This window comes from Mya arenaria, chromosome 7, assembly GCF_026914265.1.
Source record: "Mya arenaria isolate MELC-2E11 chromosome 7, ASM2691426v1".
NCBI lineage: Eukaryota > Metazoa > Mollusca > Bivalvia > Myida > Myidae > Mya > Mya arenaria.
The window spans coordinates 5,925,309-6,069,487 of record NC_069128.1 but is presented as its reverse complement, the minus strand read 5'-3'; the positions used below and the strand labels follow the sequence as shown (position 1 = coordinate 6,069,487).

Here is a 144,179-nt window from a genome sequence, read left to right as displayed (position 1 = left end):
GTATATGTAAAGTACCATGACATTAGTAGGCTAAGCGCCTATGCTACCAGTGTAGACTCAGATCTGCCTGCATATCCGCGTAGTTCGTCAGGGTATATACGATGCTCACAATTCTTCAAGCTGGTTGACCGTTTTGACAGCTTTTTATGCACCAGTCAATTGTAACCATGGCCCCCAGGTCCGGGGGTATACCGGGGATAGCCACGGAAATGGGCCGTGTTTTTACCTTCCAGGTGACCCGCAGTGCCGATTGACTACGGTGATTTTGTCTTCGCGCCAAATATAGCGGAAATTGGCATTATCTAGGGTCCCTTGGGTGCGGGGGCATTTTACGGGGCTTTTACCAGCAGATCGTCCCCGCAGGGCGGAGATTTTGCCCGGGCTTGGCTGGACCGAAAGACAAAGTCCTCGCTATTTCCCGGACCTGGGGGGGGGGGGGGCGTGGTTACAAATGACTGGTGCATTATTCTTGGTGTGAGCCAGATTTGCGATTATATCTGGAAACCAGTGGTGAAGGCCTGCCGACAAAAGATCAGATCGCACTTTTTCATGTTTATGTACGAAAATTAATGTTTTAAGGCTGAGGGCGTTCCAAACGCTTTACGAAAAAAATGCGATCTTATATTTTGTCGTAGATCACTGGTTTCCATGCATTTATGCTAATGTTGGCCTATAAATATTCAAAGACATGAAAAATAAAATAAAAGTTGTTCAAACGGTTAATCGGTAAGAGTGCAGTTTAAGTGCATCACATGTTGAGATTTTTTTCGGATGATGTAAATTTTCACCATGATCGGGACTTACACAGCGGACAAGGACAATAAGCCCGGGTTTTTCGTGGTGCATCACATCTATTGTACAAATTCATACTCATAAAGTTATTCCACGGAGCAAAAGCGTGTGGTTGTCCGTACGTTACTATCGTGTCATAAGCTGTAATGTAAGTCCATCTCCTACCTCGAACAACAGGTATACAACAAGTCTTCAATAAACAATTGTGTTATTCCCGACGTCAGGCATACGACTGTTCAACGATTTAACTGTGATTTTCGTCCTATTTTAGTCGTCCTCAGAATCTTAGGCATTTCCTTCGATAGTCATTCGATTGACCTACGTTAAACCCACGAAAGTCCTACCAATCGCCTATGGTTATGTTATGTTGGCGTTTTTTAACGTCGAAGTGCTCCTAGGTTGGGATAGGGTATACTGTAAAGCCGCTGTAAGCCACTATGTATTTTGACATGTGTTTGTGTATCCAGTGAGGAATAAAATATATTTTTGACTGTCATTTTATTTCTCTATATAAATATACTAACAATGTTTAATTGTTGACCACGAACTATACGAACAGCCCTCGTATAATTATAACTTTCGATACGACTTCGAAAGCCAATATATACAACTGACGTTTAAGCATAACCTACGCCCCATATACATGTATATAAGCATTTGCTCAAGGATACGACTAAATAATATTTTAAACTATATAAATGAAACCTAAAACTTATTTCTAGTTATGTAAGTTCTATATATGTAAATGCATGCACATGTACATATTATGACAGACAAATCAATCATGTCGTGAATATTACGACAGTTAGACCAACATATTAACAAATCAAAACCTTGCTTAAAAGGCAAATTGAACACGAAGACGAGTGACATGAACTAGACATACAAATTCGACAAAAACAGTTGCGTCATCTCGGTGACAGTAACGAACACGGAACTACCACCACACCCAGCAGTTTGTATTCTATCGATACAGTGGTGTTCGATTAATAAATTATGTCATCATCATCATCATCATCATCATCATCATCATCATCATCATCATCATCATCCTCATCATCCTCATCATCCTCATCATCATCATCATCATCATCATCATCATCTCCACGACTTACGCGAAGTACCAGCCTTGGCGGCTTCACACACGGCGATGCCGGAAGCCCGGATGGAAGTGGAAGGGGGCGCAGCACTGTAACGCCGCATAACAGCATCGCCGCATAACGTGTTATTTTTCTTGTATGCGGTGATTTACAACGCATAAACAGGGCGACCATGTTTATGCGGCGACGCTCAACGCATAAAGCAGAAATTGCTTATATGGGGCGCAACTGTGCCTTTTTGCCACATAAGAGGATAAACTTAACCATTTATTATAAAGCTAAAAATAGAGTTATAATATTTCAACAAAACGATGGTGATGACGTTGATGATGATAATGATGATGATGTCCGTCCGTCCTGAAATCTTGTGACATGGGAGTCTCCAGAGTCACTGACATTTATTCATTGGTGTATACAGCTGTGTACATGCTTTAATTATTTTTATTTCTATTGTCCCAGTTACGAAGTAATTATGGTCCTTGATTGAGTCAAAATTAAGATATTCAGAATAATTTTAGTGCTCGCATAGCTCCTTATCTACCACACTTAGAGTCACCAAACGTTTAACACAAATGCTCACTGGCATGTAAAGTTATGCACACGAGTTTTCATTTATACATTTATAAGTATCTATCATGTGTTTCTTGTATGGATAGAAAAATCCGACCCGAGGGCACGCGCGTAAGCCGGTAACGAGGCTTGCCGAGTTACCGGGAACGCAGCGTGCCCGAGGGTCGGAAAAAGCGCGTGCGACGTTCTGTACTGACGTCATAAAGCGTAGAAATTTTAAATCACTTTCGACGTCAAATAGTTTCTTTAAAAATCGTGCTTTTACGATTATTTATATTGAATTTTAATTAAAAGTATTGTATACTTATATTTTTGATTCCGCTTTATTGAAATTGCATACTATACTTTTCATAAACCATACAATAAAAGAAATAAGAAGTGGCGCGTTGTTGCGCGTGACTCATCTTACATGGGGAGTGTAAGATGAGTTTTTCCAGCACCGGTCACATGACCGGAAACACACTTCCGGTATGAAAGAAACATATATGGATGACAGTGTTATGGTCCTTACCTAGTCAGTAAAAAAAAGTTTTATTGTTATTTTGTGGCACACATTGCCCCGTAGCATCCATTGACGTTTTCATAACTTTGCTTATTCTACGTAATGGTTACTACTGCCCCCATCCAACCCCGGCGTGAGTGTGGGGGATAGCGGGGCCTTTACCAGGGATTGGTTCAAAGGCCCCGATATTCCCCAGGGTTGGTGCAATTGTTACAAATCACATGTGCATAACTAATGACATTGGAACAAGTAAAGTTTGAAAATATTTTATCAGTCGTGACAAACATCATTTCAAACGTTTTCACAGAAAGATCGATTGGTTTGGTTCACATTTAAACCGATCTTACTAAATCTTTCTTAGAACTTACGTCTCTAAACCTCTAGTTCAAAGCTTGATTAAATGGACACAAAAAACTAAGTCCGATCTTGATGAAACAACCGCTATTGTACTAGTATGTGTTTTAATTGTTTTATGCGGCGAAAGTGTGCCTTTTGCCACATAATAAAGTCCTGTTTAATGCGTTAAAAATCACCGCATAAACGTGGTCGATTTCGTTTATGTGGCGATGCTGTTATGCGGCGTTACACAGCACCGGCAACTGCTTAACCGCCTCCGCTCCCGTTTATCCCTCCAGGCGTACCGCCCGCACAAGAGTCATGTCTATATGTTCCCGGCTCAACTTCTCACGCTGGAATATAAGAAACGGTAATTGGTTCGTGCACATGTAATCACTTAAAATCACCGTATATAATGTTTGCCGGTATTAAAAAACCAAAAACCAAGAAAAAAAGTAAGCACAATATTCTTAAACTTGTTTGAATTCTGTGCTCGGTCAAGCTTTTCCACACCATCCAGTATCGAAGTACATTTTCACAATATGTTCGTGTTTTCCTTCCGGCAACGAGCACACATTTCACGATTGTGTCCGTCTGTTTCGTCAACGAGCACATGTTTCACAATTGTGTCCGTCTGTTTCGTCAACGAGCACATGTTTCACAATTGTGTCCGCCTGTTTCGTCAACGAGCACATGTTTCACAATTGTGTCCGCCTGTCTCGTCAACGAGCACATATTTCACAATTGTGTCCGTCTGTTTCGTCAACGAGCACATATTTCACAATTGTGTCCGCCTGTCCCGTCAACGAGCTCATATTTCACAATTGTGTCCGTCTGTTTTGTCAACGAGCTCATATTTCACAATTGTGTTCGTCCGTTTTGTCAACGAGCACAAATTACGCAATTGTGTCCGTCTGTCACGTCAACGAGCAAATTGTCTCCGTCTTTTTCGTCAACGAGCTCACATTTCACAATTGTGTCCGTCTATCTCGCCAACGAGCACATATTTCACAATTGTGTCTGTCTGTCTCGTCAACGAGCACATATTTCACAATTGTGTCCGTATGTTATGTTTACGAGTACATATTTCACAATTGTGTCCGTCTGTCTCGTCAACGAGCACATATTTCGCAATTGTGTCCGTATGTTATGTCAACGAGCACATATTTCACAATTATGTCCGTCTGTTTTGTCAACGAGCACATATTTCACAAGTGTGTCCGTCTGTCTCGTCAACTCTCGAGCACATATTTCACAATTGTGTCCGTATGTTATGTCAACTAGCACATATTTCACAACTGAGTCCGTATGTTATGTCAACGAGCACATAATTCGCAATTGTGTCCGTCTGTTTCGTCACAAGCACATATTTCACAATTGTGCACGTCTGTTTCGTCAACGAGCACATATTTCACAATTGTGTCCGTCTGTTTTGTTAACGAGCAAATGTTTCACAATTGTGTCCGTTTGTCTCGACAACGAGCACATATTTCACACTTGTGTCCGTCTGCCTCGTCAACGAGCACATATTTCCAAATTGTGCACGTTTCGCAATTGTGGCCGTCTGTTTTGTCAACGAGCACATATTTCACAATTGTGTCCGTCTGTCTCGTCAATGAGCACATATTTCACAATTGTGTCCGTCTGTCTCGTCAACGAGCACGTATTTCACAATTGTGCACGTATTTCACAATTGTGTCCGTCTGTTTTGTCAACGAGCATATATTTCACAATTTTGCCCGTCGGTCTCATCAACGAGCACATATTTCACAATTGTGCACGTATTTAACAATTGTGCACTGTAGGACCTTATTATTCCACAAGGACCACAATGGAAATAAGGGATTATCAATCCCTTTTTTGTGTTATCCTTAGATATATAATGTAGTTAACATGGATATATTTTATTCCTGATATTATTTATCATATGTTTAATTCCATGCTATGTACATTTTATGCTGAAATAAATCTATCTATCTATCTATTCCCAGATCATATTCTTCACAGGTCTGGGATAAATAGGATCCTATTCTTCACAGTTTCAAACTGTGACATATATGATTGACCAAAAATGGTGGTAAGCAAGAGAATCATATTCTTCACAGATTTTGTCGAAGACATTGCTGTTTGATAAATTTGATATTAAAAATGTAAGAATAAAAAGAAATAAAAATAAAATAATGATAATAATAATAATAATAGCATGATGAAAGAAAAAGAAGAAGAAGAAGAAGAAGAAGAAGAAGAAGAAGAAGAAGAAGAAGAAGAAGAAGAAGAAGAAGAAGAAGAAGAAGAAGAAGAAGAACAATAACAACAACAACAACAACAACAACAACAACAACAACATCAAAAACAGCAACAACAATGATAATAAGTAGTGGTGGTAGTAGTAGTATGAGGAGGTTTAGCAGTAGATTATTGTTGTGCTGGTGGCGACGGTGGAGGCAGTTATGGTAGCAGCAGCAGCTGCAGAAGTTGCAGTCGTGATAGTAGTAGTCGTATAACGGGCTGGTTCGATGAAAAGTTTGCGGGTGCATATTGAAGGGACATAATCAATACATGGCTTAACTGAGGTTAAAGTTTGAGTTGAAAATAACATTTTTTAATATATTGTTTGACTATGCTTCTCTCTGTTTCGGGAATTTCTGGTCGTGCGAAAGTCATTACCAAACTCCCTATCACGTTTGAATACCCCAGACCCAAGCATTTACTAGTTACCTTCATACAAACTTTTACTGTATACGGTCGGTGTGACATTGACCTTTGACCTGGTGACCCAAAACTATGCCAAGTTTGAGCATCATTAGCCCAAGCGTTCTTTAGTTATCAATCGGACAAGCTTTGGTATACCGATTGACCGACCGACGGGTCAACCTACCGACCGACTGATATGAACAAAACAATATAAAACTATATGTACTTCTTTGAAAGGGGCATACTTACTGTAATGAGTTATTTGGCTTAACGAAATGCTTAGATTTGTTGTACGTTATATTTTGGGCAAGGTCCGAAGTTTATATGATATGTCCCCCCACGCCGAACACCTACGATAACCACTTTAACGCGATTGAAACAAACAATTACAAAACAACAACAACAACAACAACAACACATATTCTTAAAACAATGCTGTATACAAAACAATAAAACATATTCTTACAACAACACTAACAACTACACCACCAATTCTTAAAACTAAAATTTTCTCTATATTTATGTTGGTCGGATTGTGTGCCCGAGGGTGAATTGTTACACTATCGTAAATACTCGACCAACTATCTTTAAATCAAAGCTCCTCTAGCACTGCGGTGTTCACTGCTTGCCCGAAATTTAGCCGTTGAAAGCGTTGGAAATACTTTTTCCAGTACATCTGTCTATGCCAACACAACTCAAGATAACAAACACAATGTCATCTACCTTTACAAGGCATACACCAACTATTACGGTGCCAACAAGAACCAATACTATTCCTACTAATACCACTTATACCCGTACAGGAACAACATAAAACAATAAAATAAAACAACTATCTATATAACAACCGCCATTGCGTCTACAACTGCAGCAAACTAACAGCAGCAACAGCAGCAAGAACAACAGAAATGGCAACAAGATAATCAACGATTCTTTATTACTATAATATATACACATACATGTATACCAACAAAATATCTGCAATACTTGAAATAGCAATCTGTGACAAATGTGATTCAGTTGTAAAATTTACTTTTTTTGTTAAAAAATTGATGCAATTTTTGACCTGTGAAAAATGTGATTTCATGATACATAAAAAACCGGCTTCGTTCACAAATTTCCCAGGAGCTGTGACATATCAGGGATGATAACAGAGCCAAGTTGCCAATCCTGAAAATGTCTGCGTGGGGTTCAGGGGGGCGCTTAAGGCCCCCGATGGGTGCAGGGCAAAGCCCTGGTGGGGGACAAGGGGGGGGGGGGCGAAGGCCCCCGTAGCTTTCCGTATTTCAGGGTTTCTAATACCCTTTTTGCCTTAGAATAGTGTTAAAAAGTTAAATTTACTTTTTTTACCTGAAGTCACAGGCATTAGACATGTACCTGACATTTTGGTTCAGTTGTCCACTACCCATAAAACTCATTTGGCCATGATCAAAGGCCTGTGTATGAACAGACTACACTGTGGGATGTTTGACTTATAATAATGAACAACATATCAATTATATGATATGTGTTCGAAATGTGTGACAAATGAGATCTTGTTTTTCGCAGCTGTGAAGAATAGGATCCTATATTTCCCAGGTGGGAAGAATAGGATCCTATATTTCCCAGGTGGGAAGAATATGATCTGGGAAAAATAAGATCTTACAGTGCACGTATTTCACAATTGTGTTCGCCTGTCTCGCCAACGAGCACGTATTTCACAATTATGTCCGCCTGTCTCGTCAACGCGCTGATATGCGTGGTAAAAGGCGTGCTTATTTCGCATATAGCTCATGTATGTCTAATTGTTGAATTCGTTATATCCAAGACTAGTGTTATACTTGTGAAAAGGAACCAGAACTCTGTTATACATAGATACAATATTGCTTCCCTTGTTTGAATTATCCATTTGTTTGTTATGAAGCCAGTATGACTGAACGATTGCAGGATAATACTGATTTACATTTTCGTAGTTTGAACTCGTGCGCATTACAAAAACTAGAGTTTTTTCGCCCTTATTCTTTCACTAGAAATAAAGAGATTAAAGCAAATATTTGCTTTGCATTAGAACTTGGTTTGTTTTGGATGGAAGTGAATGGATTTAAGCTTTATATTTAATTGTCTTTGTTGCCATAATTTGTCAAATAACTGTATTGGTAAATGGTATCAGGGATTTGTCCTAAGTTAAAGGCTGCAAATGTCTTTTATTACCAAATAACCTTTATATATTAACAAGATTGTAGTATAAAAGTATTCACGGAAGAGGGCGAACTTATGAAATTTGTTGATGGCAATTTGTAGTTGTCTAGTTTGTATAACCATAACTTTGTGCTCCACATTCCTTCAAAGTGAACTCCTTTGATATATGTTTCTTTTTTAAAACTAAATGTAAATTGAATTTATTTGTGTTTGAATCAGATGGGACTTGTACAAAATGCAATGCAACAACTTGCTATTCCTCCGAAGGTTAGTATATATTTTTCAAGGTCACAATGGAACCAGACAGCAAACTGCAGGTGCTTGACAAACATTTGGGAGGTTTCTGGCTTGTCTTGCAATGTTGTACGACAGTCGTAAGAACAAAAAGTGTCTCGTCGAAACATCCGTCGAGGCTTGAATACGGAATACCTTATTTATGCCACGACAGATTCTTCGAGTTTTTGCCAACATGTAAAATCGGCAATCGTATGACATTCACACAACATTCGTATAAAAAACATGATCTGGATGCACGTTAGTTATCGCTCGAAATTCTGACGAAATGAACAACTTCGTGATTCTCTAATGTTACTCCGCGCTACTTCTGCGTTATTCATGAGTCACTCCTCCATATCGACAGATCTGCCGACATAGCCAGACACGAGTGTTTTGTCTTCTATGTCTGTTCCCGTCGTAAAAGCAATTTAACCACGACAGAAATATGTATATATCGTACTTTAAAATTATTTCATGTTTGATTATAACATACATGTACAGGGGTGGATCAAGCAATTGACGTTAGAGGGTGCGTAACTTGGGGGCGCAATCTTTTGACATACACCCCTTAATCAGAACCGAAAGTATATGGTATGAGCTGGGGTTACTCCATCAAGAAAGTTTTAACAATTTGTAGTCGGAAATCATGCATTTCCGCGTACTTTTATTCTCCAATATTGAAATAAAAAATAAACTTGGACGGTTTTAGAGGTTTACATCTGTGTAACTTTCAAGCAAACTATAAAGAAATAACGTGAGTGTGTAAACCTGACACGTGGTAGGACGTGTGTCCAAATAACCGACAGACGAATGAACAACGGAACAATACTGTACTAGTCAAAAACACTTCCAAATGTATGTTGTACAGAAGACGTATAAGACAACTTTTGTGTGAACATTGCCTGTGTATTCGATCTTTATATGACAGTTCACATATTTTCACAAATTGTGAAACATGCGATATTTGAATGTCGTTGTAAAACATTGCTGAACTGAAAATGACTTCTTAATTTGAGTTGTAAGAAAAGATTGACAAGAAAAATGCGTCAAAAAACGGTCATTTGAAAATGTCTGAACATGAAAACACTGACACGTTTTTATGCTGAAATTTGTTATTTTCTTGTTTCAATTAAATTTTGTCATTTCGGGTAATATCTAAATAAAATTAATAGTCAAAGGAATTTCAAATAAGTAACAGAGATCCACTTTGAGCAGATCCTGGACGACGTCCACGCTTCGCATGTACTTATTCACCGCGATCGGGGCGATTGAAGGATGTAGCCCTCACCCTTCCATTCGCCAGACAGCCTCACCGGGCCACCTATAATAGCGAGGACCGCATTAAACTTTCCGCCCATGGACTGAAGTGCTTCCGGTGTATATCCGCAGAGAGTCAGTTGCAGTATAATGTTCATGGACAGATGAAAGCACGCACGTGAATTAAATTAAACCTTTTACATATATGATAAAGGAGAACTAAACGTCTACGTTAACGTATTTGTCCCCGTTTGATCTGATGAAGAACGCACTTATATGCACTTTTTGTTCTAGGATCTAGTTTTTTTTCCTAATAGGCTCGATTGAGACTCCAAGCATTCGATATGGGATGTATTGAGGCAAAATCATCCTCATTTGAGTGAAGGCCCCTCATATTCTGCCTAAGTCTGAACCACGGTACGTCCCACGTACCTGCTTTCCAGAGAACCTGGACAGAGTCGACATTTGACCGCGACCAGCAGACCGACAGGTCGAAGTTCCTTAGCTACAGTAATTTAAGACTACTGACAAAAGATCAGATCGCAAATATTCATATTTTCGTTCGAAAATAATGTTTTACGGCTAAAAGCGTTACTAACGGATTAGGTAAAATGCATAATACATTAATTTTTGAACTTAAATATGAAAATCTGCAATCATAGTTTTTGTCAGCAGTCTAAAAGCACTGGCCTCCATGCATTTTCGCATAAATCGACTTGTTCAAAGATAAAAAAAAATGTGTTAAAACGATCAATCTGTGAGAGTGCAACTTTAAATGGTGCTTGTTGCGCCGCGAGTTGCTTTCATTATGCATTTAAATATTGGAGAGTGACGTCATCAGCTGTTCCGAAATGGGCTTTGTGACGTGCACCTTGTAAACTTCCGACAGAGACTGGAGCCGGTGGAGGATCGCCTCGTCAGCGAGATGCTTTGAAACATTACCAACGGAACTCAATAATTAACTCGATGCAAATCTCTGTTATATACAAACAGTATTTTGATTTTAGATTATGACCTACATTTTCATCCCTAATAAGTATCACGCCCTTTCTACAACTAAACAGACCGTACGTCTTTATTTTGTTCCCAGTTTGCTAAAAATAGGTTTCCCTCTAACTCATATATAATATATTTGTTTACTCTGCACTAAGAAGAAATCGCTTGCTCCACCCTTTTTAATAATTAAAACAAGTTCTTAAACTCCTAAACACATTAGCAACGCAAAATCTGACACATGGGTTGTGTGTCGGATAAGTACGGAATGCCGTAAGGGCCATCGCCTATGAATGTGTTGATTTGAAACGCGATACTCGATAGTACGATGATGAAAACGCGACAGTACGATAACGAAAACGCAATAATATGACAGAAAGATGATGATAATGCGATAAACTATAGATATCGTGTTTTCACCATCATAGTTTCGTGTGTTCGCGTTGTCAACATCGTACTGTCGTGTTTTCTTTATCGTACTGTCGTGTGTTCACCATCGTACTATCGCGTTTCATCATCATACTTTCGAATATCGCGTTTTTGATCAACACTCATATATAGGCGATGGCCCTAACGGCATTCCGTAGATGAGTGGCAGGAGGTGGATCTTTAAACACCAACAAGATTGAAATTCTTTATGATTCATCCCAATTCATTGACTTAATAAAGGTTGAAGATAATGCATTGAAAGTTACCAGAAAGAAAACTGTCACATAGAAAGTAAATAAAACATAAGATTGACAAATCACACACAGAAAGTTAACAACAACAACAGAATGTCACAAAACATAAGACAAAACAAAATTCATGAATGTCACGATCTTAGAAATCAGAAACACTGAGAGAAGATAATGCATTGAAAGTAACAAAAAAGAAAACTGTCACATAGAATGTAAATAAAACAAGTTTGACAAATCAAAAACTGAAGGTTAACAACAACAACAACAACAACAATAGAATGTCACAAAAAAAATAAGAAAACAAAATTCATGAATGTCACGATCTTTGAAATCAGAAACACAGAGAAAATATAATGCATTGAAAGTTACAAAAAAGAAAACTGTCACATAGAATGTAAATGAAACATAAGATTGACAAATCAAACACAGAAAGTTAACAACAACAACAACAACAACAACAACAACAACAACAGAATGTCACAAAAAATAAGACAAAACAAAATTCATGAATGTCACATAAAAAATATGTCAAAACAAAATTTAAGAATGTCACATCACTTATAAATGAACTAAGAATGTCGCACCAAGGGCAGTGTGATAAAATAGTTTATAATGTCCAAATTTAGATGCATTCGAATTGTATTAAAGTATTCAACCTCATTTCAATATTCCTACGAGATCTGTTAATGGGCCGAATGTTCAGAAGTTGTTAAAGCAAAGAATGTGTTGAACGACTTTGTTGTTAACTTTCAAACGTGAATTATTTGAAGATATGCTCATATATCTAACTGTAATGGGTCGTGTTAACAGATGTCTAAATTCTTGTAAGAAATACTGCAGCTCACAAATGTATCAATTAAACTTCCACAGGAATAAAGATTTAAAAGTTAACAATGATGACGTTAACAACGTTGTTAACTTTAACAAACTACTGAATAGGCCCAATGTATATCTTTGTTTGCCTCTTGGTCAGTGTTATGGACATTCTTGTATTTAATGCACTAGTCGAAATCTCTCAAAATTCAAGTGTCTTCATTCCAAACATATGCAAAACAATTTTCCAAGACAAAATGTCCATGTCCCTGATAACTATATAACTAAGCACTACACACCTAATTGCATATCTGTCTGCCGAAGAAAAGAGGAATGCTATGGGCTGGACCTTAATTCAAATATGTTTAAGTAAAAGGTGGATTTGGGTTAGAATGACAGTGGACAACAGGTCAGGGTGTGGGGCAGGGCAGGGGATTTAGGACAATAAAGGTGGGTCAAGAAAAGGATTTGGTTCGAAAATGGCTGGACAGTAGGCAGGGATGATTATGGGGAGGGGTGGGGCCCCTGATTTCAAACAAGGCATACATGATGGAGAGACAGCCAGGGAATAAGGCCAGATATAGGATGGACAGACAGATGTACAAATATATGCATTTCATATTCGATAAAAATAGAGTACGTTTACGTGCAAAAGTTACAAACGCACTGTTTTCTATCCAATTTTTTTTTAGAAAAGTGATATGACATCCAAATGTATTAACAATCACGCATGTATGTATGGATAATCATTCGAAACTCCTCGGCCATTTTCCATCGAAAACAACCTCGGACGTATATGGCCGGTTTACAATGTCAGAAATAGGTACACTTTAACTACGCTGCATGTAGATCGCGTAGTAATTTCTTTTAGTTAAACTTAAACACTTTACTCTAGGAAATCTTAATTGTGTGTGCAATCATACACTTCACTGGCAATTAAATTAAAGTGAGATATAAAAACACGCCAAAACACTACATTTAATAAATAATATTACCTAAAATTTTACGAACTAATTCTTCTCATGAACTGGCAAACATGCGAGGTTGTTTTCAATAAGAAATGGCCGAGGAGTTCCAAATGATGGATAACACGTTTTTCCACTTGATAAGCGAGGCTAGTTCTTGAAGTGAAGGAATCATTTGCACTGAAATAATCACAAAATGTTCACTGTCTTGTAGTAGAATAGCTGCAGCAGTCAGAACAAGCATTGTGTTTGTCGTGTGACTATTAATGCTGTTTTAAGTTCAAATGCATAATGATATTCATTTTATTTTTTCGATGGCGGGGATGGGTAGGCACTTCTCTGGTGTCTGTACTTGAATCGTTATCCTGGCCTTTTCTCCGTGATGCTGGAAATGTATGATACAAAAAGTAAGCATATAGTTTACAACAAGAGGGTCGAAATAGCCCTATATTGCTCATTTGATTAAAATAAACAATATGTCAATGGTGAGTAAGGATGTTGCTGTTAGTTAGGGAGTAAGTGGTTGCCAAGATATATGATGATTGCTAATTAAGGAGGTTGGTTATTGTAAAGGGAAATCAGTACTGTTCCTCAAGTCAAGACATTGTAAGCCAGTTGTTCACATGGACAATGGATGTGATGGCAATGGCAGCAGACTACTGCCTTGACAATGGTTGCTTATGAAGTCATTGGTAGATATGGATGTAGATAGTTGCTAAGGAATAAATTAGAATTTAGAAGACACAATCGCTGGAAAAGGCAGTAATTGTAAAACAATGTGCTGGTAGTAGGTAAACAGTTTAGGAACGGATCCAGGAACTGACGTTAAAGCGAAAAAAAAATTATGCATGAAAGTATCAACTACCATTGACCTTGATCTAAAATTATTTTATACTCTTTAAATTTGATTAGGACAAAGGACAATTTCTTCCAGGAAAAAGGTAATCATCATTCCTAGAATCTCACCAGTAGAAGGTCTTTCTTGGCCATATTTTGTGATTGGCGGGGGATTTCAACCGACGTCCCGAAGGGTGCTGGTCTCATGTCTGCTCCAAGCACTGCTCTTCGTAATAGGACGGCACGCACCAGGCTGCAAGTAAAATATTAAAGGTTGTTAGTTGTAGATTGCAACATACTCGGCTGTTTGTTGAAGTTTGCATAAATATGTTTGTCTCAACCCGGGTTCGATTTCCGGCTTGGGTGCATGCAAAATTGGTTTGTAATTACCAAGCTGGACAAGGGGTTCTATCAGGTTTGCCGATTCCCCCACACAAGACCACACCCTCGTGCTACATCATGTACACGGACATCTAACTTTCTTCAAATTCATTGTAAAATAAAGTTTTAATTATCTAGCTTTTCGCTTTTTATCAAACTGAGTTAAAACTTAAATCCTGCTAATCTCTCGGGATTGCCAATATAGTAGGGATGCAAACGAATATTCAAATATTCGATTATTCGATCGAACGTTTGGTATTCGAATGTCAAAATAGGTATTCGAATATTCGATGTTTTTGTTGAAATAATAAATTAATAAACTTTTTGCCTACAACTGTCAACTTCGTCTGTCTTGTTTTTACAACGACCCCTAATGCCATAGGTGTGAACTTGATGACACTATACACGCGTCATATCGGATATATCGGAACTATAAACAGTCCCCGTAATTTTGCATTTACTGGCTGTTAGACAAGTGACATAAAACACATTCCAATTATTTTGGGTACATTTAAATGACCATGCCAATTAAGGGTTTAAGAGATCGGCCTTTATACCAATGTTTTGTCTTCACTGCTAATCAAGCTTGGCGATATTGCTCAAATCGCCTTGATGATACGAAGGACATGTGCTAGTTACTGTTTCCATGTTTTCAATATAACGCTCTTGCGTACAAAAATTAACTGAAAGTGTATGGTTTAACGTTTAAGGATATATGTCCTGTATTGTTGTACAATACCTAAGACAAAAGCGACGTTTAGACATGGTGTCGTTTTCTATAAATATATTTCGTAAACATCAATCCCAGAACGAGGCTGCAAGTCCCACGTTGCCGCATATCGTCATTTAACCGGGACAAACGCAATTCCCTGATCTTATTTTACATTTTTTTACAAAAATGAACGCAGAGGTTTGTTTTTTTGTTAAAGATATATTGCTTTTTCTTGGGATATATTTTGTAAATGGGAAATTCAGAGGCTAATTTGTGGAACAATAAGGGTCCGTCGCGTGTACCGAATACGACCAGGAAGGGTAACAGGGCCCCCACTATTACTTTAGTGAATAATAATAGTTTACTACAATTCTTAAAGGTTCATTTTGGTGTTCGAATATTCGATCGAAAGAATTACCGAATATTCGAATATCACTTTTGCCATTCGTTTGCATCCCTACAATATAGTAGATCATCAGGACAGATCATAAAAAGTGGGCATTCTAGGCTTTCAGACTAATTGTTCCAGTAAAGATGACCATGACCTTGCCATTAGACTGCTGCCACAAATGTCTTAACGAGTGAGATATTGAAAAAGATCAATGTGCATACCAACATTAAAAAAGCTGTACTCTCACAGATTGGCCGTTTTGACAACTTTTTTTGTCTTGGAAAGAGCAAATTTTTGCATAAATATCTGCAAACCAGTAATAAAAGATTGCTCACAAAAGATCATATCACAGTTTTTCATATTTGCTTAGGAAAATAAATGTTTTATGCATTAAAACGGTACTAACTGTTTAAGAAAAATAATTATAACATCAGTTTTTGAACTTGAATATAAAAATCTGCGATCTAATTTTTTGTCAGCATTCCTAAGTAACTGATTTTCATGTATTTTCGCAAAAATCGGCTCGTTTCAAGATAAAAAAATAAAAAAGTTGTCAAAACGTTCAGTCTGTGAGAGTGCAGCTTTAAAGGCTATTCGCCAAGTTGTTTAAAGTTAAATATCGGAAACGCCAATACTTTGAATTTGCACAATGACTTTGACCATGGCCAATTGACCTTAAATAAAGAACGGTATCTGTTACTAGCCGTACAATGCAATCCCGATATGTCAGTAATGCCACGCAGGCGAAAAAGACACAAAAATATAAAAAAATGTATTTCAAAACATATTACCGGAGTTCTGCATTGTTGACGCCGTGATGTACAAATGGTCTGGGAGGAAGGTCTTGCAGGCTGGAACAGACTAAGATGATTGCGTTTCTTGAAGGGGGCGCGAGTGACCTGCGCCGTGATGTACAAATGGTCTGGGAGGAAGGTCTTGCAGGCTGGAACAGACTAAGATGATTGTGTTTCTTGAAGGGGGCGCTTGTGACCTGCGCCGTGATGTACAAATGGTCTGGGAGGAAGGTCTTGCAGGCTGGAACAGACTAAGATGATTGCGTTTCTTGAAGGGGGCGCGTGTGACCTGCGCCGTGATGTACAAATGGTCTGGGAGGAAGGTCTTGCAGGCTGGAACAGACTAAGATGATTGCGTTTCTTGAGGGGGCGCGTGTGTCCTGCGCCGTGATGTACAAATGGTCTGGGAGGAAGGTCTTGCAGGCTGGAACAGACTAAGATGATTGCGTTTCTTGAAGGGGGCGCGTGTGTCCTGCGCCGTGATGTACAAATGGTCTGGGAGGAAGGTCTTGCAGGCTGGAACAGACTAAGATGATTGTGTTTTTTGAAGGGGGCGCGTGTGACCTGCGCCGTGATGTACAAATGGTCTGGGAGGAAGGTCTTGCAGGCTGGAACAGACTAAGATGATTGCGTTTCTTGAAGGGGGCGCGTGTGTCCTGCGCCGTGATGTACAAATGGTCTGGGAGGAAGGTCTTGCAGGCTGGAACAGACTAAGATGATTGCGTTTCTTGAAGGGGGCGCGTGTGACCTGCGCCGTGATGTACAAATGGTCTGGGAGGAAGGTCTTGCAGGCTGGAACAGACTAAGATGATTGCGTTTCTTGAAGGGGGCGCGTGTGACATGCGCCGTGATGTACAAATGGTCTGGGAGGAAGGTCTTGCAGGCTGGAACAGACTAAGATGATTGCGTTTCTTGAAGGGGGCGCGTGTGTCCTGCGCCGTGATGTACAAATGGTCTGGGAGGAAGGTCTTGCAGGCTGGAACAGACTAAGATGATTGCGTTTCTTGAAGGGGGCGCGTGTGTCCTGCGCCGTGATGTACAAATGGTCTAGGAGGAAGGTCTTGCAGGCTGGAACAGACTAAGATGATTGCGTTTCTTGAAGGGGGCGCGTGTGACCTGCGCCGTGATGTACAAATGGTCTGGGAGGAAGGTCTTGCAGGCTGGAACAGACTAAGATGATTGCGTTTCTCGAAGGGGGCGCGTGTGTCCTGCGCCGTGATGTACAAATGGTCTGGGAGGAAGGTCTTGCAGGCTGGAACAGACTAAGATGATTGCGTTTCTCGAAGGGGGCGCGTGTGTCCTGCGCCGTGATGTACAAATGGTCTGGGAGGAAGGTCTTGCAGGCTGGAACAGACTAAGATGATTGCGTTTCTCGAAGGGGGCGCGTGTGACCTGCGCCGTGATGTACAAATGGTCTGGGAGGAAGGTCTTGCAGGCTGGAACAGACTAAGATGATTGCGTTTCTCGAAGGGGGCGCGTGTGACCTGCGCCGTGATGTACAAATGGTCTGGGAGGAAGGTCTTGCAGGCTGGAACAGACTAAGATGATTGCGTTTCTTGAAGGGGGCGCGTGTGACCTGCGCCGTGATGTACAAATGGTCTGGGAGGAAGGTCTTGCAGGCTGGAACAGACTAAGATGATTGCGTTTCTTGAAGGGGGCGCGTGTGACCTGCGCCGTGATGTACAAATGGTCTGGGAGGAAGGTCTTGCAGGCTGGAACAGACTAAGATGATTGTGTTTCTTGAAGGGGGCGCGTGTGACCTGCGCCGGGATGTACAAATGGTCTGGGAGGAAGGTCTTGCAGGCTGGAGCAGACTAAGATGATTGCGTTTCTTGAAGGGGGCGCGTGTGACCTGCGCCGGGATGTACAAATGGTCTGGGAGGAAGGTCTTGCAGGCTGGAACAGACTAAGATGATTGCGTTTCTCGAAGAGGGCGCGTGTGACCTGCGCCGGGATGTACAAATGGTCTGGGAGGAAGGTCTTGCAGGCTGGAACAGACTAAGATGATTGCGTTTCTCGAAGGGGGCGCGTGTGACCTGCGCCGGGATGTACAAATGGTCTGGGAGGAAGGTCTTGCAGGCTGGAACAGACTAAGATGATTGCGTTTCTCGAAGGGGGCGCGTGTGACCTGCGCCGTGATGTACAAATGGTCTGGGAGGAAGGTCTTGCAGGCTGGAACAGACTAAGATGATTGCGTTTCTCGAAGGGGGCGCGTGTGACCTGCGCCGTGATGTACAAATGGTCTGGGAGGAAGGTCTTGCAGGCTGGAACAGACTAAGATGATTGCGTTTCTCGAAGGGGGCGCGTGTGACCTGCGCCGTGATGTACAAATGGTCTGGGAGGAAGGTCTTGCAGGCTGGAACAGACTAAGATGATTGCGTTTCTCGAAGGGGGCGCGTGTGTCCTGCGCCGTGATGTACAAATGGTCTGGGAGGAAGGTCTTGCAGGCTGGAACAGACTAAGATGATTGCGTTTCTCGAAGGGGGCGCGTGTGACCTGCGCCGTGATGTACAAATGGTCTGGGAGGAAGGTATTGCAGGCTGGAACAGACTAAGATGATTGCGTTTCTCGAAGGGGGGCGCGTGTGTCCTGCGCCGTGATGTACAAATGGTCTGGGAGGAAGGTCTTTCAGGCTGGAACAGACTAAGATGATTGCGTTTCTCGAAGGGGGGCGCGTGTGTCCTGCGCCGTGATGTACAAATGGTCTGGGAGGAAGGTCTTGCAGGCTGGAACAGACTAAGATGATTGCGTTTCTTGAAGGGGGCGCGTGTGACCTGCGCCGTGATGTACAAATGGTCTGGAAGGAAGGTCTTGCAGGCTGGAACAGACTAAGATGATTGCGTTTCTTGAAGGGGGCGCGTGTGTCCTGCGCCGTGATGTACAAATGGTCTGGGAGGAAGGTCTTGCAGGCTGGAACAGACTAAGATGATTGCGTTTCTCGAAGGGGGCGCGTGTGACCTGCGCCGTGATGTACAAATGGTCTGGGAGGAAGGTCTTGCAGGCTGGAACAGACTAAGATGATTGCGTTTCTCGAAGGGGGCGCGTGTGACCTGCGCCGTGATGTACAAATGGTCTGGGAGGAAGGTCTTGCAGGCTGGAACAGACTAAGATGATTGCGTTTCTCGAAGGGGGCGCGTGTGACCTGCGCCGTGATGTACAAATGGTCTGGGAGGAAGGTCTTGCAGGCTGGAACAGACTAAGATGATTGCGTTTCTCGAAGGGGGCGCGTGTGAACTGCGCCGTGATGTACAAATGGTCTGGGAGGAAGGTCTTGCAGGCTGGAACAGACTAAGATGATTGCGTTTCTCGAAGGGGGCGCGTGTGACCTGCGCCGTGATGTACAAATGGTCTGGGAGGAAGGTCTTGCAGGCTGGAACAGACTAAGATGATTGCGTTTCTCGAAGGGGGCGCGTGTGACCTGCGCCGTGATGTACAAATGGTCTGGGAGGAAGGTCTTGCAGGCTGGAACAGACTAAGATGATTGCGTTTCTCGAAGGGGGCGCGTGTGACCTGCGCCGTGATGTACAAATGGTCTGGGAGGAAGGTCTTGCAGGCTGGAACAGACTAAAATGATTGCGTTTCTCGAAGGGGGCGCGTGTGACCTGCGCGCCGTGATGTACAAATGGTCTGGGAGGAAGGTCTTGCAGGCTGGAACAGACTAAAATGATTGCGTTTCTCGAAGGGGGCGCGTGTGACCTGCGCGCCGTGATGTACAAATGGTCTGGGAGGAAGGTCTTGCAGGCTGGAACAGACTAAGATGATTGCGTTTCTCGAAGGGGGCGCGTGTGACCTGCGCCGTGATGTACAAATGGTCTGGGAGGAAGGTCTTGCAGGCTGGAACAGACTAAGATGATTGTGTTTCTTGAAGGGGCGTGTGTGTCCTGCGCCGTGATGTACAAATGGTCTGGGAGGAAGGTCTTGCAGGCTGGAACAGACTAAGATGATTGCGTTTCTTGAAGGGGGCGCGTGTGTCCTGCGCCGTGATGTACAAATGGTCTGGGAGGAAGGTCTTGCAGGCTGGAACAGACTAAGATGATTGCGTTTCTCGAAGGGGGCGCGTGTGTCCTGCGCCGTGATGTACAAATGGTCTGGGAGGAAGGTATTGCAGGCTGGAACAGACTAAGATGATTGCGTTTCTCGAAGGGGGGCGCGTGTGTCCTGCGCCGTGATGTACAAATGGTCTGGGAGGAAGGTCTTGCAGGCTGGAACAGACTAAGATGATTGCGTTTCTTGAAGGGGGCGCTTGTGACCTGCGCCGTGATGTACAAATGGTCTGGGAGGAAGGTCTTGCAGGCTGGAACAGACTAAGATGATTGCGTTTCTTGAAGGGGGCGCGTGTGACCTGCGCAGTGATGTACAAATGGTCTGGAAGGAAGGTCTTGCAGGCTGGAACAGACTAAGATGATTGCGTTTCTTGAAGGGGGCGCGTGTGTCCTGCGCCGTGATGTACAAATGGTCTGGGAGGAAGGTCTTGCAGGCTGGAACAGACTAAGATGATTGCGTTTCTCGAAGGGGGCGCGTGTGACCTGCGCCGTGATGTACAAATGGTCTGGGAGGAAGGTCTTGCAGGCTGGAACAGACTAAGATGATTGCGTTTCTCGAAGGGGGGCGCGTGTGACCTGCGCCGTGATGTACAAATGGTCTGGGAGGAAGGTCTTGCAGGCTGGAACAGACTAAGATGATTGCGTTTCTCGAAGGGGGCGCGTGTGACCTGCGCCGTGATGTACAAATGGTCTGGGAGGAAGGTCTTGCAGGCTGGAACAGACTAAGATGATTGCGTTTCTCGAAGGGGGCGCGTGTGAACTGCGCCGTGATGTACAAATGGTCTGGGAGGAAGGTCTTGCAGGCTGGAACAGACTAAGATGATTGCGTTTCTCGAAGGGGGCGCGTGTGACCTGCGCCGTGATGTACAAATGGTCTGGGAGGAAGGTCTTGCAGGCTGGAACAGACTAAGATGATTGCGTTTCTCGAAGGGGGCGCGTGTGACCTGCGCCGTGATGTACAAATGGTCTGGGAGGAAGGTCTTGCAGGCTGGAACAGACTAAGATGATTGCGTTTCTCGAAGGGGGCGCGTGTGACCTGCGCCGTGATGTACAAATGGTCTGGGAGGAAGGTCTTGCAGGCTGGAACAGACCAAAATGATTGCGTTTCTCGAAGGGGGCGCGTGTGACCTGCGCGCCGTGATGTACAAATGGTCTGGGAGGAAGGTCTTGCAGGCTGGAACAGACTAAGATGATTGCGTTTCTCGAAGGGGGCGCGTGTGACCTGCGCCGTGATGTACAAATGGTCTGGGAGGAAGGTCTTGCAGGCTGGAACAGACTAAGATGATTGTGTTTCTTGAAGGGGGCGTGTGTGTCCTGCGCCGTGATGTACAAATGGTCTGGGAGGAAGGTCTTGCAGGCTGGAACAGACTAAGATGATTGCGTTTCTTGAAGGGGGCGCGTGTGACCTGTGCCGTGATGTACAAATGGTCTGGGAGGAAGGTCTTGAAGGCTGGAACTTGAGCACGCAGGATGATGGCTGATATAGAATGGCCGACTGAAATAAGATCATGAAAAGAATAAATATCTGAATAAAACATTAAAGAAGGCAAGGATTGAATAAATAAACTAAAAGATGGATGAACCGGTCATTTACTCAAAATAAAAGGGCCCCATATCGGTCAGCTAATTTAAATGATCAAACAGTCCAGTGGGTGGCCCCCATGGAAATAATTTTTAACAATCTTAGTTAAGGGTCACGACAAGAGACTACATACGAAATATGAAGGTCTTGGCCATGCAGGTTTAGAGAATATTATGTTCATGGTATAACTATAGAAATTAATAGAAATTCGGGGACCGCCATGACTGGACCAGGGATATTTTAGCATTTTAAAGTATATTGAAAACTTGTGACCGCTGGGGCTGTGCAACCTTTTATTCCAGGGACATTAGTTGGTCAATTTTGGTAAAGGGCCAGTACATGATGCTGAATACCAAATATCATAAATCTTGCCCATGAGGTTTAAGAGCAGATTTTAATTGAGCCATCATAATATTAAATTTCTACATACCAAATATTAAAGATTTTCAATGATTACTCTGAAGTATGTAAGCTACTTGTGAACCCCAGAACAAAATGTGTTCATACATGTTAGAAACCACTTTATGATGCAACATACACATTATCAAAGGTCTGATGTAGGCCTATGGTTTGGGATAAGATTATTTTCAAAGTAATTTTTATATAAATTGTTATATAGAAAACTTGTGACCGCCATGGCGGGGCCAGTTTTGACCCATTTTAATAAACATGGTAGAGTTCCATCATATTATACAAACCAAATAACAAGAGTATAAGTATAATGGTTTCAAAGAAAGGGTTAGGAGGTACATAAGAAACTGGTGATACACAGGTCCGGACAAGTTTTGACCCCTGGGGCATAGTATGAACACACTTGGGTGAGGACGACTATATGTTGCTACAAACAAATTATCAAGGGTCAGGCCCAGCTGATTTAGGCAAAAGATTTTCAAAGTTTTCTATGGTTTTTTTTTAAACAAGCAACACCAAGGGCATGGTAGATTTTGACCCCAGAGCTTCAAATGTTTTCTTTGTAGAAAACCAATAGACAATCTTACACAACAAAATTTTAAGTTCTAGGCATACGGTTTTTGTCAAGAATACTTTCTTAGTAATATGAGCTCTGAATGGAAGGCATTTCTGTGATCAAATTGACCGTCAAAAAATATATCTGTGAAGTTTTATCAAAATTGTCGAAGTGGTTTAGGATGAGATGTCCTTACAGCACGGATTAATGCGGAATTTTAATTCACGCAACATTTTTCATGTGACAATCGCTTTAGCAGGATGTACGTTGAAAATTGTAAATGCAGCTTACCTACATTTGCATTGTGAGCCAAAAGATGTAGGGATTCAAGAAAAAGTAGTTCTCCTGGTTGGTTGAAGGCTGGACAATGTTGGATGCAGATATCCTTTCTATGTCACACTGGACAAAGTCCTGTAAAACAGATTCCCACACTTATCAATGAAAATTCCCATAAGGTTGGCAGGGGGATCCATTGCTCTTACAAAAGAGTATGTTTATTCACTGTTTAGAAAACATGCATACTTATATTGGTTCATATACATTTAACTTTGATATAACAAACAGTACATACTGAACTAGAGCTATCACTGAAGGTGATTAATACCCCCGAACGCCGCCCTGATATGAAATTGCAGTCAACTATTTGGAAAGCCAACCTTTAAATGACAACTTTATTTTATGGACTATCGTCAGTTATTCATTCTTTTTATTATGTTTTTAAAAGTTAAAAAAAGGCTTTAAAGAATTATCAGTGATGCTAATACTGAGATGTTAATACTGATAAATTTGATGTTCTAAAGCACAGAATATATGATTGCCAATGAACATCAATTTTGCCATTTTCAATATGTTTTTCAGAATTATTTTACAAACTGGTACTGACCTCAAACTAATTAAAGATCACACTTTCTGACAAATTATACCCATCATCAACTTACCTTTACAACCTGTATATTCTGACTGTTCTTGTTCTTCAGGGAGTACGCCCCGTTATGCGCCTGCTGGATAAATTCCCGTTCCACCTGAGTACTTCTTCCCCCGTGGCAATACAACCTTCTTCACATTCTCATTATTGCTCATAGGCATCTACGAGGCAGGGAGTTGGACCAGCTCAGCTAAGAGAGAATTATACAATTAACAAAGTGCCAAATACTGTAGATTGGTCACATTGATGAGCAGTCTTTTTGGTTTTTCTAATTTTGCGACTTCATTATTTAATAATTGGATAACCCGTATTATTCATTATTTTGCTGGATTTTTAATTTCACAATCTAGTCTATTCACAAACAAAAATGCAAATATTAAATCCAAGCAGTAACAACATAAACTAGAGCTGTCACAGGAGTGACGAATACCCCAAAAATGCCACCTGGACACAGGAATGGCAAACCATTCCTATGAAAAGAGGCCATAACTCCAAGGTTACTGCACATTGCATCTTCTTTTATCATGCATGTATTGTTTGTCCGGAAACGGTTTTTCTATTTTCGTAACAGTGCACAAAAACCTTTACTCCACTGGCCCAATTTTCAATCACAAGCATTGTCTTCACAGAGGCTGCCTATACAGCAAGTTTCATCACAATATCTCATGCCCAATTAAAGTTATGAAGCAGAAACCATTTTTCTATTTTTAGTAACAGTGACCTTGACCTTGGCCCCACCAGCCCCAATATCGAACTTGACCTGTATCTTCTGATGTTACACCTGTGTACCAAAAAATGTTCAAATCTGTCACTTAGCCTTTCATGAGTTATCGTCCGGAAACCATTGTTCTATTTTTAGCCACCATGAATTAAGTTGGAGCACAGAGTCGGACACTTTTTGCCTTTCAATAGCACCCTATACTGGAGAATACTCTTCCAAGCGTAGGAAGAAGGGAACGTACTGAGTCCACATATGACACTATGTATTTATATGTATCAATAGCCGAAATATGTGCGGAACAAAGCCGACTGTCTTTTTGTCACAGTGGAGAAACTTTACAATTCTATGGTTAAATATTTCCTTAGCCAACAAATATTTGGACGGCAGTCGTACGTTTGCACAGAGGTAACCTGTGAATGTTGTTGTTGTTTTCATGTCGTGCGCACGACATACTAAGACGTGCGTACAACATACAAAGTCTTGCGTACGAGATACTAAGTCGTGCGTACGAGATACTTAGTCTTGCGCACGAAATACTTAGTCTTGCGCACGAGATACTAAGTCTTGCGCATAAGATACTATTTCTTGCGTACGAGATCCTTAGTCGTGCGTAAGTGATACTAAGTTTAGAGCACGACATACTTAGTCGTACGTACGAGATACTAAGTCGTGCGTACGAGATATACAAAGTCGTGCGCAAAAGATACTTAGTCGTGTGTTCGAGATACTTAGTCGTGCGTACGAGATAATTAGTCGTGCATATGTGATACTAAGTCTTGCGCACGAGATACTAAGTCGTGCGTACGTGATACTTAGTCTTGCGCACGAGATAGTAAGTCGTGCGCACGAGATAGTAAGTCTTGCGCACGAGATACTAAGTCGTGCGCACGAGATACTTAGTCTTGCGCACGAGATACTAAGTCTTGCGCACGAGATACTAAGTCGTGCGTACGAGATACTTAGTCTTGCGCACGAAATACTAAGTCTTGCGCACGAGATACTAAGTCGTGCGTACGAGATACTTAGTCTTGCGCACGAAATACTAAGTCTTGCGCACGAGATACTAAGTCGTGCGTACGAGATACTTAGTCTTGCGCACGAAATACTAAGTCTTGCGCACGAGATACTAAGTCGTGCGTACGAGATACTTAGTCTTGCGCACGAAATACTAAGTCGTGCGCACGAGATACTAAGTCGTGCGTACGAGATACTTAGTCTTGCGCACGAAATACTAAGTCTTGCGCACGAGATACTAAGTCGTGCGTACGAGATACTTAGTCTTGCGCACGAAATACTAAGTCGTGCGCACGAGATACTAAGTCGTGCGTACGAGATACTTAGTCTTGCGCACGAAATACTAAGTCTTGCGCACGAGATACTAAGTCGTGCGTACGAGATACTTAGTCTTGCGCACGAAATACTTAGTCTTGCGCACGAGATACTAAGTCTTGCGCACGGGATACTATGTCTTGCGCACGAAATACTAAGTTCAGCGCACGAGATACTAAGTCGTGCGCACGAGATACTTAGTCTTGCGCACGAGATACTAAGTCGTGCGTACGAGATACTAAGTCGTGCGTACGAGATACTTAGTCTTGCGCACGAAATACTTAGTCTTGCGCACGAGATACTAAGTCTTGCGCACGGGATACTATGTCTTGCGTACGAGATACTTAGTCTTGCGCACGAGATACTAAGTCTTGCGCACGAGATACTAAGTCGTGCGCACGAGATACTTAGTCTTGCGCACGAAATACTAAGTCTTGCGCACGAGATACTAAGTCGTGCGTACGAGATACTTAGTCTTGCGCACGAAATACTAAGTCTTGCGCACGAGATACTAAGTCGTGCGTACGAGATACTTAGTCTTGCGCACGAAATACTATGTCTTGCATACGAAATACTAAGTTCAGCGCACGAGATACTAAGTCGTGCGCACGAGATACTTAGTCTTGCGCACGGGATACTATGTCTTGCATACGAAATACTAAGTTCAGCGCACGAGATACTAAGTCTTGCGTACGAGATACTAAGTCTTGCACACGAGATACTAAGTCTTGCACACGAGATACTAAGTCTTGCGTACGAGATACTAAGTCTTGCGCACGAGATACTATGTCTTGCGCACGAAATACTAAGTTCAGCGCACGAGATACTAAGTCGTGCGCACGAGATACTTAGTCTTGCGCACGAGATACTAAGTCGTGCGTACGAGATACTAAGTCGTGCGTACGAGATACTTAGTCTTGCGCACGAAATACTAAGTCTTGCGCACGAGATACTAAGTCGTGCGTACGAGATACTTAGTCTTGCGCACGAAATACTAAGTCTTGCGCACGAGATACTAAGTCGTGCGTACGAGATACTTAGTCTTGCGCACGAAATACTTAGTCTTGCGCACGAGATACTAAGTCGTGCGTACGAGATACTTAGTCTTGCGCACGAAATACTAAGTCTTGCGCACGAAATACTAAGTCTTGCGCACGGGATACTTAGTCTTGCGCACGGGATACTATGTCTTGCATACGAAATACTAAGTTCAGCGCACGAGATACTAAGTCGTGCGCACGAGATACTTAGTCTTGCGCACGAGATACTAAGTCGTGCGTACGAGATACTAAGTCGTGCGGACGAGATATACAAAGTCATGCGCACGATATACTTAGTCGTGCGTACAAGATACTTAGTCGTGCGTACGAGATACTTAGTCGTGCATACGAGATACTAAGTCTTGAGTACGAGATACTTAGTCGTGTGTACGAGATACTAAGTCGTGCGTACGAGATACTTAGTCTTGAGCACGAGATACTAAATCTTGCGCACGAGATACTAAGTCTTGCGCACGAGATACTAAGTCGTGTGTACGAGATTCTTAGTAGTGCGTACGAGATACTTAGTCGTGCGTACGAAATACTTTGTCGCGCGTACGAGATACTAAGTCGTGCGTACGAGATACTTAGTCTTGCGCACGAGATACTAAGTCGTGCGTATGAGTTACTAAGTCTTGCGTACGAGGTATTTAGTCGTGTGTACGGGATACTAAGACATGCGTACGAGATACTCAGTCGTGCTTACGAGATACTAAGTCTTGCGCACGGGGTACTAAGTCTTGCGCACGAGATACTAAGTCGTGTGTACGAGATATTTAGTCGTGTGTACGAAATACTAAGTCTTGCGTACGAGATACTTAGTCGTGCGTACAAGATACTTAGTCGTGCGTACGAGATACCTAGTCTTGCGCACGAGATACTAAGTCTTGCGCACGAGATAATAAGTCTTGCGCACGAGATACTTAGTCGTGTGTACGAGATATTAAGTCGTGTGTACGAGATAATAAGTCTTGCGTACGAGATACTGAGTCGTGCGTACGAGATACTAAGTCTTGCGTACGAGATACCTAGTCTTGCGCACGAGATACTAAGTCTTGCGCACGAGATACTAAGTCTTGAGCACGAGATACTAAGTCTTGAGCACGAGATACTAAGTGTTAAGACGTTAAAGGCGGCATCACAAACACAAGGATTGACACAGAGGGCACCCAACAACCGGGTAGAAAAACAGCAACACTTTAACGTGGTATCAGTGTCTTCCTCAAAAAGTAGTTATTTTAATGCTGCACTCGGGATGTTGTTTTTTTTTCATTGAAAATCTGATAATTACTTACAAAGGTAATAAGGTATAGGAAATGTTACAGACTACTGCGCAATCGTGGGGTAAACATTGGCTTATGGAGTGAAAATTGGAGGCAAATCATAAAAAAATCATTGATCAATAAATACATACTAAAGCTGCTCTCTCTCAGATAGACAGCTTTGATACTTTTTTGATATTTGATTTTGTCTCAGAATCAGCTGATTTTGGCATTAATGCCTTCAGTTTAGCCATATAAGATAACTTACAATGGAATACATCTCAATTGTTTGGGACACTGTCGAAACATTCATTTGTCTTAATAACGCGTTTTGCAATAAAAGATCAGTTTTCAAACGGAAACGTGAAAAAATGCGATATGATCTTTTATCAGCAGTCAGGTATCACAAGTTTCTAGACATTTAAGCAAACATTAGCATTACCAAGACAAAAAATAAAAACAGTTGCCAAAAAAGGTCAATGTGTGAGGGCGCATTTTTAACTAAACTTTTCAATACTTTTAAATAAGTACAGTCCAAACTCGATGGCTCGATATTCTAGGGACCGGCCAAAATACTTCCAGCCTCGAGAATATCGAGCCAAGCGGGATTGCTTTCTTATAAAGTTTGAGGTAAAAACCTCAAAGACTTTTCAAGCTATGCTCCGGACAAAAAAAGTAAGCTAAAAAATTGACAAAGGGGCAAAACTCAGAATATACTGCACGCAAATGTATAGTTCTTGTGCACTTCACTTTTCCTAAATGAGATTTATCTGTATATGAAGTTTGAAGTCAATACCGCAAAGACTTTTCAAAATATTCTCCGGACGAAAATGACGAGGTTGTTGAACAGTATCATGTTGCCTTATTATTATGGATGCTGTATACAGCTCTTTTGCTTACTAAATATGCCCTGAATCCACATATCCAGATGTGAGGTTAACTTGTTCATGTCAATATCGGTGAAAAAGTAAATGCAACCAAATACATCAAGTTCATACAAGAAAAGCTTTTCAGAGACTTATTGCGCTGCCTGTTTTGTTTTGTTTCTGGCGGCGGCCAGACAGTTCCGGGCTTCAACAACAGAGACCTGATTTTGTGTTTTAGGACTCCCAAATCCTATCAATATTTAATGCATATGTATTTTGTTTCCGGGATCGAGCGCGCATGATTAAACTTTCGCCCCCTCCACCAAGGTACGTTCCTCTAACACTCAATCCTGGATCCGCCCCTGTCATGGTGGAAATTTCCGCGTGGAAGATAAACATTACTGATGGAAACATATTCAAAACATATACCTTATACCTTGTCCTTCTTCGGAGTAGATTAAGCCAGTATTGGCTTGTAGACTCCTCCTCTGTCCTGTTATCTGTACAGGTTCCGGTCAGGATTTCTGTATTTATATATTAATTATATATTAATATTTATGAATGCTATGAAGCTCCACTAGTAAATGTCTGTAAGATAAAATATTTTACACCTCCTGGACCAGGATATGTCCACCTTGCCTCGAAACTAATTACTGAATCACTGCAAACAATGTTCTCGTTAAAGTTATTCAAATTATCTATTGCACGTACTGGGAATGAATTTTGTCTCTTAGCCTTTCTCACACTTTGCCTTAGAATTTTGAAAATGTGTGCTCTTGTAACGTTGTCATTAAAGGTGAAACAATTTTCAGAGGCAATTGCATCCGCCTTTGTGATTATTCTGAATATGTATGTTTCGGTATGAATTATTTTCAATGTACTTTAATGCCGCAATAACATCTTGTTATGTACATGCACCTCCATTTATATGCATGCCTGCTCTGCAGTTAGTGTTGGGACTTCGGGTCGATCCCTGAAAAAATATTTAAAATCAAGCATAGCACACACTTCCGTTTACGATGCCTGTTTTGTTGAAGAAAACACCCTTCTTTTTTCGCGAGCAAGATATTATAAAAGCCAAAATATACGGCCTGGGTACCACATGTAAGCGTCCGCACCACGCCGATCGACCAGGCTCGTCACCGGGTCATCGCACAGTGTGTACAGATCTACACTATAGAAGTGCCGCGCCACGCACATCGACGGTCTCGCCGTTTGTCGCCAACCCGGACGGACGTCCCCGGAACACGTTTCATGTCGGTCACGCACTCTGCTTCTGCTGTACAGCCTTGGTGCATATTAAAACACGAGTCACTTTTATTGCTCCCAGACATGAAGGCCTCTTTGAAACGTCCTTGCATGTGATGCGCATCGTCGGTACCAGTTTTCACTTTCTTTGTTCAAAATACAATTATTGACATTTATTTAGTCCTACGTTTTACGTATTACTTTTTACACTTATGAACACGTGCAAGTGATACCGACATCATATCGGGTTACCACTGGTATCAAACTGCCATTTTATACATTGTATGTATTTTTTTATCAAATACCATACTACATGTATATGCCGGACAAGCGAACATCTGCCAACAGTGACATTTTCAAAGACTTTGTCCCACAAACATGGCCAAAATAATTCCGAAAAACAAAATTCAACTAATTTCATTACGTGTATACAGTACTTCAGGGTATTAAGAATACAAACAAGACCGCCGCGGAGGGAACAGTTACGGTGGTTTGTTCCCACTTTCCCAACTGCTAATCACCGGCCGCACAACACACAATACAACACCCGAACCCCGACCTCAATTTCTATAGGAAACATTAGTGGTTGGGAAAGTTGGAACACACTGGTATGGTTACGTTAGTGTTTTGCACAATCACCCCGACGATACTAAGCCCAAAAGAGACTGTGCCCTCACTTGTTCTGTCGTAGGTGTGCGTTTGTTTTGCGTTGTCCATTACGTAATATTTACACCTCAACTTCCATTCCTTAAATGAACTGCCTTTCGGCATTTACGTTCATCAATCGATGAAATTGATTGTTGATATGATGAAATGTTTTGATACTATTTATAGAAATGCCCTATGGCTGAAAATGTATAAATGTGGAATACAGGGAAAAATACTTAGAATAGTGCGTGATATGTATATGAAGGTTAAATCTTGTGTAAAATCGTTGTCATCATATTCTGAATACTTTAGCTATGCTGTCGGGTTGCGTCAGGGTGAAGTTATGTCCCCTTTGTTATTTTCTTTATTTGTGGAAGATATTGAATTGTATTTACAAAATGATATTAATTCAGGATTACAAATAGATGATATTGTCATAATTATGCTATTATTTGCTGATGATATGGCCATTGTAGGAAAATCTCCTGAAGAAATTCAAACCCATTTGGACAATTTGTCAAATTACTGTAATACCTGGGGATTAAAGGTGAATATTGATAAGACGAAAATCATGGTGTTTCGTAAAAGAGGCGGATTATTTCCCAATGAAAGATGGACTTACAATGGCCATGATATACAAGTTGTTGATGATTTTAATTATTTGGGTGTTGTTTTTAATTATACTGGAAATTTTAACCTGAACCAAGAACATTTAAATGGCAAAGCACTTAAGGCAATGAACGTATTATTTTGTAAATGTCAAGATTATGACTTAAAACCCAAAATTATGTGTCAGTTATTTGACGCATTTGTTGGTTCTATTTTAAATTATTCGGCAGAGGTTTGGGGGTATACTAAATCAAAGGAATTAGAAAGAATTCATTTGAAATTTTGTAAAAGATTACTGAACGTTAAAACAAACACTTGCAATGCCACTGTTTACGGAGAGTTGGGTAGATATCCATTATATATTCATAGATATGTGCGTATATTGTCTTATTGGTTTAAGGTTGCTAACAGTGATAATATTATCATAAAATCTGTTTACAAACAGGCTAAGAGTGATAGTGATAAAGGTTGCCGTAATTGGGTGTATAATGTTAAAAAGATATTAAATGATTATGGTTTTAGTTATGTTTTTGGTGATATTTACAATATTGATGTTAAATCATTCATAAAAAAAATCAAATGTAGAATTATCGATACTTTTAAACAAGATTGGTATAGTACTATAGAGAATAGCACGGTGTTAGATGTGTATAGACATTTTAAAACCTGGCTGGAATATGAACCTTATTTAGATATTTTACCAAAGAGCTTACGTTTTTTCTTTTGTAGACTACGGCTGTCCGTGCACCCACTCCATATTCAAACTGGTAGATACAATAGAAATAACGTTGTACGCAACCAAAGATATTGTTTGTGTTGTAACTCTAATGACATCGAAGATGAATATCATTTTATTTGTGTTTGTAAATCCTTTAGCAATTTAAGAAAGAAATATATAGAGCTGAACTGATTAACTTATGTCTGTTTGTTAAAAATGCTCTCAAAGAAAGATCCGCTTTGATTAATGTTAGAACATAATTCTATTTAATGTTCATCCTCTGATATATATATATATATATATATATATATATATATATATATATATATATATATATATATATATATATATATATATATATATTAGTTTATTTAATTTAATTACTTAGAAGTATTGAATACTTTTGTACATATATATTTGTATATATATACTAATTTGTTTGCATTATCTGTTACTTTACATACACGTTGACATTATATGTTATATCATTATGTGTTGTTGACGATGTACATTGTACAAGTCAAAATAAATTGTCTGTCTGTCTGTCTGTCTACAATGAGCACCATATGTAAGGAAAAGCCATGAAAATGAGTATGTATGAACAGCATCTTTACGGAAAAAGTGCACAAATTGCATTACATAAATATATACACTGAAATATGTACACTTTTAACATTTACTTACAAACATGGTTTTAGGAGTGGAAGGCATACAAAATAGCATTGTTTATAACATGTTGCCATAATTACTAAGTTTATAGAGATCTTAATCAGGCATTTGAGAGGTATAAAAGGATTGAATCTATATATTTCCAATTAATAAAGCAAAGAAGTATTGATGTATTTAAACAATGGTGGAATACAGATATTAACGAATCAAACAGATAAGAAACCTACTGTTGGTATAAAAATGAACATAAGCAAGAAAATTACCTAGATGCAATACAAACGAACAAATTTAGAAAAACACTTACACAATTTCAAGTTTCCTCTCACGATTAACTAATTGAAACGGGTAGACATCATAATATACCGAGGGCATATAGAATTTGTACTTATTGCAACATGAATGTCATTGAAAACGAATATCATTTTCTTCTAGTTTGTCCATAATATAATAATTTAAGGAAATAACACTTTAAACCTTATTTTTGCCATTGGCCTACAAAACAAAAGTTTATAACTTTGATGTTATCAGATTAAAAAAAAACTTTACGAAATAGAAGTAAATTTATGTACTTTGCATTTATATTACGATCACGAAATTAACATGATATGATAACTAAAACCATTGTTACAAATATGTTAGAAATTATACAACATCTCTTTATTGACCATGTCTTTGCTTTTTACGACAATGTGATATAATTTATGTTGGCTATGAATATTGTAAACGTTTAATGCTGAAAACATGTTATGTTATGTTGTGTTAAATTATGTTAAGTTATGTTACAAAAAGAGGGTCAGTTTCCTTAGCTTTCATAATCCACGGCAAACGCGCTGGTTATTAAACGGTTCATGAGAATAGAAGAGGAGGCCAGACTCTAGTTCTAAATGGTTACATGTAGAGCCTGAAAAACAGAAAACGGGGATTCGCTACTGGAACTGTGTCATCAAAATCTGCGATGCGAAAATACAGTTAAAACATTTTATTGAAGAAATATATTATATCTATAGTGTGCTGTGTAATTATATATTCATAATTTAATATCAATTCTTTGTTATTTTATGTTCTAATAGTAGTGCTGTACATTTATGTTTTTACATATATTTAAGGAATGAATTGCGGGGTTGATGTCATTATCGGGGTATGAACGCAATTGGGTTGGTCAATGTGTGTGGAGTTCGAAGGACTCCACGCGTACTTTGACCAACCCAATTGCGTTCATATCCCCGATAATGACATCAACCCCGCAATTCATTCCTTATATTTACACCAATAGTTCATTATTTCATTCAAGAATTGTTAAAAAAATACTTCATTTCATTAAAGAAAACCTTTCAGTAATCCATTCTTACCCATTCTGTAAATAGAACGACCCGACATTTTTTTCAAATTACGTCACAATAACGCGGGAAAAGATCAACCACTTGAAATCACTTTAAATCGTAAAATTGAAACACTTCTGGTACCAATATACTTAAAATTTAATAAACTAACACTTTTAAAAATGTTGATCTATATTTTACGGGACCTGCAGACACGATACAACCAATAACAAGATCAATAGCTTTCATGTATATTGTTATGCAATAAATTACGATCCGAACATATTCGAAGATGTTGCGTTCATCGATTGATGAACGCAATTGCCGAAAGGCAGTTCATTTAAGGAATGGAAGTTGAGGTGTAAATATTCATCATTTAATCCAAGTGCTTTGTTATTCTACAGTTTTCTACATAGTATGGTACATTCTCGCATTTTTAATTATATGAACTTTTATGAAGCTCTATGTTTGTGTAATTTTATGAAATTTAAGAACAACATTCTCATAACTAGAAACGCAACATTTTCAGCACAGTATAGCAAATTTGGCCAATAATCACCTATAAACTCTATTGTAACAAGACAAATAAATCTCCACAACTCCAACCTCATTTTCTAGAGAAAACGTTAGCGGTTGAGAAAGTGGGAACTCACCGACTTGGCCTGTGTGTTGCAAGAAGGAAGCAGAAAAGCAACTCTTTGGTTATAAATGAAATAGCTTTGAAAGCATTAACACGCTGTTATATTTTAATCACTAAATGGTTGTGAGTATTTGCTTGGATAAGCATGAACCAGCCTAATGGGTTTTGCCTGGAAAATTATCCCCGGTATAAGTATGAACCAGCCTAATGGGTTTTGCCTGGGAAATTATCCCCGGGATAAACATAATCAAATCTAATGGGTTTTTCTACCAATGACATTCGAAACTCCTTGGCCATTTTCTATCAAAACAACCTTGGATGTTTGCTGGCACATCAGTAGAAGTAGTTCGTAAAATTTTGATTTATATTGTTAATTAAATGTATTGTATTAACGTGTATATGTAAATCTAAGTTTAAATTGATCGCCAGTGAAGTGATTTATTGCGAACTTAATTACGATTCCCAAGAGTTAAGTCAACTGCTGAATTGAAATGACTACGCGATCTACTTGCAGTGAAGTTAAAGTGAACATATTTCTGACATTGTAAACCGTCCATATACATCCGTGGTTGTTTTCGAAAGAAAATGGCAGAGGAGCTCCGAATATATATATATATATATATATATATATATATATATATATATATATATATATATATTTCTTTCATGCTTTACGATGAAATATGGGGTTTTGACAGTGAAATAACAACAGTGAAAATATCAATTTGATATTTTCACTGCAAAATAAGGAGTGAAAATATCAATTTTCAGAACTACTTTGTTGTTACATGTACTTGCCTTGGTCAAAACAGAACACTGGACTTCAGTAAATTATGTCAAAAAAGGTTAATAAAAAATAAAGAAATATTTTATAAATTTAAATAAATATATAATTGGAAATTAACAACTTACCGTTTATTACCGGTTATCCCGTTTATCAAACATTTTACTGATCTTTGAAGCTGAATGCTCGAACATTTGCTTTCATTCCAAACAAATTACAGACAAAAACAACTGTTCGAACATAAATAAAATTTTATAGCATCGATCAAATGTATTTTGAACTGTTAACCGTTGTAGTACGTAAAATGAGCTTCCTGGAGAATTCACACAACAATTTACAGATAGATCCGATATTTTTTACCCCACCCACATCTCAAAATGTGTCAACAAACTAGCGTGGCATTTACTCTTCTGGAAAACAAACATTTTAAAGCGAAACAGACTGGTCTCTGACAGTAAGATGACTGTTTATTAACTTACTATAAAAACACGCGTATATGCAGTCTTAAACTAAGAAGAATGATTAAAATCCAATGAGTATCCACATTTGTTTTGCTAACACATTTGACCTTCCAAATTTTCATTCTATAAATAGCGGCGTAGTAATTTGGTTAAAATAAAAAGTGTTTTCATTATTTTTTGGAACATTTGTGCACTAATAATACTTCATTTTTTACTGTTCATAAAGCTTTGCAATAAAAAACGAGCGAATATTAAGCTACTATGAATATATATAGTATAAGAATGAATAGCAGAGAACTATTTCTCAGCAAACCGAAAGTAAAAAAGTTGACAGCTATAATTATGCATGAGGGGCGCCCCACGGGTAGCGGCGTAAAGCCCACCCTTTTCAAAAAAGGGGGTAATTCAGAAATAAATAAAAAACAAATAAAACTCCGAAAATAAGCATAAAAGAAACAGAAAATTTGTTTATTTCAGTGTAAGATCGTATTTAATTTCACTCGTGATCATAAAAAAACTACATTTTCACTCGTGGCTTCGCCACTCGTGAAAATATGTTTTTCTATGACACTCGTGAAATAAAATACGATCTTACACTGAAATAAACAAATATCCTCTATATATATATATATATATATATATATATATATATATATATATATATATATATATATATATATATATATATATATATATATTGCAATCAAGACGGGCACGTTTTTCTTCACCAATATTTATATAAAAAAAACTACAGAAATCAGTTCAGTATTCAAAAGTGTAAACATAAACTCGAGAATATTTAAATTCCCTTACTCAAAACAAGTAGGGAGAACCACAGCTGGGACGCAGGAGGCGTTCTCCTATTAGCAAGCAGCAAGGAGAATTCCAAGAAGGTCTTGGATGTATTATGACTTCCTTCATTCTTCGGGAAAGTGTTCATTTTGCACGCGAACATATGTAGCGTTTTAAACTGCAAGAAGGCCTTCGACACTGTTTGGCACTCAGAAATCATATACAAACTGAAAAAGGAGTGTGATCTAGACCCAATATCGTTACTATGTTATTCATCGATGTACACCGATATGACAAGCTGCGTACGTTACTAAAATAATTTCCAGAGTGGTTCTCAGTACGACAGGGAACCATACAGGGGGGCACGTCGTCACCGAGTATATATCTTCTATATATCAATGAGCTTATAAACTTACTAGAAACTAGTGGACAAGACTTTGTATATATGGCATGAAACTTGGAACACCCAGACGACATGGTAGTGTTCTCAATAAGAACCGGCTGCCGGCCAAAATGGAGGGTTCAAATGACGATTGGGCCGGTTCAAATTTGGAAAACTAAATGAATTTTAAATAGAATAAGTAGTAGCTGGTCGGTTACTTTACTATTTGAGACGGTTCAACTGAAACTTATTGAGAACCCTGGGCCGGGACTCAGGTACTCATTTCCTTGTCCATTAATGGACTTAATAAAATGCTTGACATTTTCGGAAACTATTCAAGAGGCTGGAGATATACTAACAACGCTAATAAATGCTCAATTATTGTATTTAACGAAAACCCGAATGGGAAGTAAAATCTTCAATGAGACGAGAAACTATACCCATCTGTGGATTTAATGTGACGTATATCTCGGTATTTCTGACACCGTCGATGACGCGTGTGTTCAAATGCGTGGTGCGTTTATAAGCATTTGCTGTTCACCCAGGAAAATTAAATCCATTGTCGTAAAAAACCATATATACTTCTGCTGTTGTCCCTAAGCGTTTGTATGGCTGCGAGGTGTGGTCAAATATTTAACCCTCGGAGATACTGAAGTTGGAAAGAACTCACAGGTTTTGTGTGAAGTATATCCAGTTTCTACCTAGAAACAACAGCACAGACTGGTCTCTTTGTGCAATGAGGATTGCTCCCATTTAACATTTCATTGATGTGAGAAGCTGCAATTTATTGGACAATTGTGTCGATAACCTAACAAATATCTTGCTAAACAAGTTTTGTATAGTAGGCTATGTAGATTTATTGGCTATGATAATCAGTCCAGGGGAACTATTCCAGAAATGTATAGGCTATTGTCAAAATATGGGCTGCTGGATATTCTGTCCAACTATTAACAGCCTGGGACATTTCCACCAACGAGTACGTGAATGGCGCTTTTGGGTGGATACATTAAAGCCCCAGCATTTGAATATCAATGTCAAAACTTAGTAAAACCTATTGCCGGCCTTTTGTCCAAAGTGTTATAAGGGAGAAAACTGGGTCAACCCAGTGGGAAGTTTCCAGATGACAACAATTATCTCCCTTGTGTCGCATGCTGATTTGCACCTTACTGTCCAATAACTTGATACAGCGTTGTTGTAAATGCGATTCATTGGCGGAGAGACTTATTGTGCATAGATTGCGTTTTAGCTCAACCATATTTAACACAAGGATTAACGTGGGGTATAATATATAATGTCTAAATATAATACTAGAACATTTATTGATTGCGGATGTAAAGTCCGGACAATCAATGCGTACAATTGTTAACACTTGCAGCTGTCTGTCTGTCTGTCTGTCTATATCACATTATACCGTTGTCTGTTCTTGTGTAAGGGGCCGGACACCTATATCACAATAAATAGGGGTCGGAAGTCTATAACACAATATACCGCTTTCTGTGCTTGTGTCAGGGGCCGGAAGTCTATATCACAATATACCGTCGTCTGTACTTGTGTCAGGGGCCGGAAGTCAATAACACAATATACCGCTTTCTGTGCTTGTGTCAGGGGCCGGAAGTCTATATCACAATATACCGTCGTCTGTACTTGTGTCAGGGGCCGGAAGTCAATAACACAATATACCGCTTTCTGTGCTTGTGTCAGGGGCCGGAAGTCTATATCACAATATACCGTCGTCTGTACTTGTGCCAGGGGCCGGAAGTCTATAACACGATATACCGCTTTCTGTGCTTGTGTCAGGGGTCGGAAGTCTATATCACAATATACCGTCGTCTGTACTTGTGTCAGGGGCCGGAAGTCTATAGCACAATATACCGCCTTCTGTGCTTGTGTCAGGGGCCGGAAGTCTATATCACAATATACCGTCGTCTGTACTTGTGCCAGGGGCCGGTAGTCTATAACACAATATACCGCTTTCTGTGCTTGTGTCAGGGGTCGGAAGTCTATATCACAATATACCGTCGTCTGTACTTGTGTCAGGGGCCGGAAGTCTATAGCACAATATACCGCTTTCTGTGCTTGTGTCAGGGGCCGGAAGTCTATAACACAATATACCGCTTTCTGTGCATGTGTCAGGGGCCGGAAGTCTATATCACAATATACCGTCGTCTGTACTTGTGCCAGGGGCCGGAAGTCTATAACACAATATACCGCTTTCTGTGCTTGTGTCAGGGGTCGGAAGTCTATATCACAATATACCGTCGTCTGTACTTGTGTCAGGGGCCGGAAGTCTATAACACAATATACCGCTTTCTGTGCTTGTGTCAGGGGCCGGAAGTCTATAACACAATATACCGCTTTCTGTGCATGTGTCAGGGGCCGGAAGTCTATATCACAATATACCGTCGTCTGTGCTTGTGTCAGTTGCCGGAAGTCTATATTACAATATACCGTTGTCTTTTCTTGAGTTCGGGGCCGGACGCCTATATCAAAGTAGTATATCTTATATAAATAAATGTCTCTTATTTTTATATATAAAGTCGACCGGTCTGTATATCGCTGTATTTTAATAAAATTTCAGCTTTATGACGTTAGCGGTCCTTATCATAGTTTTGGCCGGTCCGGACCTCGCCAAAAATATAATATGGACCACGGACGTCATATTATATTGTCCGATTACATCATAAAACTGGTGAGTGCGGCTTGCAATTTTCACAACGGCGAACAATTGTTACAAGTAAACATCATTTGCTTAGTTCAATAAAACACATCAAAAGCGCTTTAAAAATATTGATTGGTTATATAAATATAACACAAAGACCGTTTCCCAAAGCAGAACAGACACCGAAGAGCAATTAAATTCATGAGCTACGTTATTTTGGCATATTACCGGCAAAACATGAAATTTAAAGCAGGAAATCCAGGGATTAGAACAAATTTAAATGATACAGTCAGCAGATTACTATTATAACTGGGGTAAATCGTCAGCAAACAGTCTGACAAAGTACTCATTTGTGCCCAAGGAGGAATGTGACGAAGCATACAATGAGTTATTGGCAGTTAATGTTAAACCAATCAAGGGTACATTGCAATTCCATAGTGTATTTCCGTGGAATTTCATACCTCATGCTTTTGTGAATGTTTCACAGACTGGAAGTTCAATGCCAGCTGTGACGGGTGGATCAAGCATACTATACTCTATAGTACAACAAAGTGGCAAACCAAATGAAACTGACATGCGCACAGACATTCAAAATGAACGAGAATTCATTCTTGACCAGGCAAGAAGGGCCATTTAAAACGATTACTGATACATCGGCAAAGTAGTTAAATACGATTCGTCCAATGGTGAACTTCCCTTACATGTTTCCTTTATGGAACACGGGAAGGGCAAAGGATGTTCAGCGTTCAAATGGTCAAACAAAGATGTCTCAATTTGGATGGGTTCTGATTTGTTCTGTCGACGAACCAATGCATTTTGGTTCTAGATAAATGTACAAAGTAGCGGAGTCAGACATTAGTTCAGTGATGCAGTTGTTTGGCTAGTTTTATAAACGAAAATAGATATTTATGAACACAGTCAATCATTTCGAATACAGAATATTGTTTGTAGAAAATATTATGAGTATTTAGTTCATTTACTCATAATGTGAATTACGTTACCAAGAAACTATTTTGTGTATCTTGCCACCATTAGTTGCAATTGATTGTTTTAATTTAAACGTGTGTTTCAGTCACTATACTTCTATGATTATCTTAAAAAAAAACAAATTAAAATTTAATAAATTAGGATTTTAAAAAGTTGTTTAATACATAACATTATTATTATTCTCTTTATTTCCACCCGAAAGTGATTTAAACATATTAAACAAACAAACGGTCATATATACAGTATGTACAGCAATGTATATTACATGTTATAAAGCACAAAGTAATTACACAAGTATGACGATGTTAATGTAATAATGTAATAGTAAGTTAAGCATATACTTTAAAACTTAGTTTATATTTTCTGAGTTTGTGGCTACTATCATTAATGCGATGTACAATACACTGAATACTTATTTCTATTATTTTATTTTATTCCAAAAAATAATAAATATTAAAATTGAAGAAAAGAATAAATATTCAAAAACATCTCGTGGCACCTGGTTAAAAAACTTGCCGAAATTGAAATACACATGTACAAGTAATAGAAGGTGCTCAAGAAAATATGTTTTTATAATAATACCTTTGAATTTCCTGCATCCGTTTTGAAGTAATTAATGATGAATATATATATATATATGTATTTTTTTTAAAATGTTCAAAAGCCTTAAAACGCACTGAGAAATGCAAAATAAAAAGATGGCCAAAAATAAGTGTTACAATATTATTAGAGCTGTCGTATAAGTTTTAAAGATAGTATGAGCAAGCAATATAGAGAGACGAACATAATGTTTTAGCATACTAATTTTTTATGCGAATAATCAGCAGCGAGATGTCCTTTATGAGTGTAAGCCTATTAGGTCTGTTTGCACAATACATTGTGAAAATATCTACAGACTGCACGGATACGTGTGTCTGTATGATCACTCGGTGCAACATGTTCATGACGAATCGTGTTAGTACAGTAGTAGATGAACTCTGCACTATTACATGGAAACTCGAGTCTGTTCATTAACACTTGTCTCTCGGCGTAAAGCCTTGGGCACGAAGAAACACGATGGACGTCGACGTCAGCTGACCACGCAAGACATTGAGTACATATCCCGGCCTTGGGATGTCATGTGTTTGTGAGGAAGCGGATGGTTGATATCGCATGACGTATATCTTCTCGTGATTTCGCAATTGATCTTATTAAGGACGGGTCGACGCGAGTATGGAAACTGCTAAAAAGTTGAAACTCCGGGTCGCCAGTGATTCCGGATTGCCATATTATCATTATAGAAGCCCGTGGTAGCTGTTCTGATTGACCGTTTCCAAGCCAGTTTTGTAGGAAGCTTCGCAGTACATCTGTAGGCGTGTAAGTGCTGATCTAAACCACATTTGCTAAGGATTTTGTAAATGTCTTGGATAAAGCCAAGTTGGCTGCTATTACCACGAGTACAGAATAACTATAGCCTATAGTCGAACACCTTCTTCACAAGTAGTGATGCATTTAAAGTGCACAGTTTGTGGAAAAACATGAGCTTTCGTAGGTCGATCTGTGATACAATAGAATGCCATCCCAACAGACTGAGAGCCATATCAGTTCTTGTCCTCGTGTTAAGGTGTTGACACATCTTAGTCGCGAGACGAACGTAACGTTCGTGCTTCGTAATGTCAGATTCAGTAAATGACGACCATAATTCAGAGCCATATAGGTCGAGGCTTTAGATATACTGATATTATGAAATTTATTTCATTTGTGAATTACGTTAGCGGCAAAAGGCGTTATATGTGTGAGTAATTTTAGCAAACCTTTGTTTGTCCACATTCATTTCATTTTCATATAGTTGAGCCTCATTTATTTATTATTTCTTTTAACTTGATATTGCAAGATTGTGTCATTTCTTAAATATGAAACAATGCAGTTTTTATGTCTTTACATTTTGGTCACAGAATTGAAAAACGACCTATTTTATATCTGTGTTTCATTATGTCTTTCAGAAAAAGTTCTATAATGTTCACTGTTTTCTTAATGTTTGCTGTTTAATTTAACTCAACGTTATAGATATGTGTTTTTGATGATACAATTATTCATAAAACTTAAATTTCAATCGATTAAATCCTATACGTAACGTAAATCACGAGGCAAAAATCAGTAGGTACTTTCGAGAAATGACTGATAAAATTATGAAAAATTGGTTTTCTTTTACCAATTTTGTTGTTAACGGTGCGTAGACATGTTGCAGAAATAACATAAAAAGTAAATATGTAATTGTAATATGTAAAAATCATGGGACATTTTTTGGCAAAAAAATGTAAAATTAATATTTACAATTGCTGCAATCAAATAATAGAACTGAGCTTATTAAACTAATGATGTATGTTTGTTAAAGACTCTCTTAAAGTAAGATCCTCTTTAATAAATGTTAGAACTTAACATGGTAAAAAATTGTTCTTCCTCTGATTTAGATAGATTATAACATTATATATTTAACCAATTTATTGTAACGTATTCACTTTTTGTTATTTGTTTGTATATATATATACTCGGTTGTACTACATTGTTTTTTACGTTGCATATACGTTGACATTGATGAATATAAACAAATGTGTTGTTGATGATGTACACTGTACAAGTAAGCTTACTGTTTTACGCTGAGTTGTTACTACGATAATGGTGTGGTCGGGTCGTAGATAAAGAACATAACAGAACAGCATTTAAAATAGTGCTGATAATAGCAAAACAGAAGAGAACAGAACATTATGTTTATTCAACTAAAGCATATTAATCTTATCGTTATAAACGCAAAAATAAATACACATATTAAATACTGCATGCATGAAAGAACAAAATGAATAATTTTGCATTCTATTATTTTCAATCAAGTTATACAATACCGCGAAAAACAACAACTTAAAATATTGATTTAGCAGTACTTAGTGAATGTGCGGATCAAGGTCTAAAGGGGTGATTTATACATTGAAGTCTGTTTTTTTAAAAGCTTTGGTACAAAAAATAGCTAAACTTACTAACAGAGATTCAATTCGTTAAATTGGTCAATAATAAATTATAAATAGATGACCCGAGTTAAAATCTTCATTATTAAAAAAGGTCTCGTTCGCTATGCTCACTCCGCCCATTCTTAATCATTAATATTTTGATTCATGCAACATATCGATTTATTTCTTCAACTTTGTGTTTATTTTAAATACTGGCTAAATATTTATAAATTATTTCGAATATACTAAAGCAACATAATGCGACTATACAGTACTGGTTGAGTTTTGACAGTTTTTTAACAATTACTTTACGAGTTTTGGTTCTAGTAACTTCAAACTTGGCATTAGTAGCGCTGAAATGTCCAGTCTTTACACATTTTCAAGCCAAAAATATCTTATATAAAAAAAATATAAAAAGAAAATAGTTCAATGGAGACGGGAAATTCACATTTCGTCGGAATCCGTAAGGAAGATATTTTATATACGAGTAAAGGGAATTAACTGCGTAGGAATGTGTCGCCTTAAAATATTTTATAGATATAGTTATTTGTTACCTTGTCTTTCTTGTCGACACATTTGCTTGTGCTTAATATTGTTGGTTCCTTCGATTAATGCGCTTCTATTAAAGTAAGCTGGGAGTCAAAGATATTGCTCAACAAACAGAAACGAAACTAGAGCGAATAGAAGAAGAAATAGTCATAAACTTTACTTTAAGGCACTTAGGTCATTCGATTGCAACAGAGCAGTTGCAAATACATTAGGTAAACTTGTTAATGTTATTGTGTTTGCTTTTTTAAATACTTGTTTCTTTCTTTACCTGTCTCCAGGTGTCTGGAACATTTCGTACATTGAATTACGGACACTACGGACCATGGACATTACGGACCAGACACTACGGACCAGATTTAGGGACATTACGGACCAGATTTAGGGACATTACGGACCAGATTTAGAAATTTACGGACCAGATTTAGAAACTTACGGATCATGATTTAAACACATTTTTTTTTAATTATTCACTCATTAGTTTTTAATTTGTTAATAAATATTGAATATGAGTGCTCAGTATGACGTTATATCTTCCATAAAACTGTGAAAAATCGCGTGAAGTTCGAATAGATCGGCAGTTAAATCAGTTAAAAGCAACAGAAGATATATGTTCCAAAACAGTTTATTTACCAAAATAAATCGAGCACATATAAGAACACGTGGGTGATACTGGCGGCTGCGGACATCTGGCTAACCTCAAGAACACTGTCTGTTGTTGGCAGTCGCATGATGTGGTCGGGTGGTCGGACGTCGCTGTGGTTGATCGTCTCGTCCTATAATGTTAAAATGTTTTAAACACAAGCTATTGGTTCATCAGTTTTAACCATTTCTGAAACTAAAATTTGTCGAAATTTGAAATCTATGTTAGTTACATGTTTACCAAGTTCATCATCCTATCTCATAAGAAAACTGTAACATACCTGGACTTCCATAGACTCTTCTGGTCGAGTTTCATCATTACACGTGATGCACGTGAACTCTAACTCGGTCCCATCCACGTTCGCAGCATCATACTGGGCAATGGATATACCGGTACCACAGCGTAGATGTTGCCAACGTTCACATATGTCGCATTCCACGGCGCGGTGGTTTGCATAAACACCTCTAGACCAGTGGATACAACGAGTGCAAGGCATACTTATAGATTTTTTCAGTTTTATGGCAGAGGAAATTTTGAGGATGGTTATATCTATTCGGCGAGCACGCTACGTTTTACAACATATCGTCTTTAATCGTAGCGTGGGTGCTTTGGACTGTATATATATAAATATTCCTACACAGTATGTATAAATCTCTGGTTAAAAATTCAATATTTAAATAATAACTTAAGAATCTATCACATACGCATTAAAATCAAACACTTCAAATACATCATATACAAACATTTTAGGCTCAGCCTACATTTTAAAAAAGATGTCTAAATTTTAAAATTCTTTACAATAGTAAGTGTTTATATATACAACGTATCCTTGGCATTATAACAACTAGCTAGTGAGAAATTTTATTTATTTTTTTAAATGACAGATTTCTCACTAGTTAGTTTCCTAGTATGTAAACCTCAACTCTTGCTTTATATTAAATAAACGATGTGTGTTTGTTGCAATTCTTGCAAACTGATTTTTAAAACTGGGAACTTCTTTTGCCTTAATTAGTTATAATTGTACCCGTAATTATCGGCGGTATATTACAAAAGAAACAAACATAACAATGACAACCTTTAATTGGCAATCATAAAAGTGTGAAAACCCATTGTAACGGCGCACTTTCAATTAAATCAGATGAAACGGAAAACAAACAAATATGACTATTCAAAGTTTATTTCAGAAAGCAATCGATCACATATGAAAACATTAATATTCACATTTACAATTAGAAGATAAACACATATTACGTTCATTATTATTCATTATTATTCGAATTATCATTATACTTTATTAAAAATATATTGATGTTTAACATTGGAATTTCATGGGATTTTTCAGTTACATTAAAGATAATTGTCATACTGAGCACTAATATTCAAGTATTTATTAACAAATTTCAGACCAATGAGTGAATAATTAAAAAAACAAATGTTTAAAAACAATATAAATCATGGTCCGTAAATTTCTAAATCTGGTCCGTAATGTCCCTAAATCTGGTCCGTAGTGTCTGGTCCGTAATGTCCATGGTCCGTAGTGTCCGTGACCCCGTACATTGCCCTATTGGCAGCCTGGTGCTAGTTTAGTCAGTGTCAAAGAAAAGCCTCTGTCACTCAATGGCCGCTTCCCACTGCTTCCATGAAAAATTCGAAATGCTGAACTGCCTGCATTGGAATCGCAAGCATCGACATTGCAATGGCATAGCCAGTGAACGAGGTTGGATCGTATTGAATGTTGAGTGATGCCCGATGGTGTGCATTTTTCAAGCATGACAATTACTGTCTCATAAGAACAGTTTGCGTACTGATAAGAACGGTTTGCGTTTTGATAAGAGCGCTGTGAGATTGCCGTGTGGTCACCTGCAGCGCAGTTAGGTCTCCTACATTTAATTTATGCCACAGATTGGCTTAGGAGCGCAAAGAGGTCGCAGAGGGAAAGCAATGGTCAATTATGGTAATTGGTGGTGCTTGCACAACAACAGTACAGCGTTTTCTGAGATGGCGCTGCGTCTCTTTCGTGCTTATAAGGAGCATCTACAGCGCTTAAAATGAGTTTGATTTTTCTTAATGCACTCTTCAACAGTTGTACAGAGCTGCCATGGCGATCATTGCACTACCAATGCACATCTACAACCCCAATCAATGTTTGCATGACAATAAACCAAACAATAAGATAATATAAAGAAATGATATATATGCAAATAAACATTCACTTTTCTTTACCGTGACTGATGTGCAACAGCAAGTGGGGCTGCTGATTGCCTATAAGCATGTCCAGGATGATGCAGACGCTGTGGATCTCATTCTTGCTCCTGTTTGAGGTGGGCACTTATCTTTCCCTACCTTCGTCAATTTTCTATCACTTTTGGTGGCCATGGTCTCAAGTGTTCATGAGCAAATGGAAGAACTTCAAGAATGGAGAACTGATGGAGATATCCGTTTTATAGGTACCGTAGTTTAAAACAACATACCGTCGGCGCAGTGAATGTGAAATGCATATGAAGATTTGAGCACGCAGTCCATCGCTTACTAGATATCCGTATGAACGCAGTAGAATGCAATGGAGCTCTGTAGAACTCTGACATCGCCATCTTCATGAAAAATATGAATTTTTCCAGCCATCTCATGGCGCTCTGGGAAATTTAACAAAGCAGTGCAGTCGCAGTGGCATCGCGGCTAGGTGTGACAGGGGTTTAAGATATATTTAGTTAAAAATTGGAGGTTAAGTAGGCCCGCTGTTTGACTGAACAATGTCTGACAAATCCTTGTCGGGTTACCAAATGATTAGAATTTAGATTAAGGTTTGGTAGTCTGGGATCTGAAGATGAAAGCTGCCGCGAAATCTATTGATTTACCTATGATGCTTGTGATGACCATTTTATATCCAATATATCACAAATGCGTGCACATAAAAACACGTGATCTGATCTTTTGTCAGCAGTCTTATATCACTGATTTTCAGACATTAACATGTAACAAATTGGCTGATTTCCAAGACAAATCATTACAAAGTTATCAAAACGATCAATCTGTGAGAGTGTAATTTTAATATATATATATATATATATATAAAATTCACGCAAAAACATTCTGATCATGATGTTACGCCCTCAGAAGGAGATAAAAACAATCGTAGAAAGGAATTCTGAAATTTGTTGATAGAAAAAGAAAATCATATATTATATATTCAAATCCATATGAACATAAAAGTGACTACTATTATTGATCACAAGTGACACAATACGCTTTTAGATGTTTGTTTTTTTTGTCTTACATTTCTTAAAATTTTACATACCAAGCATCATATTGGAGGATTTCCTTCGTGTCTTTGTTTTAAATCTACTGTACTGCCAGTACATGTACATGTTCACAATTTTAGGCATTTTTGTTGATTTTTCTGGAAAAAAATAATTATGTTTTTCCAGATCAGATGAAGAGATGTTACATTGATAGACAAACTACAGCAAACAGACATGGATGAGTTAAGACCCCCGCCAGTTGAGAGGTATTTAAGAAATATATTGTCTTCATGTGTTGAAAATGATACCAAATGTTATAATAGGTAGATCGCAGTTATTCTACCGAGAATGCAATAAAGAAATAATGCACACACATCATAAGCACCAGCCAATCAGCCTCGGAAAGCATGACCGAGGCGTTGGCCATATGGCCCAATGTGGTGTGTTATATTTCTTATACCATAAACCATCAATATTTTTAAAGCTCTTTTAGTGTGGTTTTATTTAACAAAGCAAAATAGTGTTTATTTGCTATGATTTTTTGCCATTGTGAAAATCGCAAGCCGCACTTAACAGATTTATGATGTAAGTGGTCCATATAGACCGCTGACATAATAAAACTTGCTTTTCATTAAAATACAGTGAAATAAAGAGGAGGGACTTAATTTTGTAAGGATTAATATTTAAAATTATTGCCTGCATAATATATCACTAATAAATGGACTTGGAATAAATTGTTTCAGGTTACATATGTATGTGTTCTTAAACATAATATTGAATGTCTGATTTTTTTTGGTGTAATTTACTGCCTTTTAATATATATATATCAGTACAGTTTTAAATTCTCAACATAGACAAAATATCTTTGTATTTTGATAGCATATACATATATTCAGAAGCAATAATGCGCACACACACACGCACGCACGCACACACGCACACACACACACACACACACTAAACAAAACCTCATTTATATTAACAAGACTAACTCTTCCACCGCATAATGTATAAATAAAAAGGTGAAAACATGTATATTTGCCATTATATTTGCTATTTCGTTCTGATTTTGTATTTTTCCCAATCTCAACTTTATTTCCCAATTTGCAAGGCACAGGCTATATAAATATTTCAAAAAAAGTCACTGAATGCTTATGAGCTAAAGTAAAATGCAGTACCTGGTTTGGTTTGTTTCAAAGAGGTTGTGGCAGTCTGGTTTAAGGAATTAAGCATTGATCATCAGTTTATTAATTGCAGAACAAAATTGTTTTAATATTTAAATACTTCCATTAAATAATTTGAGTAATGCATCAGTACAAACTGTAGGCAAACCTAGATAAGTTGGCTTTATTTTAATGTTTGAAAAAAATCTACTGCCTTAGTTACTGTTTTAACTCAGAATGCAGCTCATTGTCAAAAAAACAAATGCACTTTGATTTCAAGATTATTTAAAAAAAAATGAGAAATACTGAATTTCATTGCAAAAGAAACATTGTTTCACACACATTTTTGGGTAAAATTTATGATATGATTATAAATACATACAATAACAAACTATAGCAAATATTAGGCAGTTGATCCCTAATACCACTTCAATTAAACATACATGTACCGTAAAATTCCTAACAATTTAGTCCAATTTGTGGTGTTCAACTTCTTCACAGGATGATACAATAATTTTTATTAATTTTGCTTAGACTTTTATAGATTTGGCTAAAACTGCATTTGTACTTACAATGAAATAAAATGCAACATAGCAGGGCTTCCGTTAAAGGACGTAACATTTGGAAGTACAATGTATATTTCTCCCTAGAAATTGGTTAAAACTTCCAATATTGATTCCTTGGAAGTACAAAAACTTCCATAATTTTGAAGAAAACTTGAAAGCTTGTAAGTTCAGAATATCAAAACCTCTGGTGTCAATATTAATTTAATGGTCACAATTACAATCAGCCTTGAAGTGAAATGAATTATTAAAATATAAATCTGTGAATTTGGCAAGTTATAGTTCCAAATTATTTAATTTTTAACATACTAGTTTAAAAATAGTCGAAAACAATATTGTATTCGGAAAACTTCCACATTTTCGGTAAAAAAATTCCAATATGAATGGACAGGAAGTTTATACTTCCAGTTTAAATTCTTTAAGATGCACTCTTACTCCCAAATGAGATTTACCACAATTAATACAATTGTTATGATATACCAAAAAGGATGAATACATGTCAAAAACATGGTTCGGGTTCTTAACGAAGCATACCCAGTTAGATCTGAGAACAAGGTGCAGAAAACATGTTATTCCTACCCTATGAGACAATAGTTGATCACACTGAATCTGCACTCACCAAGCATTTAATAATTTTGCGTAATTTCAGCATTTAAAAACTTTGTTACAATCTTTTTATCAGTTATTAATATTTTCCATGAATACATTATTTAGTAGTTAAAGGTGTTTCACTCAAAATATATGTTTGTTAAACATGACATGTTGTGTTTTTATTTTGAATAAGGGCGTCACTTTAATGGAAGCTCTGATGTGTTTTCAGGTCGGATAGCTGTGCTTCAGGCGCTTCACTGTATACAGATGCCTTGGAGGAAATGCCGGCAGAAAATTACCTCGTTCCCACCCATCGCGATCATGATGATGATGATGATGGTGGTAGCGAAGTTGCATACTCCGATGATGATCATGACGATCAGTATGCTTCGCAGGAAGCGGTAATGCACCCATATTTGTATCGAGACATGGATAACCTGATTTTTCTGTACGGTGAAAACGTGCTTCAGTATCGATTGTTCGAATCGATTGATGAAATTGACATAGAGTTACATGTTCCATTGTCATTTTTGGAAGAGGTGATCGCTGATGCATGGAAAGTGAATAAATACGAGCCACTGATTATACGACTTCATTTATCTCTTTCCCAATACATAGAGTCAGTGACTGTACCAAATATAGAGGTATTTCAACCTTCGAAAAAGGAAGGGTTTGGATTCGGAAGTCAGGTTCGGAAATTTTTGGAGACTTTTCTAGTGCATGAATGGAAAAACATACAACAAGAATATCTAAAGAGTTTGAAGCGGGAAGAGACATTAAAGAAATCGACAACGTTTCCAGTGACAGAGAAAGCTAAAATGGAGCATGAGGTTAATGATGAAGATGTTGCGAGATTAGCTGAGATGGGTTTCCCAATTGTATTGGCAAGGAACGCGTTGCTGATAACCCATGGAAGTGTTAAGGAAGCATCAAACCTGCTGGTATATAACCCTGAAACTTGTACTGACATTAATGTGAGGATAGAACAGCTGTATAAGAAACCGGGTGAATCTAAAGAATTGGAAGATGATAGCTCTGAAGGCAAGGCGACCAGTGGACATTCAACCCCTGAGGTAGATCAACATGGAGATAAAAAGCCTAAACTGGGGCGGCAACACTCCCATCCGGCAATACTGTTAAAGTTGAAGAAGATGCTACCGACATTAAAGAGAGCAACCAGTATAATGCCGGAATTAGAAATTGGTCGTCAGATTGAGGACCTAAACTTAATGCCTTTGACATTAGACGGTAAAAATGCCAAGAATATACCGAGCATATCAGATGGTCTGCTCGTACAAGTTTTCCGATATGTGCGTCAGCGTATTCCGACGATGAATGAATACTGTGTGGTATGTGATGAACTGCATATTTTCCAAAGCAGCGCAATGTTGAAACCAGCTGTGTGCAATCGGGAGCTCTGTGTGTTTGCCTTCCAAACCCTTGGTGTAATGGCTGACGCAGCCGAAGATATTGCAACTGGAGCCGAGGTTGTGGATCTATTAATAAACATGACAAAATTCGCGGCAAAGTCAAATCGCAGAGAAATAATTTTCGATCCATACCCAACGGTTGTGCATCCAAAAGTCAACATCAACCTCCTGTTCAACCCGAAAAATAAGGACTTTAATGCAGTTGAAAAGGTGGTCAATGATATGCCACCCATGCAAGAAATGGTTGCCATTACTGCGTTATTAAGGCAGAAACTCAACAATCGCAACCCTGCAGTGTACCCCCTAATACAGTGGATTATCAATAGTAACAGGTTAGTGTTCCCCCTCATACAGTGGATTACTGATAGTACCGGCTTAGTTTATAATGAGCTAGGGATAAAAATGTTTTTCTTATTATAATTTAAATGTTTATAAATAATAGATATGTATTGTGTTTTATCATAATGAAAAAACAACAAATTTTCACCATAGCTGTCCGATACTGCCACCTCTGTTTGTATCTATTTCACTAACATGTGTACACAATTTGAAGCTGGTGGAAATATAGCTTAAAACATTCCAGGTCCCATATTGTGAAGCTTCCTGTGGAGCGACAACTCAAGTTCATGGTTACACCGCACCAATTCCTGCTTATCTCGAGCCCCCCGGCTAAAGAAGTCATTTTTCAGCAAGCGAAACAGAACCATGGCAGCACCTTCGCCTTCCACGGCTCTTCTATTGAAAACTGGCACTCTATCATAAGGTGATTATTAGGTTTTAAAAATCGATTTTAACACACTTGATAATTGGTAATTATCATTCGAGTCGTTTTGATCAATTTTTACCTTCATCTTGAAAATATTCTCTAAATTCACTCTCATTTTAAAGTATTTTTTTAAATTCACCTTCATTTGAAAATATTTTTTAAATTCACCTTCATTTGGAAATACTCTTTAAACTCACCTTCATTTTTGAAATTACCCTTTAAATTCACATTTATTTTGAAATTAATCTTTAAATTCACCTTCATTTTAAAATTACTATTTAAATTCACATTCATTTTGAAATTACTATTTAAATTCCCATAATTGGAATTGGAGCTATAATTGGGTAATGACTAATGACTGGATTTTGTAAAGTTTAAATGGTAAACCACCATGTTCATTTTGATAAAAGTTCCTAATATTATACAATAATTATATTTATCATATTGAAGATATTATTGCCAAATTTTGGGACTTTAAAGCTGCACTCTCACAGATGTACCATTTTTACATTTTTATGCCCCCCTTCGAAGAAGAGGGGTAACATTGCTTTGCACAGGCATGTCCGTATGTCAGTCTGTCCGTCGGTCCGTCAGTAGACCAAAGCTTGTCCGAGTGATAACTCAACAATTCCTGGACGTATGGTCATCAAACTTGACATGAAGGTTGGGCCTGACCAGTAGATGACCCCTATTGATTTTAGGGCTCATCAGGTCAAAGGTCAAGGTCACAGTGACCTTTAATGGTAAAATAATTTTAAAGATTGTCCGAGTGATAACTCAACAATGCCTAGACCTATGGTCATCAAACTTGATATGGAAGTTGGGCCTGACCATTAGATGACCCCTATTGTTTTTGGGGGTCATCGGGTCAAAGGTCAAGGTCATAGTGACATTGAATGGTAAAAGGTTGTCCGAGTGATAACTCAACAATGCCTGCACCCATGGCCCTCATAATTGACTTGGAGGTTGGGCCTGACCAGTAGATGAACCCCATTGTTTTTGGGGGTCATCGGGCCAAAGGTCAAGGTCACAGTGACCTTGAATGGTAAAAGGTTGTTCATGTGATAACTCGACAATGCCTACACCCATGGCCCTCAAACTTGACTTGGAGGTTGGGCCAGACCAGTAAATGACCCCAATTGTTTTTGGGGGTCATCGGGCCAAAGGTCAAGGTCACAGTGACCTTGAATGGTAAAAGGTTGTCCGTGTGATTACTCGACAATGCCTGCACCTATGGCCCTCAAACTTGTCTTGGAGGTTGGGCCTGACCAGTAGATGACCGCTATTGTTTTTGGGGGTCATCGGGCCAAAGGTCAAGGTCACAGTGACCTTGAATGGTAAAAGGTTGTCTGAGTGATAACTCGACAATGCCTGAACCCACGGCCATCAAACTTGAATTGGAGGTTGGGCCTGACCAGTAGATGGCCCCTATTGATTTTAGGGGTCATCGGGCCAAAGGTCAAGGTAACAGTGACTTTGAATGGTAAAAGGTTGCACGAGTGATAACTCAACAATGCCTGCGCCCATGGCCCTCAAACTTGACTTGGAGGTTGGGCCTTACCAGTAGATGACCCCTATTGATTTAACGGGTCAGAGGTCAAGGTCACATTGACCTTGAAAGCAAACTCGACAATTCCTGGACCTATGGTCATCAAACTTGACATGAAGGTTGGGCCTGACCAGTAGATGACCCCTCTTGACTTTGGGGGTCATCAGGCCAAGGTCAAGGTCACAGTAACCTTTAACGCAAAAAAGTTAACAAATCTTCTCCCAGTGATATCTCAACAATGCCTGAATCTATAATCATCAAACTTGACATGAAAGTTGGGCCTGACCAGGAGATGACCCTTATTGATTTTAGGAGTCATTGGGTCAAAGGTCAGGTTCACAGTGACCTTGAATGCGAAAATGTTTCAAGTGATAATTGGACAATGCCTGCACCCATGGCCCTCAAACTTGACTCGGAGTTGTGTCTGACCTGTAGATGACCCCTTATGATTTAAGGGGTCATTGGATCAAAGGTCAAGGCTACAGTGACCTTGAACGAAAAATGCTTGTCTGTGTGATAACTTGTCAATGCCTGCACCCATGGCCCTCAAACTTAACATTTAGATTTTTGGTGACCAGCTGATGACTACTATGGATTTTGAGGTCAAAGGTCATGGTCATAACACACTCTATCCTCAAACTTTGAATGGTCATAATCTTAAAACTGCCTCAACGGCATACAATGTTAGCGGCAAATCAGCTGTCATTTCGGTCCATGCATATTTCATTCAATTGTCCATATAATCCTGACAACATGGCGCTCAGGGGGGGCATAATGTTTGACAAACATCTCTTGTTTTTCTTGAAAAGGGCAATTTTTTGTGTAAATATCTGCAAACCAATGATATAAGATTGCTGACAAAAACTCAGATAGTAGCTTATCACATTTTATGGCTTTAACCGTTACTAACGGTATTAGAAAAATGCATAAAACATCATTTTTTGAAATCTGGGATCTAATATTTTGTCAGCAGTCTATATAAATGGTTTCCATGGATTCAAAGATGGTTTCATTCCAAGACAAAAAATAAAAAGGTGTTGTTGTTCAATCTGTGAGGGTGCAGCCTTAAAACAATTGATTTTTCGAAAATACTTGATGATCATAATGTCCCTAGATTCAATCATACATGCAGCCGCCATGTATATGCAAAATCTTCATGAAACTTGATAGAAAGTATGTCATGTTAAGGTCAAGGTCAATTTTCATGCTCACCCAAAAAGTAGGTCATTATGTCAATATGGGTCATGTGGGATTAAAATGTAGGTCACCATGTCAAATAGATTGAAATGACATTTTTTAGGAAGAACTTTATTTCTTTTTACAGAGATCATTTGATAAATACCTGAACAATTGTAAACTACACTGTACCAACTTCTTTAAACTACAATATATTACTGTACTAACACAAAATGAAATTCTAAACGCTTTCATTTTCAATCTTTCAGGCAGGGTTTGGTGAATGCGTCGGGAACCAAAATGCAGGTGAACGGAGCTGCATACGGCAAGGGGATTTACCTAAGTCCCCATATCTCCACATCCATGGGCTACTCCAGGATGGGCTATGGATCCATCAATGTAAAAAAGGGCCATCAGCAGCCGATGGTCTCGGAACGAAGGTTCTTGTGCGGGGACAATATTAGGTGTATAGCGATATGTGAAGTGGTCACGTCGAAGGATTTGAAGAAGAACAATGCAATCTGGGTGTGCCCAGACCAAAACCATGTATGTACAAGGTTCTTCTTCGTATATGAGGATGGGCAGGTCAGCGATTCAAGCATTGACACTCAGGACCAGAAGATACTTAATCAGATTAAGGAGGCTTGTGACCTTAAATACTGACATTGGGATATGTTTGACCTTTAGTTTGAGGTTATATGCTGATATTGGGTGGCATGTGAACTTAAATGCTGAAGTGGTGGCATGTGACCTTAAATGCTGAGATCTGGAGATGTTTGACCTTGAATGTTGGGAATGGGTGGCATGTCACCTTGAATGTTGGGAATGGGTGGCATGTCACCTTGAATGTTGAGAATGAGTGGCATGTCACCTTGAATGTTGGGAATGGGTGGCATGTCACCTTGAATGTTGGGAATGGGTGGCATGTCACCTTGAATGTTGGGAATGGGTGGCATGTCACCTTGAATGTTGGGAATGGGTGGCATGTCACCTTGAATGTTGAGAATGGGTGGCATGTCACCTTGAATGTTGAGAATGGGTGGCATGTCACCTTGAATGTTGAGATTGGGTGGTATGTGAGCTTTAATGCTGATATTGGGTGGCATGTGAGCTTTAATGCTGATATTGGGTGGCATGTGAGCTTTAATGCTGAGATTGGGTGGCATGTGAGCTTTAATGCTGATATTGGGTGGCATACAATCTTGAATGCTGAGATTTGGACACATGTCACCTACAGGTGTAACCTACATGACCTGTTTTTAAATGACAATTTTGTGTTGCCTGTCTGTTCTGTGTTGTTTTTTTCAAAGTCAAAATGTTTGAAGTTGTTATATTGATACATGGCAAACTTTGCAATCAGACCATCCAATTCAATTCTAAATTAAACATAAGGTTCCTATTTCATGTTTAACGTAAAATAAGTACCATATGAAATAACCAATTATTGTTATAAATTAAAATGACCATGATAGGTAATGAAATTATATAAGAATACTTATCATCCAGGTGGTCTATGCCTGGAAGTATCACACAACAGTAAATTATAGAAGGTTCTGATAGCTTTTGGCTTAATTTGAAGCTGCACTCTCATAGATTGTCAGTATTGACACCTTCTAAAAAAGTTGTCTCAGAATCGGCTGATTTGGACATCAGTGCCTTCTATTCAGTCATGTTAGGTCATTCACAATAGAACAACACTGAAATGTTAGGTAAAACTGCCGAAAAATATCATTTTTCTTGAAGCGGTAGTAACTCTTTTAGCCATTATGCATCTATTTTCGAACATAAATATGATAAGTTGCGATCTGATCTTTTATCAGCAGTCTTATATCACTGGTTTCCAGACATTTATGCAAAAAATATAAATAATTATATAAATATAAAACAGTAGTTAAAACAATCAATCTGTGAGAGTGCAGCTTTAATACCAAGAAACTTATATGTACATACACATTAAATTTACCAGTATTATGTTGATCCATACACATAGAGGTTCAACTTCTCTCTGTATTCAAAATTATGCTATATTTTTTGACTAGCATATAAATTAATTTATATTTTATTATATGCTTCATGTGTGTTTGAGGACATTTATCAGTGAAATAGATAGTATATTTCACTGTTTCAAAGCATATTTTCACTGTTTCCAAATATATTTCACTATTTCAAAGTTATGTTCACATTCGATTCAGCATATTTTTCTGAAAAACTGCAATGAAATGTCATTTTATAGCATTTATTTTATAGCTTTTTTATGCATTTATTAATGAAAAAATTTGTTGGTTTGAATTATTTCACATTGGGAACACAAATAATTTTTTCACTTGTGGCTACACCAATCATGAAATATAGCTTTTGGTGTTCACTGGGTCAAATATATAACGATATCAAACTGAAACAAACAATCCTTTCTGTGTCGCCTTAAACTAATACTAAACAAACATCTAATTGGTGGCCTTACATTTTTCTGAATTAAGTACCAACAATAATTAAGCTCCTATAGTCATACATGTATACGTATTGGTACCTGGGCATACAACTTTCATCACGAGGTTATTCAAATCATAAGATAATCTTTAAATGATAGCCACTGAAACCAAACGTTGCATTGGGCGTGATAGAATATGCAACACCAATGAACATAATCAGGTGGCGGGTAATAAAAGCTTTATTTTTTATTTAACCATATTCAAAACAGAAAATTTCAATGAAACTGACTGTTTACAATTGCTTATAATGACAATTCTAGCTTGATGAACTATTTTTTGGTTTGGAAGTTTTAATAAAAGTAGGTTGATGACTTGTCCAGACAATAACTTGTGTATTTTTTTATCCAATCATGGTGAAACTTGGTGAGTGTTTGGGGCATAATTATGACTCTGTCAAGTTCTATTGTTGGGGTAAGCTGCATCATTAAATCCAGATTTATGATCCTTTTACATTAAAAAATAGTAAGTTTATGTCTTGTACAGATAACCAGTATTTATAACCTAACCATGATGAAGCTTGGTGAGAATGTTTTCTTATGCAATCATCACCTAACTTGGGCCCAATTTCTCAAAACCTCTTAAGTCCTTTAAAACAGGATTAAGCTAAGCAAGCTATTTTTGTTTTTCAATTATTTGCGTAATATTAACTTCTTTAAGAACTTTTTATACTTAAGATATAAGGAATTAAATTTATGAAAATCACAATAAACCATTTTCCGTTCATAAAAGCCACTGAAGCCTGTTAAGCTTAAGAAGTTTCGAGAAAAGGGGGCCTGGTCACAATGTTTAAAAGCATAATACCTTGTGATGGCATGATTCACTCTTGAGTTTAATGGCCCATAAATTGTCAGAATTGGATCAAATTTACATTGTCTGCTCTAGATTTGAGCATTAGTTATCCAATCCTTACCAATATTTGCCAATTTGTGTATTGGAATAACTCGACCAAGTTTAATCAACTTCCATATCATGTTATAAACTCTAAGAGTTAATGCCACCGATTTTTTTTTTAAATTGACAAAACTAACTTTGTCCTTTCTAATAACACAATGCTCATCAGTCCTACTCCCATTTAATGATTATCAAAATAATTTACCATTTAAAAAAGTGGATGCTAAAAGCAGACAACATTCAATTTACAGAATGTTTTATGTTGTGAAATTCTTAATATGGGCCACCTTTACAACACATATTTGTATAATATAAATATTATTGTTTGTTATGTTTTTATTTCAATTTTATTCCATCTTTGTGATACCACTTCATTGCAAATCCTGTTATGTGATTAGTTATTTATGTTTTAATATGGACTTTTTAAAACATATTTTTACAATCATTATATAAAATAAAAATGACAAAGAAAAATGTTTTGTTTGAATTAATGAGATTTTACATGACTGTATACATAAGATTGTGAGCAGTAAGAAAAAGAGTTAAATTGGCAAAAACATCACCATATCACAATATTTCATCAGCATATCGTGATATGTCACTATATTTCACCAGTGATGGATCATCATATTTGACAAGTCTTTTATGATATATCATCATATTTCACCAATGTGTCATGATATATCACCATATTTCACGAGCGCATCATGATATATCACCATATTTCATGAGCGCATCATGATATATCACCATATTTCACCAGCGCATCATGATATATCACCATATTTCACCAGTGTATCACAATGTTTCACCATGTTTCACCAGCGCATCATGATATATCACCATATTTCACCAGCGCATCATGATATATCACCATATTTCACCAGCGCATCATGATATATCACCATATTTCACCAGCGCATCATGATGTATCACCATATTTCACCAGTGTATCACAATGTTTCACCATGTTTCACCAGCACATCATGATATATCACCATATTTCACCAGCGCATCATGATGTATCACCATATTTCACCAGTGTATCACCATATTTCACCAGCGCATCATGATGTATCACCATATTTCACCAGTGTATCACCATATTTCACCAGCGCATCATGATATATCACCATATTTCACCAGCACATCATGATATATCCCCATATTTCACCAGCACATCATGATATATCACCATATTTCACCAGTGTATCACCATATTTCACCAGCGCATCATGATGTATCACCATATTTCACCAGTGTATCACAATGTTTCACCATATTTCACCAGCACATCATGATATATCACCATATTTCACCAGCGCATCATGATATATCACCATATTTCACCAGTGTATCACAATGTTTCACCATGTTTCACCAGCACATCATGATGTATCACCATATTTCACCAGCGCATCATGATGTATCACCATATTTCACCAGTGTATCATGATATATCACCATATTTCACCAGCACATCATGATGTATCACCATATTTCACCAGCGCATCATGATGTATCACCATATTTCACCAGCACATCATGATGTATCACCATATTTCACCAGCGCATCATGATATATCACCATATTTCACCAGCGCATCATGATGTATCACCATATTTCACCAGCGCATCATGATGTATTACCATATTTCACCAGCGTATCATGATGTATCACCATATTTCACCAGCACATCATGATATATCACCATATTTCACCAGCGCATCATGATATATCACCATATTTCACCAGCGCATCATGATGTATCACCATATTTCACCAGCGCATCATGATGTATCACCATATTTCACCAGCACATCATGATGTATCACCATATTTCACCAGCGCATCATGATATATCACCATATTTCACCAGCACATCATGATGTATCACCATATTTCACCAGCACATCATGATATATCACCATATTTCACCAGCACATCATGATATATCACCATATTTCACCAGCACATCATGATGTATCACCATATTTCACCAGCGCATCATGATGTATCACCATATTTCACCAGCACATCATGATATATCACCATATTTCACTAGCGCATCATGATGTATCACCATATTTCACCAGCGCATCATGATGTATCACCATATTTCACCAGCACATCATGATGTATCACCATATTTCACCAGCACATCATGATATATCACCATATTTCACCAGCGCATCATGATGTATCACCATATTTCACCAGCACATCATGATGTATCACCATATTTCACCAGCACATCATGATGTATCACCATATTTCACCAGCGCATCATGATGTATCACCATATTTCACCAGCGCATCATGATGTATCACCATATTTCACCAGCGCATCATGATGTATCACCATATTTCACCAGCACATCATGATGTATCACCATATTTCACCAGCGCATCATGATGTATCACCATATTTCACCAGCTCATCATGATGTATCACCATATTTCACCAGCGCATCATGATGTATCACCATATTTCACCAGCACATCATGATATATCACCATATTTCACCAGCACATCATGATGTATCACCATATTTCACCAGCACATCATGATATATCACCATATTTCACCAGCGCATCATGATATATCACCATATTTCACCAGCACATCATGATGTATCACCATATTTCACCAGCGCATCATGATGTATCACCATATTTCACCAGCACATCATGATATATCACCATATTTCACCAGCGCATCATGATGTATCACCATATTTCACCAGCACATCATGATGTATCACCATATTTCACCAGCGTATCATGATGTATCACCATATTTCACCAGCGCATCATGATATATCACCATATTTCACCAGCACATCATGATGTATCACCATATTTCACCAGCGCATCATGATGTATCACCATATTTCACCAGCACATCATGATATATCACCATATTTCACCAGCGCATCATGATATATCACCATATTTCACCAGCACATCATGATGTATCACCATATTTCACCAGCGTATCATGATGTATCACCATATTTCACCAGCACATCATGATATATCACCATATTTCACCAGCGCATCATGATATATCACCATATTTCACCAGCGCATCATGATATATCACCATATTTCACCAGCGTATCATGATGTATTACCATATTTCACCAGCACATCATGATATATCACCATATTTCACCAGCGCATCATGATGTATCACCATATTTCACCAGCGCATCATGATGTATCACCATATTTCACCAGCGTATCATGATGTATCACCATATTTCACCAGCACATCATGATGTATCACCATATTTCACCAGCTCATCATGATGTATCACCATATTTCACCAGCACATCATGATGTATCACCATATTTCACCAGCTCATCATGATGTATCACCATATTTCACCAGCGCATCATGATATATCACCATATTTCACCAGCACATCATGATATATCACCATATTTCACCAGCGCATCATGATGTATCACCATATTTCACCAGCTCATCATGATGTATCACCATATTTCACCAGTGTATCACAATGTTTCACCAGCGCATCATGATATATCACCATATTTCACCAGCGCATCATGATGTATCACCATATTTCACCAGTGTATCACAATGTTTCACCAGCGCATCATGATATATCACCATATTTCACCAGCGCATCATGATGTATCACCATATTTCACCAGCGCATCATGATGTATCACCATATTTCACCAGCGCATCATGATGTATCACCATATTTCACCAGCGCATCATGATGTATCACCATATTTCACCAGTGTATCACAATTTTTCACCATGTTTCACCAATGTGTCATGATATATCACCATATTTCACGAGCGCATCATGATGTATCACCATATTTCACCAGCTCATCATGATGTATCACCATATTTCACCAGTGTATCACAATTTTTCACCATGTTTCACCAATGTGTCATGATATATCACCATATTTCACCAGCGTATCATGATATATCACCATATTTCACCAGCGTATCATGATATATCACCATATTTCACCAGCACATCATGATGTATCACCATATTTCACCAGCGCATCATGATGTATCACCATATTTCACCAGCACATCATGATATATCACCATATTTCACCAGCGCATCATGATATATCACCATATTTCACCAGCGTATCATGATGTATCACCATATTTCACCAGCACATCATGATATATCACCATATTTCACCAGCGCATCATGATATATCACCATATTTCACCAGCGTATCATGATGTATCACCATATTTCACCAGCGCATCATGATGTATCACCATATTTCACCAGTGTATCACAATGTTTCACCATATTTCACCAGCACATCATGATATATCACCATATTTCACCAGCGCATCATGATATATCACCATATTTCACCAGCGTATCATGATATATCACCATATTTCACCAGCACATCATGATATATCACCATATTTCACCAGCACATCATGATATATCACCATATTTCACTAGCACATCATGATGTATCACCATATTTCACCCGCGCATCATGATGTATCACCATATTTCACCCGCGCATCATGATGTATCACCATATTTCACCAGCACATCATGATGTATCACCATATTTCACCAGCACATCATGATGTATCACCATATTTCACCAGCACATCATGATATATCACCATATTTCACCAGCGCATCATGATATATCACCATATTTCACCAGCGCATCATGATGTATCACCATGTTTCACCAGCACATCATGATGTATCACCATATTTCACCAGCACATCATGATGTATCACCATATTTCACCAGCACATCATGATATATCACCATATTTCACCAGCACATCATGATATATCACCATATTTCACCAGCACATCATGATATATCACCATATTTCACCAGCACATCATGATATATCACCATATTTCACCAGCACATCATGATATATCACCATATTTCACCAGCACATCATGATATATCACCATATTTCACCAGCACATCATGATATATCACCATATTTCACCAGCACATCATGATATATCACCATATTTCACCAGCACATCATGATATATCACCATATTTCACCAGTGTATCACAATGTTTCACCATGTTTCACCAGCACATCATGATGTATCACCATATTTCACCAGCGCATCATGATGTATCACCATATTTCACCAGCGCATCATGATATATCACCATATTTCACCAGCGCATCATGATATATCACCATATTTCACCAGCGCATCATGATATATCACCATATTTCACCAGCGCATCATGATATATCACCATATTTCACCAGCACATCATGATATATCACCATATTTCACCAGCACATCATGATATATCACCATATTTCACCAGCACATCATGATATATCACCATATTTCACCAGCACATCATGATATATCACCATATTTCACCAGCACATCATGATATATCACCATATTTCACCAGCACATCATGATATATCACCATATTTCACCAGCACATCATGATATATCACCATATTTCACCAGCACATCATGATATATCACCATATTTCACCAGCACATCATGATATATCACCATATTTCACCAGCACATCATGATATATCACCATATTTCACCAGCACATCATGATATATCACCATATTTCACCAGTGTATCACAATGTTTCACCATGTTTCACCAGCACATCATGATGTATCACCATATTTCACCAGCGCATCATGATGTATCACCATATTTCACCAGTGTATCACAATGTTTCACCATGTTTCACCAGCACATCATGATGTATCACCATATTTCACCAGCACATCATGATGTATCACCATATTTCACCAGCACATCATGATATATCACCATATTTCACCAGCACATCATGATGTTTCACCATGTTTCACCAGCACATCATGATGTATCACCATATTTCACCAGCACATCATGATGTATCACCATATTTCACCAGCGCATCATGATGTATCACCATATTTCACCAGCGCATCATGATGTATCACCATATTTCACCAGCGCATCATGATGTATCACCATATTTCACCAGCACATCATGATATATCACCATATTTCACCAGCACATCATGATATATCACCATATTTCACCAGCGCATCATGATGTATCACCATATTTCACCAGCGCATCATGATATATCACCATATTTCACCAGCGCATCATGATGTATCACCATATTTCACTAGCGCATCACAATGTATCACCATATTTCACCAGCACATCATGATGTATCACCATATTTCACCAGCACATCATGATATATCACCATATTTCACCAGCACATCATGATGTATCACCATATTTCACCAGCACATCATGATGTATCACCATATTTCACCAGCGCATCATGATATATCACCATATTTCACCAGCGCATCATGATGTATCACCATATTTCACCAGCGCATCATGATATATCACCATATTTCACCAGCTCATCATGATGTATCACCATATTTCACCAGCTCATCATGATGTATCACCATATTTCACCAGCTCATCATGATGTATCACCATATTTCACCAGCGCATCATGATATATCACCATATTTCACCAGCTCATCATGATGTATCACCATATTTCACCAGCGCATCATGATGTATCACCATATTTCACCAGCGCATCATGATGTATCACCATATTTCACCAGCACATCATGATGTATCACCATATTTCACCAGCGCATCATGATGTATCACCATATTTCACCAGCGCATCATGATGTATCACCATATTTCACCAGCACATCATGATGTATCACCATATTTCACCAGCACATCATGATGTATCACCATATTTCACCAGCGCATCATGATATATCACCATATTTCACCAGCACATCATGATGTATCACCATATTTCACCAGCACATCATGATATATCACCATATTTCACCAGCACATCATGATGTATCACCATATTTCACCAGCACATCATGATGTATCACCATATTTCACCAGCACATCATGATGTATCACCATATTTCACCAGCACATCATGATATATCACCATATTTCACCAACACATCATGATGTATCACCATATTTCACCAGCACATCATGATATATCACCATATTTCACCAGCACATCATGATGTATCACCATATTTCACCAGCGCATCATGATGTATCACCATATTTCACCAGCGTATCATGATGTATCACCATATTTCACCAGCGCATCATGATATATCACCATATTTCACCAGCGCATCATGATGTATCACCATATTTCACCAGTGTATCATGATATATCACCATATTTCACCAGCACATCATGATGTATCACCATATTTCACCAGCACATCATGATGTATCACCATATTTCACCAGCACATCATGATGTATCACCATATTTCACCAGCGCATCATGATATATCACCATATTTCACCAGCACATCATGATATATCACCATATTTCACCAGCACATCATGATGTATCACCATATTTCACCAGCGCATCATGATATATCACCATATTTCACCAGCACATCATGATGTATCACCATATTTCACCAGCACATCATGATATATCACCATATTTCACCAGCACATCATGATATATCACCATATTTCACCAGCACATCATGATGTATCACCATATTTCACCAGCACATCATGATATATCACCATATTTCACCAGCACATCATGATGTATCACCATATTTCACCAGCACATCATGATGTATCACCATATTTCACCAGCGCATCATGATATATCACCATATTTCACGAGCACATCATGATATATCACCATATTTCACCAGCGCATCATGATGTATCACCATATTTCACGAGCACATCATGATGTATCACCATATTTCACCAGCGTATCATGATGTATCACCATATTTCACCAGTACATCATGATGTATCACCATATTTCACCAGCACATCATGATATATCACCATATTTCACCAGCACATCATGATGTATCACCATATTTCACCAGCACATCATGATATATCACCATATTTCACCAGCACATCATGATATATCACCATATTTCACCAGCACATCATGATATATCACCATATTTCACCAGCACATCATGATATATCACCATATTTCACCAGCACATCATGATATATCACCATATTTCACCAGTGTATCACAATGTTTCACCATATTTCACCAGCACATCATGATATATCACCATATTTCACCAGCACATCATGATATATCACCATATTTCACCAGCACATCATGATATATCACCATATTTCACCAGCACATCATGATATATCACCATATTTCACCAGCGCATCATGATGTATCACCATATTTCACCAATGTATCTCAATGTTTCACCATATTTCACCAATGTGTCATGATATATCACCATATTTCACTAGCGTATCATGATGTATCACCATACCGGTATTTCACCAGTGTATCATGATATATCACCATATTTTACCAGTATATCATGTTTCACCATATTTTACCAGTGTATCATGATATATCACCATTTTTCACCAGTGTATCATGATATATCACTGTATTTCACCAGTGTATCTTGATATGATATAAAAAGATATTTCACCAGTGTATTGCGATGTATCAAGATATTTCGCCTGGGGTATTCCAATATATATCAAGATATTTCACCAGTGTATCGCGATTTATTAAGATATTTCGCCTGTGGTATTCCAATTTATATCAATACATTTCACCAGCGCATTGCGAAATATCAATTGAGACAAAAAAAGATGATCTATGTAATTCATTAAGATTTCATGTTTCTATAAGGTATCATTATTTCACTTCCTGGTTAAAATGATTCCTTCAATGTCAGAAATATGTTATCTTCTTATTTGCTCTCGATGGCTTTCCGTTTCTTTCATTTCACACTTTTCACGTTACATCATCATCAAGGAAAGGTTTTACTTTCATCATTTGTATTGCAAAACATGTTTGTATATATTTATAAATATCACGCCTCCAACATAAATGATGCAATGCCATTGGTCCAGGACTGGTCACGCCATGATCTTTCCATATTGGGTCACCAAATTTATATTGTACCAAAATGGTGGCTATTTTCCGATTCCCATGAATAAATGAAACATTTAAACATGTCAACAGGTTGTTGACGTAATACATACGTTACAGGGTTAGTAGGTGTCCAGATATGTGATATACGGGGCGCAGGGAACCATATTCGTGTTCAAGCTTCCCATATAAACCTACTTTACTTATATATATATATATATATATATATATAAAGAAAAATGAGAAGGAGATTCGTCTCGGGAAGTTAAACTTAAACTTAAAAAAAAATGCATTGAAAAATAAGCCTCCGCAATTGGGAACTGCCATTCGGAACTCCTCGGTCATTTTTATTGAAAACAACTTCAGATGTATATGGACGGTTTACATTCTCAGAAATTGGTATGTTTAAGTCCGCTGCAAGAAGATCCCATAGTTATTAGTTAAACTTAATGACTAAACTATTGGGAATCTTAATTATGTTTGCAATAATACACTTCACAGGCAATCAATATAAATTAAACTTCAACTGATGTACAGGCAACGAGGTTGTTTTGGAATGAAATGTCCCAGGAGCTCTGAATGTGGGAACCGCTGGCCCATCGTCAAGTTTGATAGTATATATTTCCTGTATAGATATGTATCATTTTTATCCCAAATCAAGGGATATGATCTGTTCGCAGTTTTCCGCTGATCTCATCGCTCCACCGTCATGAGGGACCAAAAAATATAAAAAGGTTTTCCCCTAACTGATAAAAAGGAGTTAACTGGTTGTTTCTGGTTCTTACTCTATTTGTTTCTAGTATTATCACTCCAGTTTGATTTAATGTCGGGAAAACCATCAAAAGGTCTCTTAAAAAGCTAGTTTTGCTTCAACCACTTGGAACCCTAATTGGGGACCTAAAGAGCTGCCCTAACTCATTGCCGAAATGGTTTCAGCCCTTCCACTGCCAATCACATCGTTATGTATCAGTTTGTAGCCTTGAACTCTGGCCATAGGGCACTAAATGACCAAAATATGCACACTTTTGCCATCACCATATACCACTTTAAAGATGCTCTACTACTCCCAAAAAAGATTTAACATATTTAATACAATTGTTTTAATATACCAAAAAGGATGAACAAAAGTCAAAAACAGTGGTGCTTATGAAGGATACCGAGTTTAATTTGACAGAAATGTGCAGAGAACACGGTATTGCTACCTTATCAGAAGATAGTAGATTGCAGTAAATCTTTTAGCATTCACCAATCATTTAATATCTTTGCATTTTCAGCTATTAGATACATGGTTATAATATTGTTATCAGTAATTAATATTTTCCATAAATGCTTTATTCAGTAAGCATTTGAAGGTTTATCTCACAAAATGTATGTTTGTTATAAATGTGTATTCATTGATTTTAAATAAGAGTGTCATTTTAAATATTTGCATTTTCTGTCAAATTCAAATGATTCTTCACTGCCAGTTTCATCCTAAGTCACACAGTCCCTTTTCTGCGGTATTTGGGGCCTGTCCATGTTAAAAGCTGTCTTAAACCATACCACTGTTTGGGCAATAAAACTTCACAAAACATTAACATTCCGCCAATAGGGGATTTTATTATCCAATCAATGCTGCATATACATTAAGTGCATTCATTCGTAGACATACTCCTCTCCATAGTAGTTGATGACTTTCAGATCCGGCTTGCAACGAACAACATCGATGACAAGGTCGTCCATAATCTGAATATAGAATGATTAGATAATTCTAGGCCCTCTTTCATTAACTTCTTGAGTCTGAGTAGGTAAATGTCATGATTAACCTTTAATACAGTAATATTGACAAAAAAGGTGTTAATAATTGTTAAACATGTACATAATTTGCCGCATATACGAGGAGTTTAGCCTATATTGATCTTTTAATAACAATTGTACAATAAACTGAAGATTTGCAGTTCCAAACTCAGACATCAGACTTGATGTTAGCAAGTATGACCTCAGGACAAGAGATCCTTCAGAACCAGTAACGAAACCAGACTTTAGCCAGTACAACCTCAGGACAAGAGATCCTTCAGAACCAGTAACAACGACATCAGACTTAATGTTAGCCAGTACAACCCCAGGACAAGAGATCCTTCAGAACCACTAACAATGACACCAGACTTAACATTAGCGAGTACAACCCCAGGACAAGAGATCCTTCGGAACCACTAACAATGACACCAGACTTAACATTAGCGAGCACAACCCCAGGACAAGAGATCCTTCAGAACCAGCAACAACGACATCAGCCTTAACATTAGCGAGCACAACCCCAGGACAAGAGATCCTTCAGAACCACTAACAACAACACCAGACTTAACATTAGCCAGTACAACCCCAGGACAAGAGATCCTTCAGAACCAGTAACAACAATAGCAGACTTAACATTAGCGAGTACAACCCCAGGACAAGAGATCCTTCAGAACCAGTAACAACAACACCAGACTTAACATTAGCGAGTACAACCCCAGGACAAGAGATCCTTCAGAACCAGTAACAACAACACCAGACTAAACATTAGCGAGTACAACCCCAGGACAAGAGATCCTTCAGAACCAGTAACGAAACCAGACTTTACATTAGCCAGTACAACCTCAGGACAAGAGATCCTTCAAAACCCCTAACAACAACACCAGACTTTACATTAGTGAGTATGACCTCAGGACAAGAGACCCTTCAGAACCAGTAACGAAACCAGACTTTACATTAGCGAGCACAACCTCAGGACAAGAGATCCTTCAAAACCCCTAACAACAACACCAGACTTTACATTAGCCAGTACAACCCCAGGACAAGAGATCCTTCAGAACCACTAACAACAATACCAGACTTAACATTAGCCAGTACAACCTCAGGACAAGAGATCCTTTAGAACCACTAACAACAATACCAGACTTTACATTAGCCAGTACAACCTCAGGACAAGAGATCCTTCAGAACCACTAACAACAATACCAGACTTTACATTAGCCAGTACAACCTCAGGACAAGAGATCCTTCAGAACCACTAACAACAATACCAGACTTAACATTAGCGATCACAACCCCAGGACAAGAGATCCTTCAGAACCACTAACAACAATACCAGACTTTACATTAGCGAGCACAACCCCAGGACAAGAGATCCTTCAGAACCAGTAACAACAATACCAGACTTAACATTAGCCAGTACAACCCCAGGACAAGAGATCCTTCAGAACCAGTAACAACAACACCAGACTTAACATTAGCCAGCACAACCCCAGGACAAGAGATCCTTCAGAACCAGTAACAACAACACCAGACTTAACATTAGCGAGTACAACCCCAGGACAAGAGATCCTTCAGAACCACTAACAACAATACCAGACTTAACATTAGCGAGTACAACCCCAGGACAAGAGATCCTTCAGAACCACTAACAACAATAACAGACTTAACATTAGCGAGCACAACCCCAAGACAAGGGATCCTTCAGAACCACTAACAACAACACCAGACTTTACATTAGCCAGTACAACCCCAGGACAAGAGATCCTTCAGAACCACTAACAACAACACCAGTCTTTACATTAGCCAGTACAACCCCAGGACAAGAGATCCTTCAGAACCACTAACAACAATACCAGACTTTACATTAGCCAGTACAACCCCAGGACAAGAGATCCTTCAGAACCACTAACAACAACACCAGACTTTACATTAGCCAGTACAACCCCAGGACAAGAGATCCTTCAGAACCACTAACAACAACACCAGACTTTACATTAGCCAGTACAACCCCAGGACAAGAGATCCTTCAGAATCACTAACAACAATACCAGACTTAACATTAGCCAGTACAACCCCAGGACAAGAGATTTCATACCCACAAACAACGACATCAGTAATGGGTCTTATGGTGAATGTTGAAAGTGGGATATATTGGTGCCACATGAAACATGTTATTCATAGGTATTCATTGAATTTTACACACTTTCTCTAAACCTGCATATGTTACGATACCCGGACATACTCCTCTGTCACATTGGAATTTGTCCCGTAATTTCTAGGAAAAGGGAACAAGATTGACATGATCTCACTCAAACCACAGGTAGGATATTGAGTACATATATATGAAGTCCTTATCCCTTGTTGGACGAAATTTGCCACAGGGTGAGAAAAAAGTACAGCCAGACCCGGGACCTCCAGCTAACAGGCTGTGTGCTCAACCGACTGTGCCACTAGAGACCCGGGACCTCCAGCTAACAGGCTGTGTGCTCAACCGACTGTGCCACTAGAGACCCGGGACCTCCAGCTAACAGGCTGTGTGCTCAACCGACTGTGCCACTACAGACCCAGGACCTCCAGCTAACAGGCTGTGTGCTCAACCGACTGTTGTCAATTTGTCAATCCCCAGCAAATATATCTGCTCCATATAATCTCTTGCCATACTGTACAAAGGTAGGTCTGGGAATATGAAACTTGGCATCTTCTCTGATATCCATGTCAAGCATTTTGCCAGAATCTCATCAACCTCCACTCAATGTAGATGTTCAGTATAATCTCTTACCTTATTGCATTGTCGCAGGTCTAGAAATATGAGACGTGGCATCTCCTCCGAAATCCTTGTCAGGCATTCTCCCCGGATCTTGTCAAGCCCCACTAGGTCTAGCTGCTCCAGGCGGCTGAAATGGGATCATTCTGAATCAATGAAAGCTTGCATATTGTGCATTATGTACTAGTATCGTGAAGACTGCCCTAGACTGATACCTTGGGCCATGATTATGACTGGCCTCAAAAGGCATTATCCAACACCAGCCAATGGAAAACTCCTCAACTGATCAGGATGTAATCATTTTCAATATCGTAATTAATGGCTCTAAAATGCAATACATGTATTTCTAGAATATAACCTACCCACAGTGGTCCACAATGGAGATGAGACCGGTGTCTGTGATGTCCCAACACCAACTAAGGGCCAACTCTTTCAACTGCAGGCCACACCTGGATATGAACAATTCTCAATTAGTGTGATAAAAGTTTTGAACACAATTGTTAGGTAAGAAATCAGTTGTCATATAGCTGGTACATGGATCGTTCTGACCTACATGCCATTAGACTCCTACAGTCAGATAATAGCTTTGTTCTAAGACATGTGGCAATAATCATTTTTTTATTTGTTAATAAATGGCAGATTGATATTAAAACTTGTATACAATTTGTATTAACCAATGACACCACTGTATTGTAATTAATGATGAATATATAATAGTATGTTTTTTGGGCTGGAGGCCTTTAATTACTGAATAAAGTTGCAGTTGAAGTAAGATGAATTTACTTATACCCATCACTATGACAACACCTCAACTTCTATTCTTAAAAACAACACCAAGAACAGATTAACTTAAACTGTCTGTAAAGTGTTTCTTACAGGTCAAAGGACATTATTATAAACAATCTCAAGTTGAGACTCAAGAGACTCAAGTGGCAAAGCTGCAAATATTTCTTTCATTGCATCTGTCCTTCTTGTCAACTATTGAATATGAAATTAGCTTAATTGTATCTCTATTTGAAATTGTACATCTATTTTTGTATAATTGAATGGAATAAAGATTATTCTTTGTAAATAAATAAAAATAACTTTTCTGAGTCTAGACTCAAACTTTAAAGAGTGTTCTTAATCATACGCCAAGAAAAATGTTGCTTTTTTGAGGTCATTGGTACTTGAAATGTACTTTCCATTTAATTTCTTTGCACACATCAAACTACTTGATTTACAGCCCAAAACTGATAATTCAAAATCTACAATAAGTATACTGACATCTGCACGATATTAAGCACCACTGCATCATTGATGGCGGTACACTCGGACAGGTTGAGCACTTGGAGATGCACCAGTTTAACGGTTGTGAAGAACCGGGTCAGGCCTTCTGTAGTGAAGTCGCTGCCTTTACGGAGACGCAGATATTCAAGGTTTACACACTTCTGGGAACAAACATATAATATTGTATTAAGGTTTGAACATTTAGGGGTTTATTATACAACAAATGCCATTAACATAATGCAAATGAGACCCTAATGCTTCACCTGGCCAGATGGAGTTTGTTTGTCAAGAAGTTGTCAACGTAATTTATTGCATTATAAAATTACCTATTGTTAATGTTGTACTTATAACCACTTTTAGTCCTTTGATTTTATTTCATGAGTTTTCATTAGAGTTTTCTCCCTTTGGTGAGAATTTGGACATGGAAGTTGGTTGAATAAGAAGATACAATGTAGTTGCATGTTCACAGATAAAGAAACTGGGAATGTGCCTTGGGTGCACTTTGTTCAGGTCTCCTAATTAAATCCTAATGATACCTTATGATAATATTTATTGTTGTTGGCAGGGCAAGATAATAAGATAACTTAAGCTTGCAGGGACTTGTTAACCCTCTGCCTTAGTGTATCCCTGTGATTAATATGAGCTGCCTTAGTGTATCCCTGTGATTAATATGAGCTGCCTTAGTGTATCCCTGTGATTATTGTGAGAAGAACATTGCCATGGCTGTAACACTTCTATCTGCTGTACAAAAATGCTCAACATTTCATAACAGCCATACTTTGCAAGTTACCTTGTATATTCCAGTGATTTCTCAAAACCTGGACAGTGCCATACCTGGTTTTGGTAATATTTTGCTAGTTACTGTATATTCCAGTGATTTATCAGTCCTAGGACAGCGCCATATCTGGTCATGGTGATATTTTGCTAGCTACTGTTTATTCCAGTATTTTAACAGACCTAGGACTGCACCATATCTGGTCATGGTGATATTTTGCAAGTAAATGTATATTCAAGTAACTTCTAAGACCTAGGATAGAGTCATTCCTGGTCATGGTGATATTTTGCAAGTAACCTTTAATACATTCCATTGATTTCACAGACCTAGGATAGCTCCATTTCTGGTGATAGTGATATTTTGCAAGTAACCGTTTATTCCATTGATTTCTCAGACCTTCAAATCAAGACAGGTCTGGTCAAAATTTGTTTATTGTCGGATATCATGAAGCATATAAACATATAACCTTGATAAATTCCAGAGGCTAATTTCTACCTTACCATAATAAATTCCAGAGGCTAATTTCTACCTTACCCTAATAAATTCCAGCGTCATGATTTCTTCCTTACCCTTATATACTCCAGTGACCTGTCAGTCAATGATTCACAGAAAGACATGGCCAGGTGTTTGAGGCAGCGACACTCAGCTATGTGCTGTATACTGTTATCGGTGATCTCAGCCCCATCCAGTTCCAGCGCCTCAAGGTGGGCGGAGTGTTCACTCACAAGCCTGATAACACCCCTGACGAAAAGAAAAATATAGAATCAGTCATGTCAGCCTCCATATAATACACCAATTCATTCAAAGTGTTCAGGGTATATGTGAGAAATCGAGCCTTTGGTGAGTGTTGATTGAGAAGGCTGATTACACCCCTGACCAAAAGAGAGAAATAGAATCAATCATATCACTATCCATATAATATACAAGTCCATTTATTCATAGAGATAAGGGTAAATGTTTGAAATCAAGCCTTTGGCGAGTGTTGATTGACAAGGCTGATTACAGCTGATTATGCTTAATATGGTTGACAATGCTATTTACATATTCTATATGGTTGACTTTGCTAATTACAGGCCAGAAAAGAACATTAAAGGAGAACAATGTTCAAGAGTACATCCTTAGAGAGAGATGGGTGCCCAGGAGAAGCACAGAATACAACAATCTCCAGGGTGTCAAAAGCAGCATCTGTATTGGTTTCTTCCAAAGAAATTGAAATTAGAGTGATTCATTCCAGTTTACAGTAAAGAAAATTTGTCACTTTTATCCAAAAAAGCAAAAAGTGATTGTATCGCTGCAGCAATTATTCAGTAATTGAGATCCTGCACATAGGCTCACAATTAAGAGCGTAAACAAAAGGTTACCTAATAAGAAATGAATTACTGTGAAAACCATTATGAATAGTAATCAGTTCATGTGTAATCCAATAGTTATAAGTCATACATGATGTCCACCTGTCAGTAATGAAGTTCCTGTGTTCACCAATAGTCACCTGTCAGTAATGAAGTTCCTGTGTTCACCAATAGTTACCTGTCAGTAATGAAGTTCCTGTGTACATCAATAGTTACCTGTCAGTAATGAGGTTCCTGTGTACACCAATAGTCACCTGTCAGTAATGAAGTTCCTGTGTACATCAATAGTTACCTGTCAGTAATGAGGTTCCTGTGTACACCCATAGTCACCTGTCAGTAATGAAGTTCCTGTGTACATCAATAGTTACCTGTCAGTAATGAAGTTCCTGTGTACACCAATAGTGACCTGTCAGTAATGAAGTTCCTGTGTACACCAATAGTGACCTGTCAGTAATGAAGTTCCTGTGTACACCAATAGTCACCTGTCAGTAATGAAGTTCCTGTGTACACCAATAGTGACCTGTCAGTAATGAAGTTCCTGTGTACACCAATAGTCACCTGTCAGTAATGAAGTTCCTGTGTACACCAATAGTCACCTGTCAGTAATGAAGTTCCTGTGTACATCAATAGTGACCTGTCAGTAATGAGGTTCCTGTGTACATCAATAGTGACCTGTCAGTAATGAGGTTCCTGTGTACACCCATAGTTACCTGTCAGTAATGAAGTTCCTGTGTACACCAATAGTGACCTGTCAGTAATGAAGTTCCTGTGTACACCAATAGTGACCTGTCAGAAATGAAGTTCCTGTGTACACTAACAGTTACCCGTCAGTAATGAAGTTCCTGTGTACACCAATAGTTACCCGTCAGTAATGAAGTTCCTGTGTACACCAATAGTGACCTGTCAGTAATGAAGTTCCTGTGTACACCAATAGTGACCTGTCAGTAATGAAGTTCCTGTGTACACCAATAGTTACCCGTCAGTAATGAAGTTCCTGTGTACACCCATAGTTACCTGTCAGTAATGAAGTTCCTGTGTACACCAATAGTCAGTTGTCAGTAATGAAGTTCCTGTGTACACCATTAGTTACCTGTCAGTAATGAGGTTCCTGTGTACACCAATAGTTACCTGTCAGTAATGAAGTTCCTGTGTACATCAATAGTTACCTGTCAGTAATGAGGTTCCTGTGTACATCAATAGTCACCTGTCAGTAATGAAGTTCCTGTGTACATCAATAGTTACCTGTCAGTAATGAAGTTCCTGTGTACACCAATAGTGACCTGTCAGTAATGAAGTTCCTGTGTACATCAATAGTTACCCGTCAGTAATGAGGTTCCTGTGTACATCAATAGTCACCTGTCAGTAATGAAGTTCCTGTGTACACCAATAGTTACCTGTCAGTAATGAAGTTCCTGTGTACACCAATAGTGACCTGTCAGTAATGAGGTTCCTGTGTACACCAATAGTGACCTGTCAGTAATGAAGTTCCTGTGTACACCAATAGTGACCTGTCAGTAATGAAGTTCCTGTGTACACCAATAGTGACCTGTCAGTAATGAAGTTCCTGTGTACACCAATAGTTACCCGTCAGTAATGAAGTTCCTGTGTACACCAACAGTTACCCGTCAGTAATGAAGTTCCTGTGTACACCAATAGTTACCTGTCAGTAATGAAGTTCCTGTGTACACCAATAGTGACCTGTCAGTAATGAAGTTCATGTGTACACCAATAGTCACCTGTCAGTAATGAAGTTCCTGTATACACCAATAGTTACCTGTCAGTAATGAAGTTCCTGTATACACCAATAGTAACCTGTCAGTAATGAAGTTCCTCCTCTGTACACCAATAGTGACCTGCCAGTAATGAAGTTCCTGTGTACACCAATAGTCACCTGTCAGTAATGAAGTTCCTGTGTACACCAATAGTCACCTGTCAGTAATGAAGTTCCTGTATACACCAATAGTAACCTGTCAGTAATGAAGTTCCTGTGTACACCAATAGTTACCTGCCAGTAATGAAGTTCCTGTGTACATCAATAGTTACCTGTCAGTAATGAAGTTCCTGTGTACATCAATAGTTACCTGTCAGTAATGAGGTTCCTGTGTACACCAATAGTGACCCGTTAGTAATGAAGTTTATGTGTACACCAATAGTTACCTGTCAGTAATGAAGTTCCTGTGTACAGTCACCTGTCAATAGTGACCTGTCAGTAATGAAGTTCATGCGTACACCAATAGTCACCTGTCAGTAATGAAGTTCCTGTGTACACCAATAGTTACCTGTCAGTAATGAAGTTCCTGTATACACCAATAGTGACCTGTCAGTAATGAAGTTCCTGTGTACACCAATAGTCACCTGTCAGTAATGAAGTTCCTGTGTACACCAATAGTCACCTGTCAGTAATGAAGTTCCTGCGTACACAAATGGTTACCTGTCAGTTATGAAGTTCATGCCGTCCAAGTTAATATTGACTATCTTCTCCAGCCTTTTTGCAACCAACATCAGCCCCTGGTCCTGTATAGCTGTGCAGTGAGATAGGTTCAGATGGCTCAGACGCTTCAACTTGACCAGGTTTTCAACACACCCTTCATCAAAATAATTACACCCTTCAACATTTATGTGTGTAAGATTTTGAGCGTAAGAGGCTAAACAATTGATCAGTTCACATGTAATCTTATCACAGAAGCCAATGTCTATTTCACACAAATGTGGACAAGACTCTAGAACGATGGCAAGTTCAGGGGGATAAAGGTTTGTTCTATCACTAATAAACAGTCTTCTCAGTAATGGGGCCTTTCTGACTATTCGTAAAAACTGGATGGTTGGAAGGTTTGGACAATGCCGGAAATCTAGTTCCAGCCACAGGGAATGGTCCAAGGTTAGGTTCCGCCACCTTCCACAAACCAGTGCGCAGCTCAGACAAAGATCTTTGGTGGATAGATGAGAGAAAATCTTTACCATTATCTCATCAGGAAGACAGTCAATTGGGCAAGACTCGAATCTTTGATTTATTGAGCTGATACTGGATGACTGAGACAGCGTCGGTTTATTGCTTAGGTTTTCGACAACAAAGGTATCGAAATTAACAGCATCATGCTCTTCAAGTTCTTCATAGAGGTTTCTATAGTTTTCAAACTGCTGTTCCTCAAATAGATTGTGAACTGGCTGACTAACAGAAGATCGGAATTTGTATTCTTCCAGATGTCCACCTTCTAGTATGTAATTGTTCAGCTTTGGATCAGGCACATGAAAACTTGCATCTAATTCTTCATCGTCAAAATCAAATTTAACTATCTCCCCAGTAAATCTGGACTTCATGTCTCTATCACCAAGACGATCAATGTCATTTTCAGATTCTTTACTTGCACAAACATCATCAAAAGTATTCACAAGCTCTTCATCTTCATTACTTTTTCCCTTTTCATCTATTTTACCATCTAAATCACTTATTTTTTCATCAGCTTCTTCCACTCTTTCATCATAACCCTTTGGGTGTTTTTTTTGCATATCATTTCTTGCTTGTTGAGTTTCTACAAATGTATCTATATATGTTTTGACAGTCTTGTTCTTGCAACAACCTACATCACTTATTTCTTTAGTTGATGCTTCAATTAATTCTATATGTCTATTAACATTTTCATCTACATGAGGTTCTTTAAGCATTCCTTTATGTTCTGTTATGCTTCTTTTTACCAAAAATTTTCTGTCTGTATCATCTAATTCTTCACATCTTATGTTTTCTTTAGCTAAGTGGTTCTCATGTATTGATCTCTCATTTTCTAACTGATTTTCGAAGTCATTGACATCACTGTTCACATCACTGTTCCTTTTACCATCTATATCAGGGACTTCCTCTGTATCTTGTTTAAGTTTCTCATTTCCAAACATATCAACTTCGTCTCCTTGTAGGTCTGTTAAACTGTATTTATGTTTATCTTCTCTTCCTTCAGCAGCATCGTGATTCAGACTACTATCTATTCCCTTTAACATTGGTTCACCAGTTTCACTTAACTCCATGTCTTTAAGATTTAGTGAATGAGTAAAATTATGATTAAATGAACTGTCATCAATTTTTATATCATTTTCCTCAACATCCGTGCATTCAGTTTCTTTAACTGAACAATCATGATTATAATAAGTTTCATCAAGTTTTATATCAGTTCCATCAACACCAGACAGATTCCTTTCCATTTCATCATTAGGAGCATGCTCAATATCCATATCTACTGCATTAACAACCCTAGTAATGTCTTGATCAGCTTCTTCAAGAAGAAAACCTTTTCCTAAGATATATGGAATTTTCTTCGCATTTTCCATAGATGTACCCTGGGTATATTTCTTCTCCTTGAAGCACTACTTTCGAGTAATGAGCATTGTAGTTGGAAGCAATTTTGATTGTTTTCATTCATGAAGAATATTAACTAAAAGAGTGAAGATATCTATATATAGTTGTGTTTGACTTCCATTGAGCAGTGTGAAGTAAGTGTTTCAAGCATGTATACTAGCTAAATATCCTTCCTTATTCTTTAAGATAGGAATCAGTGATCCCGTAAGTAGCATAATGCTAGTGAACTCTGACCCTTCCCCGTGGGTTAAGATCAATCTAAGATATTAGTATTATTGACAACCCAATTGACTTCCAGCAACAAGTCTTTTTAACTGGTCCATGTGTGATTCAATATAGTTCAATACACAGAGGTTCAAAGTTTCGTCAGTTTTTGGTATCAAGTGCTCAAGTCAGAACCTGGAAAGAGAAAACGTTATGTGGTATAAGTTTGTTTGGTACAACTGTTACCTTCTCAACAAGCAGACAAACACCTAAGAAAATTTGACACCCCAGCTTTGCTGAGATTTCTTCTTTGTCAGAGACATTCCTTCGATGGTCCTGATTTTAAAGCTGCACTCTCACAGATTGAATGTTTTGACAACTTTTTAATTTTTTTGTCTTGGAACGAGCCAATTTTTGAGAAAATCTTTCTTAAACCGTTAGTAACGGTTAATTAGCCATAAGACATTAATTTTCGAACGGAAATATGAAAATCTGCGATCTGATCTGTTGTATTTTGTTATCATAAAATTTCAATTATAATCAATTGGTCATTCACTGGCCGACATGTTTTTAACTTCTTGTGTGCTTAAATGTGTGCATATCTATTTGTATTTGTATTTGCATTCATTATTGCATTTGTAAAGTGCTGTATGTACTGTCTGTTTGTATTCATGATCATTTCAACTTCTTGTGTGCTTCATAATGTAAATACTTTATTATTTATGTTTATTTCATGTCATTTATGTTCATTTCTATTTGTAATTTTGTATTTGCATTTCATTATTGTATATGTACTGTGCTGAATTAATGTCTGTTTTGTATGATTATTTGTGTTATAATTTGAAAAATATCCTAGCTACAATAATGAGCGATGGGGGATACTTTTTTTTATTATTTTGACATTTCTTGTGTATCCCTGTAACACTACAACTCTCTATTATTTAACACCGGGCAAAATATTATATATAGTAATATTATGCATCGATAATGAATAATAATGACAAAATTGTTCAATATACACCCGACAGTGTTCTAAACTGGATTGAATTTGTCATTAGAGTCGTTATTTTCACATAAATATATATTCTGGGTCACAAATACCCTTTTATACATGTATGTACACAACCTGTCAGATTTGTCCCAGATTTACAGATATCGGGATACTTCATAAACATCTTTATCGACACATGTTAGTGTTTTATGATAATTTAACATGTTTTTATGGCATAATGACATAAAAAATATGTGCTTAATAGTTACGGCAATAATATTTTAATAGAAATTTATAACGGAGATAATTTCAAAAATGTGGCCGCGAGGATTCTCTGCACAAGGACAGTTTGCTACTTTTTGCTGGGATGGTGGACCTTATGCACCAGTCAATTGTAACCACAGCCCCCCCCCCCCAGGTCCGGGGGTATACCGGGGATAGCCGGGGAAATGGGCCGTGTTTTTACCTTTCAGGTGGCCCCGCAGTGCCGGGTGAATGCGGTGGTTTTGTATTCACTTTAAATATAGTGGGGAATGGGCCTTACCTAAGGTCCCTGGGGTGGGGGGGGGGGCATTTGGCAGGGATTTTACCATCTATTTGTTCCCGCAGGGCGGGGATTTTAGCCGGGGTTCGCTAGATTGAAAGTCAGTCTCTGTTATTCCCAGGACCTGGGGGGCCGTGGTTACAATTTCCTGGTGCATTACGAGTCTGCCATAGAAAAAAAAATCGTCAAAAGACTCGTTGACGGCCATTTAGGTGGACTAAAAAATATCCATGAACTTGAATAAATATACTGTAACACTTTTTGTGATTGAGAACTGGTTTTCACAAAAATCTTAACCTCAAGTATACCAATTGTCTCCTTTAACAACCAAGTTAGCACCTACTTATCGCCTTTGAAAACCCTTATATAGTGGAACGATGTCTCCAAGAATGGTACGATATTGTAGTGGTACGAAGTCTCCAGCATCCATCAGTGACAGGTTTTCAGTTTTAATAATAACCATCAACTACTTCCTTATAAAATTCGAGAGGGAATAATAACAATTAACAAACCTTTTATAAGCTTGCACATATAAGTGTGTGAACAATAGGACATACATGAGAGATTTCAGGAGCAGAGCAAAGCAAATATGTCAACCACTTGGAAAGTAAACAAAACTTTTCTCTACTTTTCTTTGGGTTCAATTGACTTCCGGGTAAATTTGCATAAATGTACAGAGCCTCAGAGGGGAATATTGTTATTGATTTTTCTTAAATACAGCGTCCCTGAGATTCATGGATGCTTAATGTTGTTGTAAGTACTCATAACTTTTTTGTTTTCTCAGGCAATTATCGGTTTTAAAGCTCATTTATCAGGAAACAGTGTACTTTCGTTTTGTGATGCAAACTTATCCAATTTAAGACCTGTCAAATCCCACCTGTCAAATTCAATAAGTTGTGTTTTGCAAATTTAAGTATTAATAGCTTCTTTATTTTAATGACTGTTTTACTTATAATATTGTCATTTTTCAAACCCATTCTTATATTTCATGAGTAAGACATTGCAGATTATTACGGGATTATTATGAGATACAACACACAAGTTTCTTGTGTGGAGAATTTGAACTGACAATCCTTGTCCCTAGAAATTATACACCATCTCTTGTTGGTTTAATTAAGTTAGAAACTTTAAGTTTGACTGATATTTATTAAATTAATACTATTGCACTAAAACCTGTTTAGGCAAACATAAGAACAATATTTTGTGATATATGGCGTGAAACAAGATTAAACAAGGTACAGTGCACTCAACAAGATAAATCCACTTCCAATTTCCCTCCGCGGATTTCGCTATTGTGGCCAACACAATGAAGTTCTGCAGAGTTTAGATTTAAGGCCCTCTGAGAGTAATCAGGCTACTGAAAAATTACAAATGCGGCATGTATTTAAAACATGAACATGTAATGACTATTTCTTGCTTATCTCATCAGACACGAGTTCTGCCGCAGGGTCATAAAATTGGAATATTTCCGGTGCTACCTTTCATAATGATATTAAACTCCACAGTAAACGAGCTATGCGGAGGCACTCAAACACTTTTTCTGCGAAGGAAACAGTTTTACACTCGGATGAAACCAGCGATCATTGAGTTTATTCCTTAAAGAGAGCGAGGAAAGTGGGTCTAACTTGCTGAGTGTACCTGTAGTTTATTGCACATAATATAATTGGGATTTTACCGACAGACAAGTTTTTTTCTTTGCCGACTCTTGGTACTCTTGTGACTTACCCATTATTTTTTTTTTGAATGGGGACTGCGCTCTTATTGATGATATCAATTTTGTGTACTCTAACAACTAGTTAAAAGCGTAATGGGTGATAAAAAAGATGTCAGCAGGTGCACTGGAAACAAAATATAAGTTTTTTGTGAGGTTAAGAATTTGCCAAGCCCAAATTCCACAAGATGACCTCCCTTGATATAATTTATATTTATATGAGCTTCATATCTCCGAAATATATATTAAACTGTTGAATACTCAAAAACTATCAAGGCATTGTTATGTCTTAAAAGTTATAATATAGCTTTCATTTATAACTCTACATATTGCCTTTTGTTATGATTATTAACATTTGTTACAGCTTGTGTCTTACTTACACTTTCATTATTTAATGCTCATTTTTGGATTATTCTGATTCTGCACCGAACAAAAACTACATAAAACTTCCATTGCAAACATTAAAAGGGTTTAAACAAAAATATAGTACCCATGTTAAGTGCACAAGGTGCCATAAATAAATAGATGCAAAAACTTAATTACAATTTAGTTAAAATAGGCCCAAGAAAGGTACATTATTTCTCAAAACACATTAAGTCATGCAATTTTCTATTTTCACATGTAAACAAACAATCGTCAGCTTATACATTCAATAACTTTTTTGTTAAGGCCTCTAGAAACCTAGGTTAAAAAACTGAGAGAAGCTTAAATGATTTGATGGAATTTCTGGGCCAGTGTCTGTGATTGTTTAGGCTGGTTGTTGGCGGTTTATTGATAAGATTTGAAGCATTTTGGTGTCTTTCCTTTGACATATCAGATCAGAAAAGAAGTCCGTTATCGCGGTCACATGACCAACTGACTGTAGATAAACATCAAGTGCAAGTGGTCAACTATCCTAATAAAGCAAAATTTTCAGGGCACCTTGTTATTGGATCGCTTTGAAAATGAGTGACAGGATAAACCTACTTACATGTACCTGAGGTCAAAATATCCTTCGAAGATACAAAAATACCCCAAAAATCAGCCATTGAGGTTGTTCCGCACTGAACAAGTCACCCCATTTAAAATTTATGTTGGACCTCCTGCTGCTGTCTTCCTTGTCTGTCTTAGTCTGTCATTCCACTCGGTCACCTTGACGAATCTCTTAGTAATTTTCTTTCATTAAGAATTTGACACTTAAAGTATGAACTTCCTGTCAATCAATTTTGGAAGTTTTTTCACTGAAATGTGGAAGTTCAAGTCTCCTGAATTCAATATCTTTTCTAACTATCTTTCAACAAGTATGTTAATAATCAAATAATTTTCACCGTAAACTTGCCAAATGCACATACATGTATTCTTATAAAATATTATGATAGTTCATTTGATTGAAAGACTCAGATTGAAATTATGACCATAAAAGTAATGTTGACAAAAGGTTTTGATATTTTGAACTTCCAAGCTCTCAACTGTGGAAGTTTTCTTCAAGATTATGGAAGTTTTTGTACTTCCAAGGAATCAATTTTGGAAGTTTTTACCCATTTCTAGGGTATTGTACAGCAGAGGTCGAAATTAGCACAAGCCCACAAACCCTGCACTGTAAACGTCTTCCGGGCTTGCTCAAATTCTGAATTTTATATAGCAGGGCTTGTTCAAAAATATGATTCCATGCAATAGTATAAGATTTCGGGCTTGTTCATCTGAAAGTCAAATTTCGATGACTGGTACAGACATTGAATTCTTCTTGGAATTTATTCTCAAATTATGGATGTACTTAAGTTTATGGATTTTAATCAAATTAATGAAATCTTGAAAATTAAAAATATAACAAAATTGAATAACATGCAGAAAGCATAGTTTATTTAAATTTCCTTTTTTATTATTTAAAATAAATGTATACTGTATCCAAGGATCTGTCTTTAATGGAAATATGATGAGAGTGAAATAGAACAAACCAATTATTTATCATGGTATGTAATATATATCTCATTTGAGATCTTACAAGTGTAGATCTTAGTTGATACTCTGTGATGTCATTTTTATCAGGATACAATCTATGTGAAAGTTTTGCTTGAGCTTGGCAAAAACCCCTGCCAGGTGCTGGAGGCAAAAATGTTCTAAGTTACATCATTCATAGAAGCAGATATGACTTTTTCATTTTCACCTTTGGAATTGCAGTCTTTGAAACCTGTTTATTTTGAAATAATCAAAACTGACATTACTTTCGCCACTTTGGAGAGAGACAGTAATTTGTTGAGGAAAAATATGGAGTCGGGGATGAATATTTCATAAGTGAGGAGAGAAAGTAATTGATTTAAACTGATGCAGAATGGGAAACGTTTTGGAGGAGAATTGAGAGTCATTGATAGACAGAAGGCAATATTGGTTTTGGACAAAAATGTTTTTTTACCATATTTGTAGACATGCATGCACTAAAGATGCTCTTGTTCTGGAAGTTGCTCATGCTCAACAAGACGACCCTTATATTCCAAAGACGACCTTATATTCCAAAGACGACCCTGATATTCCAAGGAGGACCCTTATATTCCAAAGACGACCCTGATTTTCCAAAGAGGAGCCTGATATTCCAAAGAGGACCCTTATATTCCAAAGACGACCCTGATATTCCAAAGACGATCCTGATATTCCAAAGAGGACCCTGATATTCCAAAGAGGACCCTGATATTCCAAAGAGGACCCTTATATTCCAAAGACGACCCTTATATTCCAAAGACGACCCTGATATTCCAAAGAGGACCCTTATATTCCAAAGAGGACCCTGATATTTCAAAGAGGACCCTTATATTCTAAAGACGACCCTTATATTCCAAAGACGACCTTATATTCCAAAGAGGACCCTGATATTCCAAAGAGGACCCTGATAAATCAAAGACGACCCTTATATTCTAAAGAGGACCCTTATATTCCAAAGACGACCCTGATATTCCAAAGATGACCCTGATATTCCAAAGAGGACCCTTATATTCCAAAGAGGACCCTGATATTCCAAAGACGACCTTATATTCCAAAGACGACCCTGATATTTCAAAGAGGACCCTTATATTCTAAAGAGGACCCTTATATTCCAAAGACGACCTTATATTCCAAAGACGACCCTTATATTCCAAAGACAACCCTGATATTTCAAAGACGACCCTTATATTCTAAAGAAGACCCTTATATTCCAAAGACGACCCTGATATTCCAAAGACTACCCTGATATTTCAAAGAGGACCCTTATATTCTAAAGAGGACCCTTATATTCCAAAGAGGACCCTGATATTCCAAAGAGGACCCTTATATTCCAAAGAGGACCCTGATAAATCAAAGACGACCCTAATATTCCAAAGAGGACCCTTATATTCCAAAGAGGACCCTGATATTCCAAAGAGGACCCTTATATTCCAAAGAGGACCCTGATATTCCAAAGAGGACCCTTATATTCCAAAGAGGACCCTGATATTTCAAAGAGGACCCTTATATTCTAAAGAGGACCCTTATATTCCAAAGACGACTTTATATTTCAAAGAGGATCCTGATATTCCAAAGACGACCCTGATATTTCAAAGACGACCCTTATATTCTAAAGAGGACCCTTATATTCCAAAGAGGACCCTGATATTCCAAAGAGGACCCTGATATTCCAAAGAGGACCCTGATTTTCCAAAGAGGACCCTGATATTCCAAAGACGACCTTATATTCCAAAGAGGACCCTGATATTTCAAAGAGGACCCTTATATTCTAAAGAGGACCCTGATATTCCATAGACGACCTTATATTCCAAAGACGACCCTTATATTCCAAAGTCGACCCTGATATTTCAAAGACGACCCTTATATTCTAAAGAGGACCCTTATATTCCAAAGACGACCCTGATATTCAAAGACTACCCTGATATTTCAAAGAGGACCCTTATATTCTAAAGAGGACCCTTATATTCCAAAGAGGACCCTGATATTCCAAAGAGGACCCTTATATTCCAAAGAGGACCCTTATATTCTAAAGAGGACCCTTATATTCCAAAGAGGACCCTGATATTTCAAAGACTACCCTTATATTCTAAAGACGACCCTTATATTCTAAAGAGGACCCTGATATTCCAAAAACGACCCTTATATTCCAAAGAGGACCCTGATATTTCAAAGACTAGCCTTATATTCTAAAGACGACCTTTATATTCTAAAGATGACCCATATATTCCAAAGACGACCCTTATTTTCCAAAGACGACCCTTATATTCTAAAGATGACCCTTATATTCCTAAGATTACCCTTATATTCCATAGATGACCCTTATATTCTAAAGACGACCCTTATATTCTAAAGATGACCCATATATATGGCACCGCGCACCCCAGTTATGTCGTGCAGCGTCGGGAACGGGCCAGCATATACACTCCGGTATAGTAGGGGTGGTCAAAGAGCCCGAGCCACACTGTCTAAGGGGCACGTGCAGTTGGCCATTAATTTGGGGAATTAGCTGGCACAACTGCGAGTTACCGTTTAAGTTCTGATCACGTTTAATGGTTCACTTTGATTAACAACTCAAGTCCAATTAAAATGTTTAAAAGTTGGTTCTTTATTAATTCCACATTTAAGTTGAATAGTTAACAAAGATAAATCCAAAGACTTATTTAACAAGAAACATTCAATATAGTCCATGTGATATATTAAGTTATGAAAGTAAGTGAATTAATTATATAGTCACAAAAAAGTAGTTCAAAGATATTTCCTTAGTAAAAGAAGAAGTACGAAGTTCCTACCGTATTTTCTCGACTATAAGACGGGGAAATTTGGTCCCGATTTTTACCCCCAAAGTAGGGGACCCGTCTTATAAGCGAGTCGATAAAATATTAAAAAAAGATTCAAGTCAAAATCAGTAAAATTTTACATAGGGTATTCGTCTATCCAGTATATCGTCTGCTGTAACAAGTATGGGGCAATTAAGTAAACAACAACACGAAATCTCTTCACCGCGCGTGCTCTGACGTCACACAGTGTTCCGTTATATCTGCATTTTTTCATGGCGCGTGTCAGTATAATTAGTTTGACAGATATATCAAATCAATAAATTGGAATCTTAATAATTATGATGTAGGTACCTTACTGTCAATTTGATTAAGCAAACAAATGACAATGCAAATATGAATCCTTTATGTTCGTCGCCAATCAAGGGACAATATTGCCTAAAGCATTATTGCTAAACAAACACCTATTCATGCCTCGGCTTTTCGCAGTTATGTTATTGAAGCCATTTATTTTGCCGAAGAACTTCATTGGTGTCTTCAATAAAAAAAACTAAAACAAACATATGTTGTTATTGATTAATTATTACAATTCCGATAAGTAACGACCTGTCCTGCAAACTTATGTACTCATTTTTAACCTACCTCCAAATAGAGAGCTCACAGTTGACCGCCATTTTCTTTGAGTAAAACAAAACAGTTACCGCGAAAGTCGATAATTGTCCGTTGAGCTTGAACATTTTCACACATTAGGAAGAATTTTAGCATTTTAGATTTGCTTAAAAATTTACCCCGTCTTATAAGCGAGTCGAAACAAAAAGCACCAGATTTCATGGGCAAAGTTAGGGGGCCGTCTTATAAGCGAATCGCCTTATAGTCGAGAAAATACGGTAGTCTATATGTATCTCTAATATATATATTTTCTCTTTTTTTAAATGAAAAATGTACATACTTTAATTAATATACTAACTTAAAGAGTAGAAGTTACCAATCAGAATTAAGTGATAAAAAGATAATGATCGAAGATTTTAGAATGTGTCACTCAAAAATAATTATTGTCAAAAATAAAATTTACAATTAGATTAAGTCTGAGATAATTGAGAAGTGTCAAAGTCTCAAAGAGTAAGATTTATGATTATGATCTGAGATAATTAACTGATAATAATTAAGAAGAGGAAGCATTAAAATCTTATCAGAAATGTCAAAACACTCAATTGCAATTAGAATGACTGACAAAAGTCTCTTTAGGAAATTATGAAAGTAAATATCATAGAAAAATAAGATGTAACCAAAAAAAAAAGAAATAAATTTTCTAACAGAATTTGAAAGAGAAAGTCACACGGTGACAAAATTCTAAAGATGACCCTTATATTCCAAAGATGACCCTTATATTTCAAAGACGACCCTTATATTCTAAAGATGACCCTTATAATTAACCCAAAGATGACCCTTATAAACCAATGTACATTTCAAAGACGACCCTTTTGTTCTTAAGATGACCCTTAATGCTCCAAAGACGACCCTTATATTCCAAAGACGACCCTTTTGTTCTAAGGACGACCTTTCTGCTCCAAAAGATAATGCTTCTACTCTAAAGATGACCCTTATGCTCTTAAGTTGACCCTTATGTTTTTAAGTTGACCCTTATGTTTTTATGTTTTTAAGTTGACCCTTATGTTTTTAAGTTGACCCTTGTGTTCTTAAGACGTGGATGGTCTAAAAGAAGCTAAAAGACGAGGCTTATGCTCTAAATATGCTCATGCTCTAGAAAACACAGCTCATGCTCTTAATGACAACACTTTTGCTGTGAAAGACAATGTTTATGCTCTAAATATGCTCACGCCTTATGCTCATGCTCTAAAAGATGACACTTATGCTCTAAACATGCTCATGCCTTATGCTCTTAATATGCTCATGCCTTATGCTCTAAATTTGCTCATGCCTTATGCTCATGCTCTAAAAGATGACACTTATGCTCTAAACATGCTCATGCTCTAAAAGATTAAGACACTTATGCTCTAAATATGCTAGTGCCTTATGCTCTTAATATGCTCATGCTCTAAAAGACGGCACTTAATATTCTCTAAATATTCTACTGCTCTTAACGATGATGCTTATTCATCCTTTTTGTTATGTCAAAAGAATTGTTTTAATTGTGGTGAATCTTATTTGGGAGTAAGAGTGCATCTTTAAACAATGGAAGAGAAACTTTTAACAGTATGGATATTGTGACAAAGAAAATACCTGCATCTATTGAGAGGTGGGGCTACTACTCTTCTTTTTTTTATTCTTTATTTTTTTATAATTATTTTATTGTTTTACAATCATGGAAGATATCAACACCAAACATGTCAACATGTTTTCATATGCCTGTTTAGAAAAGAAGACATATTATATGTTCACCTGTTGCATACAGGTGGGCGGCGTCCAGTATGTTGTCCAATCAATAACTTGGGAACTCTTTGTCCAATTAGGTGAGCAATATAGGGCCATCTTGGCCCTCTTGTTTAGTGGTCTACATACTATTGTGCAAACTTTCCACTAAATAGGCCGCGGTCAATGTTATGTCTACCAGACAATAATATAATCGAGGGATAAATGCGATAAGGTTCTAAGCGACATTAAATAAAGAGGAAGATAGAACCTTTTCACTTTCACCCCTCACGATGCACCTAAATTGGGTCAATAAAGGCTGAATGCTGATATACTGAAATAAATTGATGTACACTGCCTTCTCATTGGACCAAATAAAATAAATAATTTAAATGTTAAATTACCACCAACAATTGTATACATGTATTTATAAATACTAACTAGAACAGGGTAGTTATATAAAGACTTGCACATTGTTGCTATATCACCCTGGAGTCCAACAACTCAATAACTGCCTAGGCTTAAAAAAAATATACATTTGGTTCGGGTTACCCGACCCTACCTACGGAAAAGGCGCCGACCCTACCGTTTTAATAGTCAGTTTGAAAAAAAAAAATGAAAAACTAAAAAAAAAAAAAAAAAAAAATAATAATTTTTTTTTGGCTTTTTTTTCTGCTTTTCAATATCAAGTTTAAAACCTTAAATGCTTATATAGAAGATAACTTTAACACCATTCTCCAATGATGAAAATGACATTCTTATATATAAAGCCTAATAAAAAAATAATAAAAAGCCTACCTACCCTACCTGTTTTTGAAAAGGATGTAACCCTAACCAAACAATTTTTTTTAGGCCCAATTGAAATATAAGCAGATAGTGATTTGATGCATTAATGCTATGACATGTATACAAGTACAGTCATTCTACATGGGCGTTGCATGGAAGTTACAGATAGAAAGGTCATAGTTCATTGTTATCTTAATCTTCTTAATTACCATAATAGGCATGTTCTCAACTGTTAATTAACATACATAATTAAGTGTCAGATAACCAAGTCTGCATTGTAGACAGGCAGTGTATTTGTGCTATTCATTTGTGTTGACAAATATTGGAACAAAAAAATATAACAAAATATTTTAAATAAAGCATTAATTTGACTTGTTTATAAACTGGTGTTGGATTGTATCTTCTCTGCATGAAGTAGAAAAAGGTAGGGATTGTGGTGGGGATGATGATGATGATGATGATGATGATGATGATGATGATGATGATGATGATGATGATCACCATTAAAGGAAGAAATTTGGAAGTATATTACTCCATTTAAATGGGTTAAAACTTCCAAGATTGATTCCTTGGAAGTACAAAAACTTCAATTATTTTGAAGAAAACATCCAAAGAAAAAATCTTGGTAGTTCAAAATATCAAAACCTTAGTCTCATATTACTTTGATGGTCACAATTGTGGTGGTGGTGATGATGATTATGATTATGATGGAGATGATGGTTGTAATGACGATGATGATGATTATGATGGTGGTGTTGGGGATGATGATGATGATGGTGATGATGATGATTGTGATGATGATAATGATGATCATGATGATCATGATGATGTTGACGATGGTGATGATAATGTTGATGGCAATGGTTGTGGTGGTGGTGGTGGTGGTGGTGGTGGTGATGATGATTATGATTATGATGGAGATGATGGTTGTAATGACGATGATGATGATTATGATGGTGGTGTTGGGGATGATTGATGATGATGATGATGTTGATGATGATGATGATGTTGATGATGATGAAGATGATGTTGATGATGATGAAGATGATGATGATGTTCTAGTTGTGGTTAATTCATTATGCTGCATCATCGCAGCAAGCTTGTTTCAAAACATGCAGCTTAAGGTTGGTAGCTAAGTTATATAAATCTTAATAATAAAGGGAAAAGAAAAAGTGCAACATTTAATAAGGAAGCACTTTAAAACATTACTTCTCCCTAAAGAGTTATTGAGTAGTTTACACTCATTTATTAACCTTGATTGAGATGACAGCTGTAAGCTGAAATGATAACTTTGAGAACATTTCTTCTGCATTAAGAATTTAGCCAGGCTGGAAATTAACCATCACAACCCCCAATACAACTAGACCACTCTCACCCCACAACCTCCTATACCACTAGACCACTCTCACCTCACAACCTCCTGTACCTCTAGACCACTTTCATCTCACAACCTCCTAGACCACCCTAACCCCACAACCCCCTATACCACTCTCACCCCAACCTCCTATACCACTAGACCACTCTCACCTCACAACCTCCTAGACCACTAGACCACTCTCACCTCACATGATCCTCTACCACTAGACCACTCTCACCTCACATGATCCTCTACCACTAGACCACTCTCACCTCACAATCTCCTATACCACTAGACCACTCTCACCTCACATGATCCTCTACCACTAGACCACTCTCACCTCACATGATCCTCTACCACTAGACCACTCTCACCCAACAACCTCCTGTACCACTATACCAGTCTCACCTCACAACCTCCTATACCACTCTCACCCAACAACCTCCTATACCACTATACCAGTCTCACCCCACAACCTCCTATACCACTCTCACCCGACAACCCCCTATACCACTATACCAGTCTCACCCCACAACCTCCTATACCACTATACCGGTCTCACCCCACAACCTCCTATACCACTATACCAGTCTCACCTCACAACCCCCTATACCACTATACCAGTCTCACCTCACAACCCCCTATACCACTATACCAGTCTCACCTCACAACCCCCTATACCACTATACCAGTCTCACCCCACAACCTCCTATACCACTATACCAGTCTCACCCCACAACCTCCTATACCACTATACCAGTCTCACCTAACAACCACCTATACCACTATACCAGTCTCACCTCACAACCACCTATACCACTATACCAGTCTCACCTCACAACCACCTATACCACTATACCAGTCTTACCTCACAACCTCCTATACCACTATACCATTCTCACCTCACAGCCTCCTATACCACTCTCACTCCACAACCTCCTATACCACTATACCACTCTCACTCCACAACCTCCTGTACCACTAGACCACTCTCACCCCACAACTCCTGTACCACTAGACCACTCTCACCCCACAACCTCCTGTACCACTAGACCACTCTCACCCCACAACCTCCTGTACCACTAGACCACTCTCACCCCACAACATTGTTCATAGACTTACTGATTCTTCAACATAATGCTCAACAAGTAAATTGACTGGAATTTCTCTCCAAGTTGAAAACTTGTGACTAACAAACGCTAGTACTGCGTGTTATTGCGAGAAATAATGACTTTGTAGGTGGCAATAATTTTGTTGTTTTCTTCTAATTGTTAATTTTGCATAACTCCAGTTTTATTTTTCTAGCTGAAATACAGTTATAATATGTTGTTAAAATATACTTTTCCTTGAAAATATAGAAATTAAACCAAAGAATAAGGAACCATTTTTTCTGCGCATACATTGTTTTATAGATTTATGTGACAGTAGCTGTTTGAATTTACCCACCATAGAGGACAACGAGAGAAAGAAAAAAGAGAAAATGCTCTTGAATAATTTTAGCAGAAATGTACATTTAAATAAATGTAAATACAAGTATTAGAATTAGACATTTTGCATTTCATTGGGTTATGTTATGCAATGGCGAAGTTCAAAATGCTGGTGGAGTCCATTTTTAACAACCCCATTGCATAGCTTACTCCAATAAAATGCAAAAAGATGCATTTAAATTTATAAAGCCAGGAGGGTGCACATCCTGATCTCCATGAGAGCAGAAGGGTGCCACCAAAAAGGGACAGGGTGCAGCGCCATTCCATAACTCTTTAGATAAAATGCTACTAGACCTAGCTCACCTGGTGTTTGGGTTAAATTTTATTTTAGTTGTTTGAATGACTCCTTTAACAATTCACGTCTTTCCTTTTCAGACCCCGACATAACACATGAGGCCTAGAAGTGAGTGGACAGACCACTTTCCAATGGTGAAGAATACATACGGAAATACGTGGTAAACTGATTGTTTACTTAATCATCTCCAGTACAGCTTTGGGAAAAAAAATGTGAACAAACCTTACTACAGCTGCACTCTCTTAGATTGAACGTTCTGACCATTTTTTTATTTTTAGCCTTGGAACAAGCCAATTTTTGTGAAAATCCATGGAAACCAGTCATTTAAGACTAATTAGCAGATTTTTATGTCTCCCCATTCTTGGGGAGACATATTGTTTTTGCCCTGTCCGTCAGTCCTAACGTCACACTTCCTTTCCACTCAATAACTATAGAACACTTAGACCCAGTAGATGACCCCTATTGATTTTGAGATCACTAGGTCAAAGGTCAAGATCAACATGACCTTAAAGGTTAAGAAACGGTTCCCGCTCAATAACTAAAGATCCTTTGGGTCCAGGAACTTCATACTTGGTATGCTAGTTGTTCATGACTAGTAGATGACTCCTATTAATTTTGAGATCAGTAGGTCAAAGGTCAAGGTCACCATGACCTTGAGGTGAAGAAACGGTTTCCGCTCAATCAGGCCTAAAAAAAATACATTTGGTTCGGGTTACCCGACCCTACCTACGGAATAGGCGCCGACCCTACCGTTTTTATAGTCAGTTTAACCCTTTAGCGCATGTATACGAGATAGGCCGACATAGCTCATTAGCAGATGTAAACGCATCTGGCCGACCCTATACACTACTGGATGTAAACGCATCTCCCGCATATTTCAATAGGGTCATTTCAATACTTCAATTTTGCATCTTTCTTTTTGTAAACAATATCCCGGATGTTTATAAAGCTAAAGCTTAACCTTTTGTGTATTGATTTTCCCTCGAAAATGTCATCTGCTAAAACTTGAAGGTTATTATTTATACTGCCAATCACAGGTGTGAGATCCCACTGTGACGTAATAAAACTGCGAGGAATAGCAGTACTGTACAGTATGGAATTTCCACAAAAACATGGATGCGTAAATCATTGAATATATTACGTCAGTTGAATTAACCATTAAAATCAATAAAGATTATAATTATTTGAAGATAATATTTTGTGTTACAAACAATAGAAACAATAAGTAGCCGAGAAAATGATGAGTAAATTTTCTGCTGAGCTAATCGATGGCCAGCATGGTTCCGGTTGTAAAAATAGGGCAAGTAAACACATTTGTGCAAGCGTTTCATGATCTAGATCTTTTTATTCATTACTTTGAAAACATTTCTCGGCTTTCTTTTTGTAAAGAATTTTATGAGGGGGTAATAAAGTTAAACAGACACTTTGGACTGGATCTCTCAGCTGGATGACACCGGATATTCCTGCCACATTTCTGTGTATTAATACACAAGAACATCAATTGTCGGCTTTTTAATCCATATGGGTCTTTTTTATGATAGGGGTAATAAAATTTAGATCGATCCCAGCATTTTATTACCCTTTGATTTAATGCAATTATGACATTTCAAAGAAATGTTACAATTCCTTCTTGGAAATGCATTCACAGATGAAATAAAATAATTTTATATTTCATTATTGACACCATTTATTAGATAATTTAATTATCTATAAAAATGTATTCACATAAAAAAGATTTGGAAACAATTGTTTGGAGTTATATTGATTTTAAGGTCATACTGCTGTGTTCATTTTCTCATTTTCAAATATCCTGAAAAGTACCCATGCAGATAAGGACTGCTTATCAGTAAGTTGGCTATTGACTGGGAGGTGTAATCTGGCCACTTCTCTATGTGCTAAAGGGTTAAAAAAAAATTGAAAAACTTAAAAAAAACAAAAACTTTTTTGTTTTGGTTTTTAAATATGGAGTTTAAAACCTTAAATGGTTATACAGGCGATAACTTTAACACTTTTCTCCAATGATGAAAAAGACATTCTTATATAAAGCCTAATAAAAAAAAAGAAATAAAAAAAAAAGAAAGCCTACCTACCCTACCTATTTTTGAAAAGCATGTAACCCTAACCAAACAATTATTTTTTTTGGCCTCACAAAACAACGCTTCCACCTAGGAACTTCGTACTTGGTATGCTAATTGATCATGACTAGTAGATAGATGACCCCTACTGATTTTGAGATCAAGGTTGCTGTGACCTTGAGGTGAAGAAACAGTTTCCGCTCATAACTAAAGATCCTTTGGGTCCTGGAACTTCATGCTTGGTTTGCTAGTTGTTCATGATTAGAAGATGACCCCTATTGATTTTGAGATCAAAATGTCAAAGGTCAAGGTTACCTTCAGGTAAAAAACATGATATGTTTGTGGTGACCTTAAGCTTAAAAATGGTTTCTGCTCAATAACTAAAAAACGCTTGTACCCAGGAACTTCATACTTGGTATGCTAGTTGGTCATGACTAGCAGATGTCTCCTATTGATTTTGAGATCACTAGGTCAAAGGTCATGGTCACTGACCTTGAGGTGAAATATTGGTTTCCGCTCAATAACTAAAGAACGCTTGCACCCAGGAACTTCATACTTGGTATGCTAGTTGGTCATAACTAGTAGATTACCCCTATTGATTTTGTGATCAGTCAGTCAGTCGACAGTCCGTCACACTTCGTTTCCGCTCAATAAATAAAGAACGCTTGCACCCAGGAACTTCATACTTCGTATGCTAGTTGGTCATGACTATTAGATGACCCCTATTGATTTTGAGATCAGTAGGTCAAAGGTCAAGGTCGCAGTAGATGTTCACTATTTAATACAGGTGAATAAACCAAACTTCACTGTTGGTTCATCTCCAGTCCAAAATCTCAAATTTCATGTCCATCATTTATTTTTTCTCAGCTACGACCATACAATAGGGGAGACAAGTGCTTTTTCAAAAAAGCAATTTCTAGTTATATTTAAGTTCAAAATTTGATTTTTGATGCATTTTTCTTAAACTGTTAGTAACCATTAGTAACAGTATAAGCCATAAAACATTAATTTTCGAACGGAAATATGAAAATCTACAATCTGATTTTTTTACAGCAATCTTTATCATTGGTTTGCAGATATTTACACAAATTTTGCTCTTTCCAAGACAAAACATAAAAAAAATGGTATATCTGTGAGAGTGCAGCTTTAGTTGTCAAACTTATCCCTATAATTGAGGTGAGTGAGACAATTTCTTTACAGAACATTGAAAAGGGCATGTCATGGAGAATCTTCACTCTGCTAACACACTGCTTAATTCTGTTGAAGGAAGTTTGAAAGTATATTATCGCTAAAAGTGTGCCAAAACTTCCGAAATTGAATCCGAGGAAGTACAAAAACTGTTTGGAGAAAACTTCAAAAAATGAAGGTTTGGAAGTTCAGAATATCAAAACCTGGTGTCAAAGTTACTAAAATTTAATGTCCTCATGTTTAATAAGACTTGAAGTAAAAAATCTTTGAACACAATTTTGTGAAATTTGCAAGTTATAATAACAAATTATTCAGTAATAAAAGTATTTAGTTTGAGAATAGTGTAAAATTCTTAGAGTTTAAGAGGCATCATAGTGTTACTTCCATAAATCAGAGGAAACTCGCTGCTTCCAATCTCGATGTCAAGGATGTTCATAGTTTCAAATTCTAAATGGAAGCCTTGACTTACACCTGTTTGCCAAACACGCTTGTTAGTTATTATATATAAGTATACATCGAAGGAACGGTCAATGTTGTCAGTCCATATAGTTGCTTCATGCTTCAGTCAGTTTCCATCATCCCTGCTATCTTCTTTTGAGCGAAATTAAAAGCTCCCTTTAAAAAACACTCTGGGGAGGGAACCTTTAGGGTCAATTGTTCAGAACTTTGCTATTTAACCCTTTGCATGCTGGGTAAATTGTCGTCTGCTCAAAAATGTTGTCTGGTTTATTCTAAATTTCTTTCAATTTACTCAAAAAACTTTGAGGATATATTGACTGAGTGGCAAACAGCTTGGAACCTGACCAACTTGGCGCCTGGTCTGGTTCAAAGCTGTAAAATTGCAAAGCCTTTAAAATCGCCATCAGCAGCCTAAGGGTTAAAGTTAACAATGTTGTTAATTTGTTCATTGTTAACTGGATTGTTGTTCACTTTCATATCTTTGATTACAGAGTAATTGCCCTTTGTTACATATTTCTTGTCCGGATACTCTGAATGTTTCATAGACACACATGAGATTTGCAGTACTTTTTCCACATGTAAAGACAACTGAAGCAGCTACGCTTGCTTTATTTTGATATATCAGCATTTAAAAGGTAACAAGATGCCGTTAACAATGTTTGTTAACTTTTTCAATACTCTGAATATACTTTTATGTGGTAAATTGAGCTGAGATTGAGATTGAGATTCGACTTAATATTTTATTATTGTTATATTGGGTGCTGGTAGTAAACTTCTCACATTTTTTTCCACTGCAATTATAATGTAAGACTAGGACTGAAATACGGAAGTAGGAAGATAAAAGTTATAAACACTTCAGATAAAACACATCCTCAGTGACAGTACTTGACTGTATCAGGACATTTATCCTTTTAAAGTGCAATTTGTAAGTTTATTAGTAAGTAAAATAATTCATAGCTAATTTGGGCGGTAACGGAAGTAAGATGTTTAGATGAACAAGCCAACATTCTTATATTAAGAAGAGGCATCAAAATAAGCCCTTCTACTATCACCAAGCCTGGTAAGGATTTTGACAGTGGGAGGCATGCATATTTATGCTTATTTCAATCCTCGTTATAAATGGTTAGGAATTAAAATGTTACTCACTAGATATCGTAAGTAGGATATTGGTGTCCCTTTATATATATATATATATATATATACTTAAGCTGCGAGAATAATTATAACTCATGTAATATGCATGCCTGATTGTTATCATATTATTTAAATCAATTTTCATTTCAGGAAAGTAGCTTAAAAACTGGTATGTGCCAAAGAGAATTGCCAACGCATGCCTGTATGTATAGTGTGTTGTGAGGATTTAAGAAAGATCAGTTAATGAGAAAATTGTTTCTTAACAAATGGACCCAAAAACAAGTTGTAATGCACAGTGATATCAATTTGGAAATTAAAGGGAGATAATTGAAAACCAGTCCAAAATCTTCAAAAGGAGGTCTTTAAAATCTACAAAGTGAGAGAAAAATAAAAATTCCAAATAAGGGAAGTGAATTGTAAACCAGTCCAAAATCTTCAAAATCTACCAAGTGAGAGAAAAAATAAATATTCCAAATAAGGGGAGTGAATTGTAAACCAGTCAAAAATCGTGAAAGGGGGATAACAGACAGGAGGTGATAATGGATGTGGCACCTTGGAACCTGCTACAGATAGCATTCATCGTTGTCTGGCCAGCATGGACGTCCTTTACCAAGATGCCCAATGGTGCGTATATCACTTTACAAAATAAAATATTCATGCCGCTTCAGGAGTAATCATTTGACGTTTCCTTGGTAATGAAAAGATAATTGTCTTAAAACATTATGGGAGAAATTATATTATGAAGATTTTGTTACATTTTACAAATTCAAGCCATTGGTCTTTAAAAGGATACACCCCTATTTAAATAAAATGGGATAGAGCCCTATTTAAATAAAATGGGATACACCCCTATTTAAATAAAATGGGATAGACCCCTATTTAAATAAAATGGGATACACCCCTATTTAAATAAAATGGGATAGACCTCTATTTAAGAGGGAGTCAGAATTCTTCCTAAATTACAAATTATTCGGAGTTTTTTTTTTTTAACTGAGGGATTTTTAACTGAGGGATTTTTTTTTTTCAATACAAGCTATTACGTATCAATATAAGAAACTGCTGACAATTGTTTTCCCAATTTTGCAAATGCTTGCTTCACCGAATTTCAGAATTCAATGATTGAAGCATTTACTGATCATGTACCTGTAATAAATATACTCTTTCCAATTGTTCAGGCATGTCCCTGTTGGCAGCCTACCTTTTCCTGTTGGTGCTGTGTATCCCGCCCGTGTTCATACAGTTGAAACTGGGCAACCATCAACAGAAGGGGATTGTGTCTCTCCTCTCTACACATGTACCAATACTGAAGGGTATGTATAAACAGGGTTCAAATTTAAACTGCTTTCCTACTTGCAAGTTTCAACTCGAATGAATTTTTAAAGACATACTTGCTTTTTTTGTCCAAAGTATTAAATTAGGTTTATCAAGCATTCTATGCTATATAAAGCAACAATAGTTAATACAAGTGAGTTCTAGTTAAATGTTTAATGAACAAATGTAAAGCATGTAAGCGACATTATATTTGTTGATTACACATTAGCATTCATCCTCTGGTATTTTGTTTTGAAATATATATACTCGCGAATTTTAGCAAGTAGATTTTTTTTATCAGGTCGCTATCGGCAAAACTGACTCGCATTTAGCGAGTATGCAAGCTTAAATTCCAGCCCTGATATAATTCAGAATGTCATATTTGAGGTAATGTTGTTACTACCAAGTGGCGAGATTGGATTAAGCAATAAATAGACAAATTCCTTTACAATACTATTGAATTGCAAAATAAAATATATGAATTTATTTATTTAGCTTGTACAGTTGTATTGTTACCTTTAAAAATCACCTTGGTGATTTCAAACAGAAGTTAGTATTAATTATTCTTTGGGTTAAATGTTTCCATAATATTTTTAATTTTCTCCATAGGTATTGGTATAACGTTACTCATACAGCTGTTCCTTATGTGTGTGTTTATGGCCCCTCTTGTGACCCACTACGGAATGTACGCTTTCATCGCCATAGCGAAAAACCCCTACGTGTGGACTAGCTGTGCTAATGTATGGAACACAGCCTCATGTTTTCAAAATCCAACAGATTTGCTTGGTACAATGTTGTAAGTATAGAATACACAGAATATGGCGATAGAATAGCGTTAAACTTATTGCTTGTACTATAGTTTGTTTTAACGGAAGCCCTGACATTTGCCTGGTCCAATGTTGTAATTATAGAAAATACCGCATTTGGCGATAAAATAGCGTTAAACTTATTGCTTGTACTATAGTTCGTTTTACGGAAGCCCTGATATTTGCCTGGTCCAATGTTGTAATTATAGAAAATACCGCATTTGGCGATAAAATAGCGTTCAACTTATTGCTAATGTGTACTATAGCTTGTTTAGATGGACTTGAAGTATGGAAGTCCTGTGTATTTAACATGGCTTTTACCCAATAAATCTCATCATTTCTCTGCCCCTTATTATTATCTATCTTAGCACATTTTCTTCATTAAGATTCCGTAGAATGGTTTGGTTAAGGAACTTAGGCCCAGGTGTACTCGTTATCAATCAGACAAGGTTGGTTGTCTTGTTAGCGCTGTTGTTAGTGCACTAGCTTCTCACCTAGGTGACCTGGGTGGGATTCCCAGCTTGGGCCCATGTTAGTTCAGTTTGTTGTCACCAAGCTGGACAAGTGGGTTTTCTCCGTGTGCTCCAGTTTTCCCCTACAACACAAGACCAAACTCTGGCGTAAAATTGTGCCAGCGAGAGTGACTTAGTATAATGTTGTAAAAATTGTTTCACAATCGTTGTAAAAGAAATAAGTTTAAACTAATCAGACAAGCTTATTGTTTCAAGGTCACCCTTATTTTGACCTACTGACCTACATAACTTACAAACAAAATTAAAGCCTGTGAAAACAAAAGTCTGTAACATTCAGTATCAAACATTTAAGACAATAGCCAAATGAAAGAATACCCTTCCAGTTATGGTATTGTCTTAGCTTAAATTGTGGCATTTCGGCTTCAGTGTTGTCCATGTGCAACTATCAATGTTAGCCAAAACCCAAAAAATGGTCTAATTGATTTAAACTGATTGGTAAGAGTGTTAGTTTCCATGGTATAATTCATTTAAACTGATTGGTAGTTATGTTTGTTTCCATGGTATAATTTATTTTAACTCATGGGTAATTATGTTTGTTTCATTGGTATAATTAATTTATTTAAAAATGATTTTGCAGAACCTCTGGGCAGAAGCATAATGTGCCACCATCACTAATTCCTGCAGAGTCAGAATTCTTTGAGTGAGTATTCAAGGGGAAGTAACTGTTGGTTAGTAAACTGAATTTGAATGTTTTTTAATGCAATTGATTAGTCCCTTCTTTATATGGATCTGTTCTTGATTGCCCAAAAAGATTTTTTTTTACTCTTCCATTCGAAGAATAAGGAGGGCCATAAACTCAACCGGGCAATTGTGTCTGCGTAGGCGTCATTCAATTCACTTTATACTTTACACAGTTTTTCAGAACCATCACACCATTAAGTTCCATAACTCCATATTATCCTTAGTATGGCCCCTGATTGACTTGGGAACTTAAATTAAAGTTTAAGGGCACATTGAGTGAGGTTAAAAGTTTAGGGCAAGTTGGGATTTTCACAAATAATTTCTGTTCTTCTCATTCAATTCACTTCGTACTTCACATAGTCGTTGACAGCCATTATTCAATAAGGATACATAACTGGATGTTATCCTAAATACAAATTAAATACACTTATAGTCATTTAAAATACCAATGCTACATGTACTTATTAATGAATTTGACAGTATTACAAGGCTGCCAATTGAAATACCCTTGTTACATCTATTTATAAATGTATTGGACTACATAACAAGGCTGTCAATTAAAATACTATTGCTACATGTACCTATAAATGTATTGGACTACATAACAAGGCTGTCAATTAAAATACTATTGCTACATGTACCTATAAATTAGGGATGCAAACGAATGGCAAAATTGATATTCGAATATTCGGTAATTCTTTCGATCGAATATTCGAATATTCGAATACCAAAATGATCCTTTAAGAATTGTAGAAAACTAGTATTCAATAACGTAATAGCTAGGGCCCTGTTACCCTTCTTTGTCGTATTCGGTACACGCGACGGACACTTATTGTTCCACAAATTAGCCTCTGAATTTCCCCATTTTCAGAATATATCCCAAGAAAAAGCCATAATTATATTTTAAACAAAAAAATAAACTATATCAATTCCTCTGCGTTCACTTTTGTAAACAATGCAAAATAAGATCGGGAGTTTCGTTTTTTCCCGGCTAAATGACGATATGCGCCAACGTGGTACTTGCAGCCTCGTTCTGGGATTGATGTTTACGAAATATTTTTAGAGAAAACGACACCAACCATGGCCGCACGTCGATTTTGACTAATATATTGTTCAACAATACAGGACATATATCCTTAAACGTTAAACCATACAATTATTTTTCAACGCAAGAGCGTTGTAACGAAACATGGAAAACAGTTTAAAGCAAATAACTATCACATGTCCTTCGAATCATCAAGGCGATTTGCGCATATCGCCAAGCTTGATTCGCAGGGAAAGACAACACATTGGTATAAAGGCCGATCTTAAATGTTCACAAAATAATTGGAATGTGTTTGATGTCACTTGTCTAACAGCCAGTAAATGCAAATTTACGGGGACTGTTTATAGTTCCCGACGACATATCCGATATGGCGTGTGTATAGTGTCATATGTTTACACCTCTGGCATTACGGGTCCATCGTTGTAAAAACAAGACAGACGAAGATGACAGTTGTAGGCAAAAAGTTTATTAATTTATTATTTCAACAAAAACATCAAATATTCGAATACTGATTTTGGCATTCGAATACCAAACGTTCGATCGAATATTCGAATATTCGAATATTCGTTTGCATCCCTACTATAAATGTATTGGACTATATTACAAGGCTGTCAATTAAAATACTATTGGTACATGTACCTATAAATGTATTGGACTACATAACAAGGCTGTCAATTAAAATACTATTGCTACATGTATCTATAAATGTATTGGACTATATTACAAGGCTGTCAATTAAAATACTATTGCTACATGTATCTATAAATGTATTGGACTATATTACAAGGCTGTCAATTAAAATACTATTGCTACATGTACCTATAAATGTATTGGACTATATAACAAGGCTGTCAATTAAAATACTATTGCTACATGTACCTATAAATGTATTGGACTATATAACAAGGCTGTCAATTAAAATACTATTGCTACATGTACCTATAAATGTATTGAACTACATAACAAGGCTGTCAATTAAAATACTATTGCTACATGTACCTATAAATGTATTGGACTATATTACAAGGCTGTCAATTAAAATACTATTGCTACATGTACCTATAAATGTATTGGACTATATAACAAGGCTGTCAATTAAAATACTATTGCTACATGTACCTATAAATGTATTGAACTACATAACAAGGCTGTCAATTAAAATACTATTGCTACATGTACCTATAAATGTATTGGACTATATTACAAGGCTGTCAATTAAAATACTATTGCTACATGTACCTATAAATGTATTGAACTATATTACAAGTCTGCCAATTAAAATACTATTGCTACATGTACCTATAAATGTATTGGACTACATAACAAGGCTGTCAATTAAAATACTATTGCTACATGTACCTATAAATGTATTGGACTACATAACAAGGCTGTCAATTAAAATACTATTGCTACATATACCTATAAATGTATTGGACTATATTACAAGTCTGCCAATTAAAATACTATTGCTACATGTACCTATAAATGTATTGGACTACATAACAAGGCTGTCAATTAAAATACAATTGCTACATGTACCTATAAATGTATTGGACTATATTACAAGTCTGCCAATTAAAATACTATTGCTACATGTACCTATAAATGTATTGGACTACATTACAAGGCTGTCAATTAAAATACAATTGCTACATGTACCTATAAATGTATTGGACTACATAACAAGGCTGTCAATTAAGATACTATTGCTACATGTACCTATAAATGTATTGGACTACATAACAAGGCTGTCAATTAAAATACTTTTGCTACATGTACCTATAAATGTATTGGACTACATAACAAGGCTGTCAATTAAAATACTATTGCTACATGTACCTATAAATGTATTGGACTATATTACAAGGCTGTCAATTAAAATACTATTGCTACATATACCTATAAATGTATTGGACTACATAACAAGGCTGTCAATTAAAATACTATTGCTACATGTACCTATAAATGTATTGGACTACATAACAAGGCTGTCAATTAAAATACTATTGCTACATGTACCTATAAATGTATTGAACTATATTACAAGTCTGCCAATTAAAATACTATTGCTACATGTACCTATAAATGTATTGGACTACATAACAAGGCTGTCAATTAAAATACTATTGTTACATGTACCTATAAATGTATTGGACTACATAACAAGGCTGTCAATTAAAATACTATTGCTACATGTACCTATAAATGTATTGGACTACATAACAAGGCTGTCAATTAAAATACTATTGCTACATGTACCTATAAATGTATTGGACTACATAACAAGGCTGTCAATTAAAATACTATTGTTACATGTATCTATAAATGTATTGGACTACATAACAAGGCTGTCAATTAAAATACTATTGTTACATGTATCTATAAATGTATTGGACTACATAACAAGGCTGTCAATTAAAATACTATTGCTACATGTACCTATAAATGTATTGGACTACATAACAAGGCTGTCAATTAAAATACTATTGCTACATGTACCTATAAATGTATTGGACTACATAACAAGGCTGTCAATTTAATATATTGATACATGTACCTATAAATGTATTGGACTACATAACAAGGCTGTCAATTAAAATACTATTGCTACATGTACCTATAAATGTATTGGACTACATAACAAGGCTGCCAATTAAAATACTATTGCTACATGTACCTATAAATGTATTGGACTACATAACAAGGCTGCCAATTAAAATACTATTGCTACATGTACCTATAAATGTATTGGACTACATAACAAGGCTGCCAATTAAAATACTATTGCTACATGTACCTATAAATGTATTGGACTACATAACAAGGCTGCCAATTAAAATACTATTGCTACATGTACCTATAAATGTATTGGACTACATAACAAGGCTGCCAATTAAAATACTATTGCTACATGTACCTATAAATGTATTGCACTATATTACAAGGCTGTCAATTAAAATACTATTGTTACATGTACCTATAAATGTATTGGACTACATAACAAGGCTGTCAATTAAAATACTATTGCTACATGTACCTATAAATGTATTGGACTACATAACAAGGCTGCCAATTAAAATACTATTGTTACATGTACCTATAAATGTATTGGACTACATTACAAGTCTGCCAATTAAAATACTATTGCTACATGTACCTATAAATGTATTGGACTACATAACAAGGCTGTCAATTAAAATACTATTGCTACATGTACCTATAAATGTATTGGACTACATAACAAGGCTGTCAATTAAAATACTATTGTTACATGTACCTATAAATGTATTGGACTACATAACAAGGCTGTCAATTAAAATACTATTGCTACATGTACCTATAAATGTATTGGACTACATAACAAGGCTGTCAATTAAAATACTATTGCTACATGTATCTATAAATGTATTGGACTACATAACAAGGCTGCCAATTAAAATACTATTGCTACATGTACCTATAAATGTATTGGACTATACTACAAGGCTGCCAATTAAAATACTATTGCTACATGTATCTATAAATGTATTGGACTACATAACAAGGCTGCCAATTAAAATACTATTGCTACATGTACCTATAAATGTATTGGACTACATAACAAGGCTGTCAATTAAAATACTATTGGTACATGTACCTATAAATGTATTGGACTTCATAACAAGGCTGTCAATTAAAATACTATTGCTACATGTACCTATAAATGTATTGGACTACATAACAAGGCTGTCAATTAAAATACTATTGGTACATGTACCTATAAATGTATTGGACTACATAACAAGGCTGTCAATTAAGATACTATTGCTACATGTACCTATAAATGTATTGGACTACATAACAAGGCTGTCAATTAAGATACTATTGCTACATGTACCTATAAATGTATTGGACTACATAACAAGGCTGTCAATTAAGATACTATTGGTACATATACCTATAAATGTATTGGACTACATAACAAGGCTGTCAATTAAGATACTATTGCTACATGTACCTATAAATGTATTGGACTACATAACAAGGCTGTCAATTAAGATACTATTGGTACATATACCTATAAATGTATTGGACTATATTACAAGTCTGCCAATTAAAATACTATTGCTACATGTACCTATAAATGTATTGGACTATATTACAAGTCTGCCAATTAAAATACTATTGCTACATATACCTATAAATGTATTGGACTATATTACAAGTCTGTCAATTTGTAATACTTCAGTAATGAGTACCTCCAGATCTCTGGCAACATTTCTGATGTGCGTGGCTTTGCGGTATGGGGTTTCTCGGACGAGGTGAACAAGGCGGGAGTGTCAGTGTTGCCCTTAGCAATGGTTGGCGTGTGGGTGTTCATCTTTCTAGGGCTTGCATTTGGGGCACGGGTGTGCGGTTGGGTGCGTGGTTTTAAATTTTTAGATTTTTTTATTTTTTATTTCATATATGACATAGTGCCATCCTGAATCAACATCCTTCTCAATAACTTTTCAGGTTCATGTAATCTGCAAGGGCCTGCTAAATTGATTAAAACTATGAAATACTTAATATGTGACTGACTAGTTCAATAAAAGTTGAAAGATAAACCTTTAACTACTAACTAAATAATTCATTTATAAATGGCAAATATTAATTACTGATAACTAGATTGTAACCCTGTATTTAATAGCTGAAAACGCACAGATATTAAATGATTAGTGAGTGCTAAAAGATTTACCCGTGATCTACTTTCGTCTCATAAGGTAGAAATACCGTGTTTTCTGCACCTTTCTTTCAAATTAAACTCGGTATCCTTCATAAGAACACAGTGTTTATGCCATTAATTCATACTTTTTGGTAAATTTAAACAATTGTATTAATTGTGGTAAATCTTCTTTGGGGGATTGAATCTTTAAACCTTTCTACCAACAGAGCCTTTGATCAGCTCGCGGGGAGGGTTTCTCGATGTATAAGAACATTGCAGAATATCAGAAAGTATAACACCCCTCCAAAATTCTTAGAAATACTGCTTTACAATTGCAGTGGTGGAAATTAGCCATACTTGCTAAAATCCCCCGGAATTCCGACCCATCCACAGGTCTCCCCCTTTTTTTTTTAAACTAGCTCAAGGTCGACAGTGGAAAGCATCCATGATATTATGAGTGTGAAATTCCATAATGGACCATGATGCCTAAATCCAAAAACTATTGTAATTAGAGAGTGATATTGCGCTAAATTTCGCTGCATAAAAATCCCCTGGTGTAATATCAAAATCCCCTGGAATTCAGTCCAAAATCCCCCTGGGAAGCCTGGGAAATATGGCATGTATGAAATTAGTACACACCATCATGCCCTGTAGTGGTGGTACTACTTTTCCTCTTGTCTTTGTATAACAAGGCTTGTGAAAAATCAATACCAAGAACTAGCATAAGAATTTTGGCTTGATCATTAAAAAGTCTTAATTTTGATTACTCCTTTCGTAAATATTCTGATAATTGATCATGTTTATCTTTGTTGTTGATCTTATTTCAGATCCTGTTCATCCTGGGCCCAGGTTTTCTGGCCCTGATGTTCACCGTGCTGGGATACGGTTACAGTCACCTGGAGTCTAATGGGACGAACACATTCCTGGGAGAATTGTATACCTTGGATATGACTCAGTTCCATCAGCTGCATGATGAGAACACGCCTCTCATTCAGGTCATTAAAAGACACTTGTATTTGGGTTGTCAATTAAGTAAAGAGTTATTTATCCTAATTACAAAATGAAAAACTAACAGTTCCAACACGTTACTGTTTGAATTGTATACCTTGGTTAAGACCCAGTTCCATCACCTGCATGATAAGAACACACCTCTGATTCAGGTCATAATTGTTTTCTCTAATTCGGGTTAAAATTTAGGAAAAATAATTTTTCCCCTAATTACTAGATGAAAAACTAATAGTTCTAACAATTTCCTTTGTGAATTGTAAACCTTGGATAGGACACAGTTTCATCAGCTGCAGGGTGAGATCACTGCTTTATTGAAAATGGCCTGAGAGGTTATACCCCATTAACACTCAGGGTTTCCATTAAAAATTTGAAACTGGAAGTATGAACTTCCTGTAAAGCAATATTGGACGTTTTTCACTGAAATGTGGAAGTTTAAAGTGACACTTTTATTCAAAATCAATACATACGCATGTATAACAAACATCAATTTTGACTTTGAATTTTGCACTTATGGAAAATATTAATTACTGATAACAAGATTATAACCGTGTATTTAATAGCAGAAAACGCAAAAATATTAAATGATTGGTGAAGGTTAAAAGATTTACTGCAGTCTACTATTGTCTCATGAGGTAGAAATACCGTGTTTTATGTTAATTTCTTTCAACTTAAACTTGGTATCCTTCATAAGAACCGTTGTTTTCGACATGTATTCATCCTTTTTCAAGTATTAAAACAATTGTATTAATTTAGGTAAATCTTATTTGGGAGTAAGAGTGCATCTTTAAGTCTCCCGAACACAATAATTTTTTCCACTATTTTTCAACTTGTATGTTGAAATAATTTGCATCAATAACTTGCCAAATTCAAAGATTTATATTACAATAATTCATTTTACTTCAAGACTGATTGAAATTGTGACCATAAAAGTAATATTGACATCAGGTTTTGATATTTTGACCTTTTTCAAAATTATGGAAGTTTTTGTACTTCCAAGGAATCAATTTTGGAAGTTTTAACCCATTTCTCAGAAGTAATATACTTCCAAACTTCCGAAGTTTTATGGAAGCCCTATATACATGAAATGATTATAACAGTGGACTATATGAACTCCTGCTAACTCTCACCGTGAATTCATTGAGATTAACATTACAAACACTCGTTGAAGAATTGGATACCTTACATTGTATATATGACAGAGTTTCATTAACTGCAGGATGCGAATACTCTCCTTATTCAGGCAATAACATAAGAGATGAGTTATTCCCCCTAATGGAAATTTGCATTTAGAGTCATATTGGACAAACATTGATGAACATTGAACGTATACTGGCATTGTTCTTGTGTTTTTCATCATTCTGCTTTATGCAACAGCAATTTGCTATTCTTCCTTCTCACAGGACTGGCTAGACGGGTTTTCCCTGGTGACACACTCTGTCCCTGTCTGGACGGCCATACTGCCAACAATGGGGAAAATGACTGGTCAAGGGCGCCTCAGTAGAAATATGTGAGTGCAGGTCTAGAGGTTTATGTTTAGAGGGTAATATTATAATGTTAAGTTAAGGAATGAATTGCGGGGCTGATGTCATTATCGGGGTATGACACAATTGGGCTGGTCAAAGTGTGTGGAGTCAGAATTGCATTCATATCCCCGATAATGACATCAATACTGCAATTCATAACTTATATTTACACCAATATTTAATTATTTCATTCAAGAATTGTAAAAAAAATACTTCATTTCATTTAAGAAAACCTTTCAGTAATCCTTTCTTACCCATTCTGTAAATAGAACCACCCGACTGTAACCGGAAACATTTTTTCAAATGACGTCACAATAACGCGGGAAAATATCAACAACTTGAAATCACTTTTAAATGTAAAATTGAAACACTTATGGCAACAATACATTTAAAATATAATAAAATAACACTTTTTAAAATGTTGATTTATAATACATGGGACTTGTTGACACAATACAAACAATAACAAGATCAATACTTTTCATGTATTGTTATGCGATGAATTGCGATCTGAACATATCCGAAGATGTTGCGTTCATCGATTGATAAACACAATTGCCGAAAGGCAGTTCATTTAAGGAATGGAAGTTGAGGTGTAAATATAGGGTAATATTGCGATGTCTAGAGGGTATTAATATAAGTTTAAAGGGTAATATTATGATAATTAGAGGGATATGCTATCATGTTTATACGATAATATTGGGGTGTTAAGAGGGCAATATTGTGCTTATGATTTTAGAGGCTAAAATTAAGCTGCTAAGAGAGCACATGTAAAGTCAGAATGTTAAGTCGATAACATTTCTAATGTTTATAAGGTAAATTATTATAATCTTGGATGAAAAAGCATGTTATTTTCACATTTTTCATAGATTTTGGTTTCTGTTTTGTTCAATGAATTTAACATGGCGTTCACTGTTCTAGGCTGAAAATGTTTGAAATGACTTCATAACCTCATGTCTCACAATAGATTACTAATAAACACTTATTAAAGTAACATTTTTCTTAAATTTTGGCATAACAGAAACTTTGAAATTAAAAAAGCAAAAACTTATTTCACTCTTGATCACGGAAAGTTATGTTTAGACTCGTAAAAAATATTGCTTTCTATTACCACATAGTGAAATTATTATAATTTTTGATCCAACACCGAAATTCACCAATGTCCTCCATATCGCATGTATTTCCCAGATCTTGGATATTTGTGATCCTGGTATATGCTGCCACATGTCAGCTACCCCAGCTCGCCATGGCTCCCTACATTGGCAATCTACAACACATTGTGCCCAGCTACATGTACAACATTAAAGGTTGGTGACCACTTCAGTCCCTGTGGTCAGTTTTCACACACTTCCTGTATAGTTTATGCAGATCAAAATAAAGAAGCAAAATATTCATGACGGTTTGCAGCATGTCGCTAAATTAGCCTACATGTAAAAAAAAAAAACTGTTATCATTGATAAGTGCGAATAAATATTGTTGTTTGTTTAGTTATTAAATGAAGTTGCTCAAGCTCATGTCAGGAAAGACTGATTTGAGACTTAATTGTATGTATAACATTGGCCAATTTAATTCAATTCAATTTATCCTGAAGTTCCCAAAACTTTGACTGCTGTAAATGACTGGTTATAAGACGATAGTGGTTATAAGACGCAGGCTGATGAGCCAATTTCGGCCTGATATCACCCTCTGAAAAAAAATGTCAAAAGCTTGTTACTGTTTGTAAGACGCAGGCAATTTTTTACATCGAAATCTGAGGGAAAAATGTGCGTCTTATAACCAGTCATTTACGGTACTTGATTTCCAGATACAATTAATTATATCTTTGTTTTTGCACAGGTCTGGATGTGATATTCACGACCATGCCAGCAGCGTTTTCCCACCTGGGCATACCTTCTGTCTACGCTCTCTTATTCTACCTGTCCATATTCCTTGCGGGTCTCATGTTCTTGGTATGTACCCTAAATACATCAATTGCCATTCTAGATATTAAAATGAAACTTGGTTCACATGTTGCTAGGGGCATACTACACATGCACAGCAAGGGCCCATAACTCTGGAAATAATAATTGTTGAGTTATGCCCCTCATTTTTGTGTTGGCCCATGATCCCCTGTGCTCTTGAATAACTTAAAGCTGCACTCTCACAGATTGATTGTTTTGACAACTTTTTAATTTTTTGTTTTGGAATTAGCCAAATTTTGGGTAAATGTCTAAAAACAAGTGATATATGACAGCTGACAAAAGATCAGATCGCAATTTTCATATTTAAGCTAAAAAAATGATGATCTATGGTGCAAAGCGTTTCTACACTTAAAATAAAATGAGTATTTCGGCAGTTTTCCAAACAATTGAGATCTGTTCCATTGTGAAATATCTTATATGACTGCCTTGAAGGCTTTAGTGCCGAAATCAGCTAATTCTGCGACGAGTCAAAACTGTCAATTTGTGAAAGTGCTGCTTTAAACTTAAAAGTAGATGTTTGGTATCAATATTCCCTGTTTGCTTTAATTTCTTGATTAGTTCATCAGTACTAACATTAGTAGAATCAGATGGTAAAAGCTATGCCATTCATGCTATTGATTGTAAGTATTGCTCTCTGTTGACCTTTCAGATAGTTTCCATGTTTACAATACTGGACAACCTCGTGGACGGCCTCGTGGCGTGGAGTGAAACGTTTCAAGAAAGGCGGGCCTGTATCAACTTCTGTGCAGCGTTTGCTCTTATATCCGTGGGCATTGGGGCATCTATTCTTCATACGACGCAGGTAATAACCACATACGCCCTTGATCACTCGCTCTAAAACAGTTGAAACAAATTCAAGCGCAACATGCTTATCAATGATTGTGCAGTGTTTGCTCTTATATCCGTGGGCATTAGGGCACCTATTTTTCATACGTTGCAGGTAAAAAACACATTCACCCTTGATCACTCTACAACTGTGAAAATATTCAAGACAAGTGGGCTTGTATCAACCTTTTTCAGCATTTGCTCTTATAACTGTGGGCATTTGGGCATCCATTCTTCATATGACAAGAGCAACAGGCTTATCATTGATTGTTGCTCTTGTATCTGTGGGTATTGGGGCATCTATTTTTCACAAACATAGGTAATAACCACATTCGCCCTTGATCACTCATTTTACAACTGTGAAAATATTCAAAACAAGTGGGCTTGTACCAACATTTTGCAGCATTTGCTCTTATATCAATGGGCTTTGCTGCTTCAGATCTACTTTACCAGGTTAAGACTATGAAGCAATGTCATTTTCGAAGAGATGGGTTTGAATAAACCAGTAAAATGTTCGCTATTATTTCTGTTCTTGTTTGGGCTTCAATTCTTCATAGTTCACAGGTAAAGACCACTGGCTCTAAAATAACATGGATAAATCCTAAAATTAGGATTGACAGCTTTCAATTTCCGACTATGGTACAAATGTAAAGAGAGACTTGTATTAATTTGTTGCTGTGTTGGCCCTTCTATACTCCATACTATATCATAATATCTATAATTCATACTACAAATACCTTTTCTAGGTGAAATTTATAAGCAGACACAAGCATCTTCTAACTCTGTGCTGATTTTGCACTCAAACCTGTAATGTTGGTACTTCTATTTTAAAGGTGGGCTTACAAGAATATCAATATATGTACTCCAAATATTGCTCTGTTATGAACTATTTATCATGTATTTCCAGGCTGGGTTATATTGCTCTGTTATAAACTATTTATCATGTATTTCCAGGCTGGGTTACATGGCTTTGTTATGCACTATTTATCATGTATTTCCAGGCTGGGTTATACTACATCATAGTGATGGACCAGTGCGTACCAAAGCTGTTTTTCCTCACCGTGGCCCTGTATGGACTCACCCTTATCATCATTTATGGTACGTATATAGAATCAATCAAGGCCAGTTGGGTTGCGGGATCCTGACCAATCGAGGCCAGTTGGGTTGCGGGATCCCGACCAATCGAGGCCAGTTGGGTTGCGGGATCCCGACCAATCGAGGCCAGTTGGGTTGCGGTATCCCGACCAATCGAGGCCAGTTGGGTTGCGGGATCCCGACCAATCGAGGCCAGTTGGGTTGCGGGATCCCGACCAATCAAGGCCAGTTGGGTTGCGGTATCCCGACCAATCGAGGCCAGTTGGGTTGCGGGATCCCGACCAATTGAGGCCAGTTGGGTTGCGGGATCCCGACCAATCAAGGCCAGTTGGGTTGCAGGATCCTGACCAATCAAGGCCAGTTGGGTTGCGGATTCCTGACCAATCAAGGCTAGTTGGGTTACAAGGTCGAAAGCAATCAAAGCTTGTAAGGTCGCAGGATCCCGAACAATCAACGCTAGCGTTGTCGCGGGTTCCAAATCAATAATCGCATTTTGGATCGAGGGATCCAGAGCAAACGAATCTAGTGGGGTCGCATTAATGATATAATTTAACGCTTGCCCGAGACCCAGAGCAATCAACACTAGTGGTGTCGCATTTATGATGTAAATAGAATTTCAATTTTTTGGTGAATCAATAAGAAAATTATAAAACTATTTTCATACATTCGGTGTTGAATGACAACTCTTATTTTATCTTACTCAAACAAACCCCAAGCACTTCAGGATTGACAATCATAAGCTGTTAGAGCCCCTGTATAAAGGAAGTGTATAAATAAAATCAATGTACTGTGACAGCTGGTCTTTACTGGAGCCCCTGTATAAAGGAAGTGTATAAATAAAACCAATGTACTGTGACAGCTGGTCTTTACTGGAGCCCCTGTATAAAGGAAGTGTATAAATAAAACCAATGTACTGTGACAGCTGGTCTTTACTGGAGCCCCTGTTTAAAGAAAGTGTATAAATAAAACCAATGTATAGTGACAGCTGGTCTTTACTAGAGCCCCTGTTTAAAGAAAGTGTATATATAAAACCAATGTATAGTGGCAGCTGGTCTTTACTGGAGCCCCTGTATAAAGAAAGTGTATATATAAAACCAATATATGGTGGCAGCTGGTCTTTACTGGAGCCCCTGTATATAAGAAGTGTATATATAAAACCAATGTATAGTGGCAGCTGGTCTTTACTGGAGCCCCTGTTTAAAGAAAGTGTATATATAAAACCAATGAATAGTGGCAGCTGGTCTTTACTAGAGCCCCTGTTTAAAGAAAGTGTATATATAAAACCAATGTATAGTGGCAGCTGGTCTTTTACTGGAGCCCCTGTATAAAGAAAGTGTATATATAAAACCAATATATGGTGGCAGCTGGTCTTTACTGGAGCCCCTGTATATAAGAAGTGTATATATAAAACCAATGTATAGTGGCAGCTGGTCTTTACTGGAGCCCCTGTATATAAGAAGTGTATATATAAAACCAATGTATAGTGGCAGCTGGTCTTTACTAGAGCCCCTGTATAAAGAAAGTGTATATATAAAACCAATGTATAGTGGCAGCTGGTCTTTACTGGAGCCCCTGTATATAAGAAGTGTATATATAAAACCAATGTATAGTGGCAGCTGGTCTTTACTGGAGCCCCTGTATATAAGAAGTGTATAAATGATGCCAAGGTACAGTGGCAGCTGGAGTTCACAAGATTGTTCTGTATACTTTACAGCAAAGCAGAACTTTGGCATCGCAGAGCGGGTTGTGATGTCGGTGTGGTGTGGAGTGTCTACGCTCATTACAGCCGTGAGTATTAATACAGGCCTTGTTCTAGGCATTTTGGGAAATAGGATTAAGTATTACGTCCTTTGCAGTGAATCATTTTTAAATCTGAGTGCGTCAGTCTTTTCAACTCACATGTTTGAAAACCATGTGTTCTGATAAAAATATTGAGAGTCATAAGCACTTATTTGTGCACATTTGACCCTAAAACATAATCCTTCAGCTGCCCATATTTTGAAATAATTTGATGCGACAGATCCTAGCAAGTTCCCTGTTCTAGCTTTTATATAGTTTTTCTTACAATAATCTGAAAATCACTGCATTGACCATCAATATTTTCAGGCCATATTCTTGTACCAGTTTATTACTGAGTTGGAAGACATTCCCCGCTACCACGAGATGGAGATCAAAGGCCTGTGGGACTTGGTGTGTTGGATATTCGCCAGTGCCCCGTTTCTCGCCATACCTGCAGCCATGATCCACGCCTGTCAGTCAGAGGACGGCACATGTGTAGAGGTATGGTTGAGTTGTCAAAGTGTGACACAAAAGTCCAGTGTCTCCTTATGTTTGAAACAAGTCCTCAAAGTTCTACATTTTATTTACAAGTCATCAAATATCTGTTGAATAACTACGACTCTCTAGCTCGAAAGTAAAAACCAGACTTCCTAGCTTGGAAGCAAGAACCAGACTATCAGAGCTACGTGCGATCAGCCCTCGCCTCAATATTTAAACTACGTCATATCTACGTGATCTCACCTAGCTACCTTCGTATCTTAGGTATTTCCCTAGGATTATGATCACGCGCATATGCAAGACCGCATTGTGTTACAAAATTTACATTCTCAGAGCTACAGCTAACTTTTTACCTTACAGTGTATTACAAACCTTATGTTATAGTGTAAAGTGTGGTCTACATGGTGGTTATATTGAATACAGGGGTTAAAGCTAAAGCATTCTCCGAGCTACAGCTAACATTCAGTCACAGTGTACTGCAGCCTTTCAGTAATAGTGATAAGTAAAGTGTTCACGTTGGTTATATTGAAAATATAAGTGTAGACTACATGTTGGTGATATTTTGAATACCTAAGTGTAGTCTACAAGTTGGTTATATTGAATTCGTAAGTGTAGTCTACACGTTGGATATATTGAATTCATTAGTGTGGTCTACAAGTTGGTTATATTGAATTCGTAAGTGTAGTCTACACGTTGGTTATATTGAATTCATTAGTGTGGTCTACAAGTTGGTTATATTGAATTCGTAAGTGTAGTCTACACGTTGGTTATATTGAATTCATTAGTGTGGTCTACATGTTGGTTATATTCAATACATAAGTGTGGTCTACAAGTTGGTTATATTGAATACATAAGTGTAGTCTACACGTTGGTTATATTCAATACATAAGTGTGGTCTACACGTTGGTTATATTGAATACATAAGTGTGGTCTACACGTTGGTTATATTCAATACATAAGTGTGGTCTACACGTTGGTTATATTCAATACATAAGTGTGGTCTACACGTTGGTTATATTCAATACATAAGTGTGGTCTACACGTTGGTTATATTCAATACAAACGTGTGGTCTACACGTTGGTTATATTGAATACATAAGTGTGGTCTACACGTTGGTTATATTCAATACATAAGTGTGATCTACACGTTGGTTATATTCAATACATAAGTGTGGTCTACACGTTGGTTATATTGAATACATAAGTGTGGTCTACACGTTGGTTATATTGAATACATAAGTGTGGTCTACACGTTGGTTATATTGAATACATAAGTGTGGTCTACACGTTGGTTATATTGAATACATAAGTGTGGTCTACACGTTGGTTATATTGAATACATAAGTGTGGTCTACACGTTGGTTATATTCAATACATTAGTGTGGTCTACACGTTGGTTATATTCAATACATTAGTGTGGTCTACACGTTGGTTATATTCAATACATAAGTGTGGTCTACACGTTGGTTATATTCAATACATAAGTGTGGTCTACACGTTGGTTATATTCAATACATAAGTGTGGTCTACACGTTGGTTATATTCAATACATAAGTGTGGTCTACACGTTGGTTATATTGAATACATAAGTGTGGTCTACACGTTGGTTATATTCAATACATAAGTGTGGTCTACACGTTGGTTATATTCAATACATAAGTGTGGTCTACACGTTGGTTATATTGAATACATAAGTGTGGTCTACAAGTTGGTTATATTGAATACATAAGTGTGGTCTACACGTTGGATATATTGAATTCATTAGTGTGGTCTACAAGTTGGTTATATTGAATTCGTAAGTGTAGTCTACACGTTGGTTATATTGAATTCATTAGTGTGGTCTACACGTTGGTTATATTCAATACATAAGTGTGGTCTACACGTTGGTTATATTGAATTCATTAGTGTGGTCTACACGTTGGTTATATTCAATACATAAGTGTGGTCTACACGTTGGTTATATTGAATTCATTAGTGTAGTCTACACGTTGGATATATTGAATTCATTAGTGTGGTCTACAAGTTGGTTATATTGAATTCATAAGTGTAGTCTACACGTTGGATATATTGAATTCATTAGTGTGGTCTACAAGTTGGTTACTGTGAAATCATTAATGTTCGTGGGCATGAAATTTCGTGGTTTGCCGAAAAAAAACAATTTCGTGGGTACTTGAATTCGTGGATTTTCATTTTTGAAAAAAAAAATCGAAGATGCGATCGTCCTAGATTGTCTGCATAATATCCACGCACTGGCCTGTGATTTACGTCTTCTACGTCACTCGGTTTATGACACTCGCTAATGTGGTACGACATGCCAATTAGTGCATATACCCATGTCACTTATCGATTTAATTGGAAATAAAGGTAATAAAAGAGGATGTACCCTGATCATAAATACAGATAGGGGAAGCCATTGAATGCCAATTAAGAATTTTGCAAACTGTGAAAACACCGAAAAGGTGCGTATATTGTCACGTTCGGTGCTTAGTAACCTTCAATGTACTAGTAATCGATTAATTATTTCATTAAATAAAAAAATCGAGTACAGACACTCATCACGCACATCTTGTAAACTTGGAGATTTTCATTAACAGCACACGTTTAAACACGTGCTTATAACTGTCATTTGCTGCATAAAACACATTTAATTGATTTGGTTCATTATTTGTTAAAGGCAGTTATAATATATTAACAGAATAATAATCGTAAGTTATACAGTGAGACAGGTTTTAACACTGTATACTGCGACATCTGTAAATAATATACTAAAGTATGTACGTAACAAGGCAATTGAAAAACTGAATAAAGGGTTTATATTTCGTGGGATCTTGAATTCGTGGATCACCCAACCCACGAAAACCACGAACATTAATGCCCCACGAACATTAATGATTTCACAGTATATTGAATTCATTAGTGTGGTCTACACGTTGGTTATATTGAATTCATTAGTGTGGTCTACAAGTTGGTTATATTGAATTCATTAGTGTGGTCTACAAGTTGGTTATATTGAATTCATTAGTGTGGTCTACACGTTGGTTATATTGAATACATTAGTGTGGTCTACAAGTTGGTTATATTGAATTCATTAGTGTGGTCTACACGTTGGTTATATTGAATTCATTAGTGTGGTCTACAAGTTGGTTATATTGAATTCATTAGTGTAGTCTACAAGTTGGTTATATTGAATTCATTAGTGTGGTCTACACGTTGGTTATATTGAATTCATTAGTGTGGTCTACAAGTTGGTTATATTGAATTCATTAGTGTAGTCTACAAGTTGGTTATATTGAATTCATTAGTGTGGTCTACACGTTGGTTATATTGAATTCATTAGTGTGGTCTACACGTTGGTTATATTGAATTCATTAGTGTGGTCTACAAGTTGGTTATATTGAATTCATAAGTGTGGTCTACACGTTGGTTATATTGAATTCATTAGTGTGGTCTACACGTTGGTTATATTGAATTCATTAGTGTGGTCTACACGTTGGTTATATTGAATTCATTAGTGTGGTCTACACGTTGGTTATATTGAATTCATTAGTGTGGTCTACACGTTGGTTATATTGAATTCATTAGTGTGGTCTACACGTTGGTTATATTGAATTCATTAGTGTGGTCTACACGTTGGTTATATTGAATTCATTAGTGTGGTCTACACGTTGGTTATATTGAATTCATTAGTGTGGTCTACACGTTGGTTATATTGAATTCATTAGTGTGGTCTACACGTTGGTTATATTGAATTCATAAGTGTAGTCTACACGTTGGTTATATTGAATTCATAAGTGTAGTCTACACGTTGGTTATATTGAATTCATAAGTGTAGTCTACACGTTGGATATATTGAATTCATAAGTGTAGTCTACACGTTGGTTACATTCAATACATTAGTGTGGTCTACACGTTGGTTATATTGAATACATAAGTGTAGTCTACACGTTGGTTATATTCAATACATTAGTGTGGTCTACACGTTGGTTATATTGAATTCATAAGTGTGGTCTACACGTTGGTTATATTCAATACATTAGTGTGGTCTACACGTTGGTTATATTGAATACATAAGTGTGGTCTACACGTTGGTTATATTGAATACATAAGTGTGGTCTACCCGTTGGATATATTGAATTCATAAGTGTAGTCTACCCGTTGGATATATTGAATACATAAGTGTGGTCTACACGTTGGTTATATTGAATACATAAGTGTGGTCTACACGTTGGTTATATTCAATACATTAGTGTGGTCTACACATTGGTTATATTCAAAACATTAGTGTGGTCTACACGTTGGTTATATTGAATACATAAGTGTAGTCTACACGTTGGTTATATTCAATACATAAGTGTGGTCTACACGTTGGTTATATTCAATACATAAGTGTGGTCTACACATTGGTTATATTGAATACATAAGTGTGGTCTACACGTTGGTTATATTGAATACATAAGTGTGGTCTACACGTTGGTTATATTGAATACATAAGTGTGGTCTACACATTGGTTATATTCAATACATAAGTGTGGTCTACACATTGGTTATATTGAATACATAAGTGTGGTCTACACGTTGGTTATATTCAATACATAAGTGTGGTCTACACGTTGGTTATATTCAATACATAAGTGTGGTCTACACGTTGGTTATATTGAATACATAAGTGTGGTCTACACGTTGGTTATATTGAATACATAAGTGTGGTCTACACGTTGGTTATATTGAATACATAAGTGTGGTCTACACGTTGGTTATATTCAATACATTAGTGTGGTCTACACGTTGGTTATATTCAAAACATTAGTGTGGTCTACACGTTGGTTATATTGAATACATAAGTGTAGTCTACACGTTGGTTATATTCAAAACATAAGTGTGGTCTACACGTTGGTTATATTCAAAACAAAAGTGTGGTCTACCCGTTGGTTATATTCAAAACATAAGTGTAGTGTACCCGTTGGTTATATTTAATACATAAGTGTGGTCTACACATTGGTTATATTCAAAACATAAGTGTGATCTACACGTTGGTTATATTCAATACATTAGTGTGGTCTACACGTTGGTTATATTCAATACATAAGTGTGGTCTACACGTTGGTTATATTCAATACATAAGTGTGGTCTACACGTTGGTTATATTCAATACATAAGTGTGGTCTACACGTTGGTTATATTGAATACATAAGTGTGGTCTACACGTTGGTTATATTGAATACATAAGTGTGGTCTACACGTTGGTTATATTCAATACATTAGTGTGGTCTACACGTTGGTTATATTCAAAACATTAGTGTGGTCTACACGTTGGTTATATTGAATACATAAGTGTAGTCTACACGTTGGTTATATTCAAAACATAAGTGTGGTCTACACGTTGGTTATATTCAAAACAAAAGTGTGGTCTACCCGTTGGTTATATTCAAAACATAAGTGTAGTGTACCCGTTGGTTATATTTAATACATAAGTGTGGTCTACACATTGGTTATATTCAAAACATAAGTGTGATCTACACGTTGGTTATATTCAATACATTAATGTGGTCTACACGTTGGTTATATTCAATGCATAAGTGAAGTTTTTAGATGACAAGCTAAGAAAGATAAGATAGGATGGATTAGCCAGGATATATAACATTCTAGGATGGAAAAGTTAGGATATATAACATGCTAGGATAGATAAGCTAGGAGAGATGACATGCTAAGTTAAATAAGCTAGGATATACAAGCTAGGATAGATAACATGCTAGGATAAATAACATGCTAGGATAAATAACATGCTAGGATAAATAACATGCTAGGATAAATAACATGCTAGGAGCATGATAGATAACATGCTAGGATATATAACAAGTGTGATAGATAACATGCTAGGATATATAGTATATTTGGATAGATAACATGCTAGGATAGATAATCTAGAATCGATATGCGAGGATAGATAAGCTCGGATATATAAACTCGAATAGATGACACGCTTAGACAAATAAGGTAGGATAGATTAGCCAGGATATATAACACGCTAAGATAGATAAGCTAGGATATATACAAGATGATACAAGCTATGCTAGATAACACACTAGGTTAGATAACATGCTAAAATAAATTAGCTAGGATAGATAACACGCTAGGGTATATAACACGCCAGGGTATATAACAAGCATGATAGATAGCACGCTAGGATATATAACATCCTAGGAAAGATAACACATTAGGATAGATAACATGCTAGGATATATAACATTCTAGCATAGATAACATGCTAGGATAGATAACACGCTAGGATAGATAACACGCTAGGATAGATAACACGTTAGGGTATATAACACGCCAGGGTATATAACAAGCATGATAGATAGCACGCTATGATATATAACATCCTAGGAAAGATAACACACTAGGATAGATAGCACGCTAGGATATATAACATTCTAGGAAAGATAACACACTAGGATAGATAACACACTAGGATAGATAACACGCTAGGATAGATAACACGTTGAGATAGATAACACGCTAGGATAGATAACATGCTAGGATAGATAACACGCTAGGATATATAACATGCTAGGATATATAACATGCTAGGATAGATAACATGCTAGGATAGATAACACGCTAGCATAGATAACACGTTGAGATAGATAACATGCTAGGATAGATAACATGTTAGGATAGATAACACGCTAGGATAGATAACACGTTGAGATAGATAACATGCTAGGATAGATAACACGCTAGGATAGATAACACGTTGAGATAGATAACATGCTAGGATAGATAAGCTAGGATAGATAACATACAGGGGGGAAATGGTGTGAAAAATAAGGTTTAATCTTCTCTTGTGTTTCAAGAACATTATGAAATCAGCAAAAAAATTAGCACTATTAAAAGTACGCAAACAATTATTTTAATCATTCTTTGTGGAAAAAAACTGCTATCTATGGTAATGGTAAAATTCATTATAATTTCATGCTTAAAATTAAAAGAAGCAATGGAAGGTCACTTTCCTTCTGTATAAATATGTAAAAATGTTTTTTCTTACCTTATCCAGCAGGAAAAGTTAATAAATATGTGGTTTCTTTATGTTATAGGTATGGTCAACAAGTTGAAATCAATTTATGACAATATGCTTCCTACATCTTTTTACAGCGAATCAAGTTTGTATTTTGTGGCATCAAGCAAGACCCCTATAGCCCGCCAGAAGAGTACGGCTACCGCCACCCCGACCCCAGCGCTCCACCCTATGGAGGAATAGACCATCCCACATACACATACATGGACCAAGATGGCTACCCGATGGAGGATTTATCATGTTACAAGTCAGACTGAGATCTTGTGACAAAAAGATTAACTGGTGAACATTTTGTGAAATATGTGGGTACCTTTAGAGATCATTTAGTGGAAATAGTTTAAATCTTTGTTATTGTTTGTTATATGGTTCATATATGTGGTCTGTGACCATCCCTGGTACAGATATGTGAACAAACAATATATATCCTATGGTGAAATGTTTGTATTACAAACCTCATTGTTTGAAAATGTGGGTAATTTGTAAAAAGAAGAGGATTGTGTTGATTTATTCAGATTTGTCAGTATTTGGAAAATACTCATTCTATATAATCATGTATGGATCAGGACAGATATCTTATGGAGGACTTACCATGTTGCAAGTCAGACAGATGAAATGCAGGTTAGCTCCTTAGTTATTAAGGATATGTGCAATTTATGCCTGATGAAAATGGATTTATGATGATTTCTCAGTTTTTGTTTATGTGATGACATGTAGAGGTCTTTCTACAGACACATATATGAGCTCAAGATGACAGTTTCTCTATTTCCTGCAAAGCAAGTCCCATGTGGATAAACAGTGTAATATGTCCCGGATCAGTGATTCAGTGTGGACCTCTCACATATCTGCTCAGGACCCATGGTAGTGAAACATGGGGATCCTGAGTGATGCATCCAAACTTGAAGGTGAACCAGTGCCAAGAGTACATATATTAATATTTGTTAGAAGTTTTGTGACAGGAATAGGAGAGTCAGTTAAAATCAAGCATGTGTTATATACAGTATATAAATGTACATGGTGTGTGGAAAAGATGAGTCATCTAAAGCAGGACTTACTTTACTGCAATTCTGACTATATTCATATTATTAGCTTGTATTTGTATGTGAAACAATGAACAAGGGTTTATTTAGGGTGTGAAGTGTCAAGTTTCTTTAGTTAAATAATAATTTTTTCAGGTTTCAGGTTTAAAATATTGCAGTATGTTTTTATCTGAACAATTTGGGGCTAAAGTTTTACACCCATTCCCATTATTAACTATAATTGTGTACTTTCTGCAATAAAAGTCGGAATTAATATTTTTTATGTGGATATACTGGTTTATTCGGCACATATTATTTGGACAACTTATAATATATGTTTGTTCATGGTACTGACAGCAACTGTTTATAAAATACTGCAATTTGTTACTCCAGATATATATTAATGAATATGCAAGTTGTAAAAACGCTGGTATCAGATACCTTCATTCTATATTCACTCATATAGCTAGGACATGCAATAGTAGATATATATCTCTGGCCTGTCACAAGACTTTTGTAACTCGATATAGAAATAGAAGACGTGACAACAGACGGACACTAAGCCCGCGAGTTGTGTAAGGGATTGGATTATAAATAAGTCTAGTCAGTTATTCTAAAATTCCAAAACCAGATGGTAGAATATTTCCTTTGTCAGATATTGATGTTAGTATAGTTATGTAAATGTATTTCAAGCGCTCAGTGCAACACTGGCTCAACTCCTTTTTATGGAGTTACTTCCGTCTGGCGCTGAACCCTTGAATTTCAATGAATCTGTTCCTAGTGGATTTCTCAACCAGGGGTCTTTTCAAGATCGTTGCTGATTTTAGTCCTAAATTAAATTATATTATTGTCATATTACCGTTATTTAGATACATATTTGTGTTTATTATATGCCTATCAAATTCCTTTTCCATATCCAACAGTGAAAATACAACCCACTGTTTTGAAAAATCCGTATCTTGATACTGTCATTTTCTGATCCCGTATCATGCGAGTACTGTGTGTTATGTCGGAACTACTTTCGCGTTGCTAAAATTAGCGTGACAAAAAAACCCTGGTAAAACCTGTCAACTTTTAAATACATTAAATTATCTAACTTTACTCACGCTCCTCAAGCATGTTAACATTCAGGAACATGGTTCTCATGTTCTTCAAAGAACCATGAGGAAAAGCACAAAGTAGAGAACACTTCCAATCTATCTAGACAGCTACTTCAGTGAACTAGTTGTTTGCCATTTCGAAGTTCATAAAGAGTTGCATTAAATCCATGTTTATTATTATAAAATATAAGGAGCTCGCCAATACAAAGAAGAAGGCGAATTCGCGTCATCGATAGAAATAGTGTTTGACTCACAAACTTCCCTCAATTCTGCATATTATGATCGTCAAAAAATCCCACAAATGTTTACTTTGTTAAAAATGGCCGCGTTACATCTACAGGAAATAACGATTAGTGTATACTTGTTGAACAAGTACTGTTTTTTTTTTGTTGTCGTTTTTTGTGCTATGACATTTAATAATTGTTTTCGTAATAGCAATTTGTTAATTTTGCTAAAACATAAAATATTTTTTTCTTACTTTGCTCAATAAAGTGAATATGTCACTTCTGACTTCATTTCGCTGTAGTAGCCTCCCTTGACTTCCCTTGACTTCCTTACACAAAACTACATAACATATTCCAATTCATACGCACATTTGACAGATGGCGGAAAAAATTTAAATCAAATATAAACCGAAAAATAGATAGGAATAATGAAATATGCAGGTATATAATAAATGGAATATAACCATAAAACGCTTTTCTGGTGACCTGCATCACGTCTCGTTCGATGAGTAAACATGTATATGTCGAGACCTGCGGTCTTGACGGATACGTGTTTACACACCGAACTCGACGTGATACAGGTCACCAGAAAAGTGTCCTATCATAATATCCCCTATGAACGTTTACCAGTTTCAAACATGAACACAAAGTGGAGTAAATAAATACAACAACAGTATATTGCCACATGTGAGGTTTATATGGACTTAAGATTATTGAAGTTATGAACAAAATAGTTCCTTGAAACGATCCCTGTGTCAAGCAGATAAAATGAAAACTTTGATGGGCGAAAATGTTCTAAGTGATATTAAATAAGGAAACAGATAGAACGTTTCTGCTCTCACCTCTAGTTTTATAAGTTTGTTCATATTGTGTTGACAATTGTTATAGTTTGATGTGTATTTTTAAAAATTGAAATGTTGCCATAGTAATCATGTTGAGATTGTTGTTCTTTTAACAGTTTTATGTGTGTAGCTTTTTTGAAATACATATACAGGAGTGATCTATTTTTTATGTGTATTAACTTTTGCTCTTAATTAAAAGAGCACGATTAAAGGTTGTATTGTATTTGTTATATAATATTATGAATTTCAACAAGTATAAATTGGTCCAGGGTTTTTCCCTTGTCTGTGAAAGGGGCCAGGGCCCTTTGAATGGTGAATATTGCGAGTTTTGTGAAAAACCAGATTATTAATATGATTATTGAATAATTGAAATGGGGCTACTATTATTCCTGAATTAATTTGAACCTTAATACATGTGTAGGAAATAATTCTAAACAGTCCATCAATAAAAGATGTGTAACATAAGATTTTAGAATTACTAATTTTACTTTCTTAAGTTTGTTTTCTTTCAATGTCATTTTTGCCCATTGGGGTCTTACTGTAAGTTTTAAGTCATCATTAAATATGACATCGTTGTTTCCTATGACTAAATATAGAATGTCGACACTCATGGTGTATTAGGCCCATGGTATATTTAATGTAATTTCGATCCTTTTTATGAATTACGTCTTTGATATGATGACAAGAAATGATGGTTCAAAAAAATCAAAAGACTGATTTCTGCTAATTGCTGTTGACTTTACTTGTTGAAATGGTAGACATTGTAATGCTCTCATGAACTTGAATATACTTACATGCACACATTTTATATTGCACGTTTTCTTGTTCTTTTAATCAAACATTTTGTTATAGTGCAACCGATCAAATGCCAACTAACATAATATTTCAATTTAGTCTGATAGAGGAATTAAAAAGAGCTTAACCATTCAATAAAAGAAAATCATCAGGTATAAGAAATTATTTGTGTATTTGAATTAGTGCTGCACAAAATACTGAATGCTAGTATGATCAATAACACATGTGGTAAAATGATGTAAAAAATGAGTAAAAATTATGTCCTTGACAAAATATGAATTTCAAGATCTTTCTGGAATCAGCTGGAAATGGACTTGGAAAAAACTGTCGAATATATTTAGATAAATAGTATTGAGGCAATAACGTAATATCATATTCTGTGGAGCAAACTGAGTACTATATAATATTCGGTAATGTTTATTTTTTAACAAGCCTCTCTATGAATATTTTTTAACAAGCCTCTCTATGAACTTTGCACAGGTATGATATGTTTTATACGTTTAATGTAATATATTGAGTTAAGTGAAGTTAATCATCATTCTTGTTAAATGTAGCAGACAATTGAACTTTCACAGTTGAGTAGACAGCAATAAATTATTGTTCTTTAAAAGTTGAGTAGAAAATTGGTCTTTTAAAATTGAGTTAGACATTGTTTTTTTAAAGTTGAGTAAACAATTACTCTTTTTAAAGTTGGGTGAGCAATTGTTCTTATAAAGTTTTTTTTTAAAGTTGATTAAACAATATTTCTTTTAAAGTTGAGTAAACAATTGTTCTTTTACAGTTAGCTGAAACTATGTTCTTTTTAAGTTGAGTAAAAAATTGTTCTTTTAAAGTTGAGTAAACAAGCATGCTTTTAAAATTCAATTCTTCTTGAATAATAATGTTGAAGTGAGAATAATATTTCGATTTTTCTCTAACGCTTAGTTTGTTTTCCCTTGTGAAGATTTTGAAATTGGAACAAATGAAAAGATTCAAGAGTGTCAGTAAATAAATACTTATTTTGAATTATCACTATTTCTGTAATTGTACATGATAAATGATCAAATTGTTTTGTTCTGTTTATTTTATGCTGTTCCTTAAGGATAATTTTATGTTTCATGATTTATCTTATTCATTTGAAATGACTTACCAGTAGTGTTTGCTTGCTTCAGTTGCTTCACCGACAGTCTTTCAGTGCTTTCAGCGCTTTGATTACAATTTGTGTTCTAGGCTAATGTCTCAATATCAGCATTCCAAAAGCTTTAAATAATAATAAATTATTTAGTTATGAAAGTTCTTTTATTTTTCATTGTTTTTCTAAGATGCATGCATAATTTTTTGATTTTTGAAGTTTATTTTTTAAATTATTTGTTTGAAAAGGACTACAAGGCATTTCATATTACATTTTTGTCAGCGAAAATGAGTCATAATGAGGTATGTTTTGTAAATACTCTCTATTGTAAGTTATAGAGGATATTGTTTATTTCAGTTTAAGATCGTATTTTATTTCACGAGTGTCAAAGAAAAACATATTTTTATGAGTGGCTTCGCCACGAGTGAAAAATAGTTTTTCTGTGAACACAAGTTGAATAAAATACGATTTTACAATGAAATAAAAACAATCTGCTTCTTTTATCCTTTTTTTCCAAATTTTATAGAATTTTAATTTATTTTCTTAATTACCCCCTTTTTGCAAAGATTTTACGCCGCTACCCCTTGGGTTGCCCCTTATACAAAATTATAGCTGTCAATTTTCTTTTTCCGGTTTGTTGAGAAAGAGTTCTCTGATATTCTGTTTTATAGTTTATTGTTTGCTCTTTTTCAAGTGCAACGATTTTATGAATTTTATGAATGAAGTTTTAAAAGTGCATCCATATCACAAAAATAACGATAACAATTTTATTTTTAGCGTGGTATGAATACATTACCAAATAACTACGCCGCCTTTATTGAATGAAAATTTGAAGGTCGAATGTGTTGGCAAAAAATTGCTGATAATCATTGGACTTAAAACATTTTTCGTAGTTTAAGAGTGTGTTTCATGATACATGGGTATTCAGCCATCTTACTGTCAGAGACCATTCTGTTTTGCTTGAAGACAGGTTTCCAGCTACTGATGAGGACCACGCTAGTTTGTTGTCAAATTTTGAGGCGTAGGTGGGGTAAAAAGAATAAGTAAATCTGTAAATTGGTGTGTGAATTTTCCGGGAAATTCGTATACAACGACAAACACAATTCAAAATACATTTTAACAATGATATAACATTAATGTTTGAACAGTTGTTTTCGTCTGTAATTTGTTTGGTATGAAAGCAAACGTTCGAATATTCAGATTCAAGATGAAGAAAACATTTTTAAAAAAAACGGAATAACCATTTTCCTAGTTGTTAATTTCCCAATATATCCTAATTTAAACTTATAACATGTAACATTTCTTTAAATTTAGAATATTATATTTGCAAACATTTTCTGTTTCAAAGGAGAAGTGTTCTGTTTTAATCAAGGGGAAGTAACTGCAATGGATTTTAAAAGTACTTCTGAAAGTTGGTATTTTCACTCCTTATTTTTCAGTGAAAATATCAAATTGATATTTTCACTGTTGTGATTTCAACGATAAAACTCCATATTTTATCGAAAAACATGAAAGAAAATTCATTTAAAAAAATAATCTTTTTAAATCATATCAAGTTGTTGGATTTTATGCTTTAAACGATGAAGTGAAAACATTAACAGGACTCATTTTCGCAATTGACGTCATATATTTCTACCATTTATTTTGAGTATTTTTGTTTTAAAATATTTCTATGTGGACACCATTTATGGCATAAAGGCACTTTCTTACACATTATAGAGTCACACTTTGCGAAATCGTTCGGAAGGCGGGTTGTTGCAAAACGCATGTAACATGAAGTCATTACCAATAAAGTTAACAAACGGGAGAATTTAAAATGTTCATAAATTGTTTCACGAATGGCTTTCCATTATTCATAACTCTTTTTTTCTGGTTGTATTCAGAATTTTATATATTTTTGATGTTCAAATTATGTTTTTATTTCATATCTTAGTAAAATAGTTTATGCTATGAACTTTGTGTTTTTGATTTTGTCTGTCAATTAAGTTGGTCCAACCCGAGCGCCACTTTGAACACAAAATTTACATATATGTGGGCCACATACCTTTATGATACCGCCTGTCGCCAACAAGTTTACAAAATGAAAATATGTGTGGCCCACATACGTTAGATGCTGACATCGAAATGTTTTTTTGTTTTAATGTGTTAATCACTGGTAAGGCTAAAACAAACTGCGTTCACTTCACCTATAATGATTGTAAGATATAAGCTATTGGCTGGTTTTGGATGTTTGTTGATTTGTACTTTTTAAAGATTAAGATATTGTTTTCTTTGTGTATGCTACATGTACATAACTTTATGTATTGCCCATTTACCCATTTTGCATGTTTCATTTAATAAAATCTAGTCTGAATTACGCTGTTTAAGTTTGTTTATACTCAATTAGTGTTAGTGTTTGGTGTGAACGCCGTATATAACTAGGTAGAAACCATAACTGGTGTCCATTTGAAGAGTGGTGGAGATTAACTATCACTGGCGTCCATTTTAAGAGTGGTGAGGATTAACCATAACTGGTGCCCATTTGAAGAGTGTGGGGATTAACCATAACTGGTGTCCATTTGAAGAGTGTGGGGATTAAACATAGCTGGTGTCCATTTGAAGAGTGGTGGGGATTAACCATAACTGGTGCCCATTTTAAGAGTGGTGGGGATTAACCATAACTGGTGTCCATTTTAAGTGTGGTGGGGATTAACCATAACTGGTGCCCATTTGAAGAGTGGTGGGGAATAACCATAACTGGTGTCCATTTGAAGAGTGTGGGGATTAAACATAGCTGGTGTCCATTTGAAGAGTGGTGGGGATTAACCATAACTGGTGTCCATTTTAAGAGTGGTGGGGATTAACCATAACTGGTGTCCATTTTAAGAGTGTTGGGGATTAACCATAACTGGTGTCCATTTGAAGAGTGGTGGGGATTAACCACAACTGGTGTCCATTTGAAGAGTGGTGGGGATTAACCATAACTGGTGTCCATTTGAAGAGTGTTGGGGATAAACCATAACTGGTGTCCATTTTATGGCACGAAAAACGCAACATCTTCGGTATACCTCTGATCTTTCTAAACGACGTTCGTGATTGGTCAAGTCGCGGCCTTTAAACAAGTGACGTCATTGAAACAAACGCTGTTCAAACAGCTGATATTATGTTGTGTATTACTGTCTTTGAAACGTTCATTTGTAGCATTACAAGTGGATTATCGCATAGGATGTTTTTGGGCGAAACAAATGAGTGTAAATAGGAACAAGTACTTTTATAAATACATTTGTTTATGAAACCATTCAGTACGTTCAGGAATACCCGTTCTTCACAAAACACGCACGGACTAAATATTTCATCCACTGATGAACTGCAATACTGATACATTCAGTCCTTGACGGCCTAATGGTGCACTGGTTGCGTAGTGCTGACACTGCTGACACCACCATTAAGGTATTGTTACCTTTTTGAAGGATTTGTTTGATCTCTAAGATTGCATAGTGCTGACACAACCATGAAGGTCTTGTTACCCTTTTAAAAGTATTTATTTGATCTCAAAGATTGCACATTCCTTGCTACCCTTTTTAAAGGATTTAATTGATGTCTAAGATTGCATAGTCCTTACACCACCATGGAGGTCTTGTTTCCCTTTTTAAAGGATTTGTTTGATCTCTAAGATTGCATAGTGCTGACACCACCATTAAGGTTTTGTTTCACCGTTTAAAGTTTTTTTTACATATACACCTAGTACTAAAGGGACTTTTTCACATATTTCGTGTTGGAGACGATTAATACAGAATCTGTTCAAATTGTCAATGAAAAATATTTTTATCAAACATGCATCGGATTTAAACTCACAACCCAAAATTGTCTGATGGTCACACAGTCCTACTGTCACAAGTTCACACGGTCTGATGGTCACACGGTCTGACAGTCACACGGTCTGACAGTCACACGGTCTGATAGTCACACGGTCTGACAGTCACACGGTCTGATAGTCACACGGTATGACAGTCACACGGTCTGACAATCACACGGTCTGATAGTCACACAGTCCTACTGTCACAAGTTCACACGGTCTGATGGTCACACGGTCTGACAGTCACACGGTCTGACAGTCACACGGTCTGATAGTCACACGGTTTGACAGTCACACGGTCTGACAGTCACACGGTCTGAACCGCAGAACGTCTGACGGTTACACGGATTGACGGTCACACAGTCTGACGGTCACACGGATTGATGGTCACACGGTCTGACGGTCAGACGGTCTGATAGTCACACGGTCTAACAGTCACATGACAGTCACACGGTCTGACAGTCACACGGTCTGAAGCGCAGAACGTCTGACGGTTACACGGATTGACGGTCACACAGTCTGACGGCCACACGGATTGATGGTCACACGGTCTGACGGTCAGACGGTCTGATAGTCACACGGTCTGACAGTCACATGACAGTCACACGGTCTGACAGTCACACGGTCTGAAGCTCAGAACGTCCGACGGTTACACGGATTGACGGTCACACAGTCTGACGGTCACACGGATTGATGGTCACACTGTCTGACGGTGACACGGACTTACGGTCACACAGTCTGAGGGTCACACGGATTTACGGTCACACAGTCTGACGGGCACACGGATTGATGGTCACACAGTCTGACGGTCACGCGGTCTGACCGTGGTCACACAATTTGTCGGTCACATGGTCTGACGACAGTTAGAATTCGTATCGTACGTTTTCACAGTAAACGCTCGTACTTTTGTCTATCAGAGTCAACAGTAGTACCTCTGGTTATCACAATACGAGTGTTTATTCTGATTATCAAAGATACGATTGTTTACGGTAATAATCAATGAAACAAGTTTTTACTGTAATCATCTAAGAAACGTGTGTTTAGTGTAATTATCTAAGATACAAGTGTTTACTGTGATTATCAATGGCAGAAGTGATTACTCTGATAATCAAAGATACGAGTGTTTACTCTGATAATCAAAGATACGAGTGTTTACAGTGATAATCAAAGATACGAGTGTTTACTGTGATAATCAAAGATGCAGTGTTGACTGTGATAATCAAAGATGCAGTGTTTATTGTGATAATCAAAGATACAGTGTTTATTGTAATAATTAAAAATATGAGTGTTTACTCTGATAATCAAAGATACAAGTGTTTTCATCTGATAATCAATAATACAAGTGTTTTCATCTGATATCAAAGATACAAGTGTTTTAATCTGATAATCAAAGATACAAGTGTTTACTGTGATAATCACAGGTACGAGTGTTTGCTATGATAATCACAGATACGAGTGTTTACTGTGATAATCAATGATATGAGTGTTTACTGTGATAATCAATGATACGAGTATTTACTGTGATAACCAATGATACTAGTGCTTACTCTCATTGTATGAAATTCAAATGCTAAGTGTGATCAATCAGTTGCTTGTCAGTTACGGATTTCTAAAAGTAAATAAGATTATTCCAGTGAGCACTTGTCGTCTCTCTCAGACTGTCAGGATCCGGCTAAGGGTATCAAACCGAGATTGTTAGGATCCGGCTAAGGGTATCAAACCGAGACTGTCAGGATCCGGCTAAGGGTATCAAACCGTGACTGTCAGGATCCGGCTAAGGGTATCAAACCGAGACTGTTAGGATGCGGCTAAGGGTATCAAACCGAGACTGTCAGGATCCGGCTAAGGGTATCAAACCGAGACTGTTAGGATGCGGCTAAGGGTATCAAACCGTGACTGTCAGGATCCGGCTAAGGGTATCAAACCGAAACTGTTAGGATGCGGCTAAGGGTATCAAACCGAGACTGTCAGGCTCCGGCTAAGGGTATCAAACCGAGACTGTCAGGATCCGGTGAAAGGTGTCAACCTGACACTGTCAGGATCCGGTGAGGGTAATCATACTGAGACAGTCAATATCCGGCTAAGGGTATAAACCTGAGACAGTCAGGATCCGGTGAAAGGTATCAACCTGAGACTATCAGGATCCGGTGAAGAGTATGAACCTGAGACTGTCAGGATCCGGTGAAGGGTATGAACATGAGACTGTCAGGATCCGGCTAAGGGTATAAACCTGAGACAGCCAGGATCCGGTGAAGGCTATGAACCTGAAAATGTCAGGATCCGGTCAAGAGTATGAACCTGAGACAGTCAGGATCCGGTGAAAGGTATCAACCTGAGACAGTCAGGATCCGGTGAAGGGTATGAACATGAGACTATCAGGATCCGGTGAAGGGTATGAACATGAGAATATCAGGATCCGGTGAAGGGTATGAACATGAGACTATCAGGATCCTGTGAAGGGTATGAACATGAGAATATCAGGATCCGGTGAAGGGTATGAACATGAGACTATCATGATCCGGTGAAGGGTATGAACATGGGACTATCATGATCCGGTGAAGGGTATGAACATGAGACTGTCAGGATCCGGTGAAGGGTATGAACATGAGAATATCATGATCCGGTGAAGGGTATGAACATGAGATTATCATGATCCGGTGAAGGGTATGAACATGAGACAGTCAGGATCCGGTGAAGGGTATGAACATGAGACTGTCATGATCCGGTGAAGGGTATGAACATGAGACTATCATGATCCGGTGAAGGGTATGAACATGAGACTGTCAGGATCCGGTGAAGGGTATGAACATGAGACTGTCAGGATCCGGTGAAGGGTATGAACATGAGAATATCAGGATCCGGTGAAGGGTATGAACATGAGACTGTCAGGATCCGGTGGAGGGTATGAACATGAGACTATCATGATCCGGTGAAGGGTATCAACCTGAGACTATCATGATCCGGTGAAGGGTATGAACATGAGACAGTCAGGATCCGGTGAAGGATATGAACATGAGACAGTCAGGATCCGGTGAAGGGTATGAACATGAGAATATCAGGATCCGGTGAAGGGTTTGTCAGATAACTAGCAAATAGTTGTGTTCACACGTTTAATAAATATCAAAAGCAAAGCGTGAGCAGTAAAACCGAATACATTCAAAGTGACATAAAACAAAGAGGCATTTAAACCTTTTTGAGTGACATTGCAAAAATCTTCCTTTTGAACCTAACAACATTCAAAGTGACATAACACAAAGATGCACTTAAAACCTTAAAGCCTTCAAAGTGACATTATTTAATGAGCCAGTTACAACTTTTCAACATTCAAAGTGGCATTAATTATGTGGCATTTAGAACTTTTAAAACATTTAAAGTGACATTAAATGCAGATGTCATTAAAACTTCGTTGCTTTGATCCATGGAAGTGTAGAAAGATACCCAGCTGTAGTACTAGGTGCTCGGATGTATGTGCATTCGTCAATTTTATGGAAATCAAGAAGACTAAGAATTCAATTTCAAAATCGATTTCAATGGAAACGAAAAGCAATTAATTAACAATAACTTTCAGAAACCATACACGCAATAATGTGACATAAAACATTTTCATCTTAGTTTAATTTTATGACATGAATTTAATAATAATAATAAAAAAATAATAATATGTACACTTCACGCTAGATAAAGGAACATTACCATTCAAATTACAACATGATAATAATAATGTGTACACTTCACGCTAGTTAAAGAACATTACCATTCAAATTACAACATGATAATAATAATATGTACACTTCACGCTAGTTAAAGAACATTACCATTCAAATTACAACATGATAATAATAATGTGTACACTTCACGCTAGTGAAAGAAACATTACCATTCAAATTACAACATGATAATAATAATATGTACACTTCACGCTAGTTAAAGAACATTACCATTCAAATTACAACATAATAATAATTTGTACACTTCACGCTAGTTAAAGAAACATTACCATTCAAATTACAACATGATATTACAACCCGATATCGGCGATGAGTGCGTTTAGTCCCACGAGGGTGAAAATGAAAATGACGAATGTGAAAATTGAGAATGAAAATTGAGAATGAAAATTGAGAATGAAAATTGAGAATGAAAATTGAGAATGAGAATGAAAATTGAGAATGAAAATTGAGAATGAAAATTGAAAATGAAAATTGAAAATCATCAGAGAAAAAAAATGAGCGTCTTGGTATCAGATACAAAAACAAAGTAATTTATTTCAAGTTTTTATTTTTTATTTTGTGAAACAAGATAATTGTCACAATCAATCGAAAACTTTCTTCAACCACGTCAGGGTTAGCCGGCCAAGATTGCAAGATTTTCAAATCGGTGGAAGAAACATGACAAACAATAGTTTCTCATTCGCACTTTTGGTGGCGTTCCATCAGCCTTACAATCATTACAGTACCACACATATCGAAAACAGTTTTGGCAGTAGCCAGCTGGAGGGAAAATGTTCAAAAGATCATGTCGTTGACAAGGTTCTAACGTAAAGACTCCAGCACAACACAATTGGCATTCCCAACAGAATGTTTTGAAATAATCATTGTACTGTAGTCCAGCAAACCCAACGATGTCAGTATATCGTTTTGCCATAGTTAGTGAAAAGTACAGTCACTACTGTATGTTTAAATAGTTTGAAGTACTCTAAAAAGAGTATACATTATTTCTTGAACTTGCATTCAACAACTTTGCAAACCAATGTTAGAAATTTGAGCTAACTAGCGTATTGCGGCTGTCTACAGCATAACTGTGTAAATCAGAACTGGTAGTGTTTGAGTGATTAACACAGTTCACCTTTCTATGTAAATGAAATAAACAGAAAGCAAAAATACAAATAATTGATTACGGTTTACGGTTTATTCATAAATTTGATATTTTCCGATAACAACAGTTCTACAAAAATAGCATTTACTAGTTTTGATTGAACACTCATGACAAGTCAAATGGCCACAAGGCGTAAACACAATACACTTTTTGTCCGTAACACAAATTTGACAAAGGTTTTTTTCATCGTTTTGTAGTTGCAACTCTTGTCGCGTTTCTTGTTTCATGCTGAGGTGATGCCAAATTACGAAATATCTTGGATACTAATCGCATGTCAGCCAAAATGCAAAATATATTAGTACGGGTGGGGTTCGAACCCACGCGGACATAGTCCATTGGAACTTAAGTCCAACGCCTTAACCACTCGGCCACCGTACTTGGTGCAAATGAGCCGGGAAGTGCAGATTATAAGAGCTTGAAATTATAATGCAAAGGCCATACGATCTGCCAAATTGCTCATGTATTCCTTACAAAACTTAACAGTTACACTTAGTTGAATGTACAATTGCCTTAAATGCAAAAGTATTAGTACGGGTGGGGTTCGAACCCACGCGGACATTGTCCATTGGAACTTGAGTCCAACGCCTTAACCACTCGGCCACCGTACTAGGTGCAAATGAACTGAGAAGTGAAGATTATAAGAGCTTGAAATTATAATGTAAAGGAAACATGAGTTTTTTCTTATGTTTGAAGATTTTGAAAAATATGAGATGAAATTTAAAAATTGCTTTCACGTGAAAGTGAAGTGAGCTTTGCAGTTTGAAGCATTTCAAAAGACGAAAGTCTTCATGATGCTTAAATTTTGTTTCACTCAATCGTTGCATAACTATTGAAAATTTCTCATATACAACTAATGCTTCTAATTTCAGTTTATGTTTTATTCAAAATGTAAGCAGATAACAAAGTACAAACATGCATAGTATTCATAACATTGCAAACATATCAATATACATAATTATACACAATTGTTTTCATGAAATCAAACACAAGCAAATGTTTACAATTGTTATAATGTCAAACATTCAATGTGAAAAGTATTTTTGTTATGCAATGTGGTCACTCCCTGTTTTTCATCCAGACTTGTGACTGGCATTGGTCAGGTTACCCACGGCATCAGCGAGGTCGGAAAATGGTAACTCTGAGCCAGAAACCTATTTTCCTAGTGTCATACACTACGCAAAATCAGCACCCATTAGAGGCCTTCCAGGCGACCTTCTACAATTTGTTACACCTATAATGTAGAGTGCTGGACTACTCGGGTGTAACAAACGGGGTATTGCTGACTCGTTGTAGGTACAACGCCGAACAAGTGATGTCTGATACAAGAAGGCCTGTACTGGGGCAAGAATCGAGTGCCTCAGCCGCATTGTCCGATCAAAGAAGGGATTTCTGCGATCAACTTCAAATACCTCAACCACAAGCTAGGCTCGAAAACTCGTAGACTTATTTCTCTTTTGATCTAAGAGAAGGCTACAGAGTTCACTTTCAAACACACCTCTTAAGCACATAGAGGCATATTTGCTCGCTTTACTTGCAGGCAGGAAATGCTAACTTTAATCTCAGAAAGCATTTCCTTTTATGTATCGCAACTTATGAGCAAAGAAGCGATTGAATTTTGAATTTTGAAAAAAACTGAGGCAGCGCTAAAGGCAACTACTCGACAGGGCACACTTAGGACTAGCGCCCCATTCGCTTCGTCCACTCTCTATGCATGCACTAGCGTACAGAAAAGGGGTACTCGTGAGCATAGAGGTTGCCACTCCCTATTTTTCATTGCCTGTAGCGCGACATGATGACCATGAGCGGTTCCTAGTATTGGTACTGTACATCACCTTACACCAATACTAAGCTGGTCTAACGACACCTCCATACTCATGGTAGCCTCTCAAATTTTACTTTTACCAAAATGTTTTTGCGAAGTTGACAAAATCATTGCATTGCATCCAAGACCGTAGCATATTGAGCAATGAGAAACAAATCTCGTCGAAGCTATACTTCTATGCTCATGCTACCAGACGCAAATAACAAATCACTTGCCAAAATCGCTTTTTGTATATGATCTAATGGCTATCACAGAGAATGATCGTATTCGTCAGGCGATGTCAAAGTGATCGACAACATGAGCTGGCCAGACTCAAGAGCGAAAAACTATGAGGTATCGCGACATACGGTTCTCATGTTCAAACCAGAAGGTCAAAAACCTCTCAGATATTTTCTCTGTATCTCTGATGCACCAAGTTCATAGTGCGAGGAGAAATCTGAGAAGTTCAAACCCACTTTGGGCTCCCAGCAGACTAACAGCACTTCTGAGCTAAGAGCTTGCTACTGGAATGACGAATATTGAAAAATGTGGAGCTTATATACCCGATGGCCAAAATTAATGCGCATCGCATTATAATTGTGCATAAATGGTTAGGACTATTTTTTTTACCGTTTTTATTTATACGCTCATATGAAATAGTTCCAGAATTATCACTTGATTCCGCATTATTATTGTACAAATGGCTCGAGATTTTGAAATCTGTGAATGAAGTAGTTTTTCTATGAAGATTATGTGAAATCAGTTTCAGTAAAATATCATTTTTTTCAAGTTTCATGGACTTGGTGGAATTTGTGCATATAGCTTATGATTGTGAGATCTGAGAGATTTGCTGCAAATGTAGATTTGTTGAATTTGATCATTATGAAGATTTTATTTTTTTCATGAAATCTTGTGTGAACGCCAGTTTCAGTAAGATACCAATTTTTCATGTTTCATGGACTTGATGGAATTTGTGCATATAGCTTATGATTGTGAGATCTGAGAGATTTGCTGCAAATGTAGATTTGTTGAATTTGATCATTATGAAGATTTTATTTTTTTCATGAAATCTTGTGTGAACGCCAGTTTCAGTAAGATACCAATTTTTCATGTTTCATGGACTTGATGGAATTTGTGCATATAGCTTATGATTGTGAGATCTGTGAGATTTGCTGCAAATGTCGATTTGTTGAATTTGATCATTATGAAGATTTGATTTTTTTCATGAAATCTTGTGTGAACGCCAGTTTCAGTAAAATATCAATTTTTCATGTTTCATGGACTTGGTGTTTTTTGTGCATATAGCTTATGATTGTGAGATCTGTGAGATTTGCTGCAAATGTCGATTTGTTGAATTTGATCATTATGAAGATTTTATTTTTTTTCATGAAATCTTGTGTGAACGCCAGTTTCAGTAAAATATCAATTTTTCATGTTTCATGGACTTGGTGTTTTTTGTGCATATAGCTTATGATTGTGAGATCTGAGAGATTTGCTGCAAATGTAGATTTGTTGAATTTGATCATTATGAAGATTTTATTTTTTTCATGAAATCTTGTGTGAACGCCAGTTTCAGTAAAATATCATTTTTTTCAAGTTTCATGGACTTGGTGGAATTTGTGCATATAGCTTATGATTGTGAGATCTGAGAGATTTGCTGCAAATGTAGATTTGTTGAATTTGATCATTATGAAGATTTTATTTTTTTCATGAAATCTTGTGTGAACGCCAGTTTCAGTAAGATACCAATTTTTCATGTTTCATGAACTTGGTGTTTTTTGTGCATATAGCTTATGATTGTGAGATCTGTGAGATTTGCTGCAAATGTTGATTTGTTGAATTTGAACATTATGAAGATTTTATTTTTTTTCATGAAATCTTGTGTGAACGCCAGTTTCAGTAAAATATCAATTTTTCATGTTTCATCGACTTAGCTGCATTTTTTTTGTGCATATGGCTTATGATTGTGAGATCTGTAATTTTTTTGAGAGAATTGCATGAGCCTTTAATTTTTCAACATTATGAAGATTTGATTTTTTTCATGAAATCTTGTGTGAACGCCAGTTTCAGTAAAATATCAATATTTTCATGTTTCATGGACTTGATGCTGCAGTTTTGTGCATATGGCTTATGATTGTGAGATCTGTGAGATTTGCATGCGCCTATAATTTTTTGAAAGATTTGCATGAGCCTATAATTTTTTGGGTAAATGAAGCCTATAATTTTCAACACTATGAAGATTTGATTTTTTTCATGAGACATTGTGTGAACGCCAGCCTCAGAAAGATATCAATTTTTCATGTTTCATGGACTTGATGCTGCATTTTTGTGCATATGGCTTATGATTGTGAAATTTGTAATTTTTGAGAGATTTGCAAGAGCCTATAATTTTTTGAAAGATTTGCATGAGCCTATAATTTTTTGAATAAATGAAGCCTATAATTTGTTTTTGAAATCTTGAGATCTCTCGTTAATTTCTAGATTTTCAACAATATGAAGATTTGATTTTTTTCATGAGATCTTGTGTGAACGCCAGTTTCAGTAAAATATCAATCTTTCATGTTTCATCGACTTAGCTGCATTTTTTGTGCATATGGCTTATGATTGTGAGATTTGTAATTTTTTGAGAGATTTGTATGAGCCTATAATTTTTCAACAATATGAAGATTTGATTTTTTTCATGAGACATTGTGTGAACGCCAGTCTCAGAAAGATATCAATTTTTCATGTTTCATGGACTTAGCTGCATGTTTTGTGCATATGGCTTATGATTGTGAGATCTGTGAGATTTGCATGTGCCTATAATTTTTTGAAAGATTTGCATGAGCCTATAATTTTTTGGGTAAATGAAGCCTATAATTTGTTTTTGAAATCTTGAGATCCCGCGTTAATTTCTAGATTTTCAACAATATGAAGATTTTATTTTTTTTCTCATGAAAACTGGTGTGAACGCTAGTTTCAGAGCACAAATGTTGAAGGTTTTGAAATCTGAGTGTTTGAGTGAGTTTTATGAAGCCTATAATTTTTGAAGAATGTAGCCTATAGTTCGATTTTTGAAATCTTGAGATCCAACGTTAATTTCTAGATTTTCAAAATATTCGAATGTTCAGACCATAGAATTGTCATTCAGAGTTCTTATGATGTATGATTGTTGATATCATGAAGATTTTAACTTTTTCGTGAAATCTTGTGTGAACGCCAGTGTCAGTAAATTATCAATTTTCAGGTTTCATGGACGTGGGTCCACATTATTGAAATTTGTTATTTTTTTGAAGGAGTTGCATGAGCCTATAATTTTGAATAAATGGAGCCTATAATTTTTTTATGAAATCTTTAGATCCCTCGTTAATTTCTAGATTATGAACATTATGAAGATTTGATTTTTTTTCATGAAGTATTGTGTGAAATAAAGCCTATAGTTCGTTTTTTTGAAATCTTGAGATCTCTCGTCAACTTCTAGATTTTCACAGTTTTTCACAATTTTTCACAATTTTCGATGCATATTTTTTTGTTGAGAGCATGAAATTACAATTCAGAGTTGCATTATTTTTGTACATATGGCTTATGATCGTGAGATTTAACATGTTTGAAAATAAAAAAGAAGCTTTTTCATACAATCTCATGTTTGATTTTTAAATTTCAACACAGCAGAATTTGTGAATTTGCTGTTCATGTTTTGCATTATTTTTGTACATCTGAGTATTTTTTTGAAAAATGAAAAATGTTGCAGATAAAATGTTGAAATGTTGAATGTTTGTGTGATATGTGTATTTCGAGCCATTTTTTTTTGAAGTATAACGCCAGTGGCTGTTATCTTCAAGCATTAAAAGGGAAACCTAATTTTCATCGTAACCCTATTATGTGGTCCTAACCTAGTTTTATTTGTTCACAAATTTGAAAATAAAGGCAACGCCAAAGGCAGTTACTCGACAAGGCACACTTAGGAAGAAGCATCCGATTGCCTATATTTCCCCTCTCATTGTAAAGACTGTGTGGAGTGTCGGACCACGGCAATACAAAGAGGTTGCCACTCCCTATTTTTCATTGCCTGTAGCGTGACATGGTGAACATGAGCGGTTCCTAGTATTGGCACTGTACACCACCTTACACCAATACTAAGCTGGTCTAACGACACCTCCATACTCATGCTAGCCTTTAAATTACTTTTGCCAAATCATTTTGCTGAACGAA

General features: G+C 36.9%; 3 protein-coding genes, 1 long non-coding RNA gene and 2 other non-coding genes across 10 annotated transcripts; 2 read left to right on the top strand and 4 right to left on the bottom strand.

Annotated features, from left to right (window-relative positions):
• Window positions 1-12,903: 12,903 nt before the first annotated feature.
• Window positions 12,904-16,318, bottom strand: LOC128241680 (uncharacterized). Its single transcript, XR_008262431.1, has 3 exons — window positions 16,269-16,318; window positions 14,123-14,246; window positions 12,904-13,541 (listed from the first exon to the last, which is right to left on the bottom strand). It is a non-coding gene; the product is annotated as an uncharacterized LOC128241680 (long non-coding RNA).
• A 28,206-nt stretch (window positions 16,319-44,524) lies between these two features.
• On the top strand, window positions 44,525-59,423 carry LOC128241502 (protein mono-ADP-ribosyltransferase PARP6-like). The gene is made up of 5 exons (XM_052958459.1): window positions 44,525-44,664; window positions 48,518-48,597; window positions 50,878-52,410; window positions 52,662-52,841; window positions 55,839-59,423. The coding sequence occupies exons 2-5, from the start codon at window positions 48,566-48,568 to the stop codon at window positions 56,230-56,232; spliced, it is 2,139 nt and encodes a 712-aa protein (XP_052814419.1). The 5' UTR covers window positions 44,525-44,664; window positions 48,518-48,565; the 3' UTR covers window positions 56,233-59,423.
• Window positions 59,424-69,538: 10,115 nt separating this feature from the next.
• On the bottom strand, window positions 69,539-82,594 carry LOC128240101 (uncharacterized). 2 transcript variants are annotated; one of them, XM_052956596.1, is made up of 7 exons: window positions 82,489-82,594; window positions 78,324-80,636; window positions 75,113-75,284; window positions 73,766-73,929; window positions 72,862-72,948; window positions 72,515-72,629; window positions 69,539-69,684 (listed from the first exon to the last, which is right to left on the bottom strand). In XM_052956596.1, exons 2-7 carry the CDS (start codon window positions 80,207-80,209, stop codon window positions 69,595-69,597), a joined length of 2,514 nt encoding a protein of 837 aa, XP_052812556.1. In that variant the 5' UTR covers window positions 80,210-80,636; window positions 82,489-82,594; the 3' UTR covers window positions 69,539-69,594. The 2 variants fall into 2 exon arrangements, with proteins under 2 accessions (XP_052812556.1, XP_052812557.1); XM_052956597.1 differs by having other exon boundaries at window positions 82,534-82,573.
• Window positions 82,594-131,833, top strand: LOC128240102 (sodium- and chloride-dependent GABA transporter ine-like). 4 transcript variants are annotated; one of them, XM_052956598.1, is made up of 16 exons: window positions 82,594-82,729; window positions 94,790-94,869; window positions 99,716-100,189; window positions 100,741-100,875; window positions 101,486-101,672; window positions 102,793-102,855; window positions 108,170-108,341; window positions 109,453-109,620; window positions 111,034-111,140; window positions 112,345-112,463; window positions 112,993-113,105; window positions 113,767-113,919; window positions 114,944-115,040; window positions 116,752-116,825; window positions 117,144-117,317; window positions 124,470-131,833. In XM_052956598.1, the coding sequence occupies exons 3-16, from the start codon at window positions 100,105-100,107 to the stop codon at window positions 124,647-124,649; spliced, it is 1,827 nt and encodes a 608-aa protein (XP_052812558.1). In that variant the 5' UTR covers window positions 82,594-82,729; window positions 94,790-94,869; window positions 99,716-100,104; the 3' UTR covers window positions 124,650-131,833. The 4 variants fall into 4 exon arrangements, with proteins under 4 accessions (XP_052812558.1, XP_052812559.1, XP_052812560.1 ...); XM_052956599.1 differs by lacking the exons at window positions 82,594-82,729; window positions 94,790-94,869 and adding an exon at window positions 99,322-99,491; XM_052956600.1 differs by lacking the exons at window positions 82,594-82,729; window positions 94,790-94,869 and adding an exon at window positions 99,508-99,585.
• A 6,650-nt stretch (window positions 131,834-138,483) lies between these two features.
• On the bottom strand, window positions 138,484-138,565 carry Trnal-uaa (transfer RNA leucine (anticodon UAA)). The gene has a single exon. It is a non-coding gene; the product is annotated as a tRNA-Leu (tRNA).
• A 148-nt stretch (window positions 138,566-138,713) lies between these two features.
• Window positions 138,714-138,795, bottom strand: Trnal-caa (transfer RNA leucine (anticodon CAA)). The gene has a single exon. It is a non-coding gene; the product is annotated as a tRNA-Leu (tRNA).
• Between the last annotated feature and the right edge of the window lie 5,384 nt (window positions 138,796-144,179).

Excerpts from the sequence above, each read along its gene's own strand:
- LOC128240101 (XM_052956596.1), bottom strand. The coding sequence starts at position 80,209 with ATGGAAAATGCGAAGAAAATTCCATATATCTTAGGAAAAGGTTTTCTT. Across the intron at positions 75,285-78,323 it reads ATGAACTTCATAACTGACAG|GGGTGTTATCAGGCTTGTGA; the intron begins GTAACCATTTGT and ends TCTTTTCGTCAG. Across the intron at positions 69,685-72,514 it reads ACCTGCGACAATGCAATAAG|ATTATGGACGACCTTGTCAT; the intron begins GTAAGAGATTAT and ends TTCTATATTCAG.
- LOC128240102 (XM_052956598.1), top strand. The coding sequence starts at position 100,105 with ATGGATGTGGCACCTTGGAACCTGCTACAGATAGCATTCATCGTTGTC. Across the intron at positions 100,876-101,485 it reads ACATGTACCAATACTGAAGG|GTATTGGTATAACGTTACTC; the intron begins GTATGTATAAAC and ends TTTTCTCCATAG. Across the intron at positions 101,673-102,792 it reads GATTTGCTTGGTACAATGTT|AACCTCTGGGCAGAAGCATA; the intron begins GTAAGTATAGAA and ends ATGATTTTGCAG.
- LOC128241502 (XM_052958459.1), top strand. The coding sequence starts at position 48,566 with ATGGATGAGTTAAGACCCCCGCCAGTTGAGAG. Across the intron at positions 52,411-52,661 it reads TGGATTATCAATAGTAACAG|GTCCCATATTGTGAAGCTTC; the intron begins GTTAGTGTTCCC and ends AAAACATTCCAG. Across the intron at positions 52,842-55,838 it reads AACTGGCACTCTATCATAAG|GCAGGGTTTGGTGAATGCGT; the intron begins GTGATTATTAGG and ends TCAATCTTTCAG.